General features: G+C 41.3%; 13 protein-coding genes across 15 annotated transcripts in view; 5 read left to right on the top strand and 8 right to left on the bottom strand.

Moving 5' to 3' along the window:
- dnajc3b (DnaJ (Hsp40) homolog, subfamily C, member 3b) overlaps positions 1-4,395 on the bottom strand; it is a 7,988-nt gene extending 3,593 nt beyond the window's left edge. The window contains exons 1-7 of the mRNA XM_080889909.1: positions 3,928-4,395; positions 2,034-2,144; positions 1,724-1,848; positions 1,543-1,617; positions 1,314-1,457; positions 960-1,141; positions 752-871 (exon numbers count right to left, since the gene is read on the bottom strand). Of these exons, the coding sequence (XP_080746035.1) occupies positions 752-871; positions 960-1,141; positions 1,314-1,457; positions 1,543-1,617; positions 1,724-1,848; positions 2,034-2,144; positions 3,928-4,012 (842 nt within the window). The 5' untranslated portion in view covers positions 4,013-4,395. The remainder of the gene's footprint in view (positions 1-751; positions 872-959; positions 1,142-1,313; positions 1,458-1,542; positions 1,618-1,723; positions 1,849-2,033; positions 2,145-3,927) is intronic.
- Positions 4,396-6,093: 1,698 nt separating this feature from the next.
- On the bottom strand, positions 6,094-9,334 carry cldn15a (claudin 15a). Its single transcript, XM_080867394.1, has 5 exons — positions 8,969-9,334; positions 8,558-8,722; positions 8,209-8,290; positions 8,022-8,129; positions 6,094-7,019 (listed from the first exon to the last, which is right to left on the bottom strand). Exons 1-5 carry the CDS (start codon positions 9,183-9,185, stop codon positions 6,926-6,928), a joined length of 666 nt encoding a protein of 221 aa, XP_080723520.1. The 5' UTR covers positions 9,186-9,334; the 3' UTR covers positions 6,094-6,925.
- An 11,915-nt stretch (positions 9,335-21,249) lies between these two features.
- fis1 (fission, mitochondrial 1) lies at positions 21,250-26,944 on the bottom strand. Its single transcript, XM_080867519.1, has 5 exons — positions 26,818-26,944; positions 26,081-26,213; positions 23,385-23,461; positions 22,113-22,218; positions 21,250-22,026 (listed from the first exon to the last, which is right to left on the bottom strand). The coding sequence occupies exons 1-5, from the start codon at positions 26,860-26,862 to the stop codon at positions 21,923-21,925; spliced, it is 465 nt and encodes a 154-aa protein (XP_080723645.1). The 5' UTR covers positions 26,863-26,944; the 3' UTR covers positions 21,250-21,922.
- A 64-nt stretch (positions 26,945-27,008) lies between these two features.
- On the bottom strand, positions 27,009-30,140 carry LOC308387531 (cytidine deaminase). Its single transcript, XM_080867640.1, has 5 exons — positions 29,943-30,140; positions 29,738-29,854; positions 28,396-28,507; positions 28,264-28,321; positions 27,009-27,275 (listed from the first exon to the last, which is right to left on the bottom strand). Exons 1-5 carry the CDS (start codon positions 29,947-29,949, stop codon positions 27,162-27,164), a joined length of 408 nt encoding a protein of 135 aa, XP_080723766.1. The 5' UTR covers positions 29,950-30,140; the 3' UTR covers positions 27,009-27,161.
- A 1,636-nt stretch (positions 30,141-31,776) lies between these two features.
- Positions 31,777-40,067, top strand: tm4sf5 (transmembrane 4 L six family member 5). The gene is made up of 5 exons (XM_080877660.1): positions 31,777-32,336; positions 33,354-33,434; positions 35,095-35,237; positions 37,587-37,779; positions 39,711-40,067. Exons 1-5 carry the CDS (start codon positions 32,163-32,165, stop codon positions 39,726-39,728), a joined length of 609 nt encoding a protein of 202 aa, XP_080733786.1. The 5' UTR covers positions 31,777-32,162; the 3' UTR covers positions 39,729-40,067.
- A 9,788-nt stretch (positions 40,068-49,855) lies between these two features.
- Positions 49,856-56,317, top strand: LOC308407501 (uncharacterized protein C17orf114). Its single transcript, XM_080899166.1, has 3 exons — positions 49,856-50,023; positions 55,002-55,097; positions 55,185-56,317. Exons 2-3 carry the CDS (start codon positions 55,013-55,015, stop codon positions 55,355-55,357), a joined length of 258 nt encoding a protein of 85 aa, XP_080755292.1. The 5' UTR covers positions 49,856-50,023; positions 55,002-55,012; the 3' UTR covers positions 55,358-56,317.
- Positions 56,318-57,232: 915 nt separating this feature from the next.
- Positions 57,233-62,403, bottom strand: mettl3 (methyltransferase like 3). Its single transcript, XM_080875385.1, has 11 exons — positions 62,264-62,403; positions 60,917-61,107; positions 60,360-60,824; positions 60,072-60,247; positions 59,249-59,462; positions 58,947-59,134; positions 58,136-58,174; positions 57,945-58,053; positions 57,714-57,779; positions 57,519-57,631; positions 57,233-57,437 (listed from the first exon to the last, which is right to left on the bottom strand). Exons 1-11 carry the CDS (start codon positions 62,364-62,366, stop codon positions 57,317-57,319), a joined length of 1,785 nt encoding a protein of 594 aa, XP_080731511.1. The 5' UTR covers positions 62,367-62,403; the 3' UTR covers positions 57,233-57,316.
- ttc5 (tetratricopeptide repeat domain 5) lies at positions 62,339-72,185 on the top strand. Of its 2 annotated transcripts, XM_080875400.1 has the most exons (11): positions 62,339-62,476; positions 62,679-62,783; positions 62,867-62,972; positions 64,729-64,861; positions 64,964-65,175; positions 69,110-69,260; positions 69,353-69,444; positions 69,565-69,768; positions 70,401-70,615; positions 70,730-70,874; positions 70,961-72,185. In XM_080875400.1, exons 3-11 carry the CDS (start codon positions 62,910-62,912, stop codon positions 71,078-71,080), a joined length of 1,335 nt encoding a protein of 444 aa, XP_080731526.1. In that variant the 5' UTR covers positions 62,339-62,476; positions 62,679-62,783; positions 62,867-62,909; the 3' UTR covers positions 71,081-72,185. The 2 variants fall into 2 exon arrangements, with proteins under 2 accessions (XP_080731526.1, XP_080731525.1); XM_080875399.1 differs by having other exon boundaries at positions 62,679-62,972.
- A 236-nt stretch (positions 72,186-72,421) lies between these two features.
- Positions 72,422-77,327, bottom strand: ccnb1ip1 (cyclin B1 interacting protein 1). Its single transcript, XM_080896885.1, has 5 exons — positions 77,209-77,327; positions 76,079-76,377; positions 75,510-75,656; positions 75,146-75,332; positions 72,422-72,785 (listed from the first exon to the last, which is right to left on the bottom strand). Exons 2-5 carry the CDS (start codon positions 76,373-76,375, stop codon positions 72,619-72,621), a joined length of 798 nt encoding a protein of 265 aa, XP_080753011.1. The 5' UTR covers positions 76,376-76,377; positions 77,209-77,327; the 3' UTR covers positions 72,422-72,618.
- Positions 77,328-79,572: 2,245 nt separating this feature from the next.
- LOC308398280 (uncharacterized protein) lies at positions 79,573-86,281 on the top strand. The gene is made up of 3 exons (XM_080884824.1): positions 79,573-80,036; positions 81,693-84,994; positions 85,086-86,281. Exons 1-3 carry the CDS (start codon positions 79,961-79,963, stop codon positions 85,296-85,298), a joined length of 3,591 nt encoding a protein of 1,196 aa, XP_080740950.1. The 5' UTR covers positions 79,573-79,960; the 3' UTR covers positions 85,299-86,281.
- An 86-nt stretch (positions 86,282-86,367) lies between these two features.
- slc7a7 (solute carrier family 7 member 7) lies at positions 86,368-97,987 on the top strand. Of its 2 annotated transcripts, XM_080884936.1 has the most exons (11): positions 86,368-89,280; positions 89,702-89,755; positions 90,631-91,255; positions 93,798-93,923; positions 94,190-94,334; positions 95,467-95,590; positions 95,674-95,777; positions 95,872-95,968; positions 96,068-96,217; positions 96,854-97,037; positions 97,143-97,987. In XM_080884936.1, the coding sequence occupies exons 3-11, from the start codon at positions 90,763-90,765 to the stop codon at positions 97,214-97,216; spliced, it is 1,497 nt and encodes a 498-aa protein (XP_080741062.1). In that variant the 5' UTR covers positions 86,368-89,280; positions 89,702-89,755; positions 90,631-90,762; the 3' UTR covers positions 97,217-97,987. The 2 variants fall into 2 exon arrangements, with proteins under 2 accessions (XP_080741062.1, XP_080741063.1); XM_080884937.1 differs by lacking the exon at positions 89,702-89,755.
- oxa1l (OXA1L mitochondrial inner membrane protein) lies at positions 97,834-103,944 on the bottom strand. The gene is made up of 11 exons (XM_080885136.1): positions 103,821-103,944; positions 102,628-102,762; positions 102,026-102,121; positions 101,658-101,934; positions 101,356-101,499; positions 101,174-101,259; positions 100,448-100,612; positions 100,242-100,346; positions 99,993-100,155; positions 99,783-99,863; positions 97,834-98,071 (listed from the first exon to the last, which is right to left on the bottom strand). The coding sequence occupies exons 1-11, from the start codon at positions 103,929-103,931 to the stop codon at positions 97,947-97,949; spliced, it is 1,488 nt and encodes a 495-aa protein (XP_080741262.1). The 5' UTR covers positions 103,932-103,944; the 3' UTR covers positions 97,834-97,946.
- A 4,552-nt stretch (positions 103,945-108,496) lies between these two features.
- Positions 108,497-113,860, bottom strand: LOC308406134 (uncharacterized protein). The gene is made up of 5 exons (XM_080897000.1): positions 112,403-113,860; positions 111,610-111,793; positions 111,412-111,512; positions 110,752-110,904; positions 108,497-110,666 (listed from the first exon to the last, which is right to left on the bottom strand). Exons 2-5 carry the CDS (start codon positions 111,764-111,766, stop codon positions 110,205-110,207), a joined length of 873 nt encoding a protein of 290 aa, XP_080753126.1. The 5' UTR covers positions 111,767-111,793; positions 112,403-113,860; the 3' UTR covers positions 108,497-110,204.
- Between the last annotated feature and the right edge of the window lie 3,116 nt (positions 113,861-116,976).

Here is a 116,976-nt window from a genome sequence, read left to right on the forward strand (position 1 = left end):
TTGATGAATCTCCAGCGCCTCCAGATTTTTTAAGTCAGGGCTTTTGCCCAGGCCAGTCAGGGACATTCACTCTAGTCTTCTGGAGCTTGTTCTTAACCCTGAGTTTTAGGTCGTTGTCATGTTGTTCTGGGGTCTTCTTAGTTTCCTTTCTCTTCCAGGCTTGTTCTGCACTGTGTGGCTCTCTTTGAATTTTGCAATGATGCTTCTCGCTCCAGTTTTTAACACTTGGAAAACGCTGTGATATGTTTGCATATCGCCTCCTGCAACGTGAGCATCGGCCATTCTTTTTCTCAAGTCTAAACTGTCTTCTTTTGTCTTTGACCAGCTGTCTTCTCATTGACAGCTCAAACTCTTGCTGAAGTTTTTTGCTGTGTGCAAGTTGGACGATAACCCTCAGTTTTAACTTTAACTTACAAGCTGAGCATTACAAGTTACAGCAAATCATTGCACAGCAGTGGTTTGTGGTTTTTTTAGGGGGCTAATAACACTGACTCTGGTATTTTTTCTTCTTTTATGAAATTATTCTGTTACTGTGTGAAAATATTTATAATTTATGCTTTCTAAAGAAAATGCTGTGTTGAAAATCCCTTGCTCTGTTAAAAGCAAAGGGAAAATTTTCATAGCTGTGCTAATAATTCTGCCCTCATTTGTATAGGTTACACTTTCAGAGGCTGAGACTATAGCTGCCCTCTGAAACTCTCATTTGCATGCAGGTGGAAGCGAAGTGCCTCAGCCCAACAGAAATACCCACCTGCCCTCCTCAATCAGCTCTTCGGCCGAGTCCAGCTGCTTGCTGAGCTTCTTCACCTGCTTGTAGTGGCTGAAGCACTCCTTGTCGTCCTGGTCGAGTTTCAGACACTCTCTGACGTTGCTGCGTGTGAATAGATGGAAAAAGTGAGACTTCATTTGCGTGGCTGAGCAAGCCAGACCTATTTGTTTATTCCAGGAACGACGCTCACTTGAGTGACTCGTGGTGGTCGCCGAGGCTGTAGTGCAGCTTGCCGAGCTTCAGAAAGGCGGCGCGGTTGTCGTTGCGAAGCCGCGTCGTCGGCGTGAGATCCTGGATGGCTTTCTGTGGATCTCCCATCCGGATGTAGCACTCTGCGCGGAGCTCCCGAGACTCCGGATCCCAAGGAGAGATCTAGAGGAAGACGGAAACTTTTTATAAATGAGCAATCAGCTCAAAGATCATAGTGATTCCTTTAATAACTAAAATGCTGAGGCATTAAAATCAGATTTGAAATCACACTTTGAAGCAGCTGGTATTGGTAAGATTGTAAATGAAAAATAAAATTAACCAACAAGACCCCTACCTCTATAACTCTCTCCAGCACAGTGATCGTTGTGCTGTAGTCCCCTTGGTGGTACGCGGCCTGGGCCTCCTCCTGCAGCTCCTCCAGCTCGTTCGCCTTCATCAGCTGGTTCTGAGCTTCCTCGTTGTCTGAGGACCGCTGCAGCTGGAACAGCAGGTACATATTATTGTGGCAAACATACGTGGGAGAGTGATTTAGGACTGCAAAAGCAGCACGTTATAAAACCTACCACTGCCTCAAAGTCCTCCCGTGCCTCCTGCGTGCTGCCCTGCTTCAACAGGATGTTCCCTCTCTGCAAGCGGGCCTGAAAAATACAAACAGATGAAAAGATAGGATGACGAAGACTCTGAAGAGGGCAGAAGAAATGGAATATGATAGAAGACATTAAGAAAGGCTAGCGAGTGACCTACAGCCAAGAAATCGGGCTTGAGTTGGATAGCCTTGGTCAGATCTGGCAGGGCAGATTTGGACTTTCCCATGGCCAGAAACACTGCAGCTCGCTTGTAGAAGGTCAGGTAATTCTTAGAGTCACCCTCTGGAAAATGCATCATCACAATTTATTCATTTTTATTTTAACAAAAGCAACAAACACAAGCTTTGAACCTCTAAACTCTTTTACCGCACAATAACACACCTTTCTCGACTGTACAGACAAGCACCGACTGTGTAGACTGAAAATGTCAGCCAGTGGCAAGAACGTGTCTGTGTGTGTAACCTTACCCACAGCAGAGTGGTAGTGGGACAGGGCTTCAGCCAGCTGACCAGCTGCCAAAAGTTTGCGGCCCATCTCCAAGTGGTGCTCAATCTCAGCCTGAGTTTCCCCAAAGACGCCTGTAACATAAAACTGGGTGTGAGCCTCGCTGGAAACACTGAAGAGGGACAACTTTATAGAAGGAAACCACAGTGTAGCCCAGTGTTCTTTGTGTGTTTGTCTTTTGTTCACAGGGATAGCTCAGTAGGTAGAGTGGTTGCCCCATGATCGGAAGGTCGGGGGTTCGATTCCCCTTAACAGCTACCCTGAGGTACCCCTGAGCAAGGTACCGTCCCTACACACTGCTGCCCGGGCGCCCAATGGCTGCCCACTGCTTCACTGAGTGAATGGGTTAAATGCAGAGAGCAATTTCCCCACGGGGCTCAATAAAGTACAATAATGTAATAATAATGTACACACTTGCACCTCTCTTCTGATGACAGAGGCTGCACAAGCTCAGAAAAAGATTCAAAACGCACAATCGAGCTACGGCATCCGACCAACAACCTAACTTGTCTCCGAACTGCTCAGCCTGACCTTTCCCTCTGATGTACTCATTTCCACTCTTTTCCATCCTCCCATGAAACTCTTAACATCTTCACCTCAGTCTCCTGTCTTTATACCAGAGCGATCATCTCAGCAGGTCTCCCTACTATCTTCTAAACCATCTCTTTCACCGCTTTCCTTTTTCACTCATCTTCACCCACTCCCTCTCCCTTATTCACCTCTTATGCACTTTTATGCTAAATATTGCACAAGTCACATTATCAAAATATATTTTAACTACCTAAAGTGAAAGTACTCATTACACAGAATGGCACTTTTCAGAATCATACACATTATATTAGTGGATCATTGCAGTTGAGGACTGTTTTACATCCTTCTACATTGCTTATAGGCATTGATCTATAATAATGCAGTTAATCTTCAAATGAATAAGCGACTAAAGTCTTAAAATCTCCATCTGCATCCAAAATATAGTGGAATAGAAGCAGAAGGTAGAGAAATACTTAAATACAGTACAATTACTGTGTATTAAACCTCACCTTTAGTAGTAAAGTACGCAGTTAAGTGTAGAGCTGAAAGTAATTTAGCGCTGGCGCGGAACGAGGGAGGGGTGAAACTAAAGAAAACCGATGTAATGAAAAGTGAAAGTGGAGTATTACTGCAAGACGAAACCTTATACAATCAGTGTTTTTAAAATAACATATAAATGTAACTGAACTATAAATATTACTAAGGGCAGAGGCCTGACACAAATGGTAAATGGCCTGTATTTGTATAGCGCTTTTCTAGTCCCTAAGGACCCCAAAGCGCTTTACACAACCTGTCATCCACACATTCACACACTGGTGATGGCAAGCTACAATGTAGCCACAGCCACCCTGGGGCGCACTGACAGAGGCGAGGCTGCCGGACACTGGCGCCACCGGGCCCTCTGACCACCACCAGTAGGCAACGGGTGAAGTGTCTTGCCCAAGGACACAACGACCGAGACTGTCCAAGCCGGGGCTCGAACCGGCAACCTTCCGATTACAAGGCAAACTCCCAACTCTTGAGCCACGATCGCCACAGGTAAAAGCAGGTGGTGCTGGGACTGTAAGTCCTCACTACGCCCCTGGTTGTAAGGATGCTGCCCTTGGAAACATCTTTTAAAGCCTTCATGTTTAACTTTTACAGATTAATAGCCGGTATCTTTAAATCAGAGCAACGATATAGTAATTACTTTTTTGTATTAGTATTTTAAGAGCAGTTTCGGGGTCAGTAATTAAGCCGGCTTGATGAATTTTTAGCACTAAAGACGACAAACAAGTGAGTAAGCAGGCTGTTTTTTGTTTTCTTTTAACGTGAAGTGGGTCTTACCGTCCAGCTGGATGTCCAGGATGACACACAGCAGTGACAGGGAGCACAGGACCCCGCTGAGTCCGGCCCGCCGACACGGCTCCATCTCTTCCCGGATTCACGCTTTAACACCGGAACCAGCCAACTTCACAGCTCTGCGTCCGCTTCGACTGAAAGCGCCTGTCTGTTTCATTGAAATCTGCCTGTTATTTATTACACCCTCATGGGTCTCCCCTCTCTACAGAACAGCTACGACGGTGTATTTACGGTCCCAATCGGACAGTATTCCGTGTAGAAATGAGTCGTATCGCTGAAAGGTTCCTCCCCTCACAAAAGAACTAGCAGCTTAAATTCACTACCCCGCCTGAATTAATTATTTTCTAGACTCGTTTTAAAGTTAAAACGACTAGTCTGTTGCTGAAGCCGAACAGCTGACCGTCCTTACACTTTGTAAACGAAACCTTGCCCCTCTGCCAGAGCCGTCCCCGCCCTATCTGCTCTACTTTTCCATGGTTGGTCCGCGAGGTGCACATCCGTGTTCGCCCGGAAACGTGGGCTGCTCTCATTGGATAAGCTATTTTAACAGTGACGCTCCCACCATGTCCCTGCATGGGCCCGGCAGCCTGCACACTGCGGCCAAACGTCACCACGGGGTATGTAATTGACAGTGGTAACACATGACGACGTGTTATGCAACGTAAAACAACCTGCTGAACAGGCCCAGTCTGTGTTTTTACCTCAAAGAATGCGAAATGCAAAGAATGCGAAAACCGTAATCATCCTGTCCTAATAATAATAATAATAATAATAATAATAATCGATCATGATAAATCATCATTTCTTTTAGTTCTCTGCAGGTCTATAAAGTTTTGTCATTTAATAACTTAATTTAAAAGAATCCTGAATCTTCATTTTTGAAGTGATTTACACTCACTGGCTCACTCACTTCATAGTTATACCGTGTGGTACAAGGTCGGACATCTTTTTGCCTTTTAAGAGTAAGATCGACCTTAATTCATCATAGTACGGATTGAACAAGGCGCAGGAAGCATTCCTAAGAGATTTTGCTTCATACTGACATCACGCATGATGTGCATCTTCTGTTCCATCCCAAAGGTGCTCTATTAGTTTGAGATGGGGTGACTGTGGAGGCCATTTCAGTAAAGTGAACTCATTGTCATGTTTAAGATGATTTGAGCTGTGTGACATGACACGCTATTGTTGTCAGCAACAATAATCAGGTAGCCTGTGCCATACAAATGAAGCTCAGGTGTCTAAATGGCCTAAAGCATGCCAAGAAAATATCACACACCATTACATCACCAGCAGCAGGACAAACGCTGATACAAAGCAGGATGGGTCAATGCTTTCCTCTTGTGTACTCCTAATCCCTACCACTGTAGCAGTTGAAGCAAATTGAGACTCATCAGTACAATCATCTGTTGTCAAGTTTTGTTGTCCATGCGTAGCCTCAACATCATGTTAGCTGACATGAGTGTCACCCATTGAGGTCCTCTGCTGCTGCAGCCCATCTGCTTCAGTGCTCGATATGTTGGGCATTCAGAGACTTGGTTGTAACGAGTGGTTATTTGAGTAACTGTTGCCTTCCTATCATCTGAAAACAGTCTGGACATTCTAATCTGACCTTTGACATCAGCAAGACATTTTCTTGCGTCTGGATATTTTCTCTTTTTCAGACTGTTTCACTGTAAACCCTACAAAGGGTTGTGATCTGTCGCAGTAGATCAGCATTTTTCAGCCCGTCTGGCACTCAAAGTCACTTAAATCCAATTTTTTCCCCATTCTGACACTGAGGTTAAGCTTCAGCAGATAATTGCACTATCGAGCATTTTAACAGTCGTAATAAGAAGCTGGGCAGCCATGTTTCACCAAAACAGCTTGAGTTCACCTTGAACCGGTGGACACACACACACCAACTCACATAAGATGTGTTCTCCTCTTGTGTTTTGTTAACAAACTGAACAAGAAGTTGCTGAGCTGAGACCTGGTGCTATTAAAGGCACACAAGTCACAGGATTTTCAATCATTCGGTGGTTGATGTGTCCTCTAAACGGAGTCACTGTCATCCTGGTTAAGACCGCTTCCACCTGCATACATTTACCACGGGTTAAGGTGACCACCAGTGACTCTTCCCTATCTTCTTTATTATTATTAAATAAGTTGTACAAAATACAGTCTTTATTTGACACATAAAGACATTTGAATTTGCTGCTTTTAGCACCAAATTTAAATAGTAAAAATGTGGAATTTGATGAAAATATAACATTTGCAATCAGTCTTTACTCTGAACACAGACACCGAACAGGTTGTTGATGATTTCCCACAATATTTTACCCAAATCATGTCCTGATGACCTGTAATCATGCGCCTGGCTGATGGTTTTTTAATTTTAATTTAATTTTTTATTTAAAAAAGGAAGAATACAGCCACCACTGTTTTTGTCTGTGGTAAGCAAAACTGGAATGTTCAATGTAAAACATTTAAATTTGTACATTTGCTTACCCCCCCCCCCAAAAAAAACCCAACAACAACAACAAAACCCCAAAAACAAACAAACAGGCAAAATACAATCAAAACAAAGACAACCTGCCCTCCAGCGCCTCAGGTGTCGCCTACAAAACTGTACAAAACAACATATCCCAACAATCATCACACTTTTGACCTTCCCCTTACAAATGTGATTGAATTCATTGGAAAATAAGTGACAATATCAGAGAAATATAAATATTAATCATTGAGAGCGCACAGTGAGTTTGTGCAGTGACGCTGATGTTTTGTCAAGCTTTTTGCAATCATTTTATCCATGTTATTTCTACAGAACATGCATTTTGAAACTGCGGTTATTTGTATATAACATATACAGCTGAAATACTCCCAACAGTGAACATCTGATGCACTGCAAGTGTTTCCACAGTGATGAAATGGCACAATGTGTTAGTTAGACCAGCCAAAAGTGAAGGGATGAATAAGTCCACAAAGCTCAGTTTCCAAATCCTGCTCAGACGTAAGCGTTTCTCCCGTAAGTACTGGCGGCCAGGCTTCTGGTTGGTGCTGGTCCAGAATACACAGTTCCCCTTGCATGAGGTAGAGGGCTGCAGAGAAAGAAAACGTCAGGATCAGATGGTGGAAATACAAATCACCCCAAGCATGCTGCACATCATATACTCAGAGTCTCAGCAAGGAAATTAAAAGTTTTAGAATAGTGTTAGAATAAGTTATCCTTATAGTGGCAGTGCACCTATCAGAAGTGAATATAAACAGGCTATGGTCAGTGTAAAGTGAGTAAAATTCTTGTGAATAATCTAGTTACTACTTTTTTTGACCACTGGGGGGAGCCAACTTTCTAATCAGGGACATGAGCACTTGCCACTAGGCAGCCATCTTGGTAACGTGTTTGCATTGTTTCTTTTTAAAGCACAGTTTAGATCTACTTTAATTCTAATGATTACCTGGATAGAAATCTAAATCACTAATCTGATTTAAAAAGTTTACAATTTTACCGACTTTCTAATAAAATAAGGTTTTAATAAATACGTGTGTGGGTTTTTGTTTCTGTTTCTGCCAAAGATTTTCATTCTTTTTCAAATCTTTGATTGCTACGTCTCCGTTATTCACTTTGAGCAGTCTGAGACCTGCTCAGGAGCTTCCATCTCCAAACAGAGATCTCTCCACAGAGAAATTTAAAATCTTTTCTATGCTGTGTTTTATGATGTCCCTGTAATGAAGGTGGGTCAAAAAATTTTCATACAATTTTTATTTGTTCTTTTGCCCATGTTTACCATTGAGACAGGTAATTACCAAATAAACTATAAACCTACTATAAGCCCCTTAAACCTACCACTTAGCACAGTCGAGACAAAGACACCTGGATGGGTGGGAACTATCGACACTTTGAGATAAGTTCATGTTGCCACAGTGAGTCGCTAGAGAGCCACGGCATCCGTCTCCCTTTGTATCAAATTAATAACAGAACATTCAGCACATTCGTGTTTTCTTTAATTTAACCAGAACATTTTTCATGGCGGGGCCAGACTGCACCTGTAGACTCTGAGAATTACCTCCAGCTCTGTACATCAAAAAGAGATCAAACTCACTATTTTTCCTCTGTGCCCAATTTGCAGGAGCAGGTGAGAACGGCTCCTCCAGCGATGGCGAGCACAGCAGAGCACCAGCCGATGTAAAGCCCTTCTCCTATCTCATACCTGTGACACATAGCAAAATTATGGGCTGCTGGCACTGCACTTTAGGCCTGTTTATCTCACACCACTAACAGCAACTTACTTTGTGCCAGGGTAGTAGGGATCAAAGAAATTCTGAGTGATATTGAAAGCATACCAGGACACTGCAACCATAGTGCACAAACCTTTTGATAGAAAAAAACAGACAACAACAACAGGGAGTCTTTAGTGAGCAATAAAACAGTGACGGGTCAGAGTTTAACTCTGATCCAAAGTATTGAAGTAAACAAAAATAGGTAGGACTGATCTAAAAAGGCGGTAGGGCATTATCATGATTCATCAGCATGCTGGGGAGGTTTCTTTATCTTCTTTAAGGGGTAGTGTAATAGGAGGTCAATATTGTTATCTGAATAGCCAGGAAGAACAGACTGTATTTTCTATGCTTTTGTTACCTTGAAGCATAAAAAGTACTCCAGCAGTGCCTGCGATCCTCCCTTTGAGAACATAGTTTTCTCCTCCTGCTTTAGAGCATTGTATCCCGATCAGCGAGCCCAGCAGTCCAAATGTGCCAAACACTATCGAGGCAATCATCAAGGCACGAGACGCTTGGATGTAACCTGGAAACAGTGCATAGATACACAAAACCACATAATTCTAGCAGATTTTTCAAAGATGGATTGATGTTTTAATGTGTACCCACAGTACAACAAAAGATAGGACATCTAAGCTCTTCAAGTTGTCCTTTTAATACATTTCTTATGACAGAAACCCTCCTCCAGACAAAGCAACATAAACATTTGATGGCATCCAACTTTCCCGAACCTCATGATATTATTAAGAAGTCAATTTTTTTGTCAGCATACCATTCAAAGCGAGCATCGAAGGGAAGTCCCTGCAGTTACTGACCCCGGTTGAATCTGTCGCGCAGGACATCCACAGGTTTTCATAGATCGTAGAGGTGGTGATGACATTTCCGTCAACAGTGGAGGTCCTCCAGTAACGGTTTGGAATCGCAACCCCCACCATTATCCATCCGATGAACCCCAAAATCACAGCCACCACTTCCACGATTGGATCCATGACTTCTCCTCGGCCCAACTGTCAGTGACGACAGACTGAAGTTTTTGAATTTAATAAAAGTTGTTTTTTTATGAAGATAAAAACATCGGATTTGGGTGAATGTGTGTGTGTGATGTGTGTCCGCTCCGCCACTGAGAGATGTGTCCAGTTCAACAGATAAGTATAATCAGTTATATGACTCACTTGCAGTCTCTCCTCCCCCTACACACTCTCTCTCTCACACGCACACACGTGTACTCTATCCTCTTTTTTTTTTTTTTTTTGCATTTTACACCCCTGAAACTGAACAGGTGTTTATCGGCTCACTTTCAGGGTCCAATGGTCATCTGCTACTCTTAATGACGCCGTGACTCTGTATGCATTTCTGGTTATGTTTATGAAAAATACTCAAACATATAAAATTCTCCCATCTCTCATAATAAATGATTACACTATTTGTCATTTAATAACTTTTAAAGGATATCATTGCTTAAAAAAAACAACTAGTTTTTTTGTAATCACTATTCACTATAACACTTCAAAACTCATATCGAAACATATACGAATATATTTCTCTAAATTATGCTCCACCGCATAGGTTTTATTGTTTCGGTTTGCATATCTCAAGGCCAGAAGACTCGAGTTAACAATTTCTTTGTCACACCCTGTGCTTGGGAACCATCAATATTTAACAGGTTCAATTTAATGTCACAAACACCAACCAGAGACCAAGGTCTAACGCTGCCCAGTTCATCCCGTAGTTTCTCAGTTTGTTTCATGCCATTAATAATCCTCCTGATAGCTTTTAGGTCAGCGTTGACAAATCCAGGGCACTCTGAGTTTACCTCACTGATAATTTGAAGATAAATCTTAACCTGCATTTCACACCAAGTCGGTAGAGGTGGGGAGATTTATAAACCAGCGAATGTGTTTGTTTAAAGGTCAGCCTCCAGGAATAGCCCCATTCACCAACAATAAGCCAGACTCTAGCTGCTGGTGAGCCGAGTGTTTGGAAGGGAAAGTTCGACTTGTGGAAATGAAAAAGACACAAAGGTTGTTAATTGTAACAAAAATTCAAATGTTTTGCATTTATTTTATGAAATGACAAAGAAACTAATAACTAAAAACTCACAAAATGCTTAAATAAACCGATTAAATATAATGAGCACATTTTCAGTGATATAATCAAAGAGGGTTATGCTCTTTATGTTTCATCAGATAGGTTATTAAACTGCTCAAATGGCATGTAACAACTGAAGGTAAGTAACATAGTTTGGCAACATTACTGAGTGAACTGGGAGACCATGAAACATTTTGTGCTGATAAAAAAAACTACAAATGTTCAAAGGCTCCTTTTGAAAATGACTTCTTATTATCATTACTGTTTCAAATTGATTGTGTTTTGTTAGTCACCACAACTGCAACTGTAATTCGTGTTCTTTGCAAATGTGAACAAGCTGAAGAACATGGTTAACACGGCTGCCTGATAAACATTAGCATACTAGCATCGTCATTGTGGTCATTGCGCGCACTTAGCTAAAAGTGCTACTAGCAAAAGTCAACACTTTAACTTAACATTTTTCTGTTTTCATGAAACAAATTTCCATCAGACCTGAAATATTTCAGCCCACTTTTCCAACAAGTGTTGCTCAACTGTCATAAAATTTATATATTTTTCTTTTTTTAATGGAACCATTAAGCAGGAATTTGATTACTGGTTTTAGCAACAGTACTGCCAAATGTAAGGTCGTCATAATGATGCATTACTTTGGAACAACTTAGCTCTAACAGTCTTATGAAGAAACTGTTACTGTTTTTTTTAACACCATTTACACTTTAATGATTTACCCATCACACACTTTCCAGAGTCTCCAGCTATTTGTGAAAAATGTTCTGGGTTGTTTTTGGTGATGAGGCTGCTGCTAGCAGGTCTCAAATCACTCTTCCTGCTCATGATCAAAATTCCTTTGCTGGTTTTAGACCAATCTCTAAACTCCCTTTTTGGTCTATGGTGGTGGATAAAATTGTCCTTCAGCTCTAGACTTTTCTGGAAATAAATGGCGTCACTGAAACATTTCAGTCAGGTTTCAAAATAACATCACAGCACAGAAACTGTACTTTTAAACATTTTTGATGATCTTTTATTAATTGCAGACTCAGGTAATCCTGCCTTTTTAGTGCTTTTAGACCTGAGTGTTTGATAGAGTGGATCATGGTGTCCTAGTCTTTATGGAGAGCTGTGAGCACTAAAGGAACTCGCCTTGAATTGTTTTTACGTCATATTCAGTGGCTTACATGGGGCATCCCTCAAGGATCTATCCTTGGCCCGGTACTCTTTTCACTTTCATGTCATGGTGATGATTTAAAATACTATATATATATATATATATATATAGTAAAAGGCCTTGCTGGACTGTATTGCAGACGAAGAAACATGATCAGTGATAGACCTTTCCAACATGAATGGACAAAAAAAACAGAGGTGGTACTATTCGAACCTCCTGACACACATTGCCAGGGGCGGAGCGGGGGGGTGGCTTACGGGGCTTAAGCCCGGGTTGTTTTGTCAGAAGCCCGGGGTATTTTGGAGTGTAATTTTTTCATAGTTAGATGCCTGGCTGACAACTGTATAAAACAAAAAGTACACACAATATTCGAAGCACATAGTGCACACTGTGGGAATTTACGACTGTGCGTGAATCCCCCCCTGATATTGGTATGATCCAAGCTCAGGCACTAAGCGACTGAGCGAGGGGGCGGGGCAGCTGCTGCCCGTGAGTGCGCTGTTGGAGAGACGGAGCCAGCCATACTAAGGAGAGCTTAAGTTTGACCAGGTACCAAAGCAAATCATTCGTACCGTACAAATAATGTAAATATGACGGTGCATCACGAAAGATTGATATCAAACTGATCACTTGACCAATATTACGTTACTTGCTCTTCAAGTGAATCAACAAATGGCGAAATGAAAAGCCGAACAAATGCTATTTTTTTAGAGTCTTAGCTTACATGTGTTTATTTCATATTTTCAGTTCTTACCCTCCCCGACTAAATCGGTTTCAGTTATGTACTGAAACATAAGAATGGACATTCGAGGGTTCTTTCAAAGAAAAAACTCAGGTAAATGTTATTTTATATATTATGCTTTGTATGTTGTTCAGTATATTTCTATGCAAAACAAGAGGGATTTCAGTACACAGCAGGATATTCACATTTGTAACCAGATATTTACATACACTTTAGGGAGAAAACATAAAACATTTTTACTGTACAACATCAATTTAGAGTAAATTTTTGTTTTAGATAAATATTGAAATATATTTTGAATTAGTTAAATTTCAGAATAAAGAGAGACAGAGCTATTTTTATCACTTTCATCAAATTTAGGAGTACATGTACACTAAATTTATTGTTAATTAATAAGAAAACTCCAGACGATTCCATTCTGAGCTGAAGAAGCTTCTGATAGGTTAGTAGAGTCCATGTGAGTAAATTGGTGGCACAGCTGTGGATGCATATAAGGCAAAACACAGAGCCTGTTTCTTTGACATGGGAAAATCAAGAGATATCAACCAAAACACCAGGAAAAGAATCGTGGAGCTCCATAAATGTGGCTCAAGTTTGAATACAATTTGGTGCCATTTGCAATTAAGAAATACAGATAGTTTCTCTCTTTACTCTTAAAGTTAACAAATATGTTTTTATATTTATCTAAAAAAAATAAACATTTAGTCTGATTTGATGTTACAATTAAAAAAGTGTTTTTATCTGAAGAGTAAATATCTGGTTTCAACTGTATATTTGATGATTGTCAGCACAAAGAGGGAGAGAGAGGAGAATGAGGACAGAACAGAGATGGAACAAGAGCAGGTGAGACACACATGTTAGTCAAATGGTTGTTTACCAAAAGTATCACCGTATCATAGGTACTCATGTATCTCGTACCTAGTGTTTCTTTTTAGGTTTGTTATTTTTCAAATTCTGTATTTATTAAGTTCTGCAGGCTTGTTTGCACAACAAGACTAAATAATTATATAAACTTTTCTCAATCTAAATATTGTACTTTGGTAGAATTAAAAAAACAAGTGTAGTGCAGGTCTATGATGATTTTTAGTGCTACTATCATCTAGTTCTGATTCTGGTTCTGTCTTGGTTAAGTCCTCAGTAGTCCTGATTTTGAACTGTTGTAGTCCTGTTTTAATTCTGGATCAGTTCTGGGTCTGGTTGAATTGGGGTTTAGTCCTCGTGTCTTGATACAGCCCTGACCTTGTTCTGCCTTGCTGCTTAATTAAAAAACTAGTTTAAGGTGTCCTGCACATGTGATATATATTTTTCCCTATATGAAGTCATTCTTTTTTGAACAGAGCCTATTAATCTTTCAGTCATTTCTACACCCCCCCCCCCCCCCCCAAAAAAAAATAAAAAAATAAAAATAAAAATCCCACATGCATACTACTCTTTGGGCTAAGCCCCGGGTGTTTCAAATGTCTGGCTCCGCCTCTGCACATTGCTCTTTTAAGGGGGAACTTTTTCATTTGGAGAATTGCAAAACACCGTTTGCAAAAAAGAAAAAACTAAAGAAAACAGGAGTGACCTTTTTGTCTGGCAGTTTTATATTTAATAACTAAATTCTGTTGTTAAATTGCCTCTTCCAGCTGAGGGCCCTTACAAAGATTACAAATATTCCCTCATCTGCTGATTTAATTAAGTAATTCATGCTTTAATTTAATCCAGGCCTCAATATTGGAATCGCCTTTATTTTGGAGTCATGCAGGCTTTGCAGGCGGCAGCTCGACTCCTGACAGCCACATATAAGCGAGACCATATTTCTTCTTTACACTGGCTTCCAGTATGCTTTACAGTTCATTTAAAGATTTTATTGTTTGTTTTTTAAAGCCACTAAATGGATTAGCACCCTATAACCTTTCTGAACTTTTATCTTGGCGTAGTCATCAGATGCTTGTGTTTGTTCATACAAGCAGACTGAAGCCGAGGCTGCACCTAAGCTTTTCCAATCTACCTCTTCAAATTAGGACCTCACCAGCACTCGACATCTTTAAAACCAGCTCGAAGACACGTCTTTACTCCCTAGCGTTTAAATATAAACAAGATTTTGACACTTCACTTTTGTTTTGTTTATTTTTCATCTTATTTTTTTCTGTATTTGATGTAAACCCTTTTATAAATGTGCCGATAACCCCCCCACCCCCCCACCCAATTGACTGTTGAGAAGAGGAGGATATTGTCAAAATGCTTCTCCATCACAAATGGCTTTTTGAATCTCTCCACAGTGATAGGAGTGCATGATTAGCCAGAACACAGAGTAATTTAATGCTCCAACAAACCTTCCAGGAAACAAAGACATTCTTGGGAAAGGGGCACCCAGATATTTGTGCTGATGTTTTTAATGATTACCTGATGGCTTCTTTTAACTAGTTCGTTTTTTTAAAGCATTACATTTTACATTTTCAGTACGTTTTACACACATTTCTTTTCCTGTGATTTAATTATGTCTTAGATTTAGTTATGTACAAAAGAAAATTTGGAACATTATTAATGGTCCATATAAAAAAGATATCGTACCTCAGAATAGAAACAATATATGGTTATATTAAAACAGTGTAGTAACAAAAATATTGCACTTCAAGATATCCACAGTCAATATTATTTATTTTATCTTTATTTAACTGATCCAATCTCTTTCACAATGACAGCCATGTGAACTCAAAATATATAAAAAGCACAGCAAACCAATAATCTAATATTAATTATAGCTTAATTGTGATAATTTAAAAGGAACCCTTTTAGATACTTGAAGTTTTACATCCCATCTGACTATTAAGAATATCATGTACAATAGGATAAATACTGTTAGTACATGCATACTACATACACCAATGTAAGTGTTTCAAACTAAATATCTGCCATTATTATTTCCTTTTACTGCTCTGACCAACATTTTATCAAGAAAGACAGAAATCCAAACCACAGTTACATCTAAACACATTAGCCACGTTCTGCGACATTTTCAACTGAGAAATCAGTCCAGCCCTAAGTGTCTCAGTTTACGAGTGAGGTGTTTGCAAAGCTTTTTTGTTAAACCCAATTTCTTTGCCCACTTGGCTACATATAACTTTGTGCTATTGTATTGAAACTTTCACCCAGGCTCTGCCTTTTAAAATAAACTTTATATGACATTTATAAACTAATTCCTGGAACGAAGTTTATAAGTTTTTCATGTGCTTTCCAAGAACAGGTCATTAAAAGCCGGCGAGATGAGCATGTGATGAGTGGACACAACTAGAGAGATGAGATCGAGCAGGTAAGTGCTTAGTAAGTTTTTTGTGTCCACTTGTTTATTTAAAACGTCAGTATGTCTGTAAATAATCATTGACTCTAATTGTTAAAAGATTCACAATTATTTGTGTGTGTGTGTGTGTAGGGGGGTGGACTTTAAATAAAAAAACTAAACACATCTCCTACACCAATCAGGATTTAGTAACATTTGTATCAAAATAAAACAATAGTTGTTGGACTGTTGCTCACGTTGCCAGGCCACAGTCAAATATTTTTGACCACGCCCATAAAGCCATAATGAAACCAATCAGTTGCTTTAAATGGTTTAACGTATTACACAACCTTTAAGTGTCATATCGAAACATGCATATCAATGCTAAGAGGAAATTGCTAAAACTGGAGAGCAATATTCACCGCTTTTTACCAGCGCAAAATACCCACAGGGAATGGCAGGTATAAGTCTGTCACATAGGTCCAGACAGTGTGGATTTATTGGTACACAAAGAATAAATTTGGATTTGGTGCCACCATAATATCTTTAAAACCTGAACTCATCTTGCTGAGGAATCTCTCAAGTACAGACTGTACCCATCTGTGAAAGTGTCAGCAAAACTTGTGAAATGTCATGACCGCATCTTATACTATTGCAGTGCTGCTCCATGGACAGAAAACACATGCCAAAGTATTCAGTTTCACCGCTGTGTTAATTTTCTGCCACAATAGGTGTCTTCAGAATCACTTTTCCCATTATGACACACAGAGGTACGCACAAACAGACTTACAAGGTGAAATTTCCACACAGAAATCTTGATTTTATTACTAGAGTCTAGTGCCAATTAGCAAATGTTGGTATGCTTGGGTAAACATTAACATTGTCCTGATGAGCAACAGGTCGAAACTTCAAAGAGCAACTATGATTTTCCACTTTCCACTCACTTTCCAGAAAGTTACAGATTTGGCATCTTTCATTTTAAATCATTTGTATCCAAGTATAATGAAAAATGATCAAAAGCTGCATTGCAGATGGTGCAAAATCCACAAGGCTTATAAGGAAATGAAGGTTGGGTAACACAGATGGGAGATGTGTATATATATATATATATATATATGTATATATATATATATATACATATATATATATATATATATATATACATATATATATATATATATATATATATATATATGTATATATATATATATATATATATACACGTGTGTGTGTGTGTGTGTGTGTGTGTGTGTGTGTGTGTGTGTGTATTAAGATATTTGACCATAGCCTTTTTCTGTATTATTATATAATGTCTTCTTCTCCTTCTTATAATACTATTAATACATACATTTAACACTGAAGCCATAATTTCAGTTTGCAATTAAGTGATGCTATGAGTTATAATAATAACAGTTAATTGTTCATATTCATTATTCACTTAAATAACGGCCTCGTGAACTTGGTCTGAATGCACTGGTGTTGTCTCAAGAGCTGTGCAGCATGGCTGTGTCACCAGATTCCAGGTGTGTACAGTTGGCTGCTGACTACAAACAGAGGTCATCTCTGTTGTCTGTCTTTTCAAAGTTTACCAATAAGCCTCTCCCTTTCTTTATTAGTACTTTATATTTATGGAACTGCACATTTACTTATTTATGCATTTATTTTGTTCTTCTTCTGTTGTAGGTTTGGATACCCCCCCCCCCCCCCCCCCAAATAGAAGAAATAATCCTTTAAAAACTATATTTTGTATTTACACATTATGTAATTGAGACAGATACACTAAAAATAAGAAATCTTTCTACTACGACTTTTCAGAAAACACCTTTTCATGGTACTATATATACATCATGATGATGGGGAGAATACAGTTAACCACGTGACCCCCTTTCTATCCTGTTTGTTTAAGCTCGTCCTCTTTTCTGTTGTTTGTCCATTTCCTGTGCTATTGTTGTTTTAATTTTAGAAAAAAGTTTAAAAAACACTCTTGTGCTTTGAAAAAAAAAACAGTAGAAGAAACTTGTCTTGTGATTGTGCAGCACCCACATGGTGTCATTTATGTTAATGCCAGATTAAAAAGAAACGGCAACAACACATCATCAGTTAAAGAAATTAAAAATGCAATGCAAAGGACAAGGGTTAAGAGTTTTTCCATAATTCCGACACCCTTCATTTTGACGTCTGCTTCGCTCCTGTAAAGTGTTGTGAGCGCTCTGTGATCGGTTGCGACACAAACAGCCTTTGTTCCCGCAGATGCCTCTGGCCTCTGTTTCACGACACAGCCCACATACAAAGACAGACTCACTTTCACATTATGATGAATATGACATGTGAACAGCACAATAAAAGAGAGACAAAAAGTAACATGTACCGCCTTTCCTTGTGTCTGCCCGCAATCAGCTGTTTAACTGGATTATACAACAACCTTAATTTCCAGTGTAGTTACACCTGCACAGCGGGGGGTAAGCGGGCCTCTACACTGTGCTCATTCGCGGTGATTAAACATTAGTATCTGTGTTAAACCCGCTGGATACTTGACGGACGTTGGCCCTCAGACGCACTGAAGCTGAGCTGAATTACACCAGCTCTGATGAATCATTGATGTTTAAGTGTGTTTAAACTGCGCGTGGGAAGAGGCTGGAGACAGCTCGGGGGTCAGTTAGACATTATGTCTATTTTCTGCTCCTCTGTTTGGATATTTGTTTCTTCAGATATGGTTTTATCTAATTGTTTACCTAAATGATCATCTATTTTACACCAGAGAAAATGATTGTTTTCTCAGGCCGATCCGAGTTTCGGTCCTTTCACCCGGGTTAATAAGTAACATCCCACCGCGCTGATAACGCGGCACATAAACCATAGCCTCCATAAACCTCCCCGTTGTAAAAAGATGTTGACTGTTTGAATCTCTCCGAGGGTCAAGATATGAGGATGATCGAGAGTGAGCGAACTCGTGTGTGGGTTAAACTCTCAGAGATGACAATCACAATACAAGCTGTCACATTGTGTGCACCAAATCCCTCATTGTAAATCTAACAGTTAATAAATGACATTGATAAGAATGGGGTTTCATATTGGACTTTGATTTATCGATTGGTCTTTATGGATATGGTAGGAAAAATGCTACAGTGTTACAGAATCCTGGCTCCTGTTTCCTTGTAGAAACGCTTACACCGTGTGTTTTAAAGCCATTCAGTTCTTCTTCATCCCAAACCATGTCTAGATTATAAGCTGTCTTGTGTTGGAGTGATGCTGGACCTTAATAAAACAGTATCTGCATCAGTTACAAGGACCCACTTTTTATGAAATCAGTGAAACAATGACAGGAGCGTGGGTGGTGCCTTGAAGAAAGGGAGGTGCTCTTCATTATAGGAAATTTTCCCAGTTGTACTTACAGGCGTACCTAGAAACTCCAGGATTTTGTACTATTTGCTCGATCCTTCATGAAAATAGCATTTTCTTCATTTTTGTGACTAATAAATCGATGTTTAAAAGCATTCTATCTTTTGTTTTAGCATCATAGTGCAGTGAACTATTTACTATTCAGAAATTGTGCGCACAAATATGCAGGACTACATATTTTAATAAGCCAATACGCAGACATTGTTGATGCACGAGTCCCACATTAAAGACCCCGTTTTATTTTGATGGTGAGAAAATTCAACATTTCAGGCTTTCATCTGTAATAGTTTATCTTTTGAAATAAGCATTTTCAATTACTGCCTCTGATTTTAATGTGCAAGAAAAACGATATAAACATTGTATGTCATAAAAACAAAAAACACGCCTTTAATTCTAATACATATATGACGCTAAATTGAACGGCAATTATTATGTAGCCTACTGTACATTCAAACTATGGACCATCACATGTTTTTTGCAAAGAGCAGAGCAGAAAATAAGAAAGGTGAATAAAAGTTTTCTTCATTTTTGTGACTAAAAATGTAATGTTAAAAAAATTGTCTAATTTTACAGTATTGAGTAATTCAAGTGTTTATCATTTAAATTTGTCACAAGTTGTCTTTTGCAACTTTGAAGGTTTTTTGTTTTGTTTGTTTGTTTTTTTAAATTAATGTGTTCTTGAATATGGGACTTTGCAGGAGTGCCGGTCTTCTTTCATATTTTCAATATATTATCGGTTGATTGATTCGGTAATTAAAAAAAAAATCAGCTGGAAAAGTATTTAATATGTGAAGCTAAAATTTCACAGCAATTTTCATTTTAATGCAAATCAGAGTTTGGTTGATTTAAGACGGTGTTGTGACTTAAATGCTGTAGCCTACTGAAAATCTCTTGCCGTGTTAAACAAAAGAGCTCTTGGAAATGGAATTTTTTTGACACCTATGCAACACCAGTCCCATAAATCTATAAAATAGAATGACATCTTGCTCTCATCTCAATAAAGCCCTGACAGTTTTGATGGAGCACAAACGGGTCCTTTATATAACCCCGCGAGCAGCTTGGGTGCAGAAGAACACCGAGCTTTACATAGATTCTGTTGACTGATGCGCCAAAGGGTGAAGCAGGAAGGAAAATCTGACACGGAGCCTGTTGTGGACTTCAGGTGTTAATACTGAGGGACGTGTGAACATAAATATGCCTTGTGGTAATAAGGAGTTCGGGAGCTAAATGCGTTCAAGTTCATTTGGTGTGTGAGGAAGCTTGCGTGCGCGCGCTCCCGCTCTTTAACAAACCAGTCAGGTGGACCGGGAATCGTCAGGGGAGCGAGCCGGTGACTCGTCGGGACCTACAGCTTTGACACCGCGCTCACAGCTGCTGTGTTCACCGTGTTTGTTGATCTGATGTGTGTTATGCGTGGCAGTGATGGGAACACCACTGCGCAATATCGCATATGTCAGATTATCGGTTCATTATCAAATAGCAAACGAATAAAAAGATTATACATACATGTTAAACAGGTTCTAAAGTAAATATGAAAATAGCTTCAAAAGTATATAACATGTTTTTAAAGTTGCGTTCAATTTTATAAAAGGATTTTAAACAATTTTGAGTCATTTGTAGATTAATTTAATTATTTGATTCAAGTACTTTGATTCATTTACTCTATTTAATTTGTAAAATATGTGTACACACACACACACACACACGTAGAAAAATATTTAGTATACACATCCAGAAATGCATATACTATTATATATTGTACATATATTTATTAGTTTCAGATGTAGCCATTCTTGTATTTTGCACAACTCTGTTGCTTGTGAAGCTCGCACACAAGAATTTCACTCACATGTGCTGTACCAATGTACCTGCACATGTGATGTGACAATAAAAGTGATTTGATTTGATTTGAAAAAAAGTATTATTATTTTCTTTTTTAAAGCACAGCAGTGCAGTCACTGCTTGAGGTTCTTGGTCTAAATGCCGTTTAGATCCTTTCTGCGTGGATTTCTCTGCGAGGGCAATCCAGCTTCTTCCCACAGACATAGGTGTTAGATAACTGGTGATTGTGTGCTGTTCGTGGATGTCAGGTGAATAAAAGGCTTCAACGTACAATTAAAATGTGACTATCCCAAACAACATAGGCTAATTATGCTAACTATGTAAAATTCAGATTTTGACTTTTCTTAATTTCATTTCATTACAATGTATTTATCCATATAAATACATTGCTCAATGTTTTAATATCTTCTTATTATAATGAGGACTCCATGTAATCAAATGCTTATTTGTGCTACTTGTGCTGCAAAAGAATTTAAAGTATAGCTTTTACTCCACAGTAGTGTGTGTGTGTGTGTGTGTGTTACTCTGAGATATCAAAAGCATACAACACAAATCTCTCATTTGAAAATCATTTTATTAATAGAGATGGAAAACAACCCATTAATATTAATGTTAGGAAATGCTTTTTACGCAACATAAAACAGTTTAATTTCCATTATAAGAGCTGCATCCCTTTAAGAAACTGCATGTCCAGAGTAAATGCAAGCATCTGCTCACTGCCTCCTCAGCAGCAGCAGCAGAAGTATGGCAGTCACCGAGACGTCACCATCAAACAAATGATTCTCTTCCCTCATTACAGGATTACAAGCTTCACTTTCCGCTTCATCAGTAACACTTTCTGTAACGCTTCAAAAATCAATGCAACGAACAACAACTGAAGCAAAATCATGCATCTGGACAAATTTTCTTTTTACAAGCTGTAAATATTTGGGCTGAAGTGCACAGTATAAAAATTATATAAGGGTTAAACAACACGTCTCCTATTCTAGTTTGTTTAAACGACAAATGAGGAAGTGACAGGTTATTAGTGTGTCAACAAATGTATGTACGACGATTTTCACCCCTGTTACAGCTGGCAATATTCAAATCTTTTAAATAACGCAGTTTAATTTCACCCTCAAATCAGAATTCTACGTCTTCCAAGCTTTTAGTACAAAAGCTTTATTTTTATGCAGGCTGGTCAGTGTGTGAGTCCAGAAAAACATCCACGTTCCCACTCACACCCAAGTTAGGATTTGGCAGCTCCTTTTGACACAGCCAAGCCGATGAGGCCCGCTAAGCCGGCCACGCCAAGGCCGATTCCCCCGACAATCGCCATGCCGACAAGGCCATCTAGATATCAAGAGGTAAAAGGTCAGGATGTAGTTTTCAAAACACAAGCGCTTTTATTATGAAACCATTTAGTGCCTCTTTCTTACCTTTCTTTAAAGCCTTGTCGATGAGCTTCTCCATCTCCAGAGCCTGCTTGTTCCCCGGCTCGTTCTTTAGGAGAATGCGGATATACTTGAGAGCTTTTTCATATTCCTGGAGGGAGAAGAGAAAGTCTAGTTTATGGAAGTCCTTCCAAAAGCAGCTCTCATCACTCGACAGCCACCCCTGTAACACCTCCAAGCGGCTATCTAAATTAATGGGGAGATAGAGCCATGGCAGTAATTGCTGTGGTCAGTGGGACTTTGCTCCATAATAAAGGGTCTAAAAAGGTTTTTTTTTCTCCGCCTGCTATCCACATCCAGGTTACATAACGCTCCTCCATTGAATGTGCCGCTATGTGCATATAAGTATTGTACAGCACTTTGGTCTACCAGGTGTGTTTTTAAAGTGCTATATAAATAAATAAATGATGATGATGATGATCGACGTCATCCCTCCAGATCACTCGAAACAAATGCTGATTCATGTAACGGATATGGCAAACCAAGGATACCAATAAGTGTGCTTATCTGCGTCTTTTTATGTCCACCACACAGTTCAAACGGTCATGAAGCTCTCACTGCATGCCTGTGATTGGTTCGTTTGTTTACCGCTTCAGCTGCTGATTGGCTCGTTGGGAATGCGGGCAGGGTAACCGCCAGCTTCAGTGGCAAAACTTTTCCACAGATTCATTAAATGGCATGTCTCTCTGGCATCATTAAAAAGGACATTTTTATTCACGCAGGAAAGCATGAAAGAAATCCATCATGTGTTGAAGATCGTCAGGTAAAAGGCGTTCATGTACACTCATTGTGCAAAAGGTAACACGGAAGAGACCGAGTTCATTGTGACCTGCAGACTTTGAAGGTCTGATTAGTTATCTTCCAAGTACGGTGAGTGGGAGGTCAGAGAGGAGCACATTATGGTACTGAAATACAAGTGAGGACATTTCTTTTACAGAGAACTGGGTGTGTTAAGGAAACATTTTCCTATTAGTGTATGTAACCATGCCTCAGCAGTACTTTAGGATTAGACCAATTAGAAAAACCCTCGGTAAATGCGAACCAATGAGTAAGATGACATGCTTTTAGGGAGGAGCAGGAAGTAAGAGGTAAAGTCAGAGAGAGAAATATTTTGCGCTGTCTGTCAGATTTGACCTTTGCCCTCTCTCTTATCTGAAGCTCAAAAGCAGCGTGATACAAAAGCAGAGATTTCTGCAGGTCTGTTTCTTCATTTTGTCTCCCATAAACCTGAACTGAGAAGAAACAGGTGCCACTCACTTTGAGTCTGTAGTTGGCCACTGCAAGGTAGAACAAAAAGTCCCGGGAGTCGTCCTTTGATGCTTTCTGAACCAGTTCTACGAGAAAAACAAACAAACAAACAAACAAACAAACAAACAAACAAACAAACAAACAAACAAACAAACACACGATTCAAACCAGGAAAGCTGAAAACACACTGAAGCCACAAAGTCACAAGTTACAAGAATAATCACTGTGCAGGTAATGGAGCTGGCTGTGCTGAGCTTTTCCAGTGACGCAGCGCCAGTGCCTAATCCAAAACCAGTTCCACCCATTTATACAGAAAGAAAAAGACCACAAAATTGCTGGTTCCAAAGTTGGAGACGCTGACCTCAGCGACCGCAGGAGGAGCTGCCGCAATGACTCACTGATGACACTCATCATTATTATTATTTTTTTATAAGAAAGGAGAGGAAAAAAACAACAACAACAACCAAAAAAAGAAAAAGAAAAATCAAACAAAAAGACAGTAGGAAACCACAGCAACAACCAACATGAGCATCAGTAACAGTAAATAAAAATATTGAATGTTACTGAGCAGCATACAGTGCTAATAATGCATAAAATGTTAAGAGGCAACAGCCGAGAGTGAGCCAGTACACACCCGAGCACCGAGAACCATCAGTGCACCAGCAGGCGGGGGCACCAGCAGGCGGGGGTACCAGCAGGCTGGGGCACCAGCCACTGGCAGGGAGTGTGGGGGGGAGATGTTCTGAGAGAGGTGGAGTCTAAGACCCGACACAAACATGCATTCCCACCCTCAAAGACACATATGAAAATACTCACACACTCACCCAACATGGAGACACACAGACCTGTACGCACACACACTCACCCAGCTCCGGGCTCCAGGACCCCGCAGGGGCAATCCAGCAGCAACTTAGACTCTGATGGTCACCGCAGCTTAGACTGTACAATCCTTTTATCTGCATTGCTTGTCATTTCAATACCTTATCGTTAACAGCTGAAACAACACTTAAATCAATAGACTCATTACTTACAAAAAAAGGAAAAAACCTCCACAAAAATTCTTGATTAAAAGTTATTCCCATTTGAAGATTGGAATATTTTTGCTGTGTTGATGACAAATCCCTGAGTTTTAATAATGTTAAAAATTGACTGTTTTATGTATAAGATTTTACATGGACATGCCAACCTCCTTTATTTATTAGTGCAAGCACAGACTGTGGGTTTAGCACTAGGGCCACCACTAGAGGGGGCTGTGAAGTAATTTATAGGTTCACTAAATTTGGACAAAATGTGCTGTTACTACTCAAAATACTAACCAATTAAGAGTCTATCAATGGGAATAACAGAGCGCTCAACTTATCACACATTTAAGGCTCAGCTTAAACAACGGCTGAAACTAAACCAGCTCTGTTCCCACTTTTAACTTATCTTATCTTAACTTATCAAGTCTTTGTTTACTGTAAAGTTTTGAAGTGACCTGCCTGGGCTCACAGTTTCCATCTCACACTTTTTGTATACCGATGTCCATTAACAATGTAGTTAAATAACTACTTAAAAACAAAAACAACGACAAAAACCAAACAAAAGATTAAACTATTAATTTGAAACAGTCCATAGCGTACCAACTTTATTCATAAAGCACTTTAAAAACAGTCGTAGAAGACACCGAGTGCTGTACATAAAAATGAAATTAAAATGAAGTGAAGACAGTACCACTAAAAACTGCAATAAAATAAAAACAAGCAAGTATAAAACAATAAAAACAAGCAGAGATGTATGTCACATGCTGGGTAGAAAGTCAGAGAATATAAATGTGCTTTAACATGGGTTTTTGAAATGGACACGTAGCTGACTGTCTAATGTGAAAAGGCAATTTATCCACATAGGAACAACAAGTCAGATGACCAGAGAGCTCGGACAGGAGGGTGGGAATAAAGACAGGCCTAGACCATTTAAGGATTTAAAACAAATACAAGAACTTGGGCTCTAGAGTGCACAGGCAGCCAGAATAGGTGTAATGTGCCCACAGCACAGCACAGCAGCATTCTGCACCAATATCGAGTCGACAGGGAAGAGTAACTCTAACATTAAGGGCATTACAATAATCAAGCTGAGACATAACAAAAGTAGCTATTACAGTCTCCAGATGAAAGGACAGGTGTCCCCTTTGCCAGTTTTCTTAAATGAAAGAAGCTGTACTTAACTACTGCAGCAATATACATGCTCATGTTGAACTGTGGGCTGGTTCTCAAAAAAGTCCAAACTGAATAAGTACAGCACCAGCACTGCGTCAGCGGAAAAGAGTCATCAGGAAACCTATAACAAGTCTACAATCCAAGGACATTTCTATAATTTTAGTTACTACAGTTACATTATTTTGTGGTGCAAGGGAAAGCTCTGGTTAATTTTACGAGTTGATAACCAGCTTCCTGTAACCGTTTATCCTGCTTCCCAAAGTTAGGATAAGTGAATCCTGATAGCTGAAAGAAATCCTAGCTATGTTGAACTCGCTTTGTAGTACAGGGCCCAGGTTATGTGTTCAGCATCAGTTGCGATGGTGATTTAACGAGGTAAAAAGGAAGCTACTTTGATGACTCAAGCTATCTGGATTTTCAGTACACCGCAAGGGGCACTTGCAACAATCCTGTTAGCCAACAGAAAAGTAATAACATTATAAGTACATAAGGCACAGTGGGTGGACTTACCCTCCAAAAGTACAATCCCCTTCTTGATATCCTGTGAGTATTTACTCCTGATCAAACACCAAGCATACTCAAACTTTGTTTCTTTGGAGACAGCACCCTTCGCCAGCTCGCTGTTATATTTCTTCTCAAATTTCTGGAATTATAAAAATAGGCAAAAATGACCGGTTTCATAGTCGAAGGAGCTTGCAAAGAAAAGCGTCTGGACTTCTTTAAGTTGCTTGAAGACGTTTCACCTCTCATCCGAGAAGCTTCTTCAGTTCTAAGGTCAAATGGTGGGGAGTCCCAGATTTATACCTAAAATTTATACCTGGTTTCATATTTTATTATTATTTATTCATTTACAGAAAAAGTCACTTCGATTGTGTTTATATTAGCAGATGCCCTGACCCTTCCTCAGTATTGTTTGTTGTGTATCCACGAGGAACAATTACAATGTTCAGCTATTGAGCAGGTTAGTTCACAAAGTAAAGTCTAACATCACTGCCAAACTACATTAGCCATAAACTGTTTTATTAGTCGAAACTACGATAACACAGTGTCCGGATGTTCACTCATAAACATGATGATTAGCACGAGCTAGCTACGTGACGCGACTAAGTGCGTGTCGACATGTCACATTTCTCCCGAGTACCAACGTTTATCGACTGACAGACGCCGTGGGGCGACAGGAAAAGTCGCTCATATGCTAAATGTGTGTTTTAATCCCAAGGAAGAAGTTTAATAACGTGAAAACTTACTAGAAGGTCTTCAGGAGCCACCACATCACTCAGTACAGCCTCCATGTTTCCGGAAACGAATTTAAGACACGCCCAGCGTGGTCACATGACAGACACATAAACGTCATCGTGAGATCTCTCTGGTAACGCCTCGCTTGCGTAACAAAAAAACATCAGACGTTTAAACAATAAGCTTTATTGTTTATGGGTAGCTTGGCATCACATTTATATTTATTTATCGTAAAATAACTTCAAAGATGATAGAAGTCTACAGGCTGTTTTATTTTTATTTATTATTTATTTAATTATTTAATTTTGCTATGTCACTGTAAGATCAGCCGAAGAAGGATCTCACTGAGGTTTCATCAGTTCTTAGCTAGATGTGATGGGGAAAAGGCTAAAGGCAACAGTTCACTGAGGCTGGTTTCTTTGTAAGAGCCGTCTGGCTTGGTCAAGTATACAGTCCAGTCTGATCCAAACTGTGAAACACACAGAGAGAAAGCAAAAAAGATATAAAAATATCAGCAAGCAAGGTTTAAAATGGGTCATTTCCAAAATTATAATTTATTCCTAACATAAAGTATTTCAAAGCCCAGGCAAGACTCAACTGGAATAAAATATCATTGGACTGGATTAAATGGCGAGTCTAACAATAATGGGTCATCTTTAACAAAATAAAGTTCATGCATTATATTTCTAAAAGCTACATGTATGTAAAGCATGAGGTTTAGAGTGGTTTGTGTTTTTAATTTTGATTAAAATGGTCTATTGGATTACAGAAAACATCCCTTCTAATCACACTGTAAATATCAGCAGGAAGATCACAAGTCAGCAACAACAAAGTATAACCCAACATTGAGAATCACAAGTGGTGGGAAAGGGGCGAGACATGCTCAGTGATGTATCATTGGTGAATGCGCCTTACTAACATCGGGCTGGAGCTACAGGGTGCCACGTTTATGAATGTCGCGTGTCCAGAGGTCTTTTATACCTTGCAGTATAACTCTGCTGAACAAATCCAGGTGACACATGATATGATGTGGTATGATATGGGTGTCACTCGCACATATTCGTACATATTTGATCTTCATCAATTTTACTGCAGCACTTTCTTGTTGTTACTGTCTTTGATGTCTGTAAGTGTGACGCCTCCAGTTCCCCAAAGGTACAATTTTAATTTCTGAAAGGACACATAATAAATCTAATCTAATCTTAAATGTTTATGACAATATTTTAGGAGGAGAAAATATGCTTTTTTTTGCTGATACAAAGTGCCCTTCACTGTAGCAAAGCTATAACACTTTACTGTTCTAGTTTAACAAGCCTGTAAAATGCAGCTTCTCCTGCTGGAAGACACACAGCTACTTATCACTGTAGATGTGTTTTACAGGGAAGGATGAATATGGGTTCCTGGATTCCTGGGTTACTTTCCTAGATGGGAAAAAATCCTTAGAGACACCTCCTCACCTCCATGAGGACCTGTCGGCACGCTCCGCATGGTCCAACAAAGCGGTCTTTGATGTCACTGCATAGAGGAGAGGACAGGATGAGCGCTCGGGAATATGTTGCAACGTGCTTTGTTGAGACTGAGTGTCTTACCATGTCACGGCGATGGCGCTGAACTGTGTGTGGCCCTCCACCACAGCTCTCTGGATGGCAGTCCGCTCGGCACACACCGTCAGTCCATAAGATGCATTCTCCACATTGCAGCCTGGAACCCTAACAATACTTAGACCCTGGGCTCTTTTACAGTGCTCTACTGGGAGGCATCGTAAAATCACATTTGATATCTCCGGCTTTTGAAAAGCAATCATACTTTGTGAGGTGTACATTTGGGTCTGACTGTTTTACTGCCTTCTCTTGGTAAGTCAAAATCTGTGATTCGTAAATTGTTTTATAAATAAAGTCTGCCGAAACTATTAAAATATATAAAAAGAATTACGAGAGGAAATTGCCTCTGTCAGTTTTATTTACTTTCTATAGAGATCACATTATTGTATTATAACTTCTGCATGCCGTTTTTACTACTGAACCAAGTTACAGACAATAGAGTAGAATAGAATAGAATAGAATAGAATAGAATAGAATAGAATAGAATAGCAATATCCTTTATTGTCTCTCATTGGGGAAATTCACAGCCAAGTTAAGCTCAGTGCCAGATGAGATCAAAGCGGATTGGATAAATTAAAGTTTGTAGGTTTATTCCACGAAATGAAAGTTTCACTGCAGCAGCACATGAGCACATCTGCATTATGAGGAGCTACAAAATCCTGCGCAACAAACAAACGATAACATTTACTGCAGTGCAATATACACGAGCATGTATATTAATTGTGAGTATGAGGTTATAGATAAACACAAATTCACATATTAGAAGAACAGTCAAATAAAAGTGAAAATTGAATAATGTTATATAGTGAGTAGTATCGGTGGAAGAGTACTTGGGTTCATTTACTGTCGTTAAGAACATAGACCATTGAGTGCACACTAGAAATAAAATTCAGTGCACTGACTTGCAATCGAATCAGCCTAAGTAAACAAATCTAAATATCAAAACCTAAAATGTATACATGTGAGCATATAAGAAAAATGCTTATATACATGTGATAATTAAGAAAAGCACAGGATCTTAGAAATGAATAAATATTGTATCTGGTTTTTGTTGCTTGATTATAAAAACCAGTGCATTAGTACACGAGAAGCATACGAGTACTATAACTGCTGTTGCTGTTGTGCTGTGGTTTTATCACAACATTTAATCTGCAGATAAACTAATAAGCACATAAAAAGCATACTGGCCCCTGAAATGAAGCCACCGTTAATTGCACTTAAGGACAGTAGCCTGCTTGCTTAATTGCACTTTCAGCCATTACTTAATATTACGGTATCTATGACAACCACACTTTATGAGCTTGCAAAACGCACTCCTGTCTGTTATTACCTGTGATTATGGCGCCATCTGCTGTCAGCACGGCCGCACCGACAGGGAAGCGGCTGTATGGACAGTAAGCCTTGTCCCGAGCCTGCAGGCACTTTGAAACGAGCTCCTTTACTTGATCTGCGCATGACAGGCAACAAACCTGTGTGAGCTGTGATTAAACAAATGACCCCCGAGGCTGCTGAGACTCCGTGAGGGGTGCACTTGCCTGTCATTGTAGCTGAAGACGCTTCTGGATTATGTCACCTTATCCAACTACGCTGTTCCGTGACAAAGAAATAAACTATGGTAATGCAAGTGGCTTTTAATTCAGGTCTGCCGACGGCTGCCAAGGGGTCGCGAAACTACGAGGTTTTGTGACAGCTGTTTACCGTTCACGTTATTGGCTGGCAGGGGTGCAGCGTCATCGACCAGACTGGGACCGTTATATCAGGACTGTAGAGGACCTGGCTTTTGGCAACTTTCTCGCGAGAAAAGTGGGATGAGAATCATTTAAATTTTTAATCAGACAAAGTAAAACACTCGGAGGTTCTACATCACCAGAAAGTGTGAATAAAGCTGCTGTGGTGTAAGGCAGAGCGGGGCATGTTTACTGGTTTTAATGCTCGGACATATTTAAGGCATCCAAACTGAACAGATGGAAGAAGAGGCAAAGATTTGTTGTTTCCTCTATTGTTCATCTGTGTTTCCTACATACTTAGAAATAAAGTCATCAAGAAATTTCCTAAATTCCATGAGTGGGTTAAACCATCACAATGATTTGAACAAGCATCTCTATATTCAAAGCTCTCCGTGCCAGAGGCTATCATTGTAGTGCAGAGCTGTTCAGTGAACCACACCGCTGCACTGGCTCACACGTTTGTTCATTAAAAAGAACACAGTCACTTGCTAAAAGTACAAATTCTGCTTCCGTGGGTCTCTTATACACGTTGCTCCTGTGCGAATTACATTTGCTATGCAGTCCAGTGTTTTCTAAAGAGATGTGGTGGCGGTTTAATGCACAGTCATAGTTGCTGGCAGGTACTCAACGCTTCACATTATTATAATTTGTTTTATTATTATTTTTTAATTCCAAAACAAGTTCTTCTGCTCTAGACTAATATCTAAATATTAAAGCTTCCAGTTTGGATTTAGAAGACAGACACTCTTTCTACTTTCTTTTTTGATACAGCTTATAGTTACTGCTGGATTAGGTGACCCTGAATGCTGCTGGAGGTTTCTTTCTGTTAAAAGGGATTTTTAACAGGAATATAAATAAAACTGCACTGAAATTGAATAGATTGCTTTTAGTGAAAAATTATTTGCTCATTTTGAATGAGACACGTTTGTGGCATGAACTCACAAATATTTATGCCCACGTTAAGTAATTTGATTACATGAAAAAAAAATGTCCCTGTAAATTTTGTTATTTAAGTACAATGGAAAGATTTAAATGGAAATTTACGTCATTGGTACACAGTGAATTTACAACGAGCACTTTTCATTAATGATTAATTATTGCAAAAATAAATCAAGCTTTGATTTGTATTTGTCAGCTGCATTTTATTCAGAATTATTGCTCATGTTTATGAGGGCAAATAGTCTTTTTATAGTGACATGTTTATCAGTGTGGTGGATCGTCGTCATGCAGCACAGTGCGTAGAGGTGATTCAGTGCTTTCTTGAGAGACAGAGAATTGTAAATGTGTCAGCAGTTCCTGGGCTCCTCTGTCATACATGCTGCATTTTGAAATTCACAAAATATTTTCGGTGGGTGGCAGGTCTGAGATGGATTCAGGCCTTTTTGGCATCATCCTTCCCCGAGAACCCCCTAGGTACCATCACAGGTGATGGAGTTTGACCTGATACTTTCATAGTTGAGAGTCCACGCAGTCATTTCTAGTAAACATTTTTGTCTTCTCTCTTTTTTTATATGCTGTCCAAACTCTGAGCCCAAGGGATCTGGACATTTAGTACTGTTTCTGAGCGACTGAATGAGTGATTGATTCATCAGGTGCATGGAAAAAAATCATACACACACACAGCCCCCCCCCCCCCCCCCCCCCCACCTTTCCATGTAGTCTATCAGTGGTTCACTTTTTTTTCTGGTTAACTTTACATTACAAATATAAGTCTCTACCTCAAGACTTCTCATCTTTATCTAAGACGTGTGAGGAGACGCCCAGCTCTGACATCAGAGATCGGGAGCACCCACGCCAACATCTGGCCTTTGTTCCCTCTCTGTTCCCCGCTGTAACAGTCACTGCTTGTATTTGAGTTTCGTGGCGTGAGCCGCCACAGGTGATCTCCTCTCTCTCGCTCTCTTTCGCTCTCTCTTTCTCTCTCGTTCAACTCCTCTTTTTGGTTTCCTGCACTTTTCACCGACTTCCTCTTGAGAGGGGAGTCAGATCCACAGAGCAGCCAAGTGAAAGAAAAAAGAAGCTTAAGCCATGTGTTGTACAGGAAAGTGCGCCCGCCTGGTGGGCCTGATCCTGCTGCCTTCAGCCTTCATCTGCATCATCTCCAACCTGCTGCTCTTCTTCCCCGACGGGAAGCAACTGAAGACCAGCGAGATCTCCACCGAGGTCTGGCTCATGGGGGGGCTCCTCGGAGGAGGCCTGATTGTGAGTAAACCAGTTCCACGCAGAGAGTCTGGTGAAATGTTTTATTGCTCATTTTTATTGGGTTTTTCAGCCATTACGTTTCGTAGTGTAAACTAGTAAAGTTAAACTGCTTACGTTTATTGAGTTTTATTGAGAATTACTACTGCATGATCCTTTTTAGATTAGCATAGAGTTTTGTTAGAGCATTTTTATTAATAGTACACGCCTCTTTGTCTCTATCAGCCTATTAGTGGTTTGGGGTTCAGCGTGATGTTATTATTTGACTTGTCATATGTAAAACCTGTAAAAGCAGCACCTTTAACAATGGTTAAGGATTATTTTATAGAGGGGTTATGACTCACTGAGTAAACATTTTTAATTCTAGCTCAGCTTATGTGTACATAGAACATGCTTTAGATACCAAAACATTGAAGAAGAATGTAAATGTAAGTCATTCTGAAAATAAATAATGAATGTAACCAAATCACACCACTCATATAAAAGATCTTTAATAATAAAATAAATAAATTCACTTAAATTACTAAAGTATTTATGTTGCTATAATAGAGATAGAAATGTTGTAGCGTTTACATTAATTTGCCAGCTTTCATTACTTTAGTTTCCTTAATGCTATTAAAGAAGCTAAAGTAGTTAAATTGTATTACACTTCCCTTATTAAAGGGGACTATCTTGACATTGTGTGAGCTATCACTATCAATAAATAATTCATAAATATTTAATCTTTTGTGCTTCAGTATAACATTTCAGTTCAGACCAGGAAGTCTGATCCCTTTCGTCTAACTTTGGGATGTCGCTGCCTGCTGGGTAAACCTTGATGCAGGATTTACAAATATTTGGTTTGATAGATAAGCGAACATACACACACACACAATTGTGCACATGCGCACACACAAATAAGTATGTAACCTGTGGGTGGACCCAAAGAAATAGAAAAAAAAAAGTTTTTTGAGAGAATTCATCAACAACAAAAACTGTTTTTTGATAGCAGATGTAATGTTTCGTCTCTGCACCTGTCAGATGCTGTGTCCGAGCTGTTCAGCTATCAGGGCCGGGGGCAAGGGTTGCTGTGGACAAGGTTGCTGTGGCAACCGCTGCCGGGTGAGTGAAATCATTTGAAAGATTTATTGCATTTCCATGTTACACAATACTGTGGTGTGTGGGGGACTGCACTGATAATGATGTGTAATAAAAGGTATATAAAAGTCCAAAGGACAAACTTTAGTGCATGATCATTAATGTGCCCACATGCTCTGTTTGAGGTGCGCCCGACAAAGACAATCATTAGTACTTCAAACAATAAGTATTTAAAGTTTTGCTGAAGATGTTTTGCAGAAGTACAGCTCTTTATCTGAATTCCAGATCCTCACTTCTCTTTGATTATTAGGAACTACGTCGCTAATTACAGAAGTGAGGAGCCATTAAGTCTGAATAACCAGACAGCAATTTTTAAAAATATGCACTGCTTCGACTTTTAGCATCTTAGGTCATTGACACTTAGAAAGAAAAAGGGAAATAAAAAAATTATGTTTGCATTGAAAGGATGCTAACGTTGAAGGCAGTACGATCCTCTGGGTTAATTATATGCACTGAGACCATAAATGGCTAACTTTGAGTAAGCGTAGGCAGAAAGCCACTGTGTGTATGAGCTGTCCATGTGATCGCTGTCCAGTAACACATCACAGACGTGCATTTTGCCATTCCTTTTTATTTTGGGTAGATAACCTTGCAGTGATATCAACAACAGTACATAAAGGGGTTAGTAAATTCATCAGATCACCTGTCATAAAAACAAGAAAACACAAATATTGATTTTTAATGCAAAAAACTTGATTAAAGCTACAAATGATATTTTTATTTATCGGGGAAATACGCATTAGATTTTTATATTAGCAAGTAATCAAAACTGGCTGTTTAAAATTCCTGGATAACAAAATTAGTTATATTTTAGCATTAAAAATGTTGTTTTCATTAAAGAGCTTCTTCATACTGGTGGATTAACCGTTACAGGCACTATAACAGAAACTTTTTTTAATGTTATTACCAACACTGTTAATTTAGGGCAACTGCAGCCTAAACCTTACACTGGTTGGCAGTTTAATACATTTTTAAGCACTGTTTATATTTTACATATTGGATAAAAGCCATAAAACATGATATCAGTTAATTAGTAACCTAATAATGATTCTACAGGGGATAAAATAAACTTTTGTGTCTAGCTTTACTCTATGTCGACCTGCTTATTTATTATTAAAAGAAAGCTCCATGATGCTTGAGTTGATAATGTTTTAGTTTTAGGGCCTGATTATTTATATTTTTGCATGTTTTCAGAAAAAAAAGTTAAAAAAACAAAAAAGGAAATCACTTTTCTCTTTGAAATAGAAGTTAAGCAACACAAGTTCTCTCTTTTCCAAGCCCTGTTCATGGACTTTTATAAAAACCCCAATATGGAAACCAAAACCCTTAACAGTAAATATTTAGGTTATATATATATATGTATGTATATTGTATACTTCATATAACTTCTGTCTCCTACAGTGATTCATGGCTCCTTCCATTTGTTTTCCACATTAAGTTTGAGTAAAATTAACATGAACTTGTCCCAGAAAAATGAAAAAAAGAAAGAAAGAAATGATGAATGACAGCAAAGAGATCACCTAAAAAAATCTCTCTAAAGAACAAACATACTTGTACAGTTACAATAATTCGTAATCTCTTGCACGAGTGAAAAAACACCTAAATGTTCTCATCTTTCTTTTAGATGTTCAGCTCGGTCATATCCTCCGCCGTCGGCGTTCTTGGAGGGATTTACTGCACCAGTGTCGCCTCAGCTGGGTTGGCTGTTGGACCCAAGTGCCAGGTGGAAAGTGGCGAATGGGAGTACCCCTTTAAAGACACGGGCACGTGAGTGTCCCACCTTCATCATTATATTTTTAAATGTACTTTTTGATAAGCACTGAAACAGCAGATTGAGCCAGTAATTATAGTCTTGACTGATACCCTTCAGGCAGATAAAATATATACATTTCCTTTTTCAGTTATTCTTCTTTTCTCTTAAGTTATATTTAACTGCTTTAGCTTTCTTTGAGAAGCACCAAAATATATAATCATTACTGTATTAGTTTTCTTCCTTTGGTTGGTTTTGTTAGAGTTTGGCACAGAGTATCACCCTATCCCTAACATCCCCCTCTGTCACACCAACCCTCTAACATGTCCTCTGAGGTCTTCCTCTTTTCCTCCTGCCTGATGACTGCATCTTCATCTTCCTTTGTGCAGTATATCCACTATCCCTCCAATGTACAGCTCAGCTTCCTGTCTTTTTATCAGTGCCACCTTCTCTACGTCACCTTCCCCTTTCAGCCCTATCCTGCAATACTCTTAAAGTCCAGTAGGTGGCACAGCGAGCCAGTATGTTCCATCAGTGTTTCTTGACCCTTTTAAACATTTGCAATATTCATCGATACTCAGACGGAATTAAAAGGGTTACATAAGCATCCACCCAAAGCAGGTGATAAAGGCCCATCATGCAATCGGGACAACTGTTAATAAATATGAGCTTGTTGTTAATATTCAGGCTTGTCTGTTATGACAGCAGTTTAAAGGGCAAACCAAGAAAAACAAGTCTGATTACACAATACATGTTGGGTTATTAACATGTGACCTGGGCTTGTCCTTCCTCCAGAAAACTTTAAGTTCCTCTTTCTCGTTTCTGTTCTGTCAACTGTCGATTTTTAGCCCAAACTATTTTGCTGTTTAATATTTCTAACGGTGCTGAAAGGATGATATGAAAAACAAGAAGTGATTCTCTCAGATCATAAGACGTGCTCTATATCTGCTGCGAGGAAGGAGGCTGGGAAAGATGCCTTTGTGTTTGCTGTCTGTGTCACTATGAATAGGCTGCGATAAGATATCAAATTGAGGAAACAAAATTTTCAGAATTCTAGATTGCAAAAAGGGAAATGATTCATTTACGATCAGTGTATTTTGGTTTACTTCGTTGTCTTGTAATGTACTCTGTACTTCTGTGATGCTGTTTAGAGGAAAGGAAAGCTTTAACCTTCAACAGCCTTTAAATAAAGTTTGAAGATGTCACATATAAATATTTACTGCCTGCAGAGTAAATGCTGATCAAGCACTGTCCTGCAGTGATAGTGTTTAATGTGAAAGGGAATTTCAAGAAAAGACACTGCAGGATGTTGATCAATGAAAAACTTTAACTAATATAAATTCGCCCCATGAGCAGCTGTCACAAAGAGAGAAATCAGGGACATAACCTTACTTTTGCATGTTCAGACTGTGCAAGTTGGACATTGTGACTCATTTTCAGTTTACTGAACAGCTGTTTACTGCTGTTCTTGGTAATCTGTATTGGCTTATTTTTTTTTTTAACCTGTTTTTTTTAGCTGTTGAGCCTGTAACAAAATGCAGTCCTGTGAAAAACCCAAGCTCAAAGCCTCTTCCCGTAAAAAGAGCATCCCAGCACTACTTAGGGTTGCAAAGCTGCATCTGAACAAGCCACAAGACTTCTGGAACAATGTCCTTCAGACAGATGAGACCAAATTTGCTATGTTTGGACATAATGCACCATGTTACATTTGGTAAAAACCAAACACAGCATATAAACAGAAACACCTCATACCAGCTGTCGGCTGGTCACTGGACCTGAGCAGCTTACATTTGTTGATCCAGCCAGGTCCTATTAGGCCCTGTGAAATATTTTTTTTACATGATTGTAGCAATAATGAAATAATGTTCTAAAATATCAAATTATATCATATCTAATCTTCGATTTTTCAAACAAACAAGATGTTCGTGAGATGTTGAGCTGCGGCACAGACTTGTTTTTTCTTGCCTGGACTGGATTAACCTGTTTCCAGACTTTGTGTTGATTTAAGGGGATGTGAGAGCATATCAGCAAGAAAGAAAATATATATTATTTCTCGAAGAAGCTTGAAGAAGCTTCTCGGATGAGAGGTGAAACGTCTTCAAGTAACCTAAAGAAGTCCAGACGCTTTTCTTCGCAAGCTCCTTTGACTATATTATTTCTCAGAAGTATTCCTTTAATATTTATGTAAATAAGTAAGGTTGAAAAGTTTTACAACTCGCTTGCTTTCTCCACCTCACACTTTTTTCTCCTTCTCTTCCACCATCACCGCCTTTTCTTCACTTCCCCATCTCCATCCATATTTTCATTAATGCTGTTAGTATGAGCTCTGGTCACTGCTTATGCTCCACTGCTCCTCTCCTTCACAGGGGCAATAAGAGCTACCTTGTAAACCAGGATATGTGGACTACATGTGTGCACCCTAAAAACATAGTGCTGTGGAACATCGTTCTGTTCTCCATCCTGCTGGCCATGGGCTTGCTGCAGATTGTGCTCTGCGGCCTCCAGGCCATCAACGGCTGTTTGGGATGCATCTGCGGAGACTGTCGGGACAGCAAAGACGTAAGTGAACGAATCCTAAACCTCTGCCTGAGCTGGGCGAGGGTAGAGGAATTCCTTCGAATCACTTGAGTGTATTTGTGAGTCTCAGAGGTCAGACGTTCGAGGCAGTAAAATTGTAAACAGTTTATTCAAACATGAGCGTCGTAGTGACGACTCACTAATGTGCTGTAGCTGGTTTGGTTGCTGGAACTGAGTCGGCTCTTCTCGGCAACTCCATTTATGGCCGTTGGCCATTTTGTACTTCCAGACTGAATTTCTTTAGAGCTGTTGGATTGCGGGTCATGACTTCCATCCAGCCTGTCAGTGATTACAAAAACAAGTTTTGTAGTTTGGATCCTGTGTTGATAGGAAAAGGGCTCCCAGTGGGGACGGAAACAGCACTAATTTAAAGGAATTTTTAAGCATTTTGGGAAACAAGGTCTAAAAAAATCTATGCTTTGTATTATTAAACTAATTTAGACTGCAGACTGTATAAAAGCTCTAGGAAAAGAAAAAGTGAAGCCAGTGTATATGTGCCCTAACCCTTAATACCTCTAACAACCAGCAGGGGGCGACTCCTCTGGTTGCACAAAGAAATCATATTATAAAGAAAATGTACCTTTTTTATGCTTGTTTTATTTTTTTCAATTAATAATAATTTTTTATAAATGATGTTCCTGTGTAGGGTAAAATAGCTGATAAAGCAGGTTGTGATTCAGAGCACGAGCGTCAGATATTCAGGAAAGAAAACAAAATTGTAAATTAACAAAAACTTTCTGGTTTATAATTACAAGTCAGTCTGTACAATGAGATTACAGAATTTTTTCTTCACTGTAAGCTGGGTTTGACACAGAGAATAGGTGCTCAAGCTCCTACCATGTGGGAACAGCAGGCACCATGGGCCCTCTGGTTCTCAGTCACACCCGCCTCTCGCTTGTTTAGTGCTATGTCGTTCTAAAAGATACTTCAAGGAGTGAGCACATTATACACTTTGTTTCAGGGCTGTGTTCAGCAGACAAATTAATTTCACAGTAGTGCACATTGCATTATTTCACGAACGTAAACCATCCTCACATCCAATTGTAATTACAAATGATTTCAAAAACAGCCAAAATGCAAAACTCGAGTGCAAAAATGGTCGTCTAACTATCTGGTAACCTTTTCAATGTATCTTTTTACAGAGCAGTTTATGGCTGATGTACAAATTGAATGACTGATCGATTGATATGAGACATAATGTGCTTTTGCGCAGAGCCGAGCTAATTTTATCTCTTGTTTGTCTTTAGTCGTTATGCAATCTGAAACCTCTGCTTGTTTGTGTTTGTAGTGCAAATTCACAAATAAGCACATTTTTCCAAAAGTGCAATGAGTGCATGTAACATAAAAATCCAAACTTGCACAAAGAAATCTAAAGCTAAAACACCAAACTCAACAATAAAAGGTTAGTTTAAACAAAAACCTTTAAGGTCATAAAAACATTCCCATGTCTCAGATATTTCAGATAACATTTTCCAATACCTTCCTCTTGATGCAGCAGCTAAAAGAATTACTAAAAATATACATGATGTAAAAGCAGTGACAGATTTCTTTTCATGAAGGTGCAATAAGTAAACCAGCAGCTTGACAGAAAACAAGGTCAAAATTCATAAACACCAACATGAACTGTACGAACGACAAGACAAATCCACACGCTAAAGATTAAGCTCACATTTAGCGCATGGTTAAACATCTACTGATGACCTGCGTCCTTCTACTTATCTTTAGACATTATATCCAAAGTATGCAGCAATGTGGAAACTTGTCCACAACATCCACATTCACATGTGAACTGTATCATCAGATGTCTACATATTAACACGGTTCTCCAGTTTATTAACACCCCTGTTAGTCATTTGAGAGCCGGCGTCCTGTCCGATATGTCAACTGAACATGTGATGTTTGTCCTGCTGCAGGATGAAAGCGGACTGTAAGGGCGAAGAAGACAATCCTGCTGTGACCGGCCTCCAAAAGGGCCCCCACGCTTTTCTCCATTGGTGCCACTTCTGTGAAGAAGCTCATCGACTCGCTTTTCTTTCCTCTTTCCTGAATGTGTCAGAACCGAACTCCATTATTTTGTGAATTGCAATCTTCTTGTTTGTATCTCCCAACTTAATTCCTTTAACTGAAATAATTTATGAAATAAGGAGTAATTCCTGTGCTGAGGACTCAACGCAGGACGGATATGAATAAATAGTAAATAACTGTTTGATGTGGGCTTACACTGTATACCAGGCAAATGTGAAAATGTGATCAAAGCTTTAAAAAATAAAGGCAGCATATTTTTAAATTACGCTGGATTTGCTCTTCGTTACGCAGCAGCGCTCAACACTTCATCTAGAGGAGTGCTGCTTTACTAAGCCTCATTATCAGTAAGAGATTGTTTCAGAAAGGTGTCAGACCCCATGGTTGAGTACTTTTAAACCACGCCATCGCTATTACAAAGACTTTAAGACATTTCGTCTAACAACAACTTGTGCACGAGCCTATGGCACTACATTTATCACCAATCTGGTGGCTGTTGCCAATCTGAACTGTAATAATGGTTCCCTGCTATGATTATAACCCACAACCAAATTATGAGCTATTACACAGAACATACACAAGCCTTTAGACACCCTGTGTGTGGGGCATTGCTACAGCAGATACAGCTCTCACAGCAGCATTAACACATATTTCAGGACGCAAACATCTATATACGCACAGTAATATAAAGATGTTACTTGGACGTGCTGGTTGTGAATTCTGTGCCTGAGATGACCGTATCAGTAACATCCATCATCTGCAACATCATGCGGATCCAAATGAAGAATAAAAGGTGGATCAACCTCAACCTCAACCTCAACCATCAACCTGTGTGTGAAATGGGCATCCACAGCAGCATCACATATAGATCACAGATCCACTGTAACCTGTTACTCATCATCTGACTCCAGCTCTGTGTCCATGACCGTGTGTTTGTTCTTTAGACAAGTGTCAGTGGAAGTGTTGCTGTACCTGCATGTCCAACACCACAGCAGCTGTTGCCTTTGCCTGTCTCTACTGTATCCTCTGCACTTTTGTTACTATGAGCTATTTGTGCCAGATGTTTTCTTTAATCTCTTTGGCCTTTAAAATGTGCATCTAACCCCTACCCCCCCCCCCCCCCCCAAAAAAAAAACAACAACAACTACTTAAATGTGTTAAAGGTGCATATGTTTTTTCCCTCCAGAGTCAAATTCAGAGGGTAGTTATTTTATAAAACTGGAGAGTATTAGTTATGTGGCATCCTTCCCACACAGTGGCATCTCCCTCGCTTTACAGGGCTGAACTGTGACTCTGTCGAACATAAGAATCAGTTGCCAAAGACTCAAGTCTGGTCCAAAGAATAACTTTGGAAAATGTGAACAAAGGATAAATTTTAACTGTATTTTCACAGGTTTTACAACACTTCTACCTTCCCCCGATGGCCATTCATACCTCACCAAAATAAAATTAACAGATAAACATTTAGAAGAAAGTTTCTCCTATTTATGATTTTTACAGGGTTCCCCATAAAAAACAAAAACAAAAAGAGGAAATGCTTTTAACTATCAAACATTTCCTGTTGTCTAATTTCAGGACAGTCAGAGTTCTGAGCTAACATGACTTTTACACATTTATTTCTTACAGCTTAAGCCCAAAGCAGCAATCTTTACGCTGACAGAGGATTTTCACTGGTCTGACCTGCTTAAGATCAAACTTGGCTGCATGTGGCCAATAATGAAAAATGAATCTTAACCTGCAGCCGATTTTACCCCAGTATTAAACCCTACTATTTGCTACAGACTTCTTTCTTATCTCCAAAAACTCAGTCATGCCCTCACAATGTGACTGCGCAGTAAACACACACACAGAGCTGTAACAGAAGTCTCTGCACTGTGTCACCAGTTAACTCTGATTATCCAGAAGAACTTGAACACATCAGAGTTAGCAACTCTGTAAATTACTCATCCTGTTCCTGTGTAGTGAGAGAGCCAGTTGTAACGAGATTATTTTGATTAGACACAAGGCCAAAGGTCAGAACGCCCCCTGTGGACACTGGGAACACTGCAGATGTACACAGTCTGCAGAAGGAGCGCCTGTTAGTGTAGGTGCAGGTTAAGCTCGTAATCTTTTGCTGCCTGGAGCAGCTTCGCGGTAATTGTTACCTAACTTTCAAGGTAAAAGCCTGTTGGGAGACTGCACCCAGGTAAATATAGACACACTCTCTTAGGACATGCCAAATAACCCAAAGCTGTATCTGTAAGGTAGGCTGAGCCCCTTTGGCAGCAGAGATAAATGAATTTAAACTGCTTTAGTGGCCTGGTTTCCTCAGTAATGATGTCTCTTTTCTTAGTTCCATCTCTGGGGAGATTTAGGTCCATGTGTGCCACAGATTGAATCATGACCCTGCTCCTTTGTTGCAAAACTCAAGCACAAAATTATTCTCAACGTGTTTTTGTCTTCACAAACCCCCCAGGACACGGAGGAGGAGTTACGTTGATCTGGCCAACGCTTTGAGCCAAATCTTAGCCGACTGAGTGTCCGGTGCTGTGCTGCTCTCTTGCATAATGTCAGCGCACAAAGTGTGACCGATTTTGGGATAAAAGAATGAGGGGAAGGGGAGAAGAGAGGAAGGGGCCCCTGCTCTCTGCCAGTTTTCATACAAATCGGAGCCCCAGTGAAAGAATCCAGAGAAGCAAAGAAAGATCCATTTAATGGCGTACGTGCACACATCTCTGAGGGGAAAAGAGGCAGGCTGGTCATTTGAGCATAAAATTCTTTTGTTTTGTTCGCCTCAGCTTGAGCCAGGAGGGAAACGGGACATCGAGGCAGATCTGGCCGTTCCCAGAAACATTGAATTAACCTGCTGTTTGTGCAGCTGTGTACTCTTCTCTCCTGCTTCTCCCGCTTGTTTCTTGGTGGAGAGCTCTTCAACACACCCACACACCGCAGCCTAATCTGAAAGTAGCACTCATCCTGCAGTCACTGGCCAAACACAAATTTCAGCTCAGACGCACGTACCTGATAACTCAGCGCTGTCCACCACCCGGTCATTATGGCAACCACTAATAGCAGAAGCAGAGCCACAAAGCAGACAGTGAGGCACATTCAGCGGCTCGCTCAGCATCTCCAAAATCAACACATCTTAAAATCCAAATTTGAACTGTTTATTAATCAGAACAAACTCACTTTGTCAAGAACAATCACAATAAAAACTCACCCGTCAGGTATCCACACACGAAGACTTTTTGTCTGAGTCATGTTAGTTTCAAAGTGTCTGCAGATGCTGACACCCGTGTTAGTGGGAAGTGTGTTATTATGAGATGTGATAATGTGCATTAGCAACAAGACACAGTGTCACTTTGCCTGTTTGCACCATTGCTTCAAGGCAAACCTGACAGTCTGTGCTCCACTCTGCATGGAGGAGCTGTGATATTAACACTTTCAGTGCCAGATTATTATTTTCAATCTACCTGTGACTCATGAATCTCCAATCACTCAACATATCCCACAATACTTTTGCTCTATGAAAATATACAGTGAAGTTCAAAAGTATTGAGTCGCCCCCTCATTTCTTAATATTTTCTTCCCAGGAGCCAGACTTTCTTGTAATTCTTAACGTGCTCTTGAGCAATACGTCTCCAGGTTTCTGAAGGACTGTCACAGATTTCCTTTGGCTACTTTTTCACTCATTTTCAGTCCAGTCCTTGAACCAGACCAGAGGAATGTTTGTTTGTTTGTTTAAACCACTTCACATTAACTTTTGAGTCACTCGGGCATTCAAACAGCACTTAACTCATGTGTCTACACACAACACAATGAAAAATACCAAAGATAACACAAAGTAGGATTTCTATCACCATCGAGGTGATTCTCAGAGAGTTATTAGCTGAATATAATACTGAATATCTCTGCACGGTGTTCGCTGTAACCCTAAAAAGGAAGGAAGAGGCAGCAAATGCAAGTCTTACAAATCAGGAACATTTGAATGTCTTTAAAGAAGCCTGGAGAACTATTCCTGAAGATTACATAAAAAAATGACACGAATGTTTGGCTCTGAGTTCAGACTGTGTTGGAGAATAAAGGTCATCTCTGACTTTTAAACTCATTATAATTGTACAAACTCAGTTTTGCCTTATTTACTGTGTTTCCACGTCTGTTTGCTCTTGTTTCAATAAATCATTGCACCTATTTCTCATTTTCCTAACAAAATATAAGTAACCTGTGGCTTGACACAGAGCAGATTTTTTAATGCTGTCGCATGCTGTGAGAACACTGATTGCTGGATTTCTCCATCACTGCTGGGACGGTGTTAAATCAGCACTGACCCGTTCGATGAAGTGTCTGCAATTCATTTAGTTAATGAAATGTGTCGGCTGAGAAATAATCAGCCCGGAAAACCCATCAAATCATTTCAGTTGCCGTTCATCCCATTTGGTGCAGTTTCGTATGCTCTCATCACATCTTTTATAAATGCTCTACAGAATTAATTAACAGTTGCGATCCCATAAAGTTGGTTCTGTTCAACTGGACGTTTTGTTTTCAGTGGGAGAAAAGTTTTGTCAGCCTTCCAGACTGAACAAATGCTTCCGGCATGTCACTGCCTGGACGACTGAGCGTGGATCACGACGTAACAACTGTGATCTGTGTTGAATCTAACCCATGAGAGCCCAAACCCATTTTTACTGTCAGGAAAACTATGGGAGAGTCAATGTTGAAACTTTAACAGGAACTTTTTCTAAATGTGTAAAAGGGCGTAGGTTCTTATGGGCTAAAGTACAAAATCAAAACAAACCAGTTGAAAAGGAAAAAGGAAAGTTCCAGGAGCATGCTTGGAGCAGTAAATGTTAGCTGACTTTTAATGTGTTTTGTTTTTATAGCAAACTGGGAATAAAACAATTCCCTTATCTAGAACATACAGCCCTGGGAGGAACCTCCCTATCTGTTCTGCAGTTTCCCAAATAGACCCCTTTTTTTAATCACAGCTTTTTTTCTATCTTCCTTTGCTTTTGTAATCATGTTGAACAGGGAATCATCAGCTTTCAGACCCTTTAAACCTATTTAATATCAAAGTACACGCTCTTTAAGAGGCTGCAGAAGACAGCATGGTGCTTTTTGCCCTGCAGGAGAATTATCTACTCATTTGCATGCTGTGCAGGATACGCCTCCTTTACGACGTGAATGAGCTCACTATGTGAAACATGTGTACGTCTTGTTTACGTAGAAACAACAGCAGGAGATAAATAACTCAATGTACAGACCACAGAGAGGGGAGGGTGGGGGGCAGGAACCAGCCGCGAGCGACCTCAGCTAGTCAGCACCGGTTCCACAGACACACACACCAAAATGCTAGAAAATTAAACTGTGGGTGTGTGTGTCTGAGGGAGGGGACAACAAGAGGGGGTGAGGGGTAAGGGGAGGGAAGAGACAACTAGACTGGTTTAAACCTGCGATGACAGCATTTTAGTTAGTGTTCAAAATTCTCACAACAATCAGTGATGAAAACAAACACAGTGGCTTTGCACATCTTATCTGCCCTGGATTTGTCTGCAGAAAGACATTATCCTAGATGCTAATGTCATTATACACACACTGACACACACAGCCTGTCCTCCTCCTCCAACAACTCTATTAAACCCCCATTCTCTGCTCCATGACCTCCTCTAACAGCATAATAGAAGGAGAAGTAGGGTAATACAAATCAACAACACAACCTGAAGTGAGGCTTTTCTGCACAAGGGTCAAGAGTAACTGACGTATAAGTACATTTATAGGTAATTTTGCAGCGCTTGTCCATAGATTGCAGTGACTAATGACATAGATATTGATCCTTCTATTATAAGCATGAAATTAAAAAAATATCTGCTTGTATTTTAAAGTTTTTGCTTTTTCCATTTGATACTTTGAACAGTACCTTTGAGACAAGACAACGCTCTCTAAGCCTTTTAAATTAAATACTTATCCAGTCATGCACAATTATGTGAAAAACTCTGTGCAGTTCTGTAAAAAACTAAGTGCACCCTACGACTCAGTAGTTTCCCTTGAACGACCTTTAGCACCCATGACTTGCAATAATCATTTTCTGTGTCACTTTATCACATTAAATGTCCCGCTTTTCTTTGCAGCATTGCTTCAGTTCACTGAGCTTATCAAGCATTTATACACGCACAGCTCTCTTAAGTTCCCACCGCAGCATTTGAGTCTGGACTTTGAGGCCTTGCAGCACCTCGATTCTTTTCTTTTTCAGTCATTCTGTTCCGTTGTCCTTGTGATCATTCACCTGTTGCATGAGCCAATTTAGGTCGAGGCTTAGCTGTCGACCTCACGTTTGACTCTAGTGTCGATTCAATGACTCCTGTGTTCGGATTTTACCAAACATGGTGCTGTGCATTATGCTCCAACATCTCCACTTTGGTCCCATCTGTCCAAAGGACATTGCTGCAGCAGTCTGGTGATTTTTCAGACGCCTTTCTTTCCAAGCTCCTTAGACTACGATGACCTGGATGACTGAAAAGCTTCACAGACATAGAGAGAAGACGCTTTCTTCTGACGGCGTATCCAAACAAACCATCGTTGTTCAGTACTTTTCTAATTGCACTGTCACAAACATGTAACATGCTAACTGAGAGCTGTAGAGTTCTTTTGCAGTTTCTCAGAGGACTGCATGCTTTGACCTTGAGATGTAATTGCTGGGACTTTTGCGCTTTTGCATTAACGCAAAATGCTTCAAACAAGAAAACTCTCCAAACTTTAGCTTTTATGGAAATAGTCAAACTTCCTGATGATAAATAGCAACACCTAGCTTACAAGTACCGTCTTGATTCCTTTGGAAGCAGGTTGGACTTAGTTTTTCACCAAACTGCGCTGATTCATGTGAAAACTTTGGTCTTCACACGACTTTACACTCTGGGGCAAAAAAAAAGGATAAAAAAAAAAACAGGACATAACTGTATAATTCAAGCAAGCATGAATGTTTTTCTTATATTTTCACTCAACTAGAGAAAATACTGAATGACACTCATTGTTTTCCAGTAACAACAGCTTTATGTTTGCCTACTGGTGGTGGTCAGAGGGCCCGGTGGCGCCTGTGTCCGGCAGCCTCGCCTCTGTCAGTGCGCCCCAGGGCAGCTGTGGCTACAATGTAGCTTGCCATCGCCAGTGTGTGAATGTGTGTGTGAATGGGTGAATGACTGAATGTAGTGTAAAGCGCTTTGGGGTCCTATGGACTAGAAAAGCGCTATACAAATGCAGGCCATTTACCATTTACCATTTACCGACACTAGGGGTGCAAAATTAGGTTGACCAATGACACTTCTTTCTGTGAATAAGCTTCTTGTCAGTCATATGGTGAGGCATAATCTTATTTATCCTTCTTTTTGACTCTAAGGAGATCACCATTTACAAAATCAACATCCTGTTGTATACAGTAACACTTGAAATGACCCATTCAGCCCAGGAAAAAGGTTGCGCATCAAGAGAGCTGAAGTGCTGTTTTCCATAGTCGCCTGCACAACAGGATGCATCTCTGCAGCGTGAGGACTTTCCCCTTTGCTGATTAGAAGGCTTTTACGCACACTTCTGTCGCCGCCCTTTCCATTCAAGTCCTCCTTTCAGCCACTGGTTGTGTCAATAGTACGACAGTGCTTCGTCTTGCTCCTCAGGTAACCCCCCCCCTCTCAGCTGACAGGGCCTGATATCATAAATGTACTTGAGGCCAGTGGGACAGTGGGTGTGGTTTAGCTCCTGACATCTGAAGCTGCTCGTGGACTCACAGGAAGCGACACACTGTTGCCTCGTAATCATATTCAGGCCACCAGCAGACTGGCAGGGACACTTGTCACCTTACAAGGATAGGAAAGAGTGTGTGAACGCACAGAGGTGACATTGCAGAGGGATCACTTCGGTGCAAGTTTAGAATCTGCTGAACAAAAAAAGAAAATGGAGTTTTTAAGCTATTAAAATGTCATTAACTCCACTAAGAACAGCAAATCAGAGCAAATACTTGCCTGGCTGATACATCTGTTTAAGCATGTCTGATTTAACATGATAGTTCTGGTCTGCTGACCTGCTGTTAATCATTCACAGGGCAGATTTAAAATTAGAGAGAATGTCCCACTGAGGCACGTCTGTCCTTCACCCACATCCACAGGTGTAAATCTGTAAGCGTGAGTGTGCAGCTGCCATTAAGACCACAACGCAGACTTTAACTCATGGAGACAGACTGTTAAAGAGCAGCTTCACTGTCAGCCCAAAATACAGATTTGGCTCATTTAAGTCTTCAATCCATTCCAGGTGTTTTTGACAATCAGTGCTCTAAAATAAGAGTAAGACAATTGGAAAGTGTTGAAAACACTCAGATACTCAGAATCAATCAGCAAACGTCACCCACTTAACCATTAGAAACCTCTGGTGCTTTGAGCTCAATGTAGCAGATGATGTTAAGGTTGAAGTCCCACTAAGGTGACTGGTTTTATAAACCCTAAAGGTTTATATGAAAATAGAAATGCTCTTCAAAATAACTGCATGATTTCCAGTAAAAAACAACGTAATTTATAGTCCTCTAATGAACTATTAAGGCATTGTACTGAACAAAGTTGAATTATGTGTAATTCCTCATTCACAGTGGAAGAACAAGTTTTAGAAAGCATGCCTCTTGTTTCACTAACTACTTCCTGGGTGATTTCTGGGCAGCGGGCTCAGACTCACTCTAAGAACTCATCTGGGTAAATTTCCAAATCACTGCAGCCAGAGCACTGCCTTTGATAAGCCTTAAATAGAAGCCAGGAAAAAAAGCATGTAGCGAGATTCACGCTGTCCATTTGTTCCTACCTGATATACAGCTGGTCATTCTTGTTCAGGAGTGACAACAAAACTGTTTGCAAAGTTATATAAAAATCATTTTTAGCTGCTTGTGCTGGCACAGACTTTAAATGTGTGCAACAAAATCTGAGCTGGCTGCAACTGTTTCCACGTGACTCATTTGGACTGGTGACGAGGTATAAACATCTGGCCAAGCCTTTATTCCCTGAAATCACTATTTACCTGTATCTAAAGGGCAAAATCCACGGTCTTTATTACTGTGCAGACTCTCGGGAAGACCTTAACAATATATATTGTGAATGTTTTGGGGGCATGAACAAAGAGACGTGATTCCTGCCATTAGATTATAGATTGTAGAAGGTACAGAAAGAAAAACCGACTGTAGGCGTGTGAAAAATGAGCCAATAGCAAAATGTGTTCTGAAGCTGAAGCTGACGTTTTGTTTTGGCATAAATAATCAGTTTCATCTTGAGTAGGAAACTAAGTGTGACTTAAGGTGAATCAATTTTTTTATGGTTTGCAATGATTTTAAGCCTTCTGGAGCCAGGTACCCCTTACACAAGGACCCCGACATAAGTGATTTCTCACTATCTGTTGGAAATTTTAGTTTTTCAATGATAACGCTGGTGCAAGCGATCGACATCATTTGTTGGCAATGTAAATATGCACAGAAGTCAACTAACAGTCCAGGACTTTTAGGATCCCCAGCCCCAATCAGAGAACCATAAATCTCATGCCTTGTTTACAGACCTAATATTAAAGGAAATGTCATTTTGTGCAACAACATGGGTTGGCTACAGTATGGTGATGGTAACAAAACATAACCGTACAAAATATAAATAAAGAAAGAAAAGCGGTGATGCTCTCTCTATGGATCAGTATAGAATAAATAGAAAAACCTGACTCCCGGATGTCAAACGATATCAAGGATCACATCATGATCATAGTTTGAGAGAGTCAAAATCATCTTAACTCACTTGTCATTTTGCACCTGTTATTTCGTTTTTCCTACACAAGCGGCTATTTATGCTTTATCCACATCAACACGTGCAGATGGAGGCACAACAAGCAGGAAGCACTGCACAAGCCTACAGTACGTGCATTAAGGAGGGGTTAGCCGGGAGGGAGAGTGTACAGGAGGAACGCACAAGAAAGGAGGGAGGGTGAGAGAAAGCAGGCGTGTCCATTCAGCATGCTCCGGGGATTAGCTATTTAAAGTGCGGCGACTGCGCGCCACTGAAACCATTCCACGGTGCCAATAAGGACGCGGATCTCAGGACGTGCAGGACGAGGCAGCGCAGCAAGGACACAGAGTGAAGCACATTTTAATGAGGGGACGCAGATAAAGAGTGAATAGACGCGTAGACAGCGAGAAGAAAATCAGCAGTATCCAGTATTTCATCGGGTAAGTAATCAAACTAACCCTCAATTCAACCATGACTGAAAGGTTGTATCAAGTTGTATTGTAAAAACTTGCTTGAGTGCACCTCGGGTTTTTTTTTAAATGTTCTGTTAAAGCTTCACGTAGGTCATGATTTATTGTTCGAATAAATAGATAACCTCGTATGTGATCTTCTCTTATCAAACAGCTTAAGTGTGAGAAGAGGAGGTGTGTGTTTGTGGGAGGGTGCCTGATTATGACACTGTCTGGCAACGCATGGAAGACACTATCACTGACAACAGCCTGCCACACTCGATTATTTACGCGTGAATAAGTCACCGATTCTTCTTCTTATCTTTCTTCTGCGTTAATTAGCAGCAAGATTTATGGTCCAATAATGCGATTTATAAGCATGTTTAACCTCATGCTACCAACTTTAACACATTTCAATAGCCTAGACAAGGAGGAAACGCCACCGCCCCTTTCGCACAGCTTAAAGTTGTTCAAGGAGACAGAGACACGAGTGATGCGCGCAGTGCTCCAGATGAAAGCTCAGATTAGCCCGTCTGGCGTAGTCCGAGCATTTCATTCAAACTTCCACCTGTACGCGCGCACAGGACTCCACCTCACACACTCTGTACCTGTAGCATAGGCGCAAGGAGATTTAACAATCCGGTTAGGGAACTTCTTTAAATAACAAGTTCAGGCATGGGAAAGCGTTAAGTGTCGTGAAAGTTGTTTATGATTCATAAAAAGCATAAACCAGTAATGAAAAGACGTTTCTCGTTGTACAAGTGCTAGCATGTAAGAGGAAGATTGTTTACAACACTGGATTTCTTACAAATTTCAACTTAACTTAGAGTACCAAGTTATTATCTTTATTTTTTTTTGTTATTTTCTTAGAAGTTTGAGTTACTAAGTCCAAAAAATTGAGATAACAATCCAACATTTTGGCTATTTTATTTATTTATTTATTTATTTATTTATTTATTTATTTATTTATTTATTGTAGTGGCAAAAATAAACAGCCATAAAACATGTTAGAGGAAATTAAAAACAGAAATCATCAAAGATTTCTTTTTTTTTTTGTAAGAAAAAACCTCTTATTTGAAATATAGTTCAACAGTTACATAAATGTTACATCAAAAAGAGGACTTGTTTCATAAAGGTGCAGCATCAGCGTCTCATAGACACTGAAATAAAACATGTTGAGTTATTAGCTGGCTAGCATGTTGACGTGACATGAGATTTTCCATCTATTTGGTGTAATCATGCAAGTTAATTTTATGAAAAATATATTTTGCAGTGTTTAAGAATTAGTTCAAATATGACATTTAGATCGAGTACTAGGCCCACTGCACTTTTCAACAGGAGCCGCTCGGGCATAGAAACCCATGAAGCTCCCAGCTGATAGTTTAGTGCTGATGTTAATGCCAGAGAAAGTTTTGGAAGTTTATTGACCCCACTTTGTAACTTTACGTGGTTTGACACTCCCTGGCTGAGTTGCTGTGGCTCTAAAATGCTTCCACTTTGCAAAAACACAACATATGTTTTTAAATGTGGAATATCTAGAATGGAAGAAATTTCACAAATTGATATTTTATAGTGGTAACACCCATGCTCAAATCCATCTGGATGAGATTAATTTGAGCATCTTTACATTCCTTTGTTTGATTTATGAGCAGCTGAATAGCTGACAGATTTCTGTGGAGTTAAAAACAACTTGTCTCGTGAATACAGAGAGAAGTAGAGGTTTAAAATGAGCGGGCCTATCACTGCCTGATCCGTCTTTTCTTTGAATATTCAAGGGAAGATGTTCTAAAAGCTGTTTTATCCTCCATCTCTGATGAATATGAATAAAAGCTGACTGCATGCTGCTACGAATGCACACAGAGACATCTGCAGGTAGACGTGCACAGAGTGTGCGTCATCCAGTCTGGAAAGTCTGTATGGAGCTTTGTGGCAGGCAGACTGGCCTTTTTAACTTTTATTTTTATTTTTTTTAAATAAAACTCCTGGGACTGACTGGAAAAGGTCAGGCCCAGTCCCAGCTGAGTGGAAGTGTGGGAAGATCGTTATCATGTTCCTGCATGAAAATGTGCTTTGAAGAGTGCAGACAGAGAGGATCGGTGGCATTTGTGGAGGGTACAAAATATATGAAGGGATCAGATTTAATTTAGCTTAAGTTTCATAATTATTCTGTTATGTTTCGTCAACGACACACACTCACACGCACATGCACAGACATGTGCTTTAAATGATGTGACACAATACTGGCATAGATTGTGAGCCAGAAGCCGCTCGCTAATGTTTCTCGGAGGGATTGCGCAACCTTCAGCTTCACCAGCAAAGCGGCGCTAATTGAACAAGTAAAACTGCATTATTTAGGAGCGGCATGTTAACCACATAAGCTGCCTGCAGGCTGAACTCTCCGCTGTGACAAACAGGCATGGGATCCTAACAGTCACAAACCCTTTCCCCACTTTTCCTCATCACTCCTATCCTCCTTTTGTGACTGTAAGCCTTTTTTTAAAAATAATTTATGATGATGTTTTTCTTAGTCGCCTTCCTTTTCTGCTCTTTCTCATCCCATCCCCAGCCTTCTTTATTTTGTCCTTTTCCTTAAGTGCTTTTCCTCTTGCCCCCTCCCTTCTTTGTGTGTGTGTCTGTGTGTGCCATCTGAGGTTGTTTTTCTTTTTCATGCTCCCAGGCCTACTGTGTGCTGCCAGACCCCCACAGCCAACCAAGATCTGTGCCCAAAATTCCTCACTACTGACCAGCCCTTCATATTGTGTGCGCATTTGTGTGTGTGTATGAAACTGGTTCAAACTCTGTACTGTCCCTGTTCCCGTGCTATACTGTGATTTCCCAGAACCTCTAAATTGACCTAAACATAATGGAGTCACTGTGCGTGTAGATGGCATAAGGTTTCAGAGCCACACCTGACTGAAATGCAGATGGGAGGAGTATCGGATGGTTGGAAATAGAGGAGGAAAAAACGCTTGTACTGTGAGAATTTGTCAAGAAACAGGGTGGCTGTGAAATTAGTGTCAGAGTTTCACACTTAGTGGACACATACCTCCCCCATTGGCTTGTCTGTGACGGGGTGTAGCAGCTCTGAGACCGTGGGTATGTGCGAGCTGTCACGTCTGCCTCACTGAGTCAGGCAGCACGACCAGTCAGCAGTAAATAGTTGTCGGGGCGGGGGTTTTGGGGGGTTGTATATTTACCCAGGATTGGCTTTCTTTATGTTGCAATCACAGTTTACAGTTTGCGATCAGATATCTAAACGTGCCTCTGGGATGAATAAACGGTGAATTATCAAACTAAAAGAGGTTTCCCCATCAGAGTGACGAGGTTTACTTCAGACAGAGGTGGGAGGATTAGGATCAAACCTGCTCTGATCATAAATATTGTGACTAACTGGCTGAAGGTTTAATTCCAATAAAAAAAAACACACCCAAATGCAAATAAGGAGCTGATTATTACTGTATCCCTTTAAACGAATTGTGGGGTTGGGCACTCATGTCATAATGAGGATGTCAATGTACACTTTAAGCCCTGCATGACTGTTTAAAAAGGTGTACATCATATAAGAGATATCATATATAACCATATTTAATGAAAAAAAAGCTCAGCATTTAAAAAATAATATTGATAAATTCAGCTTTTCATCTTTAGCCAACCATGACAAAACAATTATACTGCAGGTCTCTGGACACTGAAGTCTGAAGCTCCCTGTCCATCCATCATCGATCCTACAAAGACATCACACCCGGAGAAAATCGTGCCTGCTTTGTGTCACATCTTGCATCCTTTTTGCTTCACTTTGTGGGTTTTTGTGTGCAAATATTTGCAGTTGTGCAACCCTTAAACATCAATTTTTCCCTTCTTCTGCTTTTGTCAATTTGTAAAGACCCCAAAGGGAAGTAAAACATCTACCAGTGCAGATGCCAGTTATTCATTCCATACTTCACTGTTGCCCTTCAATTGTACCTCAAAAGAATTACTGTAATCATTACTGATAGGAAATCTTGCTAAGTGGTTAGATGGTATTATTCCTTTATGTATTTTATCTGAAAGTGCAGTAAATATCTCCTCAGTTTCCAGTTTGTCTGGTAACAGTTAAATGTGAACATTTATTAGACTGGCATGTGAGGAATGAGCGCTTGCACTTCTCTGCACAGCTACAATAGAAACTGTCAACGTCCATCAGCTCCTTCTGCTCCATTTCACCTGACCTATTTCTTAACCTGATTAGCCTAAAATAAATACCTTTTTTCTTTCTAAGCAGCTACAGCTCTGTGCCGTCATGTGACCCTTTATCTCCCCACTGCAGAAAGGCGGACAGTCCGCAGGGAAATCATGAATTTGACAGACATGTCTGGGTCGAGCTCTGCAGATAGGTCAAGGTTGAGCAGCTGTTTTTTTTTTGTTTTTTTTTAAAGTTTGATTTTTGCTCTTCAATATCAGTTAAAACAACAGATTTAGAGGCAAATTTGAGAAACTGAAGTTTTTGCTGATATGAGATATGAGGCTGTCAGCTGTGACGTGCCTACATCAGACGACCTCTGTGTAAAATGTCTTTGCTTGTCAAAAGAGAGCTTATCATTCGCCCTGGCTGCTGTAGTGCACTGACGTCCTGTTCCAGGATTAGACGGCGTGGAGGGTGGTGGTGATGGAGTGGTAAATAGTGACTGAGTGGTTGGTTGCTGGGCCGCCGTGCCATTCGGTGATACTGTCAGCTTACATTAAGCGGTCGCGCTGGTGAAGCGCAGCATCATAATTCCATTAAACGGTGACCTGGTGAGGAGACGATGAACTGTCAGCAGAGCTGCTGTGGCTGTGATGAGGCGGCTTAAGTGCGAGCTGTGGAAGAAGTGTTGTCACGATGGTTTAACTCGGCTTACTTCATATTTGAGAGAAAGCTCGTGGAAGATTTGCGTACTTTCCAATCAGCTCACTTATATTTATGTCTTTCTTCACTTCTTTCTCTCCTCAGGCATCTCTATCATGGGTGTGAAGATGTTACAGTGCTTTCCCTTCTACAGACGCTGCAAAGAGCGCTGCAAGAGCAGGCAGTGCCCGCCCCCTCCAGGTGAGCACCACCTCCTGTATATTCCAACTGTATGAGAAAATCAAATGCAGAACAAACCGCTTGACTCTCTATCTGCCACCCATACAGTGCCTGTGGAGGAGATGAAGCCACGTCTGTCCTCTACGACATCCTGGGGCAGTGACAGCGAAGGAACAGGAAGCATCAATCGGGGTTCCCAGATCTATTTCTCCACCAAGGCCCGGCTTTCTTTCAGACACCAGCTGGACAGCAACATCAATGCAGTGGATGCCACCTACTGAGGAAGACCCAGGGCTTCATAGGACTTGAATGGACTCAGTTTTCCATCGCCCGTTTATGCTTGGAGCCCGATAGTAGAGCAAACACATTTTGACGCCACCTTTAAATGGGAATGGCGGTAGAGTTGCGGAACCACAGTTTGTCTTTTAACTGCTTGTTCCTCGCTGCTCGCACACAACTGCTAATGATTCGTCAGATTCAAAGGACAGAGGGAAAAGGACTGGGATGAGACGGCGCTCAGAAGTCAGACGAGTAGATCCGCTGCCCAATCGGGCATACTGATGAGGGCGAGGACAATGTAGAGAGTTGTTTACAGCGTTCACTACCAATAAGTGCATTACTTTGTCTTCTGTTTGGAAGGTGTTTTTTTTTTTTTACTGTGTTTCTTTTATATTTCTTTTTTTTTTTTTGACTACCTTTGTAGAAAAAGATCAATTTGCTGATTAGATCATGGCTGGAGTTAATTAAGGCTGTTTCACAAAGCAAGAGGAGGAAGATAGCATTGAGTGTGATGAAGTGTGTGACTATCTAAACCTCATCATTAAGTCATCATCGTGAAGTAACTTTCTAATCCTGCTCTGTGACACAGAACCCTGCTAGTTTAAAGTGAGATAATAAAACAGAAAATGGTTTGCTGTTTTATAAAAGACATTAACTGTAAAAACATGAGGTGGGACTGTGTGCAACATCTGCTGACCAGGTCTGAGCCTGTTTAACAGCAGTGTTGTTAATAGTTAATATTCATCTGTGAGATCTACGGTGGCCCTGATACTTCAGAAAGGCTTGCTGAAATCCAGTTGTGCACCACAGGGCAACCGTATGAAATAAGCAGAGCTACACAGCAGCTTATTTCTGATAGGTATTTTGTTAGTCTTGCTTGATTCTGATCAATATTTTTAATTAGAAAAAAAGACGCTCTGGCTGTGTTTTTAAATTGCACGTTTTGTTTTTTTTTTTTTTTTGTAAGAAAACCTTTCTGTATTTGCCCAAATGGAAAAACTATGACTGTTAAATGCTGATCAAAAAAAAAAAAGACTAATGATCACTTGTTCAAATCCAGAGTATGTCAAAAATATCTTCATTCTAAACTAAGCAAATATAAAATAAGTTGTAACAAAATGTCTCCGGTGTGTTTTTTTTGGGCTGGGGGATATATTGCTTGACAATGTTGTGAAGACACAAGGATACCAAATATTGGCATTTTCTAAAAACTAAATTCAAATACTCCAGGAATGCTACAAACAAGAGGGCTCCTCTCGTGCACGACCATCTGCAAAAAACATCACCCAAGAAAACTCGCGGTTCAACACTGGACACTGACCTTAACAAAGCTGCTTCCTAACTCAGAATAAGCTCAGGCACATGAGCTCAACTCGACTGGCTGCCTATTGTTTGTTTTCTGGTTATATTACTATGGAACAGGAAGTTTACTGAGTGCAAGTCTAATAGTTAAATGTGAATTTCTGTTTGTGTAGACAGCAGCAGATGTGATTTTTGATGATTTATCACAGTTAATTGGAGTGTTATCAGAAACAAATTGCAAATAACTTCCAACTTGTGGACTGATATCAGACGTGCTCGCTCTTATAGCAACATTTATGGCAGGTTTTAGTGACGGTCTGCTTGACAGTCTCATTTTGCAGGAAAAAAAATAAAGTGAGATAACTTTATGTTACTGGATGAAACAGATGACAAACTTTTAGCTTTGAGGACACAATTTGTTGTTGAAAAAATGTGATAAGTTGCATGTTTTATCGCAAAATACTAAAAATAGCAATAATATGGTATCGTGTGGAGGCCCGGCGATGCGATCATTATGGATAATGTGCAGAGAAGCCGTGAAAAGTACACAGGCAAGATGGAGACGGGGCATCTAGTGGACAATATTTATTAAAAAAATGTTTACAGGTATAAAAAAAATAAAACAGTTTGAAAACAAACTTCTTCAGAGTTGTGAGCAGTTACGATGACTGGATGTTTTTGGGTTTGGAGATGACGCCGTCTGGATAACGTTTCTTAAACCGAGCCACGACCTCGGGATCCAACAGATGAATGCCGTCCAGCTGGTTCCCGAGAGTTATCCTGGACAGGAAATGACACAGACATTGTGAGGTGTGTAGAGCAGCTCGCTGGTCTCTAAATTAAAGCATGATGGTATGTTACCAGTTAGGCTGGACATTGTGGGGTCGACCAAAGAGCTCAATCTTCCTGGTGCCGGGTGAGAGTCTCTCTATCATGCCGTAGATCTCGTCTGGCTTGTGACTCGTGGAGCGGACCTGAGAGCGCACAGACATGACTCAGGCTGAAGGAATTATGGGTAATGACACCACGTATAACAGAGGATTTACAGCTGTTTACCTCTGCCACGATGACATCACAGTCCAAACCCCTGTTGAACCCCTGCGGGTTTCCTTTTACACCAACCTGAAGGCAAACACGTTTAGAATGAGACAACACAGGTTCAGCTATTTCAGCTACTGGACGGTTAAGAACGACAAAAGCAAAAAGTTGCTGAAGGTTAAATTCCTCGAGCCCGAACCCCAACGGGACCGTCCTCACAGTATAACACTGAGATTGGTTCAAACCTACCAGGCAGTGCTCCTTCCCGTGGTTCAGCCAATGACCCGTCCTGCCGGTGCGGATGATTCTCTGGAGCTGGTTGGTTTTCACCCAAATGATTTCATCCACACGCTCATAACTGAGAGAGGAGGATAAAGGCTGAATGATTAAAAAATAAGGGGAAAAATATGACACGATGTTGAAAGAAAGGCAAAACTTACCCCCAAAGGCTGAGGCACTCTCTGCCCAGCTCCATAGCCCTGAAACAGGAAGAGAACGTTGAGTCTGAATACCATTTCTAAGAATAATGTTTAGGATTGGGGGAAATATCAGTTGTCAGACATGTAGTTACCTTCTTTGGGTAAATAATTAACCTGAATAGCAGCACAAAGTAGTGCCAGCTTCCTGTCGTGCTGAAGCTGAGTGAAGAGCTGTACGCAAACACTGACCGGGCTTCTCATCATTTATGACGAGTGAATGTAAAACTGTAGAGATCTGGCACCGTGCGGCCGATGTCATATTAACGAGAACAGAGAAGCATTGTGCAAGTTCCCTGTTCGATAGATTTATTTGCTAAGCCAATGCAAACTAAGCCACCAGGTTTTCCCCATCACCGCCACATGTTAATGTTGGGCATATGTGCACTGCTCACTTAAACACCTTGTTCCCAGCTAAAAGTCTACTTCTTTAGAGCCTTGCTGAATGACGACATGCCCCATTTCTTTACCTAGTCTTTCATTCTGTCAATGACTGTCTGTTGCCCAAGCTTCTATCTATCTATCGATCTATTTATCTAATCTAGACTTTAAAACGTTTATATTAAATTGTAGTGAACTAGGTGAAGTCTCATCTTAAGGGAAAGCGTTTCATAGGAAAAAAAGCAGCCATTATTCTCTAGAAGTTTAACTTAAACAGGCTGAGGGGCGTTAATTTGTAGATCAAATGAAACATTCAGCTATGAGTTAAATGTTGACATAAAGTGGTCAGCTGTCCTGCTAACTGAGCCAGATTTCTGGACTTCTTTTTAGTTACCTGCCAGTGACCCAGAGGAAGAGGAAGCCGTCATCCTGCAGGATGGGGATGTTCAGTTTTCTCATCTCGTCATCGGTCAGAGTACCGTAGGGCAGCTCCATGTGGATGTCCCAGGGAGGGTCAGCCATCACTACGGCGAACTTACCCAGGATGGACACGTCCAGGTAGCGGATATCACAGCAGATCCACTGAGTACCAAAGCACATAAATCACACTATTTTACGATTTTAAAAGACATTATGACACACGAATGCGTCCAGTCTCATAGGCTTCTTTTAAATCATCCCCATCCTCCTCCTCACCTGTGAAGGGAAGAGTTTGCCCACATTGCTGTCGGCGTCCCCTGCGTGGAGACCAAGCTCTGTGGTCCCCGCCTGGGGCCCCAGCAGGTTCCCCTCGGTCTCCGGGGGGCTGTCGATCTCATAGTGGACGTACTTACAGGTGTCCATGTGGAAACAGGTGTTGAGGAAGGAGCAGTCGCCGAGGCTCTCGTCTGTGTGCTTGTTGATGATGCGACTGTATGACAAAACATAAAGTTAACATCACAAAGTAAAAAAAAATTGACACCTAAATTGCATTTAGGTGTCAGACCTTGTGAAGCAAATACAGACCGAAAGTGTAACTTGGTGCATGGCTGGTTAATGCAAGGTTTAAGCTGTTAAATGCTCACGTGAACATAATAGTGGGCAGAGAATCCCTTTTTATGTAGGACAGTTTTCCAAACTTTATGCATTAGAAAACTTAAAATGATGCAAAATAAAACTTCTGGTGCAGCACATTAGACACATGTATGAGCAGGACACTCTCAAAACGTGGTGTGTCTCATATTTATATCAAACAGTATTTAGCATAATCACAGTGCCACCTGGAGGCCAAAGAGAGTATTACTCAAACACTTATGGATGTTTGCTATACTTGAAAAACAAAGCAATTAATGGGTAAATGTACTTAGCAGGTCAGCTAGAATTTCCCATATTTATGATACGCTCTTTTCTAGCTGTAGCACAGCAGCCTGTATTCTCGTGATTTGGACAATCCAGGACTGTCAGGGAAATAAACTTTCAGTCTTGTTAGTTACAGTTACTTGTCTGTAACAGTGTCAGACTTTGTGAAGCAAATACAGACCGAAAGTGTAACTTGGTGCATGGCTGAGGCGTGTCTCCAGCGCGAACACATTCTTCTTTGGTCCCGTGATCGCAGAACTCTTGGACCTGAGCTCGGCCGCGGGATCTGAACTTTTCCACGATGGACTGCTCCTTGGCTGTGCTGGCGTTCAGCAGCTCCAGAATCTCTCGGCTTAACTGGATGCGAAAGAGAGTCACGTGATAACTGCAGCAGTAACGAAACGCCGATTTTTAATCAGTTACAAAAGAAACAAAAACAGCAACAACAACAATAAAAACTCTCTGTTACCTTCTTGCTCTGCTGCTCCTTGGTGGACTGTTGGTTCAGGAGGCTTTCGATCTCCATGTCCAAATGAGACGACTGGCTTTTACTGCTCCTGCCCTTCTTCTCCGTCCCGCTCCCTGACGCCGAAGGCCCCGGCTCTGAGGAGGAGGCTGGCGTCAGCGATGTGGTTGACGAGTGAGGAGGAGAAGCAGAGCTCTGAAGCAAGGGCGAGAAGCCTGCAGCCCTTTTGCTGTGCATTTGGTCTTCTGCTTTTCTCTTGACTCCAGTTCTCTGGGCTCCAGCTACAGATCCAATCATAGCCCAAAGTTTTGTGTGGTCCACAGCTATGACCACCGTGGGGGTTGATGTGGAGGAGGAAGTTGTAGAAGAAGAAGGAGCCGAGGTGGGCTCTCGGACCTCGATGAGCTCCTGAGCAGAGAATTTAAGCAGCAGGCTCTGGATGCAGCCGTGACTAACGGCTGTTTCTGACTGTGACGAGAAGCAAACAAAACAGAGATGTCAAAAATAAACCCACATCACTGAGTTCAAGGATAACACGAGCACCGGAGACAAAAACTCACACTGTTGAGTTCATTTGTGATGGAAAGGGAGTCTGTTGGCAGTGTGAGACTCAGATCAGACAGATATCCCAGCAGCCTCTTCTCCAGTTCAGGGTCTGGTGGTTTTTCTGTTTCCTCCTGCGAGGTGGACGGAGCTGCTGGGGCAGGGCTGTCACTCCTGACTGTGGTACCGTCTGTGCTGCCACCACCATCTGAGGGGACAACAAAGGATGAAGCATCAAGTTCAGAGAAAATTGTCAATATTTCCCATTTTAAATTCCTGAAACGTTTCATAACTTTCAGATAAAAAGGTTAAGTAATTATAAAAATAGTTGTTTAATTTAATGGTACAAGAATCATCCTTTGTTGTTGTTTGTTACTCCTTTTTGTTTTGAGGAATTAGGGAAATCTTCATAGTGAAACAGCAGAACTGCTTTAAAGTTTTTCAGCTTATATCAATTACTGCCATCGGTAAATGTCCAGCGCTTGTACTGTTGATATACACTGCTACATCCCCAGCATGGCATCAAAGCAAATGAGCTTAGGCAGCTTTATAGCAAATTACTACAACTGCTGGATACTCTGAGCTAAATTTACTGGTTATCTGTAACAGAATACCTGACTGATCAATAATATAGATAGTAATGTCTTTGTTGCATCACATTTAGCAAGAATGAACACAGTGTTTTGTTAGTGTCCAACAACAACCGAGTAAAACCCCACCTTCATTTGATAAAACTCAGGTCCCCTTTTGCCAGCGAAGGCAAATTCGCTCAATTAAATCAGCTACTAAATGAATGGACTGGAGCGCATTTCTGTGCTTTTCAAGATTTACCGAACACTTCAATCACATCTAAACACAATCATTTTATCCTATACACGTTAAGCGCTTCGAATCCGATTTAAAACCCCCAATTAACTTAATACACCATCAAAGCAAAAGACAAGAGACAAGAGTGCAGACAGGATGGAGAGGCTGGCGTGTGTTCAGTGAACTAACTTTGATCTCAGCTGAGAGGGGACCCACTGATGTTTATTTACATCTTGCCACACCGTCAGTGACACCAGTGATATGGTTGAAAGGTGTAGTTCAGACATAGTAATAACTATATTACGTTCTTTAATTAAACCAATCACAGAATTAACCCCCCCCCCCCCTTCTTTCCTTGTTTCTAGTAAGCTTTTCTAATTGTAATTTGGCGCTTAGAGCACCAGAGGGAAACGATATCGCCATAACACGGCAGCTTACACAGTCTAGATGGAGCGCTGCAGACCTGAGTTAAGATACGTAAAGTTAAATATATGGGGGGAACTACCCCTTTGGTATCAATACCAGCGTTAGCTTGGCACTGCCCGGCCTGAACCTACCGGCGGACATCTGAGCCGGGTCTTTCCGCCGTCGCTGCAGCCTCTCCCGCAGAGAGTCCAGCTGCTTCTTGTGCGCCTGGATGTTGCTCCATGTGTCCGACATGACGAGCTGGACTCAGCTGCAGGAAAAACACCAATACTGGCCTCACCGAGCACCGAGTGTCCGGGAAACTAAACAAAAGTTGAATCCAGTCCACCCTTGGAGGGAAGCGGGTACGGTGCAACACAAAAACGTGTGTCGGGTAGCACACGGGTTGATTGGGATTAAACATTCCGCTTTCGTAGTGATTTGTCGTGGTTTTAGGATTGAGGGTATATGATGTAAAATATAATACATATATATCTCAGTCTACGAAAGTGGCATGTTGGTAGCTAAATCAGTCATCACGTTAAACTTCATCTGTTAATTTTCCAGGCGGATTCGTTTTCAGTACGGACTACTTCAATTTCCGGCGTCGCCGAAATTAAAAGCCCGTTTCCTCTGTGCTGAAACAGACTACACTCGCGATGCTTCCTTAAAGTAATTACCTTTCTGTGGCAGCAGACATACCGTATAGACTAATATCTAATCGTTATTAAGTAACTTGGCGCATTTTGTTCCAGCTCGCTGTCAGATTTTGCTGCTGTTCCATGGTCTAACGCAAAGATGGCGGAAGAGGAGAAGAGTGGTGAGGCTGTGGAAAACAAAGACGAGCTGCAGATTATGAAGGTAACTCTTCTCAGCGGAATCACACATTTATTCAAATGCTCCGACTGTCTCCAGCCTTTGTGCCCGGCTAGCTTCCCGTGAGGACGGTGTCATGTGTTGCTTCCTTGGAGTCTCCAGAAACAACAGCTGGCTGCAGCTGTCACGCCGAAGAACAGATTTTTTTTGTAGTAGCTTTAAGGTTTTCTGCTATGTCAGGTGCAGGAGTGCCACACTTACCCTTCTGTAGCTAGATTGGCCACAGATGTTTCACACCACAGCTTTAAACCACCAGATAACGGGCTGATATTCGCGCTTTGCTTTGATCTGTGCGCTTCTTGCTGAGTCACCACATTGTCAGGGTGCCTCTGGTTTAGTGCACCAAGGATGAGGAGTGCAGCTGTACTGATTTGTTCTCTGCAGGCCCTTCGATGGTTCGTGCCTTTATAATGTTACAAAAACGAACTATTTCAATACCAATATTTCACTCTGGGAGTACTGTGTAGCAGACGTTCACTTAGGAGCGAAGTATGGTTAACTTAGAAAACGAGAAAAAACTAACAGTGAACATGCAGTAACACAATACCGCACAAAAGTCTTGTACTAATATTTTCAGTGGTCTTGAGCAATAGTTTTCCAGGTTTTATGGAGGTCTTTTGATATTGGCTCCTTTTTCACCCCTTTCCAGTCCAGATCTTATACCTGACCATTTTCATAGGAATGCTTTTGTTTGTTTGTTTAAATGACTCCAAAGTGAAATGTGAATCATCCAAGCCTGAAAATGCTGTCATGTCTACACATAACAAACATGTTGACAAAGAACCAATTTTTAATTGTATCTTTAGGGACTTTTTTATCAGCAGCTTGTCACAAAAATGCATAATTTCTTCCAACTTCTTTAGTCGTATCTATGGAAAACGCGAAAGATAACAGCTTGACAGACAGAAAACGGTATTTTTGCACAAATGGGCGATTCCCAAAGAGGTATTAGCGTAAAACTATGCTATATCTCATGCATGGTGTGCAGTGTGTCCTTAAGAAAAATAAGGAAACTGAACAAGTGGTGGACGTATAGTAGATGGAACAGTAACTGAAAGTCATGTGCTTAAGAAATAGGAAAAATGCGGTATGCCCACATACGTAACAACTGGACTGAAAATCAGTGGCAAAAGGTCTGATGGAGTGATGAACCCAAATTTTACATATGACAGTGTTTTTTGGTCCAAATCATTGTTAGTATGTACTGATGAGAGCCAGTGATGTTGACGATCTTATCAAAATTAGTGAAATTCTGAACACTGATAATACCGTCATATTTTGATCCATGTGGAAAAAGTCTGATGGGCAGTGGCTCCATTGTTTTTCTTCAGGGGTTTAGGATCATCTTCACAGAGAACAGAACAAAAGGCAGCCAGCATCCAAAGAAGAGCTTTGAATGTCATTAAAGAAGCCACAAGAACTATTCCCAAAGACTCCTTTTTTTTGCCTTTGTATACTGTATTTCCATATGTTTATTAATTTTAATAAATCGCTGTACACCTGTTTTCTAACGTGGTGTAAAGAAATCTGCAGTGGCTACAGACTTTTGCACAGAACATTCGCAAGTGTAGTATAAACTGTTAGTACTAGTTAAATTATTAGTTACTCGGGTAGTTTCACTCCTCAGCAGTATTTGTTGATGTGTTGTTGTGTCTCAGTGTTGTACTACAGGCAGATGTGGTTAAGAGAAATGTGTTTTTGATCTATTTTTATGTCTGTTTCTTGTCTTCTCTCCCGACAGGAGCTGGTGGATGAGCTGTATAAGTTCAGAGATTGTTATTTTGAGACTCACAGTGTGGAGGATGCAGGACGGAAACACAGCGACGTAGCAGAGGAGATGGCACAAACGCTGAAGAAGCTGGAGGAAAAAGAAGGTAAGGGTCTCTTTAAATTTAAAAAAAAAAAAAAAAAAAAAAAAAAAGTGAGTTAATTTGCAGGCTTTCATTCACAACTGCTCCGTTTACAACTTCCAACAGACGCCTTTAAACACAAAGCCGAGTTCTTGCTGCAAAAGGGACGATGTCTGAACGTGGCTCCAGACTTCAGTGCTGCAGCAGAGGAGTGTCTGTCCCGCGCGGTGAAGCTGCAGCCTGGCCTGGTGGAGGGCTGGAACACGTTAGGGGAGCAGTACTGGAAAAAAGGAGACCTGATCGGTGCCAAAAACTGCTTCACTGGTGCCTTACAGCAGGTAATGATGGAGAAAGGAAGGTTTGTCCTCTTTGGTTTATTGTCTTCTCACATTCCATACCTGCAAACACTCCTGCTTTTACCAGGTTACTCCATTTTTTTTTTTCCCCCACAATTTATCCCAGGAATCTCTTGTAATTCAAACTTTATTATGAATAATTGTTATACACATATTAATACATTTTCAGTTTATGTGATGTGACCCAAGTTTCCAGTTACTGGTGAAACAATCTCCACATTTCTAATCATTGAACCCAAACCAGGAAACACAAAATCCACTTCAAATTGGTTTGTGTGCAGCTGATCTCTGCTCAGGCAGACAGATCTGTTAGATTATTATATTATATTAGCTCATTATCTCCATAGTTGTTGGTCTGACGCTTTAATCGCAACCATAGTTAGTTATCTGAACAATCTGTTCAGCTCTTTGGACGTGTGTGATGGGTAGTTGTTGACTTTGGTAAAGCTGGAAAGTTTTCAGACTCGTCCATTCACACCACAAGAATCAGTAATACAAAAAAAGACCTTTATATACTTTAGTAAGCAAAGAAAATATTCAATAACTTCACTTTTGTGTTCTGTTTAATCAGAATCAGAATCAGAATCAGAATACTTTATTGATCCCTGGGGGAAATTATTTTTTGTTACAGTGCTCCATTTTAAACCAACATTAAGACAAGACAGACAATACGCTAACTAAGAATAGTACAATATATACATATACATACATACATACATACATACATACATACATAAGTCACTTATAAATAAATAGTTGGAAAAGAAACATGTGTAGCTGTAGCAGCAAACAGTGTGTTAAGTGGATGCGTTGTACAGGGAGATGGCCACAGGCAGGAATGATTTCCTGTGTCGTTCAGTGGTGCTTTTTGGTAATCTCAGTCTCTCACTGAACGTGCTCCTGTGACTGACCAACATGTCATGGAGTGGGTGGGAGGTGTTATCCAACATTGTCTTTATCTTGGACAGCATCCGCCTCTCCGACACCACCTTGAGGGAGTCCAGCTCCATCCCCACAACATTGCTGGCCTTACGGATCAGTTTATTAAGTCTGTTGGCATCTGCGACCCTCAGCCTGCTCCCCCAGCATGCAACAGCATAGAGGATCGCACTGGCCACCACAGACTCATAGAAAATCCTCAGCATTTTCTGGCAGATGTTGAAGGACCTCAGTCGCCTCAAAAAATAGAGACGACTCTGGCCCTTCCTGTAAAGTGCTGTGGTGTTTTTAGCCCAGTCCAGTTTATTGTCAATGTGTACTCCAAGGTATTTATAGTCCTCCACAATGTCAACACTGACCCCCTGGATTGAAACAGGGGTCAAGTGTTTCCTGGTCTTCCTGAAGTCCACGATCAGTTCCTTGGTCTTTGCCACGTTGAGCTGCAGATGATTCTGCTCACACCACGTGACAAAGGAGTCGACCACAGCCCGGTACTCTGTCTCATCATCCCTGCTGATGCATCCAACCACCGCAGAGTCATCAGAAAACTTCTGAAGATGGCAGGTCTCTGTGCAGTGGCTGAAGTCTGTGGTGTAGAGGGTGAAGAGGAAGGGGGAGAGGACAGTCCCCTGTGGTGCCCCTGTGTTGCTAATCACCTTGTCAGACACACACTGTGGGAGACGTACATATTGTGGTCTTCCTGTCAGGTAATCAACAATCCAGGACACCAGAGAAGCATCCACCTGCATCGCTGCTAACTTATCACCCAGGAGGGTCGGCCTGATGGTGTTGAAAGCACTGGAAAAGTCAAAAAACATGACCCTCACAGTGCTCGCCGGCTGGTCCAGATGGGTGTAGACACGATTGAGCAGGTAGATGATGGCGTCCTCTGTTCCGAGACGAGGCTGATAAGCGAACTGAAGGGGATCCAGATGTGGTCTTACTATGGGTTGCAGCTGGTCCAGGATGAGCCTTTCCAGGGTCTTCATGATGTGGGAGGTCAGTGCCACGGGCCTGTAATCCTGGGGGCCACTGGGACGAGGCGTCTTTGGTACAGGGACGAGGCATGATGTCTTCCACATCACCGGGACCCTCTGCAGACTCAGACTCAGCATAAACAGTTTATGAAAGACTCCACACAGCTGGGGGGCACAGGCCTTGAGGACAAGGGGACTCACTCCGTCTGGTCCAGCAGACTTGCCTGAGTGAAGTCTCCTCATTTGCATCTCAACCTGGTATTGAGTGAAGGTGATGGGTGGGGGAGGGGTGTCAGGAATCTCACAGGAGGCAACATGTGAAGAGAGAGGCTGGCACAGTGGTGTGGCTCTGGATTCCAGGCTGACTACAGGTGAGGTTGTGGGGGTGGGAGCAGACACTGTGGTGTCGAATCTATTGAAAAACAGATTCAACTCGTCGGCTCTATTCTCACCTCCCTATATAATACTGTATAAAAACATAATGCTGTTTGCTAAAAACATGTAGCCATATTGTCAAAAACAAATCTACCACATTTTTAAAATGCCAAACTGTCGTTCAGTTCAGTTTTATTTATATAGTGCCAAATCACTCAAGGCGCTTTATATTAAAGACCCTGCAATAATACAGAGAAAACTCCCAGTCAGACGCTCCCCCTTTGAGCAAGCACTTGGTGACTGAAGGAAACTGTTTCCAGGGCCTAATCCGTGGATCGACTTCCTTCGAGGCGTGGACGTCTATCAGCAGAGAATGTCCCTTAGTCTGTAACACAGTCAAATATATTCTCAAGCAATATTCAAGCATGCCATTCAGCGTGTTAGTACGAGCTCGGGAGCAGCTTGGGAGAACAAGAAAACAGAGACTGCTTTAGATTGTCTTCCCAAATTGACTCAACTTTATTCACAAGTACAACAGTTTATATAGAGGGTAAAATTCATGAGACAGCAGATTATCAGTTTAAACCAGTACAGACCAAGATAAGGCAGCGTCTTCCTGCCCTTGGGTGAAGAAGCATCCTTTGTGTAGTTTATTAGTTCAGCTACAATTGTGATTATCTCAGCGACATATTTTCAAGGCACAAAACGAAGAGTTCTTTCATTAGTGAAATCTGAAACAAACCATTTGGCCTTCAACAGGCGTCTCCTAAAAGATTAAGAAACTAATGTAGCTGAGGGAGTGATCTCTGTGGTATTTCAACCTTGTACCAGCCTGTGATTCTCACACATCAATTCTTGGGTCAAAGAGAAAAATAACTAAAACAAAGGGGCCTTATTGAATGACAGAGTTTTCCTGTATAATGTCACTATAAAACAATATCCAGTAAATGCTCCCATGGTACTAAAATACCTAACAGTGACAGTGGGAAGAAAAAAACTCCCTTTTAACAGGAAGAAACCCCTGGCAGGTCCAGACTGAGGCAGGAGCAGCCATCTGCTGTGACCTGTGGGGGATGAGGGGAGGGAAACTGGATAAAAGTGACACAGTGGAAGAGAGCCAGAGATTAATAATGAAAATTGACTGATACAATAGTGGTGTATAAGCACATTGTGAGTGAAAAGCAGGGATTGAAGAAGAAATGCTCAGTGAATCATGGGAAGTTTAAGCCTAAGCTTATTTCAGCATAACTAAGGGATTGTTCAGGGTCACCTGATCCAGCTATGCTTAACTATAAGCTAATAAACAACAAGTAAGCCAGCAGTCTGTGAGCAAAGAGCTCTAACGGGGCGATGCTGTACTATGAGGTCTTTAAGACGAGAGCCTGATTATTCAAGACTTTGTTTGTGAGGAGCAGGATTTTTAATTCAATTCTGGATAAAACAGACAGCCAATGTGGGAGAAATATGCCTGCTTTCCCAATCCCTATCAGTACTTCCACTGAAGTATTCTGCAACAACATCTGGTGAATTTAAAAGCTATTTCTGAGCATTAATCCAGATAACCTCTCCTATCCTTTCTGTTAGGATTCATTCATGTTAGTATGTTTTGTTTTCCACCTCTGTAGAGCAAGAACAAAGTGTCTCTTCGTAACTTGTCCATGGTGCTGAGGCAGCTGCCCGCGGCTGACAACGACGCTCACGGCAAGCAGGTGCTGGAAAGCGTGGACATGGCCCGGCAGGCCGTGCAGCTGGACGTGAAGGATGGGACGTCCTGGTGTGAGTAGAGTGAAGACAGACTGTGCTCTTTGTTAGAGATGCTAAAGACTGTTGGGGCATTAATTCATGTCGTTCTGCCTTTGTTTTTACAGATATCCTGGGAAATGCCTACGTGTCGCTGTTTTTCACTTGTGGACAGAATCCCCAGCTATCTCAACAAGCTCTAAGTGCCTACACACAATCTGTGAGTACAGACTTAAACGGATACACACCAGAGGGAATACCGATAAATAATAAAATGAATACCGTAAATAAATAATCAACATGCGCATCTGTATTTTATTCCCGTTTTCCTCCTGTGTAGGAGACGGTGGATCGAGCTGCCTCTTGTTACCCAGAGCTGCATTTCAACAGATCCACACTGTTCCAGTACGAGGAGATGTACGGGTCTGCGCTCGCCGGCTACAGTCGAGCCGCCGAGCTCGACCCCGGCTGGAAGGAGCCACCAGAGAGAGAGAAGCAGCTGCTGGAATATTTGGAGAAAGTGACCGAACTCCTACAGAACAAGGTAGGAGACTCTTTACAAAAGTACCGGCATACTGTTTATGTCCTGTTACAAAAACGTACAGAAAAGAAGTCGGTGAAAATCATGCTGTGATTTGGTCGTGCTAAGAGTCTCCAAGGTGGTTTATCAGCCACCACCAGATTTAATATTATCAATGACTAAGTATGCTCTGACATGCTGATGCTGTAAAATACTCGGTAATACTCCAAAATGTTAATGATTGACATGTAATCAGTGGCAGCAAAGCGATATCTGTCTAGAGTAAAAGGGTAATCTAAATGATGTAGCTCTCTACTCCTGACACAAAATAATGGCTACAGAAATCATGTCATTGAGTCAAGTATGGATTTAAAAAAAGAAAAGAAGAGTAGAGTTAACTGAAGTGGTTAAACGTAATTCAAGTATTTCAAGATCACATAATTTCTTTAATGTCATCTTTGTATTACACACGTTGTCTTTATTGTTAGTCGTAGTTATGTGTATGAGTAGCACATGACCTTTGAGCCTGTTTGCTTCCACTGTTATAAATGCTTATCAGAGTGACATACAAGTCAGTTTTTTACCACATGATGGCAGCAAAGAGCACATTTGACTCTAGTTTTTCCCTTAAGCTTCAGTCTGCCTTGTGTGTTCAGGGGAAGGTGAAAGCCCGCCGGTTACGGACGATGCTGTCGAACCTCAACACGTCTGCTTTGGGCCCCTGCTCGTCTCCTCAGTTTCGCTCCCCGGCAGGCCGTGTGGGCAGCCTAGAACCCCGGACACTTTCCTCCCTGACACATGGCCACAATGCTGGGGTGGCCGCTCTGGGGAAGGTGGTGTTCAGCCTGGCCTCTGAGGGTCGCATGGCCTTGTAAGAGAATCTTATTTAACAGTAATGGTCCTTTAATGCACGTGCAGCTTGACTCTGGCTGTAAAAGTGAAGTAATGTAAAATCTTACAATCTTCTTTTTTATTTTTCCTCCAGTACGTTTGGCATGGTGGACAGTGAGGAGACTTGTATAGTGGTGATGGTTTACAACACAGCAGATAGCTGGGGCGTCCTAATAGGAGATTCTGTAGTCATTCCTGAACCTCAAGTTAAACGACACAGTATAACCCATAAAGATAAGGTAAGTGTTGCATTAATGAATGCTGTTTACAATCAACGCAATAATGTCTGACTGAGTATGTGACCTTCTCCTGTCCTCTCTACCAGTCACTTGATTTTAGAAGTATACGAGTGGACTCTCCTCTGCTGCTCATCGTCAACGGCAAGAAGCAAAACGTTAAAAGTCAGATCGCTGCCTCCGTCAGCTACAAGCCTCAGAGCGAGTGAAGCAGACTGAAAGCCCAAGGACCAAGCTTTCTCGTTTTCTCTCTTTGCTGGATTTTGAAGCATTTGTAGCAGTTTTATGCAGATCTGTAAATAGGACACCGTGTTACATTTCTTTGTATTTATAAACCTTTTTTATACTCTGTGGGTGTGGGGCCGAACGTGGGTTATCTGTAAAGGAAAGAACCTGTGACGTGACAGTTGTGACCTCAGTTTAAAAAAAAAAAAAAAAAAAAAAAGTGTTTTAAGTGTATTTTTTTTTTTTTCTTGTATGTTAAAACTAAAGTTCTCAAAAACAAGACATTTTGAGTTGTCCCATAAGTAGTACTTTTTTTTTGTTTTGTTTTTTTTTTTGTTAAAAGTAGTAATGTAACAAAGCCCTTGGTGAAACTGATGCAACTGAATTAAATTCAGCTGTCATTATGATTTTTAACTTTTTTTTTTTTTTTAAATTTAAAGTTGTGACATGGCCTGATGATCAACTTTCAGCATGCTGTCTATCCACTGTAACTCATGTCTCCACAAACCAGTTTTTATGGCCTGGCTTGCACTGCTTTGGTTTTGCAGTGAAAAACTCATTCACATCACATCTTGGATCCCAATAAAGAACTGATCACAGCTCAGGTTTAAGGCTTCCTGCTTTGTATAACAGGATGCATACAGTGATGTGAAAATGAAGGTTTTCTACAGGACTACACGATTATGCAGTGACCCAGTCAAAGTCCAGACCTCAATGAACTGAAGCATGGCTATAAAGAAGAGTGGGCCAAAATTCCTCTACTACAACAGGAAAGGCTGATAAAGTCATACAGGAAATGATTACTTCAGATTATTGCTATTAAATTTCCACAGCACTGCATGAAGTGTTTCCAGAAGCAAATCTTTTGTAGCATTATGTAAATTAATAGATACATTTAAATGGTCATGCTGCATGTAGTGGAAAACAGCAGAATCTGATAAACCTGAAAAATCCCATAAAATCTTTGTTCCAAAATAAAGTTTTAAAAATCTCTTCCCCTAAAGTTTTTCTTCTCCCTCATCTCTGATGTTATGAAACTTTGAGGATCCAGTGGTGTTGTGCCTCTTTCTCTAATAAATCCTCCGACTGGCCACCTATACTGTTTCTTAATGATTATTGCAAATCATCAATATTATGTGAATCTGATGACACAGAAATGTGAAATGATCCATTTGTACTTTCTCTTTTAAAGCTTTACAACTCTTCATTACTTTATAATCCTATATTTAAATACAGAAATGAGGAAAAAGTGATTGCACCTGAAAGCTTTTTGTTAAGCGACAGATAAGTGTTAGGTGTAAGACATAACTCTGTGAAAATATGCTTGAGATTTTTATTATTTACTTAGGAATAACATGTAACAAAATATAAAATGAAATCCCATATTTGTTAATACTGTTAAATACATATTTATGGTTTGAACAGGAAATAAACAGTGCACAAAATAAGAGCAAACGTCTCCTGCTAAAGTGAGTACAGCAGAACAGAGGAGAGTAACATGGATAACTGCAGACTGCTGCTCTCAGTGCCTCCTGATGAAGGGCCGGCATTTATCCCTGCCAGGGGAGCTGAACTGGAAGAAGGTCTTTCCTCCATCAGCCTCCAGGACGGACAAGAATCGACTGTCCCCTTCAGGGCCGAGGGACAGGAACGGAGGGCTCCTCTGAGGAGTCGCATGCCGAGCCACCCCTGAGTGACACACAGGAGGTTGATGGATGTCTTTCATTGTTATTCTCACTAAAAATTCCCTTACATAGACATTCAGCTCATTACTCCTGCTGTTCTTTCCTGATGACAAAGTCTTTTTGATAAAAGCCCTGTCTTCTTTCGTTGCCATTAAGCATTATTCTTTTACCCTGATTCCTTCCTCTTCTCATTCATCAACGTGAGCACAATGTGAAAGCTGATTTTATGAAAGCAGAGTCCTTATTTATCTTTGTTTTCTGAACATAAGTGATATTTTACTATGGACTTTAGTAGTTTTTCTGCCAAAAAGCAAACAGCTTTAGTTAAGTGCAGGTAATAGAGGCCATAATGACATCTTCACATTGTTTGTGTACTCAGCCAACAACAAAAACTTACTGCTTCTTACCTAACAACATTTACTAATAATGCCTTTAACATTTAGGCATCATTAGTAAATGTTGTTAGGTAACACTTTTAAAAGGCATATATTATATATATTATTATATCATTATTGTAACTGTCCCTGAGACAGTTAAAATAATGTTGGTTATTTCATGTTTCTGTGATAGATTCATGCTTAATTTAGTTCATTTATTTACAAGATAAGATGATAAAAGTGTAACATTAATTAAAAAAATATGTGATTACAAAATATGGGTTTGTTAAATATGTAAAGTGCTGTAAAGTTTGTATGAGGCAAAGTTTGTAATTGTCACATGACCAGAGTTTGGTTGAGAGCACAACCATGGCATTGTATAGCTAGCATGGATACATGGCTACAGATGCATCTACAGCCTCAGCGTTAATGTTATTCTGCATGTGGTCCAAGAGGCGCACACGGTATGGTTTCATGTATATTGTTTGTATAATGTTGCATACGTGTTCTACACTGGTAATGAGAGGACATTTTTGTGATATCCATTATTGTGCATTTTTCTGTTCTGCTTGCACAAGACTGTTTATGGACACTGATATGAGAGACTGATAAGCTCAAAACATTTATGTTGTAAACTTTGTGTTTCTTCAGTTTTCACGGTGTCTGAAGACAATAAGAGTGAGAGAGAGAGAGAAATAAATTTCCGAAGACATCAGTATGATGCGTGGCCATTCTTTGTTGGACCCCTGTAGTTACAATTATTATTAACAGAAGTTATGTATTGTATCATATATTATTAGCCTCGTGAAAAACTGACCTTTGATTGCACAGACCACTACTGTGCAATGATGTGTTTTAACTTGTTATGGTCAAAGTCTGTAAAATCAAGTTAAAACTGAGGGTTATCTTCCAATTTACACACAGTTTAACACTTCAGCAAGGGTTTGGAGATGGATATACAAAGCTACTGCAGTGTTTCCGAACCAGAGTGAGAAACACATCAAGAAATTCAAAGAGAGCCACACAGAGCAAGCCTGGCAGAGATAGGAAACAAAATGTTTAATATAAGTCTCTGGAAAGAAAACTGGTACGAGATGTGGCTAAAGACCTCAGAACAACTCTGAAGACACAAGGGAATGACTTTGCTAAGTCTGGAAATTGAATTTGTTAGTTTAGTTTAGTGCCTGCACAGGAACGGACTGCAAGGTTGCAGACCAAGAAAAACTGAATTTTTGCAGAAGAGACACTTTCAAGACAGAATGAAGTGAGGACAACCTGGAGAATAATTATGGAGACTGGAGGCACTTTCTTTAGCCACAGAGATGCTGCTTATGTTTGGAGAAAGCAGGGAGAGGCATATAACCCAAAGAACACGGTCTACACAATGAAATACGGTTTAGGAAGCATTATGCTTTATGCACGCTTTAGTACGTCCGGAACTGGGAATCTCATCAATGTGGTAGGAATCATGAAGAAAGGACACGTGACGATTCTGAAAGAAAACCTGAAGCAATCAGCAGCAAAACTGGATCTGTATCGCCGATTTGTCTTACAACACGACAACGACCCAAAACATAGTTTGCTCCTGGTCAAGAACGACCCCCAGATAACCAAAGTGAACGTCACTGACTTGCCTGCGCAAAGCATAAGACCAAGGTTCATGCCAGAAGACCAGCAAATCTGGAGAGGTTTTTGAGATGTACCAAAGAAGAATGGGCTGGGACAGCTCAGGACACGTGTGCGAGACTTAATAAAACTAGCACGGTTGGAAAAGCTGTGTTAAAAATTCCCTGCCCTTGGTTAATACTGATAGGGGGGCTAAAATTCTGTCATTTGTGATTGAAAACAATATTATGGTTTGACCTTTAAAAGTGAAAATAACTAGTCATGTCTGTGTCCATTATCATAAACTAGTTGCCAAGCCTTCATCTCTGTCCAACAATGCACCTTTAAAAACTACAAATGAACAACAATGTGCTGACATTACCGGCATTATTATCAGCGTTGTAGTCTTGATGTCCCATTTGTTGCTCTGTATGTCTTTCTCCAGCACCCACCACCATGCTACGCATCCTCAGAGAGTCGTACAGCCCCTGTAGTTTCTGGTACTGCCGGTTTCTCTGCATCAGCTTCTCAGACACCTCGCTGTAATTCCTCTTGTACTCGTCCATCATCTGGCCATCAGGATACAGAGAAATCTAGTTTTACTCTATGTATGTCTTCAAGATTCACAGTTAAGACGACCACGTGCTCCTTGTAATTTTACATCTTAGCCTTTGAAGCTATTTTACACCAGGTTACAAGTTTAGTGTATTAATGTCTTGTGTGGTGATGAGAGTTGTGTCATTTACTTTCTTCAGGGAGGCGATTTCTCCTTTCAAGGCGGTAAGCTCCAGTTCTCTGCTCTGGTTCTGCTGAGTAAGCACCTTCTCCATCTGCTTCAGCTGTGATTCGGCCCGTGACAGACTGTACTCTTGATAGATACGCTCTTGATGCACCTGCACACACCAACACTTACACGCTACACAAGATCTGACTGACATAAACGGACCATCAGGGTTTATATACGAGGAAGTACACGGCCAGCTGAGCACCTCGGAATCAGCTGATTGTTTACCAACTCACCTTTTTCATCATTTTAATTCTTTAAATAAACAGAATCTCAAATTTAGCATTTAGCATGAGTTAAAAAATAATTAAAAAAGGGGAGGGATCACAGCTAGAAAATTATCCTGGTTTCAAGCGTAGATAAAAAGAGACAACTTACATTCTGTAACTTGTTTTGATCAGATGGGCATGGCATCATTACATATGCTAATGCTACTTTACGAATAAAAAATTAGATTTTTCTGGGATGATGTGGGAGCTTCTCTCACACTTGTCTGCTTTTGTATTGATTGTTCACATGGAGATACTTGACCTGATAGCTCCAGAAGGCCAGAGCACGGGAACTGATGTCCAGCACTATGTCTGGTCGCAGACCTGTCAGCACCATCGCTTTATACTCCTCAGAGGGCGACAGCTCCATCCTCACAATGTCCAGCTTTCCAGACAGTGCAGACGAGCATGCAGGGCAGATGACTGGAGAACAGCTGAACTTCTCAGATCCGTGCTGATCACAGAAAACATGTGAGCACGCTGTGACCCAAGCGAAGGCGCTCAGCTTAGCGCGACACTTTGGGAAATTACACAGGAGGGTGTCATCGCAGATGGACATGCCTTTGTAAAGGACAGTAAAAAGTCATTCAGAGAAAAAAACTACAAAGCAAAAACATGATGTCCAAAGACTAACAATCAAATTTCCATAACACAAGGCCCAATGCGATGCAGGAGTAATTTGGTCTTTGTTTGAACTATTTTAATCACAATCAGACATTATTTTAGAGGTCTACATTTTACTTTAATCTGAAACCTTTGTATTAAAAACAAGGTGGACAATAGTTTTTATTAATACAGCTGCAGCTGGCCTTAACCTACAACATTTTGGTAATTTATAGGAGCTTATTTATTACATGTTTAAATAATTTTGTTCACATATTCCCACAAATTGTTTTTATCAAGTTTTTTGTAGGTACATATTTCATGTACCTACAAAATGTTCATCAAAAGCTAAGCTACAGTAACTGTATGGGGGCTAAAATAACTCTATAGATCCCACGTTGGATAAATGTACTTTTTACAATGGAATAAAGCAAAGGTTATTATTTGTAAACACTGAAACCCTTTTTTATTTAATTTGTAGTGGCTTATAATATATATTTATGAAAAAATAAAACTGTTAAAATACAGTTTTGTTGTATAAAACGTAAAAGCTCCGCTACCCAAAATTGAGCAGCATTATCGACATTAGATGCTAGCACTAGAAGGTTAGCTAGTGAAAGCCTGAGGCACTCTGCACTTGCTAATAACAAGCTCGTTAAAGTGTCATTTCAACCTTTTTTTTCCTTTAGCAGACTATTAAAAAATATATACTTTCGACATTATACACACGGACCTTAACACAACCCTAAAACACTGGTAAAATGGCTAATTTCAAAGACCAAAACCTACCGTTAACTCTTTACTCTGAAGATGACCCCGCAAGTGACATCACTGCTGAAATCTGATTGGCTGATACAGCTCAAGCTCTACCAATCACGATGGCAAAACCTTTAGAATAACTCACAAAGTTAGGGCCAAACTTTTAATGTAAATCTCAAGCAAGATTTGTGTTATTATTATTATTATTATTATTATTATTATTATTATTATTATTATTATTATTATTATTATTATTATTATTATAACATAAATCCAGTGAAGTCCTACAAACTGTGGTGTGGAAAAATAAACAACAAAATAAATAAAAATTAGGCCTACATGACCACTGGTAGCTACCACACTAAGCTACAGTAAGTTCAATTCTGAATTTGCAGAAGAAGAGGATGACCCCACTCTACTTTCCGGATTCAAATTGTGTGCAGCAAGAATGTTGGAAGTGCCATCTACTTTGCTGTTGTGTGCTTGGAAGGCAGCATCAGTCCCAGAGATGGCAGCAGGATATACAAACTGATTCAGAAGGCAGGAACCATCGTTGGCAACAGGTGGTCACTGAATAAACTGCTCTCCATAGTGGCAAACCCATCTCACCCACTCCACTCCACAGTAGTGAGCTAGCAAAACTCATTCTCTCTCAGACTTGCTCAATCCGCCTGCCGTAAAGAACACTTCAAAGAATTCCTACCTCATTCCTGCCATTCTCTGTAAAACTGTACAAAAAACTGTAGAAAAACTCTTCTTTCTGAGACAGGTGAGCACACCTGTCAGGCATAAGATTCCACACACATAATACATATTATGTATTATACCGTCTTGCAGGTGTCTCTATGTAATAAAGCAGTAATGGAAATAAATATAATATTTCAGTTACTGTACTTCACTGTCTAACGTTATGAAGCCACATAGCACATATATTGGCAAAAACGTATATGTTGTCTTTTTGAATTCATGTTTTTTTTTTTGTAGCTGCTTTTGCTGGCACAAGTATTTATGCTTCCAGGCTTCCTTACAAAAGGGACATAAATAAAACAACAACAACAATGATAATGAGAATGTGATCTGGATATCAGTGAGGGAACCATTAATGCCAGAGATGATATATTATGTGCCATCTGTTGCTATCCTGGATTTCAGGAAGGACCATGCTTGTTTCAGCATAATAATAATAATAATAATAATAATAATAATAATAATAATAATAATAATAATGGTTTTACATGTTATAGTGTCCTAACTTTTCTTTCTTTCTTTCTTTTTCTTTCTTTTCGAAATAGTGCCGTATTTCAAAGTGACGTGAAAAAGCTTGACTAAAGTCCATCATTGTGAGCTTAAACTGTTAAACTCTGAATGGCAGGCATTTCCTCAAAATCAAATACTGCCCATTTTCCCTACACAGCCTCTGAGCGGCCAGTCTATATGCTTTATGTGAGACACCTACTTAAATATGGCCCCCTTCCTCCTCCGCCACCACTTTTTTTCTCCCCCTCTCCTGCTTTTATCCATTTCTCCACGTGGTACAGGAGTAAAGGCAGGGGGTGAAAGAGGGGCATTGTGTTGTGCAGCAGCGGGTCCGGGGGTTCATAGTGAGAGAGGGGAGATGCTCACTCAACTGTGTCCAGCACGCCATTGTCAAAGATTCCCATCTATTCTCTGCCTTTTAAATAGAGCTCCAGTGTAAGATGCTTTTTTTGGGTGGTGGTGGTGCTGGGGGTGGGTATTATGCGCTCGGTGATAACACACACGAATTACATGCATGCATGTGGAATGGATGTGTGGCCCCACTTGCAAACATTAGCCGCTCGCTGCACTGTTGTTGATAATTGGCCCCGAGGAAATCAAAGGCTACATCTCGCCTTCTCAGCTCAATGCTGGGAAGGCAGATTTTTGACTCACGCTGACGGAAACCACCTGCCAGCTTGACTTCATTATTATGACTAGGATCAAAGTATAGGTGCAGAGCGCACAGGATGATCGAGGCATGGCACCTGATTGCTAAGTTACCTGTTGGATTAGTTTTACGCGTGTTACTGCATCTTAATCAGAGCCATCATCGTCTCTCTCTCTCTCTCTCTCTCGCACTCACTCTCTTGCTATAATGATTGAAACATTTATCTCGAACAAAAAGGCTACATCTTACGCCCGTTTTAATTTGTTTTTTAGACATCCAACGGGCTTTGACGCCATTGTTGGTTTTTTATTGAAAGTTTATGGCTGCAGCGTGAGAGTGTTAAGAAAAATAAAGCTGGGGGGGGCGAGATAGAGAGAAAAGGAGAACCGGGGAGGCTGTGTGTTGCACGCCATTCAAATGCAAATATCATAGAACAAGGAGTGGTTCTGTGTGCGTGTGTGTATATAGTGTGTATGTGTGACTGTGTGTGCGCTCCCTGTATGTGCATGCAGTGGGGCAGCAGTGGGAGAGGAGGGGCGCAAATTGGACAAGTTTTTTGGGGGGGTAGAAGAGACTTTAGAAAACAGCCACACACACGGCAAGCTTCATGTGACACGGTGCAGCCCGGCGGATTTCCAAACATCACTTTTTCTTTTTGGAACTTTGTTCCATGAAAGACCCGCTCTTTCAAAACTCCCCCTTTCTTCTTCTTCTTCTTCTTCTTCTTCTTCTTCTTCTTCTTTTTTCTTTTTTAAAGCCAAGGACTTGCAGCTTCTTAAATTTGGATGCTCTCGGAAGCTCGTCCAAGTGCGCAAGAAAAAAAAACTGCCATTGAACCGACGGATGCCCCCCTCTCCGTCTGACTCGCCGTGAATCATGTCACGCCGGAAACAGAAGAGACCCCAGCATCTCGTTAACGCGGATCCAGGGGGCCCGAGGCTGCAGTCGCACGGTGAGAAAACATGTTTACGAGTGTTCGTGCGCTTTTTATTTTTGGATTTTTGTGTTTCTTTCTTTCTTTTTGTTAAATCAAAGCGGCATAAGATTGTTATAAACAACATTGCTCACAGGCTACTGGCTGCTTGTGAAATTCACTATAAGAACTTAAATCTTTAAATTCATTTACCAACGCAAAAGTTAGCATTTAAGTCATGAGCGGGTTTTCTTTGATTTCTTTTCTCGAACTTTTGCAAGTTCATGTTTGCATTTGCATTCCGACAAATGCACCTGATTTAACTGACTGAAAAAAAGTCTCACCTCACAATTCTGCTTACTAGTTTAGTGCAATAGATCCCACTTATAAATGAGACCTGGGGCACTTTGGACGGGGCCAATAAACTTGCTCTTGTGGGTAGGATTAACTAACATACATCTGTGGCCATTTTCGTGTGCTGTTCATCCTCTTGGAGACCAACAGGCTGCTCAGCGCTGACTGCTGGAGGGCTTTGATTAGTATGGAGCACTCTCTTACTTCTTCACAATAAGGTGCAATAGGGTGGGGGCGGGGGGCAGTGGTTTTTTTGGGGGGTAAAGATTAATCTTCCACCCTTTCTGTTCTGATCTTCTTTTGCTCTTCATCCATGCTTTTCTTCCTTATGTGCCCCTCTCCCCCTCATTTTTCCACCTTTCTTAATACAGCCCCCCTCCCCTTTCTTTGCTCCTTCTTTCTCACCCTTTAGCCCTATTGACTGTATACTCCTAACACAGGCGGGGGGATTGAAAACATTTCAGAGAATATGGAGGTTTTTGTCACATTATTAGTGGGATATAGCTTCTGATGCATGCACCAGCTCCCCTGGGGCAAACTCTCACAATTAATAGTGGAAGTTTTAGTTTGAGGCTTATCTGCTTGCAGGTTTGCAGGGAAGGAGTTTCGCTTGAGGTACAGTCTTTCATTCCATCACTGTCTCTCCAGGAGGGAGTAGTTAGTTTGTCTCTCCATTGTTGTTACCCTCCCCCTCATTTCTTTTTCTTTTTTACTCTTTCTCACTCCGTGCTCAAGATTTCTGAAAGAATTTGACCCCTGAGTGCCAGAGGTCAGATTAGTTGACCAATCAGAGTGTGTGGACAGTGCCCAGAACCCTTAGCTTGGCCTGACCCCTGACCTCCACTGTGACGTAAGGCGGGGGAGGGTGAATAGGGAGATGAAAGACGTAACCGCTGTAGGGAGTGGGTTAAGAGGGGCTATGGGTTGTCTTGGTGATGCCCATTGTCCTCTAAAATGTGTTGCTATAGCAGCAAGGTGGTCTGTGAGCTTTTTTTTTTGTATGTGTGTGCACAAGATGTTTGAGGAGTTTTACTCTGGAGAGCACAGATTGAGACAAGATATCACAAAGACTCGTGGACGGTTGAGTTTCTTGTTTATTTGCATGTTCAAGGCCACTTTCCAGCAGGAATTTCTTTTGATGTTGTAACTGTATCTTTTGGTATGCACACAGAATTTTTTAAAACTAAATTCATAAACAATAATGGAGGCAAAGGAAAAAACAGAGTTCAGATAAATTCACAAAGCTGTATATTTGGGTTGATATCAGAGCTTTGTCAAATAAACATGCAGGTTTAAAAAAAAAAACCCCTCATCATTCTTCTTTTTCTTCTAAATCCTCAGATGACCATCTGGGCTTAAAGTCACCATCCACATCTCTCGGCTCAGAAGTGACCTCATCAGGATCCTCCTCCTCCTCATCCCCCACATCTCTTCAAGACTGCCAGCCGCCTCTGGCCCCTCGCCCATCCCCTGGAGGGCTCCACGCGCCCTCCTTACCCAGCGAGAGCTCACCTCCTCCCCACTGGCCCAGCCACATCGCCCCCTTCACAACATCTCTTCCCAACACCCACTCCTCCCTCTCCCCGGACTTCCCTCACCCGTCGCTGTCTTCCCAAACTCACTCACCTCCCCCCCTGGGTCAGACCTCTGGTTCCCACAGCCAAGGGAACTCTCACTCCACCATGACCTCCCCGCAGACTGGAAGTTCAGCCACCACCACTACCTCCACCTCCTCTTCCTCCTCCTCTTCTCAATGTGTTCCACCTCACCGTGAAAGCTCAAGTCCAGGTCAACAGCAGGCCACCAGCTCACCAGGGGAGCAGGGACAGAGCCAGGTCCCTCCCACACTGGCGGTGCTCTTAGAGGAGCTGAGGGTTTTACAACAGCGCCAAATCCACCAGATGCAGATAACAGAAGAGATCTGCAGGCACGTTCTGAGGCTTGGAGGAGCTGTCTTTGGCCAGGACAACAATGCACAAGCCAGCGGAACGGAAAGCAACCTGAAACCTAACGGAGCAGCATCTTCATCCCCAACGCATCCTTCCACTGCCACTCCAGTCACCACAGCCTCGTCACTTTTGACTGGCCTTCCATCAGCTCTCTTCCCCCAACCGGCTGTCTCCAAGTCAGGCGCTTCACACAACAACAGCAGCAGAGCTGCATCTTCCTCTACCTCGTCCTCATTATTATCTTCTTCTTCCTCATCTCTTTCATCCACTATTAGCTCCTCTGTTGCCTCCCTACACCCCTTGTCCCTGTCGCTGGGCCTGCCACCGCGCTACCTCCATGAAAAATCGTCTAACACCTCTTCATTCGCTCACAGTAATGGCGTCAGCTTCCCAACTCCTTCACTTCCTCCCACCAGCCATCCCCAGGACCTCCAGTCCAGCTCCTCTCTTACCTCTGCCTCCTCATCAGGACGCCCTCAGCACATCTGCCGCTTTTGTGGGAAGGTGCTGAGCAGCGACTCGTCCCTGCAGATCCACCTGAGGTCCCACACAGGGGAAAGGCCCTACCAGTGTCCAGTCTGCCTGAGCCGTTTTACAACCAGGGGGAACCTTAAAGCTCATTTCCTGCGACACAGAGAGCAGAACCCAGAGCTGTCGCTCTCCCTGCTGCCTCCAGCGCTGTCAGAGCAAACGCAGGGCGGATCGGCCACAGGGAGCATCCAGAGGAGGCGCAAACGGCGAGCTGATGATGATGAAACATTTAACGCGGTGAAAGGAAGCGTTCCCGGCATCACAGAGAGCATGGCTTTAGGATTCCTGTCCAGTGGCTCGGCTCGGGCCTCGCCTTCCTCCCTACCTCTGCCCCCCTCTGTGGACATGGCTCTGCTGTCCACAGCTCATTCGCTGCTACAGCTGAACAGAGCTTCAGCGGCAGCCGCTGCAAGCGCATCCAGCAGTGTGCTCCCGTCTTCCTCTTCGTCATCTTCGTCCTCTGTGGGCAGCCAGTTTAAAGGAGCAAAGCAGCAGCGCTTTGACGAAAACACTCCTCCTCACTCGAGCCTCCATTCAGCCTCGCCGTACTCCCAGCTGGCTCACCTGCCTAAGATTCTCTTCCCTGGAGGTACCTCCCCTCACCACCTCGCGCTTCTCCGACCACCGGGACACCCATCCACCTCCCACCTCACTTCGCCTCATCAGCTACCTTTCCCTTTCCCACCTTTCCCCAAACCATCTGCCTCCTCCCCCTCCTCATCCTCTCCCACTACCTCTACCTCTGATACATCCAAGTTGCAGCGGCTGGTACAGAAGCTTGAAAAGCAGCCTCACCCAGGTGTCTCCTCCTCTTCTTCTGCCTCTTCGCCCTCCACCTCCTCACACACCACTACTGAAGCCAACGGAGACACCCATGGCCACGACCTGACCACCACCTCCAGTGCCTACCGCAGGGAAATGTTGGCGGCTCTTGGACTGAGTCCTAGTGCTAATGCTGCAGGATCAGAGACAAGCCAGGGTTCGGGCGCTACTAGAACTACCCCATCTCTCCCCGCCGTCCAGGCTGCTAATCAGTGTGGTGTGTGTTTGCGTGTTCTTAGCTGCCCCAGAGCTCTTCGCTTGCACCAGGCCACACATTTGGGAGAGCGCCCGTTCCCTTGTAAGCTTTGTGGTCGTTCCTTCTCAACAAAGGGCAGCCTTAGGGCCCACCTGGCCACTCACCGTGCGAGGCCACCCAATAGCCGTGCCCTGAACTCCTGCCCGCTGTGCCCACGCAAGTTCACCAATGCCCTGGTTCTTCAGCACCACATCCGCTTGCACCTCGGAGGACAGATTCCGCCCGATGAAGATGTTCCCCCCGAAGATGCTGCAGAAATGGACAGTGGCGTCTTTGATGATGGTGACAATGACTCCATTAGCTCCCAATCTAAAACACAGCTCCTTCCTTTGGCCTTAACAACAGGCACCAAGTCTCAAATTGATGCTCTAAGCTCAGGGTCCACTTTTAAGCAATCTGCAGCTAATGACACCACATCTGTGAAGACAGAGGAATCAGAGCGCTCCACGTCCAGTGTTAGCCCACCTCTGACCCATAACCTCACTTCAGCAGGGCCAGAGGACAGCATCCCAGCTGACAGTAGCCTGGTGAATGGCTCCATGTCCTCTGAGGAGGAGACCCACACTGACCTGGGCAGCCCTTTCAAAGCACCCCCAGCTTTGGCAAATGGAGATTCAGAGGGTGACGACGTCCCCCTTTCTCTCTGCATTTCAAAGCCTGGTGCAGAAAATGATCTGCCACACAGAGGCGTTAATCATGATGAAGAGTCCTCGACAGATAAACCCACAATAACTCCTGATAGTAACCCCACTGCAAATCCCGTACCTTCACTCCCCCCTCCCGTCAGCCCCACAGCTATCCCAGAAGCAGATGAGGCCTGTGGCAGTGCACCACATGAGTCACAGGAACGAGATGCTGCCCACAGTAAAGGGAAAAGTGAAACACTCAGAGAGTCTTTGTCTGGGTTGGACACAGAGCTGGAGAAGGACACTCCAGAAAAGCCTTCTGCGGATGCTGAGCCCTCAGTCCCAGCAGCATCAGCACCAACACCAGCACCAACACCACACACACAGCCTCATCGCCCAGAGAAACCCTACAGCTGCTCCCACTGTGGAAAGGCTTACGCTAGCCGGAGCGGACTTAAGGTGAGAGAAGAGATAATAGATAGTGTGATGTAAAAGTTTTTAATTTGAGATTTTGTATCTGTAAATAAATATCATTGTGTCCTGTCAACAGGGTCATATGAAGACCCACCCCGGCGTGCTGACCAGTACCCCCTCCAAGGCTCAAACCAATGACAATGACTTTGCGGAGGATCGTAAAAACGCCGCACAGCAGGATGAAAAGCAGGGATTGCTTAAATCCCCCGAGAAAGGCGACAGCACAGATCCTCTGCCGAACAGCGTCGGCTGTGACGCGGCAGACGAGGCTATGGACACCACCGCGTAGAAAGTTAGTGCTGTTGAATGTCAGTTTTTAAGGGTCCTGACAAGGGAATGTATTTTTCTTTTACTTAATAGAACGAGATTTGTTTCCTAGCGTAATAATAATTCAAATTCATATTTACCTTTTTGTTAGGCAGATAGGTCTGCTGTAGTTTATACTGTAGTATGATTCCAGTGATTTTGTGAATGTAGTGTTTTAGCTATGTATTTTTCTATTTTGGAGACCACAGTGAGGCCTTATTTACACACTTCACAGCATTACCATGAGCTGAATTACTTGTTCTTTTTTTGTTATCGTGGTGCTTGTTCAGCACAGACTCTATGATAGCTGATTTTTGTGGTTTTTTTGTTTGTTTTTTTTTAAAAAGAAGAGTGTCCAGAATTTTACAAAATGAAGTCAATACCAAAACAGGCCAGATTAGGAATGGCCAGAGTTTGTAAATACAGCTGCGGTTACATTTTAAGACTTCTTACTGTTTCCTACTTTGTTCCTTTTTTTTTTTAATGTGATGCTGCTGAATGCATGTGCCGAGCTACACTGTGAGCTGCACTTTGCCTTGTGCTGCCGAAAAACCTGCTGAAATGATTGAATCCGTGATGCTGTTTGGTCGTAATGCTGCCGGTGACTGTGTGAGTCCCGTACTTAAAACTGTAAGCTACCCCGGCCCTCACAGGGCCCTGTTTGCGTTGTTGTATTGATGGTTGCTGTTATCTGCATTGTGAAACCCGCAACAAGTATGAGCCCCGTCCGTTATAACCGCCCTCCCGCCTCCTCCTTCATCCTCCCTTCTCTCTCAGAGCACTTGAGGGTGTCCTGCTCCTGCACCAACTGTCTGCACTCACTGCATTCCTGCTTTAGCTCAGTTTAGCTTTTTGTATGCTTTGCTCCCCCCTTTGTAAACCCTTTTTTCTTTTTTTTTGTAGCAAAGACAAAAATATGTTCCCATGAGATGTATAAAAGATAAATAAAACAAAAGGCAATGTGAAGAGGAGACCTGTTTGTTGCTCGTCTGGTGGGTTTCGTTTTGTGTGTGTGTGTGTGTGTGTGTGTGTGTTGGGGGGGGGGGGGGGGGGCATTTTTTTGTCTGGGTTGGGTTTAATCCCGTGTCTCTGTGAAGTCATCTATCTGTTTAAGTATTCTGCTTGCATGACTCTTATTCTGTGTGCACACTGTTGGTCAGTTTTCTCTTGTTTGTTCCAGTTTCTCTGTGTGTCTGGATTGGAGGAGGAGGAGGAGGAAGGTGGGGTCCTTTGTCTGAGACTCTGGGCTAGCTGTCTCCAGATTCTGCTTTTTCTTTTCTTTTTCTTTTTTTGCTCTCGGTGTCTTTTAATATGTTTCAGTTCCCCTGCGCTGTTCATGTGTGTGTGAGTGTGTGTGAAAAGGATAATCGGAGCCTGTATGAGTGTGATTGAGGGTGCAGCTGTAGAGGCTGCCACCTCCCTCCCTATACCCCCCCCCCTCTCCTGCCTTTCGCTCCCCTTCTCTGTGTCATACTCTCTTTCATACTCACTCCTTTTTTCTTTTAAATTTTCTCTTTCATTTCGCTCCCTCACTCTTTTTGCTCCACCCGTCACCCCTACACTCCCCCGTGTAATGAGCTGACACACAGGAAGCTCTAATCCTCACACAATGCCGGCCCTCGTCCCCCCTCGCACAGTGACTGGGAGCGGGACAGGGGGCAACAGGGACCAACCTGGTCCAGCTGTCCCCAAAATGGCCGCCTTTAATCCCTCTAGTTTTTTTTTTTTTTTTTTTTTTAGCCTGCAGGGGCTCCCTGAAACCATGACAACTGGTAACCAATGAAAAGAATGCCCAGGGCAGGGAGCGGGACAAAGGGGGAGAAAGGAGCCATGTGTGAGAAGTTTGTCCACATGCGTTCATGAGTGACAGCGGATGTGTCTCAATCAAAAAAAAAAAAAAGACAAAAAGAGAGAGAGCGGGAGCGAGAGACAGAAAAGAAGCCATTTAGATAGAAGTGAATATAAAATCCAACAGGTGTGATGCTGGATGTGTTTACAGGCTTTAATCACGCCTCATCACACTCATCAGTGAGCTTTAATCAACCCTCTGTGGGCATCAATCATCTCCAGGGAAAAAGGACAAAAGTTTCTCAAGGGGTCAAAGGTCAGCGTTTAAACCTGTTTAGCCTTGGAGCAATGAGGAATTAGCATCGTTTTAAAAGACAAAGAAACTGATTACTTCACAGTCGCCAGTAATTAATTTGATCTGATTAATTAAAGCTGCCATTCAAGCGAAACATCCTCGAATAAATCCTTAAAAAAAGGCTTATGATTAATTAGTGATTTGATTTTTGAATCGGGACAATAATAGCTGTAAAAATGTGCAACATGAGTCACGTATTTTTAACTTTTTAAATCATTTTTTTGTTCCCCAGGTTGTATTAGTGGGGCAGGAGTTTTGTTTGTTTTGTCTCTTTTTCGCTCAAAATGTTCTCGTTACGCTCTGTAAGTATTCGCCGATGGCCACATCAGACATTTCCTCACAAACAGAGCCGCACAGTTTTACATCATAACTGTGACCGACACACAGGAACAAAGATGAAGTATTTGGATCTTCTGTGAGTTCATTTTGAGCATCTGGTGATTTGATTGTTGAGGCTGATTCTTAATTAACGGTTTGTCTGCAGGGACCTGGCTCTTACATCTCCAGGTTAAGTGTTTGCCTGTTAATTAGACATAACAGAGATCAGAAAACGGGTCAGACAAAAGACAAAATGGAAAAAACAAAAATGCATTATGAAAATAAAAACACAAAATTTATGTTGTTTTTACTTTATACATTTGTTTTTATGTTCACTGCAAACCCTTTTACTTTAGAGACTTTATTTCTTGTAACTGACCTGTAGCAGCCTACCTGTAGTACCTTCACAGCCCACCAGGCGGACCCAACGCACACTTTGGGGAGAATCAAGAGTAAGCAAACAAAGCAAACAACAAAGAAAGAAAGATAAAAATGACCTACTGGTTTTTCTACTTTTCCATAATATCTGCATTATTGAAGGTTCACGTGCGCTTGATGTTTTTTCTCTCGGATCTTTCTCTTTTAAATCATCTTCATTTCAGTCAGAATCAAACCGAGATCACTAGAAACTGATAATTTATCACCATTCAGTTTATTTCATATCCACAAGAGGGCGCAATAGCTTGTGTTTGGTCATCCATCAAACAGCAGAAACACAGAAACGTATGAATTACTTGTTGCTATCAGCAACACTGACGCGACTCTTAATTAAATGTGCATTTAAGCCTCACACAGACACGCATCAGCTAAGTTACGCTATTTCCCTCAGTTTTATAAACCAGTATAACTGTTTTATTACAATATTGCCTGTGTTATAAACAACACTGTAATGGGATGTACTTAAAATGAAGGAGAAAACGCAGGCTAGTCTTACATGAGTGGATAATTACGACCATTGTTCGGATGAGCCTTAAAGTGAACATTTCTAACAGCATTATATCATCAAATTGTCTCCAGATGCATTTGCATAATAGTAATCGTGGAAAAACCCTCAGTCCTCCTTTTATTTCCACTGTCACACTGATCAGAGAAGAGCAGGTAAGCTGCAGATAACACCTGTGTGATGGGCGAGATAATTGAATCACACACCCGTAGGAAAACAATGCTGAGGTGAACTAAAGCCCTCCCACTCTCGCCTTGAACTCGTTTCCTTGGTCGATTAAAAGCGTCGTTGGGAACCAGAAGTGCACAACACCTCAAACGCATCAGCCGAGGAAGGTCGGAGCAAAGCAGAACAAGAGGAAACCGAGCAGCAGCACAGCAGAGAGAGAAGAGGAAGGCGCATGAAGTGGTTTATTTACGACTGTGACAGGGAGGCAGGACAATGAAATAACAGAACAGAGAGTGGATTTTGAAATAATACAGTATTTGCGATCAGACTGTGCTGCAGTGATTTAGAGGACCCCAAGAGGAGCAGAGAGGAGCTGAGGAGCCTCTGGAGAGGGTGAGTGTCCGCCCCCCCCCCCCAAACTGCTGCTTGTGTTTCATAATGATTTAAGTAGAAGTGTTAATTCAGGAGAGTTGTTTTATCATGCCTGGCTGCTTTTACGAGTGAGTAATCTGAGATCTTTTACATGAAGAAATAACTAATTAGAAACCCTCTGATGTATTTCAGATGTTTCCACAGCTGCCTTGAAAACATAATGATACTTTTTATTATCGCTGCTTCATTAATCTGAACTGTTACTTGTGTCCCGTTGCGTAAACAACAGGACTTCCTGTATCCAGGATGTGACCTTAAGTAGCTCAAAAAGAAGCCTACTTATCAGCAGCTTTTGAACTTTGCACTTTCTGTCTGCAAGAGCTTCGCCTCTGAGCTTCTCCGGCATGCTTCACGTCCAATCTGCTGTCCTCCTTCTTTGCAGTGACTCCTTCATCAAGACACGTGCTGCTGCTCCTACTGCTGCTGTTGCCACGAGGTATCTGAACTTCACAGCCTCTCTTACATTCTCCTCACAAAAGCTTCATGCTTCTGTGAGTCTGTGTCTGTGTGTGTTCATATCAGGCTTTCCATGCTTGAGTCTCTCCTGTATCTGAGTTCCTTATTACTTACGAGCTGTATCCAGTTTACGATCTTTGGATCGATATCTTGCATTTATGCTTCTCCGTGTACCTCTACACCTGACGTATACTTATTTATATGCGCTGACTTTATGAAAGAGCCAGAAGCCTGAATGATCAAAGTGTAAATACTGTAAATAACTACACTTTAAATTGGCATTAATGTAGTGAAAACACTGTCATTCAAAACAACACTAGCAGTTCATGATATGTAAAGAGATTGTGTAAAGCCAGATTATTGAACCTGCTGCCTAACGTGTCTGCATCATCATCAAATTGCACACATGCTGACGATAATGAACTTTGGAAAACATGTGACCTGTGGCCGCTGTGCTGACACTGAAACTCTGCATATGCCGGCGTAGGTGGATCTGGGAGTCTAAGTGTGAGTCTTAGTCAGTGATTCTTTCTCTGCTTGTGGTTACCAGCGAGAAGCCGGTGTCTGAGGCACGCAACGTGTTTGCTCCCCTCCCCGTCTCTCTGTAAATACACTCAACCTTAAAAGGCCATTTGGTGTGCGGCCTAATGGCCCTCCAATCCCAAAATCCCGCTCTCGAATCCAACCGTGTCCACACTCGTTGTGCGTTGTCTTTTCTGCATGTTTGTTCTGACATTAGTGCCTCTGGCATGCGAGTGTGTTTTTGTGTGATCGGATCGGGACAACGCGAGTATTTGCTGTGTGTCTGAGTTGTGACAACATCGCTGATATGACCCCTGCGTGTTGCCTTCACAGATGGCGGGAGATAAACGAAGATAGCTCGAGGAGGAATTTTCCAATCTTCATCACACAGCAAGGCCAAACAAACCCTCTTATTTTGTGACTGTTTTCCTTTTTAAAATAAATTAAAACCACCAAACTCGAACAATGGCTTCTCACAGCCTCATCCCGACAGAAGAGCCGTCCAACGGCGGCCCCCCGTCAGAGAAGTCAGATGACTCGCAGGAGTCCATGAAGCTCAAGAAGGAGATCTCCCTCGTGAACGGAGTATGCTTGATCGTGGGGAACATGATCGGCTCGGGGATCTTCGTCTCGCCCAAGGGCGTCCTCATCCACAGCGCTTCTTATGGTCTTTCCCTGGTGGTGTGGACCATCGGCGGGATCTTCTCCGTGTTCGGCGCCCTGTGCTACGCCGAACTGGGGACCACCATCACCAAGTCCGGGGCCTCCTACGCCTACATCCTGGAGGCCTTCGGGGGTTTCATGGCCTTCATCCGCTTGTGGACTTCGCTGCTGATCATCGAGCCCACCAGCCAGGCCGTTATTGCCATCACGTTCTCCAACTACATGGTGCAGCCCATCTTCCCCACCTGCATAGCCCCGTACCTGGCCAACAGGCTGCTGGCTGCTGCTTGCATATGTAAGTACACATCTGGAGACTGAAGATGAGTCAGTGCGTGAGTGCGTGAGTGATATCCAGTGTCAATAATGCCTAATAATCTGTGTTACAGCCGTGGTTTCACATCTATGACAGATCACGTGAGCTGCAGAGACTAGAGAAGTGAAAAATGGTGGCAGTCGGTTAGAGTCAGCAGGTCTACAGCAGAAACACTCACTAACATCTGATTAAAGAGGAACCGATCCACCCTAAAATCATCCATTTGGTAGATTAAGTGGGAGGAAAAGCCACTTTTTACTCAATCTCAGAGCAGTGGCTTTGGAAAACCTGGTATGGGCTCATCACACAAGGACATGAATCACAGCTTTTCCTTTTTCTTCCTGTAAATGTAGAAAGATCAAATCTACCACGAGATAAAGACTACGCAACTGCACACTGAGTCAAAGGTGCAGAGAGAACTTGTTAATATCTTCCAGATAAGCCCTGATAACAAATATATGTCCTCCTTTAAATCCATTGACCCACCTAAAAGGTGGGCGCGCAACACACACACACACACACGCTTGAATGCGTGCACACACACACACACACACTTTTGTGCCACGCACCAGTAAGCAGAGGACGACAGAGAGGCTGGTAGCTATGAGGTAAAGTCCTCCCTGCAGGGGCACTCTGACCTGACAAGCCTCTCCTCTGATAGCTCAGCCAGCACATGAGTGAAGCGCTTAAACAGCACCACTTCCTTTTAAGTGAAGGCAGTGCAGTAAATGTAAGTGCAGCTGCTGTAATGAAGTCCCTCTGTTTCATATTCACCTTCACCCTATTTCACTCAAGACTAGAAAAGAAAGGTTTTAGACATGGCAGTGCCGAAACTGCTCTGACAAGACAACATGTAAGTTCTGTTTTATAAAAATTATGATAAAACACAAGAACAAACAGCTTGTAGTGCAATGAGGTCATGTGTAGACAGAGAACTGGGATGGGGGTGAATGAGGTCCTGGGTTTGAATCCACCGGCCACCCGGGGCCTTTCTGTGTGGAGTTTGCATGTACCTGTGTGGGGTACAGCATGCTTCCTCCCGTAACCCAAAGATTAGTTTAATTAAACTAACAGACCACATGTACAGATGTGAGTGTGAGCGGTTCCCCGTTTCAGGGCGTACTCCACGGCAGCCGAGGTAGGAGCCATCGTGACCTTGAACTGATTAGCAGAATAAGATAGACAGTTGTGATTTCAGTACCTTAACATGACAGATAAAAACATTCAGATTATAATAAGTGAAAGTTTACATCCTGTGTAATAATTTACTATCGAATGATTTGAGTTGGACTGAGTATTTAAAAGTCTGGTTGGGTCAAAGTGTTTTGCAGTGGAAGAATTTTGACTGATTATCTCAGATGTCGTGTAACTGTATAACTTTATTAATATGCGCGGGCCATGCTTCTATAAAACGTCCAAATTTTGAGTAATTAGGTCATTGTGTGTGCAGTTTTTATCTATTCTTGTCTCTGTGATGTCAAAGTGAGAGGAGACATCTTTAATATGGTCATTTCAGATACATTCAGCTCAGTCCACATCCACGTACTGTTCAAACGTTTTGTTTGTGAGGGGCGGTTATCAGAAGCACGTGAACTCAGGTGTAAAGTCCGCCCAACCCGTACTCAAGGTCATCGTCTGCTAACAGCTACGCAGTCTTCAGCATCTCTGTATCACTGGCCTGCCTGTCTCTCACACCTGATCTCAAACCTCCACCTCTGGGTGGCACAGCCTCCTCCTCCATCACTCATCCTTGATCGCCTCCATCTGAGGCATTGTGCTCTGCTGTGTTTGAACAGGCATCCTGTTATTACCCTCTAGCTGTCAGTGTGGTGGAAGATGATGCATTCCTGTTTTGGTCTGAACTACAGCAATTAATTTACATTCATTAATAAAAAGATTCGCTTTCGCAAAACTGAGTATTACACGCTATCAATGGAGATAGTAATTTTTACGATGTCCCGTGAACTAGGCGGTCCCTTACTGATAAGGTGCCAGAGTCAGAGAGCGTGCGTGAGAGAGATAAGTGACAGAGAGGAGCAGAAAAACATGTTTTCCAACACCATTAATGCTGATCAAGGTGAAGGAGGGCAATAAGGAAGAATGCAGCAGGGACCACTTTACTTATCAGGACCAGAGGCTGTAGGTCAATAAGTGCCAATCGTGACAAATCTCCAACCTCAGGCCGAAACATACAAGCTCATCAGAACAGATCGGTGCTTGTTTAATTATTTCTTCTTTCAAGCTTTTAAACTTGGTCTCACTTCCATGACCGTACATGTGTGTATTTCAGTATGTGTGTGTTATGTGCTGCACTCAGCTGTTTCCTTGTCTGACAAACAACTATCCGGTCTGCTTGAGTCAGCAGCAGTGCTTCCTTAAATCAGCCGCTCTCTCACATGGAAACACGCTGGCACAGACACAAACACACAAACACACACAGTTTAAAGAGCAAATGTCTGTTGCTGTGCGAGTCTGTGTTTGAATGATACGTGTGTGTTCATGTGTTTCGCTCCCTCGCCTTCAGGTTTGCTGACCTTTGTCAACTGCGCTTATGTCAAGTGGGGAACCCGAGTCCAGGACTTCTTCACCTACGCCAAAGTTATTGCTCTCATCGCCGTCATCATCACCGGCCTGGTGAAGATCGGACAAGGTGCTCAAACACATCAGCAACTCACACACATTTTTTCTTTTTCTCGTTTTTCTTTTTCTTCTTCTTCTTTCGTCTTTTACCCTGTCTCTGTCACATCAACACTCTGCATGTCCTCCTTCACTAAATCCATAAAAAAATTATCTGCTGTTATAACTAATATAAAACTGTTAAAGAACAATCAGATAAGATTGTTATGTGGAGGGTAGGAGTTTAATTAGGTTAACTACATGACGCTCACACAGTGCCATGCTGTCACTTCCTTCTAGGTCACACCCAGAACTTCGAGGGGCTATTTGATGGCTCATCTCGAGATCCAGGAGCCATCGCTCTGGCTCTGTATTCGGCTCTGTTCTCCTACTCTGGATGGGACACCCTCAACTTTGTCACAGAGGAGATCAAGAACCCAGAGAGGTGAGTTAATACGCATGATGTCACATGAACCATTTGCCACTATGAGCATTAAATCATCCCATCATATGGGAATTAAATTACTTTGGTTTCAAATGTATAATTCCATTCCTAGACACCGGAGTATGGAAGCTCATTTCTGCCAATGAAAATTTTTTTTTTGTCATGCATAAGTCAAAATTTCAAGTTATTATCTCAAAAGTTGGACTTTGGACTCAAATTTCTGAATAAGCTGAAAATTTTATATAACATGAATTTTTGACTCACGGATGATAGAAAACATTTTCAGTGATGGTAATGGGCTTTTTAGACTTGAGACATTAACAAACAGGTTCAAATGTGACAGGTTTTTCTCTTTACACCCAATGGCCTTTTTGACAGAACCCCAAAGTGGTTTGTGTCACTTTGTCCCAAAGATATAGCCGTTAATGACCAGCAGGGGGCGACTCATGTGTTTTTGCAAAGAAGAGAAAACTACACTTTTGGCTTCCCTGCTCTGTTACCTTATTATAAATATTTAACTCATGAGTTAATGCTTTTAATGGCTAGTTTAAGTCTTATCCAAAAATTAACATCTTTATTTTATAAACTGTGTCCTCCCTTTAGAGCCAAATGGCCAGAATAGCAGACTAGCTTACACTTAATTTTACATTTGCAGCTATTATAGTCACAATTACGTCTTTAAACATACAACAAACAGTCTATGAGCAGTCTACTTTTCCTGAAGCATCTGGATAAAGTTCAGAGTTAAGGCTATAAAACTGAAATGATCAGTGCATGACAAAAAGTAGCGGTAGCTTGGACTTCTACGGCCTCCTCTCGTCTGAGTACAAAACAAAACACAGAGGTGAAAAGCAAAGGGAGGGAAAATGGGAGGAGAGGCTCTGAAGTATTCTCATGTGTGTGTTTCAGGCTTATTCTTTGATTCACACAGCCAAACGCAAGGCCACACATGTGATTAGATCAAAAGCCTTTCTCAGAGTTCACAGACAGAATAAGTGACAAACACCCGCTCCTCATCACTTAATATCCTCTTGACTCAGAGACTTCAGACAAAACTCTGGATCTTTTCTCTCTATAAGAATCTCTCTGATCTCTTTTGCTGCCCTCTGCTGTTTCTCTCTCTAAACTACAGAAACCTGCCTCTGGCCATCGCTATTTCCATGCCCATCGTGACTGTGATCTATATTCTCACCAACGTGGCCTACTACACTATCCTCCCAATTCCTGCAATCTTAGACAGTGATGCTGTGGCTGTGGTAAGTTCCTCCAATCCACACTGAATGATGTAGGCTTGACATGTACGAGGTGTAGCTTTTGTTGAAGAGTTTTCCCTCTGCAGACATTTGCAGATCAGGTGTTTGGTGTGATGAACTGGACCATTCCTCTGGCTGTGGCTCTGTCCTGCTTTGGAGGACTCAATGCCTCCATCCTTGCTGCCTCCAGGTATCTCTATCGTTCTTTAGGCTACTTTGCGAGGTCATTAAAACCAGTCAAAATAAACCAATCCTCATCATCGCTTTATTTTGTGTCTCGAAAGGCTGTTCTTCGTGGGCTCCAGAGAAGGCCACCTGCCCGACTTCTTGTGCATGATCCACGTCAACCGCTACACTCCCGTCCCCGCCCTGCTCTTTAACGTCAGTTGTTTTTTTCTTTGTTGTCTAATTGTTTCAATTTAGTGCCATGCTTTTTTGGCCCTCACCCTTACTCACCATGATTCCCGTACTTTCCTGCAGGGCGTCATGGCTCTCATATACCTGTGTGTAGAAGATGTCTTCAGGCTGATCAACTACTACAGCTTCAGCTACTGGTTCTTCGTTGGTTTGTCCATCCTGGGCCAACTATATCTGCGATGGAAGCAGCCGGACAGAAAGAGGCCTTTAAAGGTATTTAAATGAAATGTTTCAGATGTATGTGCAGTGTTACCTGTAAACAGACAATAGTAGACTGATGCTGCTGCTGAGATAGAAAAGTGAAGCCAGTGTGAAAATATAAAATCTCCACTTTTTATTGCAAAATCTTTACTGCAGCTCAGGAAATAACCGCCGGAGTGAAACAATCAGGAAAATAACTCCTGAACACATTTAATTTTTGAACTGCACACATGCTCAGACTGGTCACTGTGTACTCACAGGCTGTATAACAAAAAGGAGGCAGCCTTCAGGTTAGAAAAGCATCTAATTCTAATAAAGTTCTAATTCTTCAACCTGCATTCTTTCTACTGGCCAGCAGGGGGTGACTCCATTGGTTGGGCTGATTATAATGATTCCTCTCTCTCAATTTATGACCTACGTAAACTCTTTCGTGATGGGTCTACGACCTTTATCGCTTGGTTTAAGTCCTATTAAAAACAACATGTGCATTTCGTAATTGATGACCCTGTATTGAGTACAGCAGTCGATAAACTGGAAAAGGCTTTAAGATCCAGCATGTTTCACTTAATCACGTTGACGAAAAGAATTTTTGAGGCAGTAATTCATCCCATCGTCTCACCCGGCTCTCTCTCTCTTTTCCTTCCACAGCTCAGTTTGTTCTACCCCATTGTTTTCTGCATCCTCACCATCTTCCTGGTGGTGGTGCCTCTGTACAGTGACACCATCAACTCCCTGATTGGCATCGGCATCGCCCTGTCGGGAGTGCCCGTCTACTTCCTCTGCTGCTACACCCCGGCTCACAAAAGACCGCTGTGGCTGCGAAGGTTCATCGGTAAGATTGGGAAGAATCCAGATGTTTTTCTGCATTATTCTGATCATCAAAGTGTAAATGCTTGACCTAAATCCTGCATTCTAACCTCCTTCATGTCTCTTTTAGCCAAATGTGGCATGGGGATTCAGAAAGTGTGCTTCTCTGTCCTGACCGAGATGGACATCGACAAACTCGAGTAGAGACGCTCGTTTTAACGCCCTGCTGGCGGCCGGTGACGCACAAACAACAGACTCTCAGCTCAGCCTGGATCTTTGCCAGCCGCCGCTGTTGCGAGACCGCAGTGGACCAAACATTTGGGCTTAAAGCGGGATCCAGTTCTCAGACCCGTCAGCCACCACCCTGTGATGATGTTAAAGAATGTGTTAATGATGCTGCTCATAGGCGGCACTTCCCTGAAGCCAAGCGTGACTTCGGACTGTATTTAATTATGTCAACACAAGTAGTTTGTTTGAAATGATCTAAATGCAAAACCTTTTTTGATTTCACTTGAAGGTGGCCGGTTGTTGTTGAAATCGGTCCAGCAGGCTGCATCTTTGGAACCGAGAGCGCTGCTGATCGTGTTTTTATCATCATTTGCTCACAGAAACAGAACAGATGAGACTGACTCCACGCTCACTCAGGTGGATGAACATTCATGAAGTTTTATAATGTCAGAGACTACTGAAGGGCTATTTTTAAACAAGTGTGAAACAGCTTGAAAAAGTTGAGCTGCAAACATGTATTTATAATAAAATTACTCGTTGACAACATGAAGACAGCCGTTTGTTTTGTTGAAATAAGCAGACATACAATAAGGTTGTGTTGAGGCAGTTTACATTTTTATTAGAACACATATTCATACCCCTAACTCTTCTATCCATAAATATGTACACAATTCATCATTACTGCCACGCTGACAGCTGGTTGGATTTATCCAATAGTGTCCTTCCATGGTCTCGTCTTGCTTCCAGCAGACTTGTCTTTAGCTGATGCTGCTGCTGCAATGGGAGGTTTCTGCTCTAGAGGATTGTGGGTAAAAGTCTGTCTCAGTGGACCTGCAGGGAGAAATGAAATGAGACAACTCTTAGATAAACCACGGTGGCATCAAGTGATAAAAGTCCGGCAGCAGAACAGCAACAAATCAAACAGCTCCACCGAGTGTTTAGGAGGTGTAAAGACAAACACGTGTGGCGTCTCCCCCTACCTGTGACCTAGAAATTAATCTCAGTAGCCATCATGAGGAATGTTTCAATTCCTAAAATATATCTGGAAGATAGAGGTGGTTTGCAGGAACAGCCATAAACACGGACACACAGGTGTATCCTGTCCTTAGAGTGTTTTTAATCTTGGTGTGTGCAAGAGACAGGATGCTACAATGATGATCAACTGCCTGATCAACCTCTGTCCTTCTCACCTGTGCGTGGTGAATAAAAATAGTTCCCGTGCACTGCTGTCATTGTGACTCCTGACATTTAAGTTGTCATGAACACTTAAGTTCACCTGGACACTCCCCCCACATTAAATAAAGCACTACATTGTTGCCTTCTTCATGTCTCTTCATCGCCTCCTCCAGTCATATCTCTGATGAAAGGAAGTAAGATGTAAGGAGAGGAGATGAGGAAAGGAACTGAGGATGCACAGAGAAATGAGACGAGGTGCAAACATGTGAAATGTCTGCTGTGAAATATAAGCTCCAAACATCTAGAAATCAGAAAACGGTTGCTAAAAAGCCTTTTTTTCACAACAAGCTAAACTTTGATTTTTAGAATATAAAATGTCCATATTAGTATTTATTATATATATATCTATATATATATCTATATATCTATATCTATATCTATATCTATATCTATATCTATATATATATCTATATATATATATATATATATATATATATATATTAACATTACTTGAAATATCACTTTCCTGCTAAATTTACAACCATCCAGCAGTAAGTCTGATCAGGTTTCACACTCAAGAATCTGTATTTATCTCTTTAAACGCTAATTTATTTAACACTACTGATTACAAGAGTTTAAAAAAAAAAGTTAATTTTTATACTTCCCAATCCTTTATTAAAACCTGTCGTTTTTAAGGATCTTAAATCTTTCTTTTAAGCTTTTAAAATGCAGTAAATTCCTTATAAAGCAGGTAGTACTGAAGTAGCCACTGAATAACTGCCCGGATAAATCCCACAGAAATAAATTGTATATGTCGCACTGTTCGGTAGGTTAAGGGCACATGCTCTTGGCTGTCTGTGTGTGCATCAAAGGTCAAAGCCATTTTTAAAAAAATTTTTTTTAAACAGTTTTTAAATAATAACACATGTTCTTCCACAACTACAATGGGGCTACTTAGGAACAAATACACACAACAATCAGCTCTAACCCTGCAGCTTTTCAGCACATGAATCCGTTCTCCACCTGCTCCATAACAGAACAGGGACTACAGCAGACAGGCCGACCGCCTGACAGGGTAGCTGACTGACAGGAAGGATCAGGAAGCGGGTCAGCAGTGAATAAACCTTCAAAATAAAAGCGAGTGAATTCTACTCCGATAAATTGACTGTGTCTGGTGTCAGTCTGTAAGGTGGAGGGCAAGACGACAAATGTACTTGGGTCAGAGTTTATATAAATGAGCAACCATTTCAAATAAAGTTTTTTTCTCCCTCCCTCTAAATAAAGTGAGTCATTTTTCTGCAAGGAGGAAAAAACCCCTGACAGAGACCAAAAGGTCTCTGTGGATGAGCTGAAGACTGGGACTGACCTTTGGCAGCGAGGTCCAGATGATTTTTTATTCTTCGCTCACGCTCTTCCAGCTGGTGGGCCAGCTGAGCGTTCTTCCAACCTGCAGACCAAACCAGTTCCAACACAGACAAACACAAAAACAATCAGAGTGGAAACAAAGTGCTACAAACTACAACTAGATTTATAGTCCTACTCTGTTTATCGACAGATTTATGCTCACAACACCAACCCTTTTTCATGCTTTCGATCAATCCGTCGCTCTGTGGCAGAGCGGAGGCCGGGTGCTTGATCCTTTCAGGGATCTTCAACTTTTTTCTGATTAAGGGGTGTCTGAGCAGAGCCACTTGGCACAGAGAGAAGCAGTTTGAGGTCAGCCAGTAGGTAAAGACTGCCTGAAGTTTGTACGAAGAAAAATAAAGATGTTTCAGCGATGTTTTTTATGAGAACAATAACAGATGTGAGCGAAAGAGTCACTAACCGTGGGGAAGTTGATGGTGAGAGGGAAGATGACTAAAGGCATGATCCTGAACACCGTCTTCATGGCTCGCAGGTTGGGGTTGTCAATCCCAGACTCTGCACCCAGCTGAGGAAAAAAAGATGGTGATGAAGTGGGTCAGTAATTTTTTACCATCACTCTCTTTTTGTTGCCGTGTTTCTTTTGGGAAATAAGAGATCTGAGTTCACCTCCAGGATGAAAAACATCGTTCCAGTGACGGCCAAAGGCAGAATATAAAAAGGATCTGATGCCGTCAGGTCTGCAAACCACAGCATGCCTCCTGTCTGCATGCTGGGCACGGGCAGATAGGCCATCTTTCTCAGGGCGATGAAGAAGGAGATGAAGACGGGTGTCTGAGGGTTGTGGGCAGATGAGTGAGGCCAGAGAGAAAAATGGGAAAAACAAAGCTCCAGCAAAAACAATCTCAAACACGTTGAAGCAACAAAGCAAAGTCAATGATAATAACTAGCATATCTGCAAAGGTACACATACATTCATCACTAATTTAACAGCCATGAATAGTTTCTCTGTTTTATGATGATGAATCCATGAAGCTGCTCCCCTGCACCAAACACACGCCTTTATTTTGAAGGAAGGGACATATATTTGACATATGGCTGTGTTTGTGATGTCTAAATAAAACCCTTTCAACAAAACCCGCCATGGCAAAAAGCTAGACACCAAAATCTTACTTACAAACTGCATTTTTAGTGTTTCTGTGTTACAGTCAAGATGAACTAAAAAGAACTTCTTGTTAATCATAAATGCACCTAAAAATCTAAATTCCACCTTTGCTTACACTGTAATAGCTGGGAGCTCCACATAAGCAAGTACTAAGCTGAAGTGTAAAATTTGTTTAATTAGTCTGCCTGAAACATTCATGCCAATAACACAGAAAGCTGAGAATAACTGACCTGCACCAAAGGGATCAGGAAGCCACGAAGAGGATTCACATCATGTTTCTTCTGGAACAGGTTCAGGTCAGAGTACGCTTTAGAAACTGTGACAGAACCAGAGACAGCAGCAGCAGCTCAGGATCAGCTGAATGTCTAAAGAGTGAGTATAAGGCCATGAAGAAAGAGGAGAGAACATTTACATTCAAACTTGTTTCCGCTCTGCTTGGCCTCATTCATCCTGTTGGTCAGTTTGGTCATCTCGGGCAGCACGTTGTTCAGCTTCGCCGCCTCTCGCTGGCCCTTCACTATGACAGGAAACACAGCCAAGCGAGCCAACACTGTCGCTGGAGGAAGGAAAGCAGAGGATGAGAATAGACGCAGGAAATCAAAAACAAGGCGCTTCTTAAAGAAAACTTGAGGAAAATATAAACCCAGCCTGTGTTTGGGTGGCCTAAAGTGACGCACTGATACTGACAGAGAAGAAGTGTTAAAGCATGCTTACCCACAACAATGGCTCCCCACCAGGGCAAACCCAGATCCATGTGAATGAACTCTAACATATTCTGGACCAGCCCCACTGGTGTGTGACCAGCTAGTCCAAGCTCTGCTAAACGAGGCTCTCCAGCAACGGCCTGCAGGACCTCCACTGCAGTCGGTGCCACATCAGCGACCTGCTCAGAGACCGGTTGTGTTAAAACAGGAGCAGGGTCAGCAGACACGAGAGGAAGAACAGAGCTCTCTGCTGCTGGTAACACACTGGAAACTGTCCCACCTAGGATCTAAAATGATTAAAAATGACAAAAGCACCAAATGATTGAAGTGATCACGTAGCTGAGGGATGTGGAAGATTTACTTTGGATGCAGACTCACCTGCTCAGTGACAGGCTGTGTGACAGACTCCAGGACTGGAGGACTGTTTAAAGTTTCTGTTACTGGAACTGCAATGGATCCACCATCAGGCGGGATCTGTGAATGTCAAGATAAACTCTACACATCAGTTAAGTAGAAATGTAATAGTGTAACCTCACAGGAGTTCAATTTGTTTAATTTCAGTGTTTCTATAAACTGGATCCAGTTGTTAAGATTACATCAACTTGTAATGTGTTACTGGATCCTACGCGACTCATTTCACTCTACAGTCCACCTGTGGCTGTGATAGAGGATTTAAATCCTACAGGCCACTCCCAATCCTGTTACATGAAGAGGCTAAAACATTTGACACACTTTAGTTTGACACACGACAAACACAAACCTTTCCAGGTCTTCAGGCTGGCCACTGCACTCCAGTAAAAACTCACAGACACTTTTTTTAAACCAACATTTAAATAATACCGTGACTACTATCAGTTTACACCAGTAAGTGAGGAGGCTCAAGAAAACAGTATAAGTCAGATTAACTTTAATGTGTGAAAAAGGTTAAAGAATGGCATAGATCTAACTGTAGTGACTACATAACCTGTGTGGCGACCCACCTGTGAGCTGTTGTGTCTGATGGCCACGGCATTCACCCAGAGGAACTTGTCATGGTGTCTGCGGCCCAGCAGAGCCCTGGTGGCAGGGCTGCGGCACTCAAACACTGTGTGGAGATGTGACCTCTGGATTAACCGCTGTGTGGACAGAAGGAGGACAAAGACCTGTCGGTCTGATACACTAACTGCAGAATAACCTTTTTTTTTTTTTTTTTTTTTTTTTTTTAAATAAAGACAAGAAGCAACAGGAAAGTAAAAAAATAAAGCTTGTATAATTAATGATTATATTTCAAATTGAATCCTTAGAATAATTTACTAAGCTACAAGTCTCCTGCTTCTGAACCAGTTCAGTAACAGAAAACAATATAAGATGTTAATGTTTTACAGCTGCGTCTTTTCTACATTGTGTAATAACTAAAACCAGCGCACTGAATGAACAATGGGCTGTGAGGGTGACTTGCATTGAAAACGCTACGTACAGATAAACAGAATCAACCTTTTGGGATTTACTTACCTGTATGATTGGGCATGCATCAAGACTTTACTGCAGTAAAGTGCTGCTTGAATTAAACAATGTGACTTATATAACTCTTTGGCCACATAAACTAATGCAATGTGATCCTTTTTAAATATGATCGTCAATCTTTGCATTTGTTTAACAATTACTATAATACATCCTTAATAGATACATTGACGTTTGGGAAAACATTACATGTAGTTCAAGTTAAACCTATACTGACCTCTAGAGGTTTGCAGGTGACTCCTGCAGGACATGGGTTATTAAACTTTGGCATAGTTTAAATGAGGTTAATCTATTTTCATAAAAACTCTCATTATTATACATCGGAGAGAAAAGCTGTAATGGTTCTTTATAAACTGGTAGACTGTGCAGTCACACTGATGTAGCATTACGGATTTTCAATAACATCAAACAAACTCCTACTAATTCCGTATTTCAGTGTTTTTAGCTGACCTGTCCGCGCTTTCTGGTTTAAATCCAGCTGGTTTTACAGTTACCCTGAACAGCAGAGAGTCCTGTCTTTCTTGTCTTTGCTGGAGAGCCTGTTACTGTCAAAGTCACACAGGAGGCATGATGCTAGCCGGCGAGCTAGTTAGCCGTGGAGAAAAAGCTATTTGTATCTTTGCTTCGGAAGCACAGACAAAGTACCGAACATGAAACTGTGAAGAAGACCTACGTGGCTCCAGATGTCTGAGAGAGGATGGCCGCCTCGGCTTGGTTTGCCTGTCTGTCTTAGAAAACATCTTGTTAAGCAGACCGGAGTCAAACCGCTCCTGACGGCAGCCATGTTGACATGACAGACAACCTGCTACGGAAAGCGCAAATAGTCAATTTCAATTTCAACAAGTTGCGCACATATATAAAAACACGATGTTGGTTATTTCTACCAAGGAAGTTTGTTTATTTGCATAATTACATTTAAAAAAAAAAAGTCACTGCCTGAAAATCATAGCAAATTTACCAAGTGGTTTTGGTTTGGTCCACTTTGGAGTCCAGGATCCAGGATTATTTGGAAAGATGACCTTTTAACCTTTTAAAAACTGAGACTCAAAGATACAAAAAACAATCAATAAACAAGCCTAAGTCACATATAATCACAGTCTGGAGTGTTACAGCAATGGGTGAGACATGTTTTCACTTTGTGTTACTGATGGTCACGTTATTACTAAAGGTTGTTTAACATTTGAAATGGTCTGTGTGCTTTCTGTGGTTCCTTTACCCAGTTTAAATATTACATTAAAAATGTAATGGAGACTTTCATGCAAGAAATTGTCTGTCTCGTCTTTTACACCTCTATTTCTTGTTTAAACCATACTGGACAATCTAGATGAAGAAACGTGAAGATGAAGGATTTTCATATCAAGGAAACTGAAACACGAATGAAAATCACTTAGTGTTATTCCCATAAAGCAGAAAGTTGCTCTTTCATCGTAAAAATCGCATGACATAAAATGTAAGGTAATAAATATAATGAAACAATGATGAACAAATGAAACAAGTGACAATAACCAAAAACCAAAACAAACAATTAAAATCCTCAAACTTTATATGTAAATAACTTTCATTTTTAAGTTGATACCAGGTGGCACAATTGACTCCGTTTTAATGTACAGTTAATCATCAACACTTTAGACACTTTAAATAAAACCAAAACAAAACAAAATAAACATCCCTCAAAATATTCCTTGGAAACTGTGTCTCTGTGTCTCTTAAAATGATATTTAATGTTAATGTTAATGTCAGTAAGTGTGAACACTTCTATAAAAGCAAAAGCTCTGTCAGTTTGCTGGTCTGGAGTTTTCAGGCATGTGTTAACACAATGCCTACACTGTAAAAAAAAATTGTATTATAAAAGTATTTTACAGTTTATTTTACAGTTTTGTACCGTTCTTCTAGAACATAATTAAATTCACATAAATAGACTGTGATTTTACATTTCAAATGTAAATTAACGTAAAATCACTGTAAATGTAATAAAACATCATTTTCTTGTTTTTTAAATGTATCTGTCTGTACATATGCATATTTAGATTGTTAAAATACATTCACAAATGCATCACAATTTCACAAATATTTGTCCATTATTTGAAAGATTGAACTGTTAAATTCAAATGTAATGCTATGGAAAAATATATATAAAATGATTTTTATAAACTTTTTCTTTTTACATCAAATAATAATAATAATTATTGTTATTTAGGGCGATCGTGGCTCAAGAGTTGGCAGTTCGCCTTGAAGGTTGCCGGTTCGAGCCCCAGCTCGGACACTCTCGGTCGTTGTGTCCTTGGGCAAGACATTTCACCTACGACCTACTGGTGATGGCCAGAGGGGAATTATAAAGTGGAATTGTAAAGCACTTTAAGGGTCTCAAAAAGCGCTATATGAATGCAATCCATTATTATTTAAACCAACTGTTAACTGCATATTTCTGTACATTTAAATATTATTATTCATATTGCTGCATTCATTGACCTTGTTTATAGGTAATTTCATTTTCATTATTTAATCACGTTAAATTGTTCCTAATTCAATGTTTAAAAGCACTTGAAAAAGGCAGAATCCCATGTAAAATTATGGCAACAAACTGTATTGTCATTACTGAAAATAACTGTATTTTCATGAGAAAGTTATTTTCTGGTATTTTCTGGTAGTATTTTGGTGCCCCAGCTGCCAGAATATTACGTTTTTTTAGGATTTTCTTTTTTACGGTGTAGGAGGAAAGACATGAACTGTGATCTTAAAAAAGCAATTGTTTCTGCCCATCGGTCTGGGAACGGCATATCCAAAAATTTGAGGTCCATATAAACTTCCAAGAACTACGTCTCTAAAGGCCTCAGTTAGCATGTAAAATGTTAATTTGATGACAGTAAAATTAGAAAATGAATGAAGAAGTTTGGCTTGTTTATCAGAATCAGAATCAGAATACTTTATCAATCCTGAAGGAAATTAGGGTTACAGCAGGCAGCACGCTAATGGCGCATGCGCACTTACAAAGGAACCTTCTGACCAACTTTACACAAACATCACATTGGGGAGACATGTCAGAAAGGTAGGCTGATAGGAAAAAACAACGAAAATACAAAACATGAGGTAAGAGGAGGAGAAAAAAAAACTCCACTCAGATTGAGCTCCTAGTGGGAGAACAGTTTGATAACAGAAAAAACACCTCAGCACAAAAGCACATGACTATCAATACACCATAGAAACACAAGACAAGCAACAGGGGCGGGTAAAGGGTAAGAGAGAGCCGGTGTAGACAGCGCATCCGGTTCTGCAGCATGTCTGCGCTGGTCCAGTCGACTGCCATCTTCCCAGGTAAGGCACAAGCATCGAAGGTGTTTGGAAAGGGAGGGAGGATCAGTGTGTGCATATCAGTGTATGTGTGTGTTTGTGCGTGTCCATAGTTTAGCTGAGACAGTGTCCTTCGCCCCGCCAGGCTAAGTAAACAGTCTTCCAGCCAACCCAGGTGGCCTTGCATGGAATGGGGGGAACAGTCTAAACACAGTTGTTATCAGGGTGTTTTGTTCAGCTCCAGCCTTGAGGCCGCAGCTGGCGCTGAAGGGGTCTCCGCATGAAGTGATGATGGTTTTTACTTTAGTGCGAACAGCTCATATGAATTTCAAAGCTGTTCTAACAGTCCAACACTGGTCTCTCAATCTCCCGTTGGAGAGCCGCGAGCTTTCTATGGTGTTATCCAAACTTACGTTCCGTGATGTTGTCGTTCTTTTTGCTCAAAGAGCAGGTTCTGAGAACTCACGACCGCAGTGCACTTGCCCAAGATGTGATCGAATTTGCGCTCAAAGGTGTTATTCGAGCTAGCCCCTCCAGATGTAATCCAGTTTTTCACTCAGAGGTCTTGTTCTGAGTATTCACGGCAGCCGTGCGTTCTCCAAGATCTTCTCCGTGCTGCACTCAATGAGCCCATTTTGAGAAACTCACGCCTCGTCCCATCATTTCAATCCCAGCAGGCAGCCTTGTGGGGGTTTGAACAGCCGGTTCCACTTCCTTAATTCTTCGGTAAGCCAGGGCCAAGCCTGCTCCGATCAGCAAGAACCCTGTTATCATGGTTCCGAATAGGTAGATATCTTCAGCACTCAGGCTCACCCGAGCCCAGACTTCTCGTTGAGAAGGGGTGTCAATTGCATTCAGAGACCAGTTGATCAAATCCATAATTCCTCTTTTAGGTTTTAGAGAACAGACTGTGAGAGAGTGTTCCAGGGAAAAGTAAGTAAAAACACAAGACAAGACAAGGACATAAGAAGCTAAGCAGGGAAGATAAGGGCTGAGAGCCTAATCTGGCCTCATGTTTAGAGGGGCTTTCAGGGGAAACTCGTGTCTCTTTAAGAAGAACCTGGCAGCACGGCATATGTTTGTAAAGTTGTATCTGAACAAGTCTTCTGGAACAACAACCTTTGAACAGGTGAGACAAAAGTGCAAATGTTTGACTGTAACACACAGCTCCATGTTTCAAGAAAGTGTAACACAGCATCTCAGCACAAACACCTCATAACATAAGTTCCAAAGGTAGTGCAATAAAAACACATATTTTCAAAATAAAGCAATAAATCTGTGAGCAGCACTGATAACCTAAATAAAACAATTCAGCCTTCCATTATTGCAACTGGTGGAAAGCAACAGAAAGTTAAAAAAAAAGTTAATGTTTACTTATAATTCCCAAAACTTATCTCAACCAAAAACTGGCGCATGACCAGGTCCAAAACAGACTTGATGCCAGAGATATGACTCAGAAATCTGCTGATGACCTGGCTTCATTATTAAACCAATAAACCATTGAAGTATACAGCATCCATATCCTAATCACACATTAGAAACTGTGCTTGTGTTGCTTTTTCTACTGGTTGACGAAAAACATAAAATATTTTTTCACATTTATTTGGGAGTTGGGAACACCTTGCTTGCTGACCCACATCTTGCCCATAGTTAGAACTGAATCGTCACTTACAGTGTGCCGAAGCACTCCACAGGAGGAAGTTGTTTACCTGAATACCCAAATGGGCGGCGACTGCTGGGATTTTGTCTCTCGGACAAGATAGTTGAAGTTAAAAGCCTTGATAAAAGTCTTATTGAAGCGGAGACAGATCCAGCTCTTAGTGCTAAAATGTCCGTCCAGCTGAAAGTAAACGGACCGAGGGGAGAGGAGAAGATAGTCGATATTTGTGACAATATGGACCAGATGAAGGCCCTCACTGTGATGGAGCTGAAAAGCAAAATCGCCAAAGCGCTGGTGATAAGTAAGCATGACTTTTCTTATCGTCTGCTTTTACATTTTTATAGAAATGCAAATGTCATACTTTTATTGAACAGCAGATTCTGTTTACAGAACTCTCTATTTAAATGCAGTGCAAGTGCAGTGTCTATTTATGTTGTCTTCAGCCAATCAGACAACACACACAATAACCACAAACATGACTTTTAGTGGTCTACAGCAGATATAATGATTTAATAATGAAAATTGTCTTCTAAGTGGAAACTTTCTTTGAAAAAATACAAATCAAATCATCTTTTGCTAGTATCACTAACTCATCAGATCACATACATTAAACAATCCAAATATTAGCTTTGCTGATCTACTCTAAAAGGCCTGAAGCAAGCCCAGCTCTTTAAACCTCTTCTCTCTGCTTCTGCTCAGTTGGTGAAATGCGGGTGGTGTTCAGGACGAAGCCGCTGGAGGACAAAGCCCTGCTGGTGTCTTATGGGATTAAGCACATGTCCGTCATCCACACACTGCTGATGCTGCCTGGTGGAGGAGATCGACCCGCATGAAGGAACACGACAGACTCTGCACTGACAAAATCATTTATTGTGAAGTCTTTATTGTGATCTCATATGCACTCACATGATCATATTATTGTTATGTACTTACTGCTGTCCCTTTTTTGGTCTTTATTTTTCATATAATAAAATACATCATGTTTGTAGCACACTGCATAATGCGTTTCATATCTTATTTTTGAGACACTTTAAGAAATCAGATGTTTAGCTGGACTTTTGCTAGAGAGATCATTTCAATAAAACTCTTCCATGTTTGTTTGTGCTATCTTGTTTCTTTAAACTCCAGATTACAACAGAGGAATCTGGATGTTACAATATTTACAGAAACAGATCGCTGCTAAAAGCAGACAGTTACTGGGTGACTTCAAAACATAAAAGGCAGAAACCAGTGCCTGATCCAAGATAAGAATGTGATCTGAAAGACAGCTCTACTGAGGCAATACTTATAATCAGTGTTGGGCAAGTTACTTTGAAAAAGTAATTAATTATAGTTACTAGTTACTTCTTCAAAAAAGTAACTGAGTTACAATATTCTAAAAGTAATTAATTACTTGAAAAGTAATGTGCATAAAATGAATTTTCATTCACATGTTTTAGGACAAATTTTTTCTTTTAAAAAGACGCACGATTTATTTATTATTGTTAAAGTTTACTGCAGTTAACAATCTTGTTTGACACGTGAGGAGAAAAGGGGATTCCTAGGGTACAAGGAAAATTTAAAAAGTGAGAAATTATCCAAAAAGTTATTTTAAAAGTCTATAAAAGTCTGGTGCACATTCTTCAGATTTCTGGTGTAGAATTTTTTTCATTAAATATTAGAAAGTGAATTCTGTATTAGAAAATGAAGAAATTCTTTCAAATAATAGAAGTAAAACACTTAATTTTAGAATGCTAATATATTAATTTGATGATTACTGGTCTTAATCTGATTTATTGCTGTATTTGAGACACAGAAAGTCCATGCATTAGATCAGCGGTCTCCAACCTTTTTTGCGCCACGGACCGGTTTATACCCGACAATATTTTCATGGACCAGCCTTTAAGGTGTCGCGGATAAATACAACAAAATAAAACTAGTACCGGTACCGAAAAAAAGAAGATTTATTCATAACACACGTGAAAAGACCCAGGAAAACCGAGTAAACGATAAAAACAAAATAACGCTGAAAACCGATAAAAACCCTGAAAACTATACATTTCACACCTGAGCCTCAACTCTCACGGCCCGGTACCGTGAATCACACAATAACAACATTTCTGTAACAATCTAGTAATCATCCCACTGACACACTGGTATAGAAGTCTGTCTAGGGGCTACACCACTGGAACAAGGTTTGTAATATTCACTCGTCTCCAAACATTCCTCTTTCATTTTGAGGCAAACAAAGCAGAACTGCAACTTACAACGTGTACAGAAGATGTTTTTACACCCAGTTGTGTTATGTTCCACAAGGAAGCCACATGTGGGACAGGCACGGATAGAGGGACAGCCAGTGATGCCCTCCACATTCTGGAAGGTGATATCTGGACATTTTCTCAGAGTTTCTAAGGACTTATTGTTGCAGCCATGATTTTCACATCGGTTTGAACGTGGGGACGGACCTTTCCATTCCCTCAAACACTGCCAACAGAACGTAAAGGTCCGATTTAGATCAGCTGTGCACACTGTACATTCAGTACACAGATTACTGAAGTCAGTTCTCAGCACTGAAGACTTGCAGCCAGGACACTGTTAATAAAAAACGATTATTTATTTAATGCTCAACATTTGGACAAATATGGCGCAGAAATGCAGACTATGTAAATAAACTTACTGATTTAACATCAAAAACATCCTTAGAGTTGCTGAACATTTTCTTTTCAAAGTACTCGATTTCTTCCGGGGTTAGAAGAGCCATTTTACAAACCTCCTCAAAGGACCACTCAGTATGACATTCAGTTTGGCCGCACACAAACCTGCTCTCGCCCTGAAACACAATATACAAAAATATATATCAATCAGTGAAAGCAAAACATGTGGAACAAATAGCAACTGCTCACAATAGTATATAGATCCATTAACTGAGCCACAGTCCAGTCTCATGCCTATTAGATTCCATTCCTACCATACTAATGTGAATGCTTTATTTATTTATTTTTGGATTCTGAAGTAGCAATCCAGAAAGAAAGCTTGAGAACTACCAGACTAAGAAAACCCCCATTAATTAATTCCTGCGCTGATGACCCATTACTTAAACTCCTATAAAACTTCTATAGTGCGTTTCTGCTCTATCTGGTAAAACAACATACAAACGTTCTTGACATCATGAGAGTTGTCAGTTCTGCCTTATAGTCCTGTAATGTTGAATTGGTGCCTTATTTTGTGACTGCAACTCAGTAGTTATGCAACTGAGTGCATAGTAATATACACTCAGTTCAAAAATCACTGTTAATTTATTTGGGGTTTGTGATTAGATGAACGTGTAATATCCTACCTGATTCAATAAGCTAAGACACCAGTTGGTGAGAGACATGGGAGTGACAGCATGGCCGCAAGACATCAGCGCTCTCAGAGACTTGAAGTCCTCATACAAGACTATGAGTGACACATGAAAAATCGCATTACTGTTGTACACTCTACTCAACATTATCTGTAGCCCAGTAAAGGTAGAATTCATAGTCTGAAGACTTACAGTCCAACTCATCATCTCCATCCACAAATGTAAGTGTAAAGTCGGATGGGTCGTAGCACTTCTCCTCCTCATATGTCAAACTGCTTCTGGAGTCTTGAGAGGGAGTTCTGCTCCTCTGATGAGAAATCTTTTTCTTTTTAGATAGTTTTAAACCCATCCTGACTCAGCGCCGCCTTCAGATCATCTACAACAAAACAAACAGAGATCTCGCTAAAAAGTTTTTTCTCTCTTATTTCATCCACTTTGGACTTCACTCCATCAGGGACTGTCACTATACCAGATATTCTACATGCATTCACATATGATTAACATGTATTTATTCCATGTTTTATTCTCTCACTACACTTTTCCTTTATGCTGGGTGCTTTGTCTAACACTACGTGTACAAGTAGACACAGGAAAGACAAAAGGAGCTCATGCACAACTATGTGTGTCTTGGTGCGCACGCATTACAGTCTATAGCATTAGAGTTTATTGATAATACTGCCATAAGAGAGCGTGGAAAAAGTCAAGCCTGACGCGTGGATTTCAAGAGTTTCGACAATATATCGCTGCTCAAATTCCGATTAGATCAAAGTAATCTATGTTACTCACTTTGACGCGGAATAATCTTCGTCATCTTTCGACGTCTTGACTTGCTTTGGAAATAGCTCCCAAATGAAAGTTATCCCGATGCGCAGACGGATCTTAAAAGCGAAAACCCTGAACTTTGTTTCAGACGAAACAACCAAATGGCCAATAGTACCCAACACTCCCATTATTTAATGCAAAACATGAAAACGGAGGTAATTACCAGTAAGAGAGGAACTGCCAAAATCCAACGATGTCAGGATTCCCAAAATTGTCAAATATACTCGCAAGGAAATTCTTGTCCCACAAGACACAACCGCAATAGTCGTCTTTCCATCATCTGTTAGAACAAAGCACATCAAACAAAAACAGTGTACCTGATGACTAAAGTTTTAACATGAAGACCAAACAGAGATCCGGACGGTGACCTTTTCTTATTTTTCAAAGAAGAACAGAAGCCGCAGCTGCCCGCAGGTCGAACCCGCGACGTTGTTTTCTTGGTCATGTGGTCGCGGTATGACGCGTAGTGATCCAGTCAGAGTCTCTCGCTACAACACAACAGATAGGGATCATTTTAATTTAACAGAGAAAACAAATCCATGGGTGTTTGTTGTTTGACGTTACATTTTATCACCAAATTTTCGTGAACAGTCAAAGAGGCTCCACTCCAATCACATAGATTTACCTCAGCCTGTCTTTTTTCTCTTTTCTTTTTCTCTTTTTTTAAATAACACACTAAATAACACTAATCCATTCGCGTCTGCCTATATGCAAAGGATGTCTTCTTTCACTTGCGTGTGTGGACACACGAAGGTCACCACTCTGCCCTCCTCCCCATGTCGGAAAAAACAACCTTTCATGGGTGTCAGATCGGGTCCAAGTGAATTAAATTTCCTCATGAGACCGCGAGAACGAGGCTCGTAAAGAGCTCCGCATGTTGTTGTTATGATGTAAATACAAAAATGGGATACACAATCTATACTCATTCTGTAATAATAATAATAATAATAATAATAATAGTTGTAAACTCGAAAAATTTCGTCTCATCTAAACATAAAAAGGAAGAGGAACTCAGTCCATTTGATGGAAATGTAAACACTGACGAGCTGCATTCAAAATCACAATGTTTTAAAAATTACGCTAAGGTGTATCAAACAGTGTCTGCCAATATTTTATGACCACTTGGACTTTTGCATGGAGACTCTCCAGTGCATCATGTGCCCTCTGGGCGGATTTCAAGCTGACACGAATGAGTAGGCTGCTCCCCTGTGCCTGCGTGCGCAACAATCCCATGGCGCGCGCAGTAAAAAATCTCGACTTTCTTCTCTTTAAAATATAAAATAATCATTGTATGGAGCCTGTTCTTAAATAGAAAGTTCAATCTGAACTTGCAGCAAACAGCGACATCGGCGGATCTATTTTTAAACCAAGACAACAAGAAAAGAAGGTGAGCCGATAGTTCAAAGTCGAAACTATTCCTGGGTGAAAATATGGAATATGAGATGGTGCAACAAAGAGCTGGATATTTTTAACAAATAAACTCAGATTTTAAAAAAAGCAAAACAATTTATCCTCAAGGAGAAATTCAAGATGATCAGCTCCAGGAAACGGAACCTGGAAGAAGTGAACACAGAAGAGACGAAAAAACTAAGAGAGGATGCAGGTGAGTTAAAGTCTTTTATACTGAACACTTGCTGGACAAAAATTAAAGAAATAAAACTAAAGCACCGCATACACAGGATTTATAAAGCCGATTTATAAAGCTGTAACTGTCACAGAAAAGAAACATCTTTAAACCATGTCCCCATAAGGCCCAGGCTACATTATACATTCAGAGACCACTTTATTAGGCACACCTGTTCAACTCAGAATCAGAATCAGAATCAGAAACTTTATTGTCATTGTCATGAGAACAACGAAATTAAGAATGGTCCCCGATCATTGCATCATCCCTAGCAATATCAAAATATAAATAAAACAATAAAATTCAATAAATAAAATAGATAGAATACTTAAAATACTAATAAGATATAACAGTAAAACATTCACATACATTCCCACACACATGCTTCAGACCGTGCATAGATTAACACAAGAGTGGCGTGATGGACATTTTTTTGTAGTATTCAGATGTGTTATTGCAGTTGGATAACAGCTGTGTTTGAGTCTATTAGTCCTTGCTCTGATTGCCCTGTACCGTCTGCCTGAGGGCAACAGTTCGAACAGGGAGTGGCCAGGATGTGAGGTGTCTTTTATGATGTTTTGGGCCTTTTTAAAACAGTGGGCGTTGTGTAGAACTTCCAGTGTGGGGAGAGGGCAGCCAGTGATCTTTTGGGCGGTGTTAATGATCCCTTGGAGTGCTTTCCTCTGAGCCCCTGTGCAGCTAGTGTACCAAATACATATGCAGTAAGTTAGAACACTCTCAATGGTGGCTCTGTAGAAGGACACCAGCAGTCTCTGTGTGATGTTATTCCTCCTGAGAATTCTCAGGAAGTACAGTCTCTGTTGGGCCTTTTTCAGCAGCTCGGAGGTGTTCACACTCCAGGAAAGGTTCTCCTCTATATTGACTCCCAGGAAGCGGAAGCTTGCCACCCTTTCTACATAGTCCCCATTTATGAATAGTGGTTGGATCTCTGCCTTTTTCCTTCTGAAGTCTATTATGAGTTCTTTGGTTTTTGAAGTGTTGAGGAGGAGGTTATTGGCCTTACACCATGACGTCAGCTGCTCCACCTCGTCTCTGTACGTAGACTCGTCTCCCTTGGAAATGAGCCCCACCACTGTGGTGTCATCTGCAAATTTCACAAAGATGTTGCTGTGGTGGCGAGGAGTGCAGTCGTGTGTGTAGAGAGAGTAGAGCAGTGGACTGAGCACACAGCCCTGGGGTGAGCCAGTGCTGAGACTCAGGGCTGAGGATGTGTGATGGCCAACTCTGACTCTCTGTCTACGGCCCGAGAGGAAGCTATTGATCCACATGCAGGTGCTGTATGGAAGCCCCAGGTCTTGTAGCTTGGCCACCAGTTTGTGTGGAAGGATGGTGTTAAAAGCTGAGCAGTAATCCACGAAGAGCATCCGCACATAGCTACCATGCTCTTCCAGGTGAGTTAATGCAGCATGGAGTGCTGTGGCTACAGCGTCTTCCGTGGATCGGTTTGCTCTGTAGGCAAACTGGTGTGGATCCAGGCTGCGGGGCAGGGCTGCTGTGATGTGTCTGCGGACCAGCTTCTCAAAGCATTTCATTACCACTGGGGTGAGTGCCACCGGTCTGTAGTCATTCAGGCCGGTGATGTGGGGCTTCTTAGGCAAGGGGACTATGGTGGAGGACTTCAGGCAGAGTGGGACAGTCGCCTGTGCGAGGGATTTGTTGAAAATCCTGGTGAAGATCCCAGCCAGCTGTCCTGCACAATCCCTCAATATTCGACCTGGCACACCATCAGGACCCGCCGCCTTCCTCGGGTTAACAGCCTGCAGCATGCGCCTCACCTCGTGCTCTTCCAGGGTGAGGGTGGTGCTGCTATGGGTGGCGTGTTGCTGCTGTGGCTCCAATACCTCCGGTACCCTGGTCTCAACTATTCTATAAGGCATCTAATAGCCAGTCACATGGCACCAACCCACTGCATGTAGACATGGTCAAGATGACCTGCTGACGTCCAGATGAACATCAAAACCAGGAAGAAAAATAGTTTAAGTGACTTTGAATCGTTGATGCTTTGAAATATTTCAGAAACTGCTGATCTACTGGAATTTGCCCACACAATCTCACGTCACATGAGTTTTCATAAATAGATACAACAAACCTATTGGTCTGTCAAAAACTGTCAAATTAATTCCTTATATATGCTTTAAATATGCATCATTTTTGTGGCTGAGGTCTTTAAATTTTTTGTAATCTTTTCTACAGTCATTTATAAAAAAAATGCTATTTTTTCTTTCTTTTACCCCCAAAGTAATCCAGCAGAAGAAATTTCATGGCCTGAAAAATCAAGGAGCCACATGTTATCTCAACAGCATAATGCAAGTTTTCTTCATGACACCTGAGATTCATGACAGGTGGGAGATTTTAGATTGCTTATATTTCACATCTGATGCTAATTAGAAACAAATAAACAAACAAATATACCCCTCTTCTGTGGAACCAGCTTCCAGTTTGGATTCAGGGGACAGACACAATCTCTTCTTTTAAGATTAGGCTTAAAACTTTCTTTTATGTCATAGCTTGTAGTTAGGACTGGATCAGGTGATCCTCAATCCTCCTTTATTTATTATTTTATTTCCCACTGTCGCCAAGTGCTTGCTCACATAGCAACAATCGAATTGAACTGAAAGTGAACAAAATTGAAGCGTTTATGCCACTGAGAATTATTTTGATTCATCAGGCCCTGAGTTTTATAAGCTCAGATATGTTATTACAAGATTTCTGGTCATGTTAAACTTTCTTCATATTTAGAAAATGTCACACAGAATAAATATTCTTTGGTTTGAGAATTATTTTTAGGAATCATATTACTCTCAACCAGCTGCTATACTGAAAGAAAACAAGAGACGTGAAAAAAAAGTTTCATCTAGTGGTGAATCGGTTCTTCTATCTTTCCCCACCTGCACTCCACCTCGTTTTATTTGAAGTGAGGTGGAGTGCAAACTATGGTCCTCCTCCATTCTTAGAGAAAAGTAAGCAGTTATTATCTGCCATGTGATTGAAGTGGAGCTTGTGCAAAACCATTGGTTCATCAGGTTATTGTAGTCACAATGTGATTATGATGGTGGCAAATGCATGGTTAATCAAATGTATGATCAGTCCCC

This window comes from Rhamphochromis sp. 'chilingali', assembly GCF_963969265.1.
Source record: "Rhamphochromis sp. 'chilingali' genome assembly, chromosome: 1".
Classification (NCBI taxonomy): domain Eukaryota; kingdom Metazoa; phylum Chordata; class Actinopteri; order Cichliformes; family Cichlidae; genus Rhamphochromis; species Rhamphochromis sp. 'chilingali'.

What these genes read in the sequence shown, in the direction of transcription:
- ttc5 (XM_080875399.1), top strand. Translation starts at nt 62,910, where the DNA reads ATGGCGGAAGAGGAGAAGAGTGGTGAGGCTGTGGAAAACAAAGACGAG. An exon ending in TAAGTGCCTACACACAATCT is followed by an intron (nt 69,445 to 69,564) that starts GTGAGTACAGAC and finishes CCTCCTGTGTAG; the next exon opens with GAGACGGTGGATCGAGCTGC. An exon ending in CCGAACTCCTACAGAACAAG is followed by an intron (nt 69,769 to 70,400) that starts GTAGGAGACTCT and finishes TTGTGTGTTCAG; the next exon opens with GGGAAGGTGAAAGCCCGCCG.
- mettl3 (XM_080875385.1), bottom strand. Translation starts at nt 62,366, where the DNA reads ATGTCGGACACATGGAGCAACATCCAGGCGCACAAGAAGCAGCTGGAC. An exon ending in TTCCTCTGGGTCACTGGCAG is followed by an intron (nt 58,175 to 58,946) that starts GTAACTAAAAAG and finishes TTCCTGTTTCAG; the next exon opens with GGCTATGGAGCTGGGCAGAG. An exon ending in CACAATGTCCAGCCTAACTG is followed by an intron (nt 57,438 to 57,518) that starts GTAACATACCAT and finishes TTTCCTGTCCAG; the next exon opens with GATAACTCTCGGGAACCAGC.
- ccnb1ip1 (XM_080896885.1), bottom strand. Translation starts at nt 76,375, where the DNA reads ATGTCCATCTGCGATGACACCCTCCTGTGTAATTTCCCAAAGTGTCGC. An exon ending in TGGCCTTCTGGAGCTATCAG is followed by an intron (nt 75,657 to 76,078) that starts GTCAAGTATCTC and finishes TGGTGTGTGCAG; the next exon opens with GTGCATCAAGAGCGTATCTA. An exon ending in AAATCGCCTCCCTGAAGAAA is followed by an intron (nt 75,333 to 75,509) that starts GTAAATGACACA and finishes CCTGATGGCCAG; the next exon opens with ATGATGGACGAGTACAAGAG.
- LOC308387531 (XM_080867640.1), bottom strand. An exon ending in AGATGGCGCCATAATCACAG is followed by an intron (nt 28,508 to 29,737) that starts GTAATAACAGAC and finishes TTAGGGTTCCAG; the next exon opens with GCTGCAATGTGGAGAATGCA. An exon ending in AGCGCCATCGCCGTGACATG is followed by an intron (nt 28,322 to 28,395) that starts GTAAGACACTCA and finishes TCCTCTATGCAG; the next exon opens with TGACATCAAAGACCGCTTTG.
- LOC308398280 (XM_080884824.1), top strand. Translation starts at nt 79,961, where the DNA reads ATGTCACGCCGGAAACAGAAGAGACCCCAGCATCTCGTTAACGCGGAT. An exon ending in CCCGAGGCTGCAGTCGCACG is followed by an intron (nt 80,037 to 81,692) that starts GTGAGAAAACAT and finishes CTAAATCCTCAG; the next exon opens with ATGACCATCTGGGCTTAAAG. An exon ending in CTAGCCGGAGCGGACTTAAG is followed by an intron (nt 84,995 to 85,085) that starts GTGAGAGAAGAG and finishes TCCTGTCAACAG; the next exon opens with GGTCATATGAAGACCCACCC.
- LOC308407501 (XM_080899166.1), top strand. Translation starts at nt 55,013, where the DNA reads ATGGGTGTGAAGATGTTACAGTGCTTTCCCTTCTACAGACGCTGCAAA. An exon ending in GCAGTGCCCGCCCCCTCCAG is followed by an intron (nt 55,098 to 55,184) that starts GTGAGCACCACC and finishes CCACCCATACAG; the next exon opens with TGCCTGTGGAGGAGATGAAG.
- tm4sf5 (XM_080877660.1), top strand. Translation starts at nt 32,163, where the DNA reads ATGTGTTGTACAGGAAAGTGCGCCCGCCTGGTGGGCCTGATCCTGCTG. An exon ending in TCCTCGGAGGAGGCCTGATT is followed by an intron (nt 32,337 to 33,353) that starts GTGAGTAAACCA and finishes TGCACCTGTCAG; the next exon opens with ATGCTGTGTCCGAGCTGTTC. An exon ending in GCTGTGGCAACCGCTGCCGG is followed by an intron (nt 33,435 to 35,094) that starts GTGAGTGAAATC and finishes TCTTTCTTTTAG; the next exon opens with ATGTTCAGCTCGGTCATATC.
- slc7a7 (XM_080884936.1), top strand. Translation starts at nt 90,763, where the DNA reads ATGGCTTCTCACAGCCTCATCCCGACAGAAGAGCCGTCCAACGGCGGC. An exon ending in TCCATCCTTGCTGCCTCCAG is followed by an intron (nt 95,778 to 95,871) that starts GTATCTCTATCG and finishes GTGTCTCGAAAG; the next exon opens with GCTGTTCTTCGTGGGCTCCA. An exon ending in GTGGCTGCGAAGGTTCATCG is followed by an intron (nt 97,038 to 97,142) that starts GTAAGATTGGGA and finishes TGTCTCTTTTAG; the next exon opens with CCAAATGTGGCATGGGGATT.
- fis1 (XM_080867519.1), bottom strand. Translation starts at nt 26,862, where the DNA reads ATGGAGGCTGTACTGAGTGATGTGGTGGCTCCTGAAGACCTTCTA. An exon ending in TGGCTCCTGAAGACCTTCTA is followed by an intron (nt 26,214 to 26,817) that starts GTAAGTTTTCAC and finishes TTATAATTCCAG; the next exon opens with AAATTTGAGAAGAAATATAA. An exon ending in CGACAAGGCTTTAAAGAAAG is followed by an intron (nt 22,027 to 22,112) that starts GTAAGAAAGAGG and finishes CTTGATATCTAG; the next exon opens with ATGGCCTTGTCGGCATGGCG.
- LOC308406134 (XM_080897000.1), bottom strand. Translation starts at nt 111,766, where the DNA reads ATGGGTTTAAAACTATCTAAAAAGAAAAAGATTTCTCATCAGAGGAGC. An exon ending in GTCTTAGCTTATTGAATCAG is followed by an intron (nt 110,905 to 111,411) that starts GTAGGATATTAC and finishes ATTGTGTTTCAG; the next exon opens with GGCGAGAGCAGGTTTGTGTG. An exon ending in ATGTTTTTGATGTTAAATCA is followed by an intron (nt 110,667 to 110,751) that starts GTAAGTTTATTT and finishes TTTTATTAACAG; the next exon opens with TGTCCTGGCTGCAAGTCTTC.
- oxa1l (XM_080885136.1), bottom strand. Translation starts at nt 103,931, where the DNA reads ATGGCTGCCGTCAGGAGCGGTTTGACTCCGGTCTGCTTAACAAGATGT. An exon ending in GAGCGGAAACAAGTTTGAAT is followed by an intron (nt 101,260 to 101,355) that starts GTAAATGTTCTC and finishes GTTCTGTCACAG; the next exon opens with TTTCTAAAGCGTACTCTGAC. An exon ending in TCACCATCAACTTCCCCACG is followed by an intron (nt 100,156 to 100,241) that starts GTTAGTGACTCT and finishes TACAAACTTCAG; the next exon opens with GCAGTCTTTACCTACTGGCT.
- cldn15a (XM_080867394.1), bottom strand. Translation starts at nt 9,185, where the DNA reads ATGGATCCAATCGTGGAAGTGGTGGCTGTGATTTTGGGGTTCATCGGA. An exon ending in CCCTACTACCCTGGCACAAA is followed by an intron (nt 8,130 to 8,208) that starts GTAAGTTGCTGT and finishes TATGTGTCACAG; the next exon opens with GTATGAGATAGGAGAAGGGC. An exon ending in TTGGGCACAGAGGAAAAATA is followed by an intron (nt 7,020 to 8,021) that starts GTGAGTTTGATC and finishes CTTTCTCTGCAG; the next exon opens with CCCTCTACCTCATGCAAGGG.